General features: G+C 38.8%; 1 protein-coding gene across 1 annotated transcript; it reads right to left on the bottom strand.

Annotated features, from left to right (window-relative positions):
* Window positions 1–8,376: 8,376 nt before the first annotated feature.
* Window positions 8,377–77,973, bottom strand: tnmd (tenomodulin). Its single transcript, XM_061250268.1, has 7 exons — window positions 77,850–77,973; window positions 68,545–68,679; window positions 33,114–33,254; window positions 28,623–28,730; window positions 17,848–18,001; window positions 16,396–16,496; window positions 8,377–9,364 (listed from the first exon to the last, which is right to left on the bottom strand). Exons 1-7 carry the CDS (start codon window positions 77,895–77,897, stop codon window positions 9,155–9,157), a joined length of 897 nt encoding a protein of 298 aa, XP_061106252.1. The 5' UTR covers window positions 77,898–77,973; the 3' UTR covers window positions 8,377–9,154.
* Between the last annotated feature and the right edge of the window lie 47,642 nt (window positions 77,974–125,615).

Raw genomic sequence — 125,615 nt, 5'->3', positions numbered from 1 at the left:
ACACCGCAGAAGAACATTGTGAGAAATGGCATACTCAAATTTCATTGCTAAAATAAACATGGTTATCTAAGAGTATGTTCAAGCAAATGCCTCCAAACTCATTGGACAATGCTGCATCCTACTGCAAGGCCCACACATACTGCTGAAGCAACAAAGAGGTTTTTCAGAGCTATGAGCTGGAAATTATTGAATGGCCAAGTCTGTCACCTTATCTGAATGCAATTGAACATGCATTTCATATGAGGGAAATGAAGGGAACTAGCCCCTGAAATAAGCCGGAGCTCAAGAGTACCGCAGTACAGGCCTGGCAGAGCATCACCAGAGAAGATTCTCAGCACCTGGTGATGTCTACGGTTCACAGACCTTTGTATTTTTTTGCAACACAAGATGTTGCTTGAGGTTGTTCAGCATTTCCTTTGGAGCAGGAACAGCAGTCATTCAGTACTCAGAAAATGCACCTTAATGTGCCCTTTAACATTACTTCTGTTCTTACCAGATAATGTTTTTCTGGCTACGAACATAACTGTGAGCAATACAGCTATTTTGGATGCAATTCCCAGGTGGCACACTGCCATTGTAAACTTGAGCAAGGCACTTTTCCAGTGTCTTAATACATATTCAATAAACATTCAGTTGTACAAAGGGAAAATAAACCCCATGTTAGGCACCCTGGTTAAGGGACCCTACCAATGAAATGTATAAATACTAACAGCTAATGTGTGAAAATGTAAGCTATGTATTGCATTCATTATTTTTGTACTGTTGCAGCTGCCCGTTTCTGGATATAGAGACACCGTGGAAGAAGGCATCTACTGAGCAAATAAATTATACATAACCAAAAACATGAGTAGCTGTGTAGTTTAATTGCTCCACCTTATCTAGGAATAATAAAAATAGAGCTAATCTTTCCTCAAATTTGCCAGCTATGTATCACATTTCCAAAATGAACCGATGACTAAGAAATGTACATTCTGTATCCTGAGACTGAATGCCTGCTGTTTTAATGTGCATGATGTCATGTCAGATTAGCTTGGCTAACATGATAAAAAAGCAAGCCTTCTCCAGCAGGCCTGGTGTCTGTGCAAGAGAGCTTGGCTGCACGTGGCTCAATCACTGGATAAGTGCTATTACGGGTTTACTTGTTTGGGATGTCAACTGTATTTGCCTCAGTGCTCTGAGGCAATCCTGGGGACCCACTGTTTTTACTGACTTTCCTTCAACCTCTGAATAGTCACGAGCTGTTAATTATTCTTAATTAGACTATTAATGTCCACTGGAGGATAATTTATCCTTTTAAGGTCACATTGTTGCAAATAGCCATCTCTGCCACAAATAATCAGTCTGGGCAATTCCAGCAAAACATTCACATGGCCACAATTCTAACTACAGATAAATCTGCCAGATGTATTTCATTATATATTTTATATGCATATTTTTATGGGGGAGGACAGTCAACAAGCAGAGGGGTGCTGAGAGTTTTGTCTTTGGACAAAATCTGGCTCTACAAAGCTTGTAACATGACTTTTTTGGTTGTCTACCCATAAACTTGTGTTTATGGGTAGACAAAAAGCATTTTTGTTGTGGCATCTATAGTTCAGCAAGATTGCCAAAGGTGAGTAACAGACAAAATGTATTGCCACAAATAACCAACCAAGAGGTTTCTTATATTATATGTTGACCATGGCAATGGTAAATGGTTGCTAAGGTATACAAATATGCATGTTTCTTCAATTCACTGAATGGCAAAACCGGTGAATACAACACCACACACATCACAGCAAATGGTAACATGAGTGATGCTGGAATTGGCAATATTCCACATTGAAATCAGGCCAGGATTTTTACTCCAATGAACCTATGCTTCAATGTTTAGTAACGTACTGTATAGATTCATGACAGGTTCATTATGTTGGAAGAATTCAGGTTGTTGAAACTTATGTTTTCAACAGACTGAACCAGCCATGACTGACAGCATACTGTACACAGTGGGTCCCCAGGGCAGAGTTTGAAAACCACTGCTCAAAGCTTTAGTTCAATTTGGTAAAAAAGTGGGGAAATGAACTAACTTGTGGCAGTTATACTTCCTGCTGATTTCCAAAATTCCAAAAGGCTTATACTATGTACATAATGCACTTGCTGGATTGTAATACATGACTGAATCAAAAAGAGCCACACTACAGTGGAATGGGATTGAAAATGATGACTTTTGGTCCTTTCTAAAACTAGTGCCAGACTACTGTTGTCTGATCAGTCTCCACCCGTGCTGCCCTAGAGCGTACAATGCTGCAACCCTGGTACAAAACAAGGCTATAGCTTCTCAGTTGCCTCAGGGACTTCCAGGCTACAGGCTTACAGGCTAGTTATTCATCAAACATACACTATTAATGTGCTTTGGTAAAAGAAACAGGATTATCATTTCATATCCCTGCGTTCCGTGACTCAATTTGTGAGCACTGGTACAATGCTGCAAATTTTAGTTGGAACAAATGGAGACAGAAATGTGCCCCAGATCTGAGACATTTTTGATTAGACAGAATTCTCTGATGTGGGGATGGAATTGACTGCCTATTAATTCACAAGCTGTGGATTTTTTTTTTTTCTTTTCTTCTCCGCACTCAGATCCTTTAAGGTCAGTTCAACGTCAAAAATAGCGCAGTCTGCTGCTGCTGAAGAATGTGGACTGCTTATGAATCGAGTCGTGGGTGGATGCTGAATGTAGCTTCTTCTCTGGCGGCTGCTGATGTAAAGCTGACATCCTGTGGTCTGTGATCTAAATGACTTTGCGGTTCCACATCAAAACACCAGGGGGCAGTTGCATTCTACCTCAAGCATGATGGTGCGCTTGATACAAGTTCGTACTTGCAGGGAATCGCACAAATAAATCTAATGCTCAAGAGTCATGTTCTAAGTGTGTGAGCACTGAAAGGCTCTATTAGGACATGATGTAGGAAGACAGTGGGGAACTGCAAGAGCTCATTAATATGCCGCCTTTTTGGGTTTTAAAGGCAAGCTGAAACGGATGCTTTCGTGACAAATATTTGAAGGGCGGGGTGTCGATTTGACATTAAATGAGGAGGGGAACATCAATTGAGGATGCGCGTGGCTGCGTAAAAGGATATATTATTGGAGGAGAATGGACAGGCATACACGCCCACTGGTACACTATAATGTAAGAACTAAATGAAAATAGTTTTCCAGAAAGTGGATGGAAAAAAAGCTTTGATGTGAAAATACACACGTATTACTGTGTGATTGCATTCATTATTATTGTCTTTTAAGAAGTAGTCATGTTTTGTTCTTTTCGGTTTATTTTGTTTATCACTAGTGATTTTCTTTTCTGTTCCCTTAGGGCAATAGAAAAAAATTCAAAATTTTGTGTATATTGGTTTTCTTGAGAGTGTGTGTGCAGGACTGGTATGCCACAATCCGTCTAATATTGTGAATTTGCTAGTAGTACCCACCAGGGCCACAAGATGGCAGTGCGGTTTCACCCCCATTCCCCAAGCAAGCAGACAGGAAATGTTTGGATTTCATTGTTCAATCACCTCAGGGTTGTCTGCGTGCATGTTCCTTACACTCGTCTACCCTCAGGAATAAAGCAACCTGCTAAAATAAAATTCTAATTTGAATGCATAAATAAATCCGTGAAAACAATAATAAACAGCTCAAATGTAGTTTTTTTTTCAAAAAATTTAGTTGCAAAAGGAGTGAATTCATGTCTGCATTGCTGAACAATCCGTAGGCGATTCTGGCAATCTCTTTTTAACCAATGTGTTCTCATGGGCTTTGGATGAGTCTTGTGTGGCATGCTGTCTTATCAGAGTTGACGCTAAATAAATGGAAAAGGACTGCATTGACAAGAAAATGCCAATGCATACAAACATGCTTTGCATTAAATGTATTACAGCTTTCCATTAGTGGTGTTTCCTCAATAGAGCAAAGTAATAGAGTGATTTTACTCTCATGACTGAGGTGCACATCACATTAATGCTAGAGAGGTATATTGTGATGATGAACAGAACCGTTCTGTAGAGCAGAGCTGATTGACCTGAATGACATTGGCTATTGTATCGTTTAATTTCAGTATTTTTGCAAAGCATCCCCGTCTGGGTAAAGACAGTAAACCCATGTAGTCTAGTTTCCCTTTGAATCATATCTTTGCAAAGCTTTAAAACATCATGCAACGGCGATTGCTTCCCATCAACAGGGGGAAACTGTTTTTCTCTTTCAGTTAATGTGTCATTTGGTGAACATGTATTCATATGCCCTCATAATGACAAATTCATAAGAGCGTTTGCTGAAGAATATTTCTCACGACGGCAAGCATGGCAGACAGTGTTGCGAGCCTTCTTCATCTTTCACCATTTCAAAGGCTGGTAAGCAGTGCTGACATGAGATTATGTACAGTTCCCTCCGCACAATTCATCAACACACTACAGTTCATCCAAGGATTTTGCATTGAGCACTTCAGCAACACTTTATTAAAGGTACAATAGGTAAGATATTTGTGTTAAAATATTGTAACAAGACCATTGTAAATCCCTTCCTATCATTGAAAAAGGCTCACTGACATGTTGACTTACTGTCTGCCTGTGTTTATTGTCCTTAAATTCGGGTTTCAAAATATGCAGTTGGCAGACGGACAATCTGTACTAAAACATTGTATAGCAGTATAATACTTAAAGCTCATTGGATGAAAATTGGTTATAATTGCCTCAGCCAATGGTATGGGGGGTGGGGGGGATTTCAATGTCAGCGCGTTCACAGAGAAGGGGGAGGGATAAACAGTATTGCGGTTTGAGTGTGTTTGTTGCTGCAAATCTTTTCTCGACCGTTACAAGTCCGAAATTACCTATTGTACCTTTTAAGACTGCAGGGTAACCCTTTAGATTATATTATTAGATTATATATTTCGAGATAATATGATATTATTGTGTCATAATGGATTAATAACTGCATCAAGATACAAGTTCCATCCAACATTTATAAATGATAATCGTAGATAATCGTGTTGCGATATTGAGAAATCTGACGGATGGTGACAATATTCCCTTTATCTATATTGCATTATATTGTCTAAACTGTGCACACTGTAACCTTCTGTTTTCTCATCTGGTCTTCCTGGCATCCAAGTTAATGATACATTTACAAACATTTATTAATATCGACTAGATGACAGTAATGTATTTTTAATTATGCATAACGCACTCATAATCTATTAATTGCATGTAACTGAAGTTTAATCAAAAGTTTTACAGAGTTGCCTCATTTTGAACGATTAGAGAAAAAAGCAATGCATTAGAAAGGAAGGCAGCCCTTTGAATCATCATTTGAATCGGATCATTTAGGTTTTTTTTGAAAGAACAGTGTGCCCTTGTGTATTTTCCCACTTTATTAAAGGTACAATAGGTCATTTCAGACTTCTAAGGAATTGCAGCAACAAACACCCTCAGACCACAACACAGTTTATCCCTCCCCCTTCCCTGTGAACAAGCTGAAATTGAACCCCCCCACCCCCCCACGCCCAATTAGAACCAATTTTTAATCTATGAGATGAGCTTGAATTATTGTACAGCTATACAACGTTTTGGAACATAATGTTCTTCAACTGTATATTTTGAAACCCGAATTTAAGGACTATAAACACAGGCAGAGGATGAGTCAACATGTCCATGAGCCTTTTTCAATGATAGGAAGGGATTGTAACAATGTTTTAAGACAAAAATCTTACCTTTAAGATGGGGGAAAGCAGGAGGATAAAGAAAGAGACGTGGAGAGACAGTGAACTGAACTGAACCCCTGGACAGAGAGTCGACCGCCCCATGAGCTGCAGCGCAGTCTCAAAATGGCTCCTTTATAAAATAATACAAATCCAAAAGCACGGTTTCAGGATCCTTGTGATGGTGTGTTTTTCAGTGATTAGAGGAATTTAACTGAAAGCGGCATGTAGCGTAGGGGTTAAGGTAAATGTCTGGGACATGCAAGGTCGGTGCTTCTAATCCCGGTGTAGCCACAATAAGATCCGCACAGCTGTTGGGCCCTTGAGCAAGGCCCCTGAGTGTATAATGTAGGGAGTCGATCGGTCGCACAGTGAGGATTTTGCGAGCGAGTGTATGAGCAAGACAAATGGAGGAGCTCTTGTTTCTCAAATGTTGCAGTCAAAATACATCCCTGAAAAAGGCAAAAGAAATTAAATGTTTTGCCAGTGTGCAGGATATGCCCTTTAGGAATGATAACACTATTAACTGTACCATTAGCATTTCCTTCAATCTGTAGGCACTTAAAAAAAATGGTGACCAATTTAAATATGTAAACCTCAAATAATTTTGAAGCAGAAATAGTTCCTGCTAATGTGTCAAGTTTTACATCTTGAAGTAGGTCAAGCTGGTTTGGTGAGCTGAATCCTTAGACCCTGTTAGTTTATACTGATCCGGCCAATTAAGGAACTGGCCTTGTAACCTAAAGGTTGTCGGTTTGATTCCCAGAAGGACGCTGCCTTTTTAGCCAAGGTACTTCACCTGCATTGCTGTTTAATAGCGTTTGCTAAATGCCTGTAATCTATCCCAGCAGTATACATGCATCTGTATCAATTATTCAGTCTGTCATGTCAATAAAATACTAATATTACTGATGTTAATAGTATATGACGAATAACTTGTTTCCTTCTGTGGATGCATGCTGATGTTGTATGAAGATGTGGGTAACAATAGATTAACAGAGGTAATGCTCCGTAACATTCGCATAAGCACTTTGACTGTGATCAACTTTCCACGCTCTTCAGTTATGCTACATCCTTGCGAATGTACGGATGGGTCCGCTCCATTTATTGAAACGCTTTGTTTCTTCAAAAGTACTGTAAAATACTGTTAGTGGACAAAAAAATAAATAAATGTGATAGCAATAGGATGTCTGATGTCTGATTTTCTTGGGAAAAGCCGGCATGAGAATGCATTTGCTGCAATGTAAGGAATGGCTGTGGGCTGGTTTTCTCCAATAGGCCATGGTAAATACGGCCCTGCTCTGCAGGTCTAACGGTTATACTTCCTCCCTGTGCTTCTCTGCTCTTTATTAGGGCAGTTTTTTTTCCAGCAAACTGATCAATCACATGCCTAAAGGGCACTTGAGGTAGTACCTCACAAAAGTTTTTTTTTTTTCTTTGACCTTCTCAACATTTATGAGTCTTCCTTGTTAGACATTTGATTTATCTACACTCGGTACATCGACTGAAACTCCTGACGTGTTTGTTTTCCAATGCCCGACTTCTTCCCAGACCCACCAAATCTTATTTCAAGCCCTAATTAGATAGACACACTCAAGGCACACAGTGTATAATGACTAGTTATTTTTCAGAGAATCTTCTAGAGGCTGTGGATATGTTGAATGGCACCATAGATGAGTCTCATTCATCGCAAACCATTTTTGGCATCCTGCATGCTGTGTTCTCACGATGGCCTCTGGTTTGTTGCTTCTTGCTCTTTCCCCAGTAACAGTAACAGTAACAATTAACTGCCATGAATCTGCCCAGTGACTTATCCCGCCCTCTCAGTAAACCAGGCTTGAGCCTGCCTTTATGTTTGTTGCTAGGCTTCAATAGAACACCAATAGTTACTGTTGCAGGCTCCAGAAAACACATGTGCTGTCTGAATGCTCAATTGGTAATGAAATCAGGCAGCTAATATACAGCTTCTATTTATCAAAGACACCTCTCTAGACTGACAACCTATGAAAGACGGGCAATAAGAGTCCTTTGCCGACACAATGGTCCCACACTGTTAATAGACAGACGCTTTCATATCAGGAGCTGCGGCTTATTTCAGTCCCTCCGACCCATTGAACCTTCCTTCAAAACATGTCATGAGAAAATAAGTGTCCTGATATGTGTAAACACACACACACACACACGCAATATTAAATACAACTTGCATCAACTTGCAACATGTACCCATGATCCCTATTGCCACTTATAGATTGCAATAGGTTATTGCAGTGTGGAATTGCAGTTGCTTTGTGATTGACACAGATTCAAGCTCCATTGTATCATTCCCTGGTACAGTATGTGCTTATGGTTTTTTTGTGCTTGGATGAGAAGATATTTCCAAATGTCAGATCATAAATATTTGGCCACCCAAGCAAGCAATTCTTCACCCATTCTGTAATTACATTTTAGGTAGGCTGGCGCTTTCCCCGTGTGGTGGACAGACTTATAACCTGGAGGTTACAGGGTTATTTCCCATGAATTCCCATATGGAGCATTGCATTCATATCAAGGGTACTGAACCTGCTTTGTTTCAGTAAATATCCATTGGAAATGTACAACAGTTAAAAATAGACTTGTTTAAAGTGGTATGATTGACATGAAAAACAATGACAAACTAGAGAGTTGATGGTATTTTTAATAGTATTATTTGTTTAAAAATATAAACTGCTATACTTGCCCTAGGAACAAAGATATTAAATACCAAATGACATCATGCTGTTAAATGTGTTGCTAAAAAACTCTAGTTGCTCTCACACTTACTATTGTGTAGGATTAATATATACTTTTTTTACAGTAATTTGATGAAGATAAATTCCAATAGACATCTTTGCTGTATGCATTCTGTGTATTACAAATCATGGGCTGCACAAATGACAGCATAACTGAAAAAAGACAAAGAAATAAAATGGTGTGTTACTTGTTAGTCGTTCGAACACATTAAATCATGCACAAATGCAAAGGGGCACAAGCCGTGAATGGCAATATAACGCGCCAATAAAAAAATACGGGTTTCGCATTGGAGAGTAAATGAAATGTGAAGGATCATACATGAAATGATAGATAGCTGATGATCGCCTCTTTCCTGTTTGGTGAAAGGGAGCGCGATAAGAAACACTTTAGCGAGCTGACAGCGATGAATTGGCTATGAAGATGTTTTCACTGCCTGTGGTTATTGGGGTTTGTCGGAGCACCGTGGGCACCACTTCACTCTGAAGAGCCTAATGTGATAGATATTGGAAGCGCGCCCCCTCTCTCCAGGAACACCGCCCGCTGTAGTACCAATTCGCACCGGAAACCCAAAACAAAAACTGACTACGGTACACTTCCAGCTGGATACCATCAACGTCCACACAAACTGTCCTTTGCCGAGAGCACCCCGGACCCTGCGATTCCCCTTCAGACCCTTCCGAGCATGCGGGCGATCCACCAGTTGCAGGGCATGACGATTTGGCAGATGACGCGGCCACCCTGGTAGTAGTAAGGGTAGGGCCAGTAGCCGCCCAAGGGCTCGTGGTAGCGGCGGCAGTAGCGGTGGCTACGTCGACAGTACTGGCAGCAGTATCCCCGCTCATCCAGCCTGTTGTCCAGCTCCACTCCGGATTCTCTCTGCAAAGGGACACCACACAATGGGCTTAACTGTAAGGATGCGGTTGGGGTATCGGCAGAGCTTGGACTGCATTTGTAATATACAGTATATTCAGAGGTTATGTACAATATTTTTAACAAATTGTGCTCAATGTGGTTTTATTGGCATTTGCAGCACTTTGCTTGTGCAAAAGTCCATTAATAAAACATGTATCGATCAATATACAGTTAGTGATAAAAAATGGAAACACAATTTGCATAACTGTAATTGCACACTGTATAATTGCAATTACAGTTATAATTAACTGATCATTTTTTGCTCTCCTGCTTTGCCATGCATTTCAAGTGAATTTATTTTTTGTTATTATTTTTTTTAGCAGGCTCACTTCTACCCGCTGCTGCCAATAGCTGATGATGTCATTCCCTTGGCATGTCATGCTGACCTCACCGTAGACAGAGCACCTGATCCATAAGTTTAGCTGTCTCGGTTACAGTGACTGGAGCTCTGCTTTTTTTTTCTTTCACGATTAAAGTGTGAACTGCTCGGATAAGTTGTAAGCCTCCCCATTTATGTCACTCATGCTAAACTGCAGGCTTTCAAAGAAAAATGAAGCTTGACATTAAAGAAGCGCCGTGTCTGATGATAGCTTCTGTAGCAACGTGGGGAAGCTAAATGCTGCCATTTCAGGGTGACAGCGAGGATTCCAGGACAAGGGTGGCACATGTAGAAATGGTACAGAACAAAATGTGCTCTGACAGCCTTGGCCTGAAGGGTAGGCAGGAATGAGGAGTATTTCACCTTGACCCAAGCCACCAGAGCATAAAACATTATATCAGGCCCTTGACCTATTCATTTCTGCCTACAGACATCACTCTTTCCTGCCCTTTGCTCCTTCCATCATTCATGAGCCTGGGGTTCTTTGACTTTGGGTTCTTTAAGATTAAGTGAGCTTGACATTACTGAACTACTACCAAGATAATTACACTCTACCCCCCGCACCGCCCCCCCCCCCCCCCCCCCCCCCACACACACACACCCAGACACACTCACACAGCATACTCCCTAACCCACCATCATCTCTTAATTTCTTAATACAAATTAAACCACTTCCCTACCTTAACTGCCTATTCACACAACCTTGTGTTTAAATGAATGAGACAGTCCTGAGGCGATTAGTAGGATAATTTTCAGTTAATGAAAACCCTTAAATTTTCCCACCACGGCTGGATTTTTAATGTATTCCAGGGGCAAATGAAGACCAAACAAAGCAACTTTAACAGAATTAACTTTTGCCGTTGTGCCCTTGAGCAAGGTACTTAACCTGAATTGTTTCAGTAAATATGTCGCAGTATCAAAGGGAGGTACCCGGGTGAATAGGGGAAAGGAAATCCTTTCCTCCAATCAAAATGAAATTTGCATGAGTTAAAACACTTTTTTGTCTCAGTGGATTAAGTCAGAGTTCATTTTTGTATTTCATTGTGATGAATGACTCAGTAGTTGGGGAATTACAGAGGGGCTTTTAAAATTTTATTGCTGATTTATTCAAAAATAGCCTTTGCATATGCTGGGAAGTCACATTTTTTCTTTTTTTCCCATACAACACCCCATAAAATAGGACTGACAAAATATATCCAAAAACCCCTCTGTGATTCTCCAGCTATTTTGCTTAAGCACAAAGTACAATTTGGTTGCTATATCTATAAGTTAATTTAGAATAAACAATACATTTTTAATACAGGAAATAATGTAATTTAGAAAATTCCCTTTAATACTTTCCTGGTACTTGGTTTACTTGACACAGTTGGTATAAAAATTAAATGATCTAAATGATTCACTTAACTAAAGTTGTTTCTGGACATTAATTCATATATTTTATGAAACTACAGAAGCTAAATGTCATAATATCTCAAAATTGAACTATGTAGTCAAAATCAACTTTTCACCAGTGGTGCCTTCCCTTAATGGACTGTATATACCAAAATTAAGCTGTGTAGGTCACACTGGATGTGAGTGTCTGATAAATGCCTATAATGTACAGTACAATGTTTTGCTAGATTCCCAATATCCTCACACTGTTCCACAAAGTTTATCATGTGGGCCAAAATTTCCCCTAATTTCATGTAATCATGTCTAGGCCTACAAGCCTGGAAATCTGTTAGTTTACTGGTCACATATATTAAAAAATTGTCATTTGCATGTTTTACCATGTTGAAATGACAGCACTTTCTAGTCCCCCCTATTTTACTGTGCCATAACATTTGAAGCATATTGTCGGTGAAGTGAGGTTTAACTAAAATGTGTTTTAAAACCATTTCTGAATCCAACAGTTTTAACTGTTAACACCATTTAATGTTCGGCACTCTGAATTCCTGAACACAAGCGTATTAACAGTTAAATCTTATCCAGCATGTAAAACATATTTATTAGATATAATTTGGTAATTATTATGTGGCTGGTGAGAATGGTGAGAACTTTTAAAAACCGCACCACAGTGGCTGGTGGGCTAAAATGTTAATAATGTCAAGCCCTGCTTGCGTGCAATGGCTGCTTGAAATCTGTGACCTATAGACATTACTGCTGAGCGTCTCTCTGGGGAAGCTCTCCCAGGCCTGTGCTGCAGCCGTTTTCAGCTCCTGCTTTTTTCGGGGGTGAGTTGCCTTAAATTCTCTTTTCAGTATATGAAATTCCAGTTCAATTGGATTCAGATCAGGTGAATGATTTGGCCAATCTAATATTCCCCAGTTTTTGGCTTTGAAAAACTTTGTTGCTTTAGTAGTATGTTCTGGGTCAATGGGATGAAGTGCCACCCAATGAGTTTGGAGGCACTTGCTTGAACTTGAGCAGATAAGAGGCTTCTGTATACATCAGAAATCATTCAGTACTTCAGTACTTCTTAGCAAACTGTAACCTTGCCATCCTGTTTTGCGCCAAACTACTGGTTTGCATCTTGCTGTGTAGCCTCTGTAGTTCTGTTTGTGAAGTCTTCTGTGAACAGTAGTCACTGACACATCCACGCCTGCCTGCTGAAGGGTGCTTCTGATCTGTCGGACAGATGTTTGGGCTTTTTCTTCATTATGGTGAGAATTTGTCTGTCGTCAACTGAAGAACTGTAGCCTACCAGGCCCTTTTCAATTACTGAGTTTTTCTCTTTCTTCTTAATGATGTTCCAAACACTTGATTTTGGTTAGCCAAAGGTTTGGTCTATGTATCTAACAGTTTTTTTCTTTCTTCTCAGCCTAATAATGGCTTCCTTTACTTTCATCAGCACAACGCTGGTCCTCATGTTGACAAACACCAATAATAGACTCCAAAGGCATTCAAAAGCTGAGAATCAAAACTAGGTACTGAAAGCTCTCTTATACCTGCACTAATGAAGCAACTGAGCCAAGCTGACTAAAGAGAAACTCCTGTGAAGGCACTTGTCCAAAATGTTATGGTGCCCTGAAATGGGGGGGGCATGTATAAAAAGTTCTTACTACTAGTATCACTTCTTTCTATATAGTGAAACTAATATAAATAATCTTAAATAAAAGCTGAGAATGTGCACTTTAACCACGTGTGTGATTGTGGAGTGCAGAGCCAAATCAAGGAGATACTGTACACTCAGTGACCACTTTATTACCTAGACCTGTATACCAGCTTGTTAATGCAAATATTTAATCAGCCTATCATGTGGCAGCAACTAAATGCATAAAAGCATGCAGATGTGGTCAACAGGTTCAGCTGTTTTTCAGACCAAATGTCAGACTAGAGAAGAAATGTGATCTATTGAAAAACAAAAAACCTCCAGTGAGCAGCAGTTCTCCAGGCAGAACCGCCTTGTCAATGAGAGAAGTCAGATGAGAATGGCCAGACTGGTCGAAGCTGACAGGAAGGTGACAGCAATGCAAATAACCACGCATTACGACAGTGGTATGCAGAAGAGCATCTCTGAACACACAATGCATCATAACTCTAAGTGGATTGGCTGCAGCAGAAGACTTAATAAGTCAAAAAAATTAGTCTAATAAAGTGCTCGCTGAAGATAGCATACGGTATGGTGACACTGTAGATTAAGGCAAATTTTCACAGTTTATGCTCAATCAGTTTACATAGAAAAAAGCAGAGCTTACTTACATGGAATCAAAGATGATGTCAAAAATATGGAGAAGAAAGTGATTAAATGAATCATTCTATGACCTTACCTACCTGAGAGCACACACAGATAGCATTGTTGCTACATGTTTGTTGTTGTATGCAGTGAAATAATTATGGAATTAGAATTTTGTTATTCTTTAGAATAAGTGTTACAATAATATGCCTCATTGCTAAAATCTGAAATGTGTTTTAAAGTGTTATTTGTACACAAGCAGCATTCTGTTAACATTGATTCATTTTAGAAAGCTAAAGTAAATGGCACACGACAACAAAAAGGCATTTTTTTCCCCTAATAACACACATTTAGCTTGTGTGTCCACTAGTTCTAGAATATCAGATAAAGGCTCTTTTCATGGGCGAGTGTGTAATATTATTCTGTATTGTTCTGCTTGCAGAGAAGAGAAGGCACTGTAAATGAGCATGCTGAAACACAAAAGGGTGCATTTATAGTGTTTTAGTGTTTATCAAATGAAAACAGTTGTGAAATTTATGTTTATCAAGTTAATGGTCATCATATCAAAGCCAACAAAAGAAACCCCTTAGCAACTGTTAAATCACTCCTGACATTTGACCAGAAATAAACATCAAGTCATACCACCCAAAGCATTCATTTGGGAACTGTGAACACAATCAGTTGGTAGATATGGAAAATATGGTAGTGCTTTTCTACTGTGAGACAAACGAAAACTATCCTTCTATAACAGCATCAAGTGGCAGTATTAATCACACAGTACTTTCATTTCCATTTGTGAAGGAATGTGGTAGCGATCAGAACTGAGCACCATGGGAAATCTCTCCAATCACTTATAAACAAGCAGCATTAATTAATGATGGAAGCCATTAATCCACTGCTCATTGTGTTTTCAGCTGCACACTGAAAATGAGCCAATCCCTGAAGCGTAATATTAAGCATTTAATATGAATGAGTCTGTCAAGTGGAAAAGTTTCTTACAATCAATCGATAATGACTTGTCAACCTGTCTGCAGTTGACTCCTACTGCATTCAGATTTTGATCTGTGCATCAACTTTTACAGTTTTTGAATTGGCCTGCATCCACCTCACTTTCGCACTTATTCACATTTAACACAAATAGACTGAAAAGGGTGCTATTGGAACATTGCCAGATGCTTTCTGACTTCCTTAATTGGGAATATGCCCTCTGTCTCCCCATTCCCTGGTCCTACTTCCGGCTGGGAAATGCCAACATTTGCTCAGCCGTGCTAGTCCGCGTGGCAACCTGGCCCTAGGCGCATGGGTCACGTTGAGAGCCACCCGCCTTCTGCCGATGCTCTGGTCAGGGGGATATTTACAAGTCCAAGCGCCTACTGGAAGAAGGCCCAATCATCCCCTAGGCTTATCAAACAGTATGTAGGTCAAGGACCGCAGTGCAATTTCTCTCCTGCACCAGGGTGACAGTTATTCAGTTTGAAAGATGTCCAGGGTTGCTCCAGCACTCGTTGCCCGACCATGGCAGCCGTGGCAAAAGGTCAACCTCATATTTCCTGTAACCTCTATCACGGACATGTTAATGATTATTTATGAAAAGTACACAGCGGGGGGAAGATATCCCTAAATATAAATACATCCCTCGGTGTGTGGGCAATGGCTGAAGACGAAAGGGGAGGTGCCTTCAAAGAAAGGTCGAGAATACCTGTCCACTCGCTGGTGTCAACACGGCTTCACACTCCAATTATAGGCGGTAGAACCCCCCCACCAGACCATCACAAAATGCCTACGCAATCATCCCCACATGCAACCAGAGCCTTGTCCTTGTGGCAGATGGCCTCAAAATGCCAAAAGACCACTGTGCATTACCTGTCTGGTAAAGTTGAGAAATTTTAAATGCCATTTAATCCCAGGGGGAAATAACTATACATAAGTTTAATTATTTTATGTACATTTACAATTATTTACAGAAGTAAAAATAAAAATGTCACAGAGACTGAGATGTGGTGGGATTTTGTGTCATTAAGAGTGCATTATAATACCTCATATGACATACTTTGAACCCTGGAGTGGCTGTCATTCTCCTCATTTACATGCACAAGTAATTATAATATCTTTGACTTGCCCAGTGACATGAAGCCTTGCAGTTTCAGGAAAGATGGACATTTTCAAGAGGAAATAATTCCTGTCATGGCTTCAAAGGCCAAGATAATTACCTAGGGTGGTCAAGCCCGTGTGGGCATTCGATGAAACCATCCAGATCCCACAGATTTCTTATCTGGACACCTGCTTTATTACAGAGTTTTCATCATGAATGAGATCACATCATACCCCTTTGAAGCTTTGTCTACATTCAGAGCCCTTTGTCTAGAGAGGCTAAGAGATTGGTAGGATGTGCGTGTGAACATTTGTTTATGAATCACCATTCGGCACAATTTACAGCAAATGAGAGTGCTTATGTGCTTCTCTTCTGGTTTCCTGAAGCCAGGTTTAAAGGCGGCAGTAGGAAATGGCTGCCCTCAGTCAATGATGAATTACATTGCGACCAGTTCACATACTGAAAGAGAAGGTGTTTGTTCTCCTGAGAGTTTCACCTTGATAATTAAGGCAAGATTAATAAATTCACTCATTCATTAATGAGTAACCTCCGGGAGGATTTCTCATTAAATGCTGGCTTTTCGTGCCCTAGAAATCTCAGACAAGACCGAGGAGGCCTGAGCTAGGCTACAGGGAACAGATGATCCTTTGAAGGCTAAATATTCCCCTCTATTAAAAAGAGAGATATGAAGGGAATGTAAGTGAACTGGTCTTACTTAAACTGATATATAGAGCACTTTCAGTGCCCTGTGGTCTACAAAGCCTATTTCACTCCATGAAAGTGGGCATTAATTAATAATTCCTACAGAGGGAACCTTTTTATACAGAGCCCAGCCTCGTTCTAGTTTGTGTCTTCAGTTATGTACTCACATAGTCATTGACTTGCTGGTGGCCTAGAACGTCCCTGACCTGGCGTTGACCTCTGACCATTGGTGTCTCCTCAGTGTTCTCTGTGTCTGGGAAGTCCACATCTGCAAAAGGATAGGGAAGTGTGAGATTTGATAAGTGTTCCATCATTTTTCCCTCTCTTTTATATTCAAAACATCTGTCGTTCTTGAATTAAATGAGTTTAACACCAGCTGCTCAGGGCAATTGTCGGCACTTTCCTTTATCCTTCCTCACAGGTTTTAAACTGTTATTGCTGCGATGGTTTCATTCATTTGGGAGATTGAATTTATAGACAGAGTTGAGGAGAGGCGTGTGGACAATCTGTAAGTCTGAACAAAGTTATCTGCCTGACCTTTATTAGCTGTGAGGTCAGAGATGAACTAGGGTTGGGCAATAAACCATAACAATAATTACTGAATATTTTCTGAGTGCAATGACAGTTGTCTGCAGTGTATTGGCTTTCTTTTCATACTATTTGATGAGGTTGTGAACCACCACACTTCAGAGGCCATGTGAAATGCTTTCAGGAAAAGCATCACTCCTGTGTATTGGGCGTTGATATGACAGCCAATCAGAAGCAGTCAAGCAGCTTCCATGTGATTGTCAAAAATGCATCACATAGATGCTGCATAGCCTCAATACCCAACAGTGGTGATGATTTTTTTTCCCCTGGAAGCATTTCACGTAGCCTTTGATGTTTGCTGAACAAAGGCTTCTGAGCTACTTCAGTAGTCATAGCAAACACGGAAGACTGAAGAGCTGATTCTGCACACATCATACGTTCAATGGTTATAGCTCTCTTACATGGTTTCTTACAACAAACCTTGGACAATCTGATGTAAACATGATCAACTTACAGTGAGTTTAAGCTGAATGCTATCTCTGTTTGCATACCTGAAATGAATACTCTATTTTTTTCAGCCTATTTTTCAGTCACAATTTATATTGTACAGTAAATTAATTTGGGTTATTTTAGCATAAGAATTGCACTGTAGGCAAAATTGTAAAATTACTTGAAGTTTATTGTTTTTATTATTCAAATATGTTTCTGTTGCCATTCATTCTGTATCTGACAGACACTTAGTGGCCACTTTATTAGGTACATCACTTGCTCTGTACCTGCAACAGTGAATGTTGTCACAAATCAGGCAAGTAATTAAAAATTGTTAAAAAGGTTTAATTTGGTCTATAAATCTTTTTTTTGCCAATGATGGGGTGGCGAGTTCTTCAATATCCCCTTGATAAAAAACTTGCTCTTGTTAAGACATACTGCACATTTTCCTGTTGCTCGACTGCTAACAATCGAGATGTAGTTTATATTTCTGCGATAGAGGTCACACTCATCATCCCAGTAGACATTCATCCTTCAAAGCTGTCAAGCATTAAAATATGTAAATATGGAATCACACTGAGCCTTGGCAGACCTCAGCTCACCTTTCAGAGGGGAAGGGTGGATCCAGTGTACGGGGAGGTTCTGGCAGATTTCTGAGATCTTGGAGTCAAGCAGGAAGGCGCGGTTCGCAATGGGCTCAGCAGACGGGACCCACACCTGCAATTCCTCCTCTGGAACAACTGAGACATCATCCACCTGCGGGTCAGAGAGGACGCACAGCTTGCGCTCGCTAGTTTTCCTCGTTTTCCGAAATCCCCGCCGTCTCGGATTCTGTTTATCCTGAGCCAATAGTGTTCTAAGAGGAGCAGGATGCCAAGATGCAGGCTCAAGACACAGTGTGGCATTCACCTCAACAGAAAGCCTGTTCTATTTATTTAACTTTTATTTAACCAGGTCCTATGAGATACTATCTTTTGCAAGAAAGACCTGGACAAGATAGCAGTGCAAAAGAAAATGTCAGACAACCCAACAGCGCAGTAACAAAGAGAGGGGCTCAGTCAGAGGCCTCACAGAACATTCGAGGGCTCCTGGATGTCTCGGTTGGTGAAGGTGCTCATACAAAAACCCCTATAGCTGAACAGTATAATTAAAGGCTCAAACTTCAATTTTTGGAACTATGTCACGGTACTCGGACAGACAAGGCAAACAACTGGCCAGGCAGGGGATATGTTCAAGACAGCTGGTCCACTTCAACTTACAACTAGTTTCAACAAATTAGCTTCTCCCAACATCCACAGGCTAAAGCTTAATGAGCTGTTGATGAGAAATATCCAATAATAGCTCTGCAGCAGAGGATCAGCTGAGGTGGTGCTAAGAACTAAGTCTCTGGGCGATGCAGAGGTAGCACTGACGATAAGGAGACTGAATGATTCACAATTGAGGATGAAGTTATAAAGGAACATATTTGTTAAGAAATAATTTGAAGGAACCAGGGAAATAGGAATGTATTCAAGCAACGCTCAATAGGCAATTAAGGAAATGGGGGAAACTATGATTGCATTTGAACTATTTCCAAATAAAGACTTCATCAGAAAACTACAATTTTGCTTGTGTGTGCGGGTATGTGTGTGCATGCATATGTGTGTGGCATGTCCAATGATTTTCTCATTGGCTTGTTATTGTAGCTACTAATATAGTTAGTTCAGACATTTGACTTTATCCTGAGTGACTCACACAGCTTACCTATATTCTTTGTACACAAAATACATTCATACAGCTGATTTCAGGTCTCGTATCCGGCTTAAGGGTGCAAAGGCAGTGCCTTTCCTGGGAATTGAACCTACAACCTCTCCATTGTAAGCCCAGTTCCCTATTGATTATGCTACATTTTTCCATTTATAATATACTACTTCCTATACAAAAATGAATGCAAAGTTTCCGTAGCTCTGACAGCTATGTCTGAATAAAATAATAATAAACCTGCCTGTGTATCTCTTCATGCTCACTTCACACTCACTTCATCTGTAAAATGATTTTTAAAACAAATCTGTAATGACCCACTGTAGTGTACAATCTGTCAGAAAGAGTAAAACTGTAATACCCTTTCACTTCATCTTTTCATCATGCAGTCTAAGCACACTGGTATTAATACCCTTAATTAGCTCATTCTCTGGCTCATGAGCTGAAAAGTAAACAATTATTGCTTAATGATAGCCACTGCGTGCCACTTCTGTCTAATAGAGATATATGCACATGCTTTCCTGATGTCCTCCCAAAGTATGGGGATTTGTTTTTTTGTGTGTTTATGTGCAAATGCCATTAATGTCCCTTGCTAATTAGCGGAAAACACATAACCCAATTCCCTTGACCACTTTTTTTCTCTTTTTTTTACAAATACTACTTTGACCTTGTCCACAGCTTCACAGCACTTTAATTAATTCTCAGGATGAAACCGGGTCATCTGTGCTTATGTCATTTGAATACTTCTCAATATTTGTTGTTTGTTGTGAAGTGAGAAACCACTTGAGGTTGCAGTATGAACGGTGGGAGTTAATACTCAACCGAGCCTTTGACACACTTTTCCTATCAAATGCCCGATCTTCATCACAACTGACTAAAAGGCTGTTTGCAGTTATTGCCAGTCTGCTCCTCTGCCACTCCAAGTCCAAGAGCAGAGCAAACTCCAACTTGCCTTTAATTGGCACTTTTAACTGGGAAAAAACCAAACCCGCCTCCACTGCAAGCAAGCAGGAAGGTTACGACACCAATCTCCCAGTAACAGGACTTTAACTTCAAAGCTGGAAAATGACCCCATATCTTGCTTGAGATGATGCCCTGGGGAGCTCAGAAGGTCACTCTTCAGGTGTGAGGCAAAAAAAGAGAAATGCCATTAGAAAAGCAGCCATAATATCATCCTTCATCATAGCTTTTACAGCACTCATCTTATTTGCTCTGCCTTGATGTTGATGAAAAGCTACAGCATATGCAATAATTTAGCTTTCATATCTAGTATTATGCGCTGAGTAAGCATAAGACTGTGAGATTGTTGCACATGCTTTGCAATTCTGCTGTGTTTTATGTATTTTTGCTAAAATACTGCAATGCCTCTTTCTCATTGTGCAGTGATATGCTGATATCTGGTTTTATTTTGAGGGGTGCTGTAGACTATTTTGTCGCTTTCACTGTGCTCTCAAACTGACTACTGCAGGTTGCCATCACTATTATTAAAACATGATTATGGATTATGGAAGTTCAATCATGGAAACCATCAGCCAATCATCAGCGTTTACATTGTATTTAAATGCCCCTTCTCTGCTTCTATCTACGTTTCAGAAACCCACGTTTCAGAAGCCCACGTCTCATAGCATTTCAGACACACCTGTCCTTTCCAACTCTGAAATCCCGCCTCTTTTCACCTTTCTGCTCTATTTAATGAGTCGGCTCTATCCCTCACTCAATCTAATCTATAAAAACAATTATCTGCAATCAGGCGAGATTTTGTTTTAAGTGTTTAAAACCTAAATGCCTTGACCAGGATAAATGCACCCATGTGTTTAAAAAGTGCAGCGAATAATCATGTTCTTATTTTACAATAGTTATAGAAAAGTTTACCATATGTTAAAAATTTAAATATTTGGTTCTACAGTGCAATGTTAAGTATTCCTCCAATTTCAGAACATGCCCAGTGTGAAGAGCATGATTTCGCTCAAACCGTGATTTCGTCGCACAGTCGACCTTGACATTCTGCAAATTAAACACGCCAGTCATGGAACCTATTGTAGAACACATTTCTTTATGAAATCACTCAAACTTTAATTCTGGAGTCTTTGTGATTGAAATGGAAATTCAACAAAACTTCAATCACGGAGACATGTATGAAGACCAACCTGATGGCTCTGAGCTTGTACACTTAAGACGAGGGACCCATTCCAATAGCTTGTTTTTTCCTTTTCTTTTTCATGCTCATTTATCTACTCCTACGGAGAGGTGAGGCAAGAAAAAAAAATTAAGATGGGGAAATTGTGAATTAGGCAAATGGAATGTCCTTGCTCCTTCAAACATCAGTTCGAAGCCATGTCAGTTACAGACGTGGCAGATGGGGAGCCGTGGATCCACAGGTCGATCATTTATACTGTACAAATGTCTGCACAAATACTTCCGCAAAGCATGCGCTGATGTTTTCTTGCTCGAAGGAAAGATTGAGAGTTCTTAATGTCTATTTCTAGCTCCAAGAAGGAACATTTCATGGGTTGGAATATGCGATTGGAATAAGCCCCAAGTTTTGGTTGGTCATCAAAATATCAATATGCCAACAAGTACCATGACCTCATTTTAAGACCAACTCGCCCACATGGGCACAAAGTTATTTGCTATTTTACCAGTTTAGGTGCTGGAAATGAAAATGACATACCCAAAATAAAATGGTTACTATTCTCGAACCATTTTGACTACAGGCATAATCCTGGTATAAGCATAATCCTCTTCTGAAAGGTAACTCTTTGGCTTTGTTTTCAGAATTACTAATATTACTGAAACAAAATTACAGAAGTTCAAACACAGTGAAAGTGGAAGCTTTTTTTCGAACTGAAAAGATTTTCTGTATTTGTCTGGATACAGATTATTGTAGCTGTGGCTGGTGCGCTTAGAAAAACAATGGAGCCAAGTCACAAAACTGGACAAATCCCCTTTCATGTGTGAGGACAATATCACCAAAAATGTGCATTCTGCATAGTTTTTTCTAATCTATGTTTAGGCAGTTTTCCAAAAAGGACATTTGAAGACTCCCAAAGGAAACATGGAAACTAAATTATATTATGGGTCTTATAAAATGTAAAATACTCAATTACTATTTACCATTTAAAATACAATTTTGCTTACTAAACTATACAACACTTTTTGTTTGCACTTCCTCTTGCTTGTCACCCCCCAATACTCTCTCTCCTTGCAGCTATTCTCAGACAGCAGCAGGTCGGGAAAATCATAAAAAAATAAGTACAACAATCACAATAATATCATCTTGTATACTAATATATTCATTGAAATCCACTGATTGAAGTTTTTGTCAAATACCCAACCCCCATAAACAAGTCAAACACATTCCATAATTTCACATGCTATTTATTTTTCAAAAGCAGGCTGGCTCCTTATTCATAAGGATACTGAATAATAATAGAATATTTTGAGAATGTATTTAGATGCTCACCGATATAAAATGAGGTCACATCACTGGAAATGCCCTCTATTGTGTTTTCACGGTCTTCCTCAGAAATATTCACTCAGACGAGAGATTCATTGGAACTCCTCCAAAGAAAGTCCTCTATTAATACGTCGGCATCACAAAGTACATTTTTTGTTGCAAAACTTCAACATTTTTTGCCACAAAATCTCAAGAACAGTTTTTGCCGAAGAGCAACAGACTCCATCTGTGTATTGAAAATGCTCCAGTTTCGTTAGGCAGGCGAAAAAATCCAGTGTTGTTTTATGCAAACCGAACAAATTATACACTGGTGGAAACATAATGTAATTCTGTAAAAATGTTTTTTAGTCGTCAGTTCAATAACATGCCCGTTCATGGTTCTTTGATCAGCTGAAGTTATGCAGAATTTTCTTTCACACAGATGGGGGTCATTTTCTATGCAACTACATCACAAATACAGATCAGAGATGGTTGTACTTGGGCTCATCGTGTTCAAAAGAGCCTATACAAAATGCAGATAGAATACTTCTGTAGAAGTATACAACGGTAAAACGTATAACAATGGACACTTTATTTGGACTTTATTAGGTATTTATTAAACTTATGAAGTGTTCTGCTGCTGTAGTCTATCCACTTAGGTTTCATGTGTTGTGTGTTCAGATATGCTCTACTGCATACCACTGTTGTAATGTGCGGTTTTTTCCATTACTGTCACCTTTCTGTCACATTTCTGCCCACAGAACTTCTGCTCACTTGATGTTTTTTGCAAACTCTTAGATCACATTTCTTCCCCATCACTTTTTGTTTTTTTGGTCTAAAAAACAGTTGAACCTCTTGACCACATCTGCATGCTTTTACGCAACAACTTGCTAATCTCTAATCAACACACCTCAATACTTATTCTAAGTACTTGTGTCAAGTATGCAAGGTGATGATTCTCCTGATATGATGACAGCACTGGTCAGACATATTCTCAAGTGAATTATCTAGCCAGCACACATACAGTCAGGTCCAGAATTATTGGCACCATTCATAAATATGCACAGAAAATACTATAAACTAAAAAAGAATGTAGTTATTTTGTAAAAAAATAAGTACATACATTATAACTCCACTGATCTTAAATTATGCCCCTGGACCATTGGCAGCAAAACATTCCCAAAACATCAATGACCCACTAATGTTGAACTGTTTATGTATGTTTTTGTATCCATTACCAGACTTGTGACTGCCAATTATCTGTGTTTTGAATGAGCAGTTCAAACACAGTAATCAGTTAGGGGTATCAATAATTTAGACACCTATGGTTAAATAATGTAGTTACTGAATATTCCATTACTGAAATAACTGAATAAAAGACATTGAAACATAATAGGAAATGTATTATTTATTATATACAGCCTTTTTTCAAGGACACCAATACTTCTGGAGCTGACTGTATCACACAGCATGTAGTTGTATAATATACTGTGCTTGAGCTCATTTTGTTTTAGTTGGGGTGCAACTGAAATTGGTACTAATGGGCTGCTGCTGTGGTCTCCTTGGAGACGGAAACTCCTGAGGGCCCATGTTTGAGGGTTGAGAGGTGGAAAGAAGTCCTGAATTGCCACTCAAATCATAATATTGTGTGCTGCAGTGGGCCAAGGCCAGTGAAGGTAAAAGACACAAAATCACTTAAAATACAGAGTATAATTACAGTATTTGTTTAAATCCTTTAAAATGTTTGGTTGGACAAGTGTCTTTCCTGCTTGTTGAAAACAAAACAGCACAGGACCAAATGTGTCATCTCTATCTTGAAAGTTGAGCAAACCTACTTTTTATTAAATAAAAAACACAAGACAGCTCTAGTGGTGTACAATTACAATCTCTGAATTCTAGTTGCATGTGCAGTGGAATCCTGATTAAAAGCTTGTGTTGACTGTGCTGGCACTTTTTAAACCCTGAAGCTTTCCTCTGGAGTTCCTTACTCAAAAGCAATCAAAAGAAACTTTTTTTTCCCCAATATTGAAGTTATTTCCAAAAAGTTTTACCAAATGTTTGCTCAATTGTTTGAGTTCCCAATTCTTTTACACATAAATACATTTGTAAATGCATTAACCCCTTAAGTAACCCTTGTGTTGACCCCTTTTCTTAACACAAGCTTGAAAATGACATATATAAAATAAAATGCCTTCTATTCTTGAACCCTTTTGACTACAGGCATAATCCTGGTCTCTTCTGAAAGGTAACCCTTTGGGGTTTGTTTTCCTAGAGTCAGATTTACTCTGAATATTACTACATCAAAGTTACAGAAGCTCACTTTTCTCATTTTTCAGTGGATACGGATGATTGTGGCGGTGCCTGGCACACTTTTACATCACATTACAGTACATTAATGGCATTTGGCAGATGCTCTTATCCAGAGTGACGTACAGTTGATTAGACTAAGCAGGAGACAATCCTTCCCTGGAGCAGTGCAGGGTTAAGGGCCTTGCTCAAGGACCCAACGGCTGGGAAAATCTTAATGTGGCTACACTGGGGATCAAACCAGCGACCTTTCGGGTCCCAGTCATGTACCTTAACCACTATGCTACAGGCCGCCCCTAGACTTAGAAACACTTAGAAACACAACTGAGCCACAGCCAAAGTACTGGACAAATCTCCTTTCAAATTTTATGACACTATCACCATTGTTTTTTCTAAGCTATGACTAAGCAGTTTTCGAAAAAGCAATTTCAATTTTGGAGACTCCAAAAGGACACATGGAAGCTAAATGATATTATGGGCCTTATGACATGTAAAATACTGTATTTTGCTTACTAAACTATACAACACTTTTTATCCTGAAAAAAGTGTTTGCACTTCCCCCCACCTGTCACCCTGCCCCTACCTCTCCTCCCTCTCCTTGTGCTCCCCTCAGAAAGCAACAGTTCAAGAAGATTGTAAAAAAAGAATCACAATAATAACGTCTTGTATACTAATATATTCATTGACGTCCATTGATTCATGTTTTTGTCAAATACTCAACCCCCATCAACAAGTCAAACACATTCCATAATTTCACATGCTATTCATTATTCAAAAGCAGGCTTGCTCCTTATTTATAAGAATACTGAATAATAATGCAATATTTATAGAATGTATTTAGATTATCACTGATATAAAATGGGGTCATGATTATGAAAATGCCCTCAGGTGTTTTCACTGTCTTCCTCAGAAATATTCACTTGAGAATACTCGAGAGGCAAGAGAGATGAGAGATTCCTTGGAAGTCCCCCACAGGAAGTCCTTAATTTAGACGTAGGCATCGGGAATTTGTTGTAGAACATCAACTGTTTTGGCCATAAAACCTCAAGAATAGTTTTTGGTGAAGTATAACTGTCTCAGCGTGTGTATTAAAATGCTACGGTTTTCTTATGCTGGCAAAAAAATGCTGCATTGTTTTATACAAGCCTAACAAACTATACACCACTAGAAACATAATGTTGCTACCTAAAATGTTTCTCAGTCATTACCTCAATACCATACCACTAGCTGTTTCAAGGCTCAGCTGAATTGCTGGAACCTTGCTGTGGACAGGACACTGGCATTACCTTATTTTGTGTAGTATATGGTTTTCCAAAATGCAGAGAAGACGAGGTCCCCCCACATGCCACTCATCTTACAAAATAAGGAACTGTCGTCGCTATCACATTGGCATCTTAAAATAGGTTAAACAGATAGAACCGTTAGTTTTAATGCTTTTAACAGCATATCCTGTTACCATAGTGATTGAAAATTGCACTGTTAAAAACGGAATGAATGCAAAAAAAAAACCACGCCGGGCCAATGAGAATTAAGAGGTTAATTTACTGAAAAGTAGCACACCAGGACTGATGAAAAATCTGCTTTATGTCATATAAAAGTGGATATATTGTAATTAATATGAGTTTAATTAGCAATTTAATAATGATTCATGCATGAGAATGACTGGCTAACTTAATTCTTTCAGTCTCTCTCTCTCTCTCTCTCTCTCTCTCTCTCTCTCTCACACACACACACACACACACACACACACACACATACACACACCGTATTCATGTCAATAATGTATAATGCAGTGTTCTCATTTTCTCACTGTCGAGTCCTCCACTGAATCATTTCACAGCTGTGAATTTAATGTAAATGGCAAAAACTAATTAGGTTACACACAATGCACAACAAAATAAGATAAGAATGGCAGGGGACATATGGTGTCAATTAGTGTCTGCAAACATGGATTAGACATTCAAAGGAAGGGACATGATCAATTTAGTTTTTCTGTCAATCTATTTGCAGTGTGCTTGATCATTCATTTCAAGTCACATTGAAAGAAATTTGATTATTTCAAAAATATATTCTTTATTATTTTGTAAATGTTTTGTGGTTCACTGGACACAGAGATGAAGGGCTATGGGGAGAACATGCTGGTAGAGATGGAATAAGAGCTTTTCTCAAGTAAAAGCACTGCAGTAAGAACATATAAAAGCCCTATCATCAGTCAAAATTCCAAGGGGATTCTGTAGACTTTACTTTAGGACAGACAGTGGTCTGGCCTTTGCAAATATCAGATCTTGAAGAACTAGAGATGGAGTGGTACTTCACTTTATTAAAAATGCAGCTATTACAAAGATAAAACCTTTCTGAAATGACTTTATTGCAGTGTACCTACATGTAACATGGATGGGGAAACTATAGTAAAAACAAGAAAAACTGCACTTTTCAACAACCAAACTCCTGGGTAAGGATTCTGGTTGCCTTTTGAAGTATATTCCTACCTTTGGAGTACTTTCCTGCAGCCACATAATGGCACGGTTTGAGGTCACAAACTTCCAATAGAAATCCAAAGGGCAAACATCTTGTTCCTTTTGTTCCACATTTTCAGTGCTCATTTTTAGTTTTAAACATAACAGTTTACCCTTCGATCTAAAACACATTTTCTTGGGGGGTGGGAGGCAATTTGTGCTCTTTTATGTTGAAATTGTAACGGATTTAGAAGCAGAGTTGTGTGGAAATTGCCTCAGAAATATCAATTCACAAATACAGTGGCATAAATGTAATTCCTGATGTGATTTATGCATAACATACATACAGTATATCTTTTTAAACCTATTTTTTCCTCCAACTCCATTAAATTGGACCATTTGGTAGATGGAATATTAGCACATAAACTAGGTTTGTGTGAGATGCCCCACCAGACCTTCACATAGGGTTATAAGATTACAGAAGACAGAAAAAAGCCAGATCATGTTATGAACCACTCAAGAAATATTTACTCAGATAATCCTATTCTAATGGATAACCTTTGCAGGGGGGCCTCCTCATCTCTTCCTTTAGTGTCTCAGTCTTTTGGAGGAGATGATTCAAAATGAACATTGGCTCAAGAAGCACGTGAACACTCTGCAGACATAGTCAGATAGACACTCTGTGTGTGGCTGGCTTCCTCCTGGTGTATTGCACACACCTCAGACTTTTGGTGGGAAATCAAAGTGCTTCAACAATGCGGAAGAACATTGGTCTCCCAGTAGCATTTCCATACTCTCCTAAAAACTACAAAATATATAGTTTGAACAAGAGTGCAAGCTTTTTAGAATCCCCATTCACTTCATATTCAGTCTTCATCAGTCCCTATATTCTTTGTGAGAATTGCATGACAGAGCATACTTTGGGTACAGTGTCTTTTTGCAGCCATCACAAAGAATTTTGCAGCAGGAATGAAATGCAGCCTTGCCGAACTGTGGCAAAACCGGGGAAAGAGCGACCCATATTACATTTAATTAAATTGTAAACGACCCTTTGGACTAATGGAGGTTTCCTAGCAAGGCACCATAAAAGTGAAACATCATTGAAACACTGGGCTTGGTTTATTTATATTGCAGAGGCTAGTGAATGGTAGATCAATTAGCATTGCATAAATAATGTTATAAAATGTGTAAAATTCCCAGTTGCTGCAGTTAAACTTTAAACGTGTGGCATTTGCTGCACCTGGTAGCTGAGCATATGCAGTAAAACAGCCTGTACTGTCAGATTTTAATCGTTTTTTGTGGAATCGATGGGGACTTGAAGCATGACGTCCATTAAAGGGGAGTTGAATCGCTCGTCATTTTATACTCTTAGGAACTGTGCTGTGAGATGTGTCTTAAAGCACAGCCTGTTGCCGTGGGAACAAATGTAAGACCTTACCGGCATCTCGTTGTCTTCAGGTTCCATTGCTGTTGGTTCTGGAAGCTCCTTGGTTTGGCTCTTGATGTAGCATCTCTGTTGTTTAGCAAACCGAATCCCTGTCAGTCCCTTCAAGATACAGTCAAAGAAATACGCAATTATACTTATGCTACAGCTAGGCATGACTGTAGATGATGAAAAAACACATTTATGCATAACCTCAATGCTGTTATATGCATTTTTGTTCTGTAAAAGCGACAAAAATAATTCCTCTGCTTTTTCCTGCAAGAGCTGCACTTTCTAAATATTTTAGTGCAGTGAAGAGCAATTATCTTGAAAAGACATTCCATACTGCCATGTGGAATGTCTCTCTAGTGGAAAAAAAGTAGTGGTAAAAGTTCATCATGGCAGCTAAAATATTTCTTTATTTCCCATTTACGTTCTGCTTCTGGCTGGGGAGCTGGATGAAGTATGTAGCTCTGTGGTTGTGCAGTTTAACCGTCCCCCATATTCAACTGATGTTAAAAGAGAAAGTTGGATTTTTTTTTCTTTTCTTGCTACAGTCACTTTAACATTGTGTCAGGACAAGCAGTGCCATGGATTTCACCTGTTCAATGAGGACTTAATTACATCTACATCGTGATGGGAAGTTAATGTCTTCTTTAATCAGAGTTAATTCGGATAAAGAGGCTCCTCTTGCATTCTGACAGAACCTCTGAGGCCTCTCTGGAGTCGTATCTAACGACTGCCATCATAAACACACACGCGCATCATTTCCTCCACTCATATCCACAATTCCCAAAGAAAAAAAATGCACATATCGTTATCTGTGCTGGCGGAAATACAAGCCGCTACACTCCGAGTTAAATGCATTACAGCAGGATCCAGCCTAATCTACTTCAACGGAAAACGGGAAGGACGGTCTAAGCGATGAGATGCAATGATTGCCGAGGTCGCTCAAGCAGAAAATGAAGAAGAGACACTTCATTACAAGGAAAGGCAATTGGAAAAATGGCTGTGAAAAAAAAACACAATGTGCGGCTTTCTCTTCACTCCAGTTAATGCATGTGCATAGGCAAGCTGCTTTCCTGTTGAACAGTTATCTGATTGGAGGAATGTAACAAAAACAAATGTCATTTGTGAAGGTGGGAATGCTAAGGTAGCACCACCCAGATTTCACAATGCTAGTCATTATGGAGGTTGACAGAAAGAGATATTTGGAGGAGCTCTTTTTTATTTTATTTGTTGGGTCAAAAATGTGAAACAGATGTGCTGCATATAAGGTATAGCTAAAGCTGCCCCCAGTTTTTGTGTTTAATTATTGAATATAATTGTACAAAAGGCAAAAATGACAATTATTCACCAGCATAAGTTTTACTAAATAGGACATGACAAAAACAAGCTAAGGCCTTGTAATACATTGCATTAAACTCCACATCCTGCAGACTGCTGCATTACGGTACATTATACAGAGTGAATTACAAGTGTGAACGATAAATATTGATTAGGTGCCAAATTATATCAGTTGCAATATGTCCACACATTTGATTGTATGGTTCACTTTATCACTAGGTGTGTCAAAAATATATGTAATGTTGTTGGTAGTGCCATCCATAACTGAGTATTTTTGACAGAAAAGGACAATTGACCAAAAATTGTTTCACACAATACCATTCTCATAGTTACCTTCATAGTAATGGCATTGTACGAATTTAACAAACAGTCTCATCCAGGGCAACTTCCATTATTTTTTCCCACTTAGGGCCATATTTACTAAGCATGCCACAAATTACCATAAGGGCTGCAGAATTCTGTCGCCGCATGTATTCAATTTAGAGGGGGTTTTATGTGCTGGTTATGTAAATGAGTAGTCATAGCAAGTTAATTTAAATGCAGTGGCGGTATTTAAGATGCATGTTGTTCCTGTGAAAAGAAAAAAAAGCTGTATGGGAGGAAAATCGCAGCTAAAGTAAAGTTAAATATCTATAATTGATTGAAAAAAAACCATTGGCAAGACAGGTGATGCACCAAATAAATAATTATCATTATGGATGGTTCACCCAAACTGCATAATTCTGTCATAGTTGTCTGTGGGTAGTAGTAACTGGCCCTTCTGCTTACAGCAAATAGTGCAGTTGGACCCTGTAGCCAGTCCAATTCCACTCTCCTCTCTCTGTACTTTCCGTTTCACACCGCAATATTGTGGAGCAGTGGTCCTCACTCCTGGTCCTGAAGAGCCACAGAGAAAACCAGCACACCCTGCAGCTCTCCAGGACCAGGAGTGAGGACCACTGTTGTGGACCATGCAGCAGACCACAAACACATGCACCATTTTCTCTGGGCTGTACAAGAGGGCTCCACCAGTATGGCCCAGACAACAAAATCGGCTCTTAAGGATGCCAAATTTGTGTTCCACCATATTTCTGGCATGATTGTCTCCCTCCTTGTACCACTCCATCTATGGTGAAGTCAGGTTTTGGACAATTGTCAGCAAAGATGGATAGGTACTGTCATCTTTAAATGTGCAGGGAGAATGTTAACACGTCTCATTAGTAAAAAGTAGTTCAGACACAGTTTTAATATTTCACGTTGTGTTCCAGTAGTTACACACAACTTGGACATTGATAGAATGTGTGTGCTTTCAGTTTCTGTACACATGCTCATTTGCTGATAGGGTCAATTGCACCTAGCACCTTTGGGAAATTACCGATGGTATAAATTTCCAGAAGGGCCTTCAACACAGCATGGCTTTCAGCACCAGCTACCATTTATACAGCTGGATATTTTTACTGAAGCAATTTAGACTAAATACCTCACTGAAGGGTATAGCAGCAGCATCTCCCTGGTATTTTGACCTACAATCTTAAAATTGCCAGTTCAGCTTGCCATTATTCTACACACAACAAATTTGTTTCAGGTTACTGGGGCCATTTTGTACTCCATTTTGCCCAACAATGGTGAACATATGCATGTTTCACTCTTGATATAACTCAACTATTTAGTTTACATGAAAGTTGGTGACACGTTTTTATCCTCCATATTGAACCAAACATCTCTCCAGCATGGGAAGTCAGGACTAATCTCAAGGTTAAAACTCATAGATGTTTTGAAAACTCTCTTGGCCAGCATACCCTGAAGAAAGAAACATAACAATTGCTGTTAATAATACAAAAACACTGAACATAGACATTGACAAGCAATAGCACATTGGTAGATTTATTCAAGCCATTTTATTTTTATGGGTACAGCTGAATGCAACATGATGTCTGATGTGACTTGTTTCCTTAGTATTGAATACGAGTGGCAGTCTCCAGTATTCTACCTCCGCCAGCATTACTCTCCAGAGAACTCACGTTAGTAGTCAGACATAATAAGAAAGATAGCCTGTCTGTCCTATGGATGGAATTATTTCCTCAAACACAGCTCTTGAAGACTGCACTTTGCAGGGGCTTTGGAGTACACAATCATCTGACTCATCGGTTCTTCCGGACAACCAATTCTGGAACCCTTCCCCAGTGAACGCTTAGTACAACCAATAATAAAGTTTGTGTTTTTCTAGCCTTTCTTTTTAATCACCGTCTGTTTGACTTACAGTATTCTTGACTTATTCTTCACCTTACTTTCTCCCTTGGCAGTGCATGGCTCAACTATTTGTGGATCTGGCTGATGCAATTTATAGGTTAGATAGTCAAGGACTTGCACTAGGCTGGCAAGAATGTGAGTGTTTATACTCGCATGACAGCAAGTTGCACAGATAGGGCCAGATTTACTAAGCCTTTTGCAACGATTTTCAGATGCACGTGACGCATTCTGCCCAGGAAACTTGCGTTGTATGTATCAAACTGGCGCACGGGGCTAGAACCGCAGTGTGCGTGTGAGCTAGGCAAGCTGCGCTTCTCTACTTAATGCATATGCATTTAAGGGTGGATCGTGCAAATAAAGGGTGGTCCACCTCAAAATAGCAGGCATAAATCAAGGCAGAGACACAGGCTCCGAATCTTGAAATAACTTAAAATAATCTTTGCCACAAAAATCACACTATTTCAATTCCAAGATTATTAATATTACATATTAATTAATGATTGCAGCCAAGCAATAATTAAGGCTGGATCTTTGTCACAGAAAATGTTTAGAAAAGAATTTATGAAATTAGCCAATATCTCAAGCTGTGTGAAATGAGTGAAATAACGTGCTCAACCATAGTGACAGTAAGTATTCGAAGTTTCAAAATATTGTTGCCGCTAGTAAAAAATATCAGTAGGCTGAATGCAGTGATATGCTTGTAATCACTTTTGTCCATCGCGGAAGGACATGCTTATTACTTTTAACAGAACATTGTTAGAAACAGAGCATGCTCAACCAGCATTGCTAAGATAATAAGAACAGGGTTATGTGTTTGTTTATATTAGTTATCCTCCAAAACAATCATGGAAAATAAACTGGGAAAGACTTCCGAACTGTAGGCTCACAGGCATTACTTGGAAGTTTTGTTGGTGAGGGTGGGAAACTCACATTTTTGAAGTCATGAATCTCCAGAACTTCTTCACTCCCATTTCCCATCCTGAAGATCTCAAGACGGTGGGCGGGGTCAATCTCCATGACACTCTCTGTTTCGGCACCATCCATCACCACTTTATACCTAAGATCATATACCTGGAAAAGCAAAGGCAGGCATCAGCTGAACCATGCAACATTAACTGTAACATTGTGTACAATGTTTTTGTCGGATGCCTATGGTACAACAGAAGAGAGAAGTCCACCACCTCCTTGAACTGGTGTTAGAAACAGGAAGGCAATCATTAGGGTATGGCATCCAACAGGATATAAACTGATTTTGATGCTTTCAAACAATTGCATACAGGCATCTGCCAGATATTGAGTTAAAAGAGAAATTGTTAATATCAGCTACTTTACCTCATTAACTCTCGCACCGAGTGAATGTATTTAATTTGAATCTGCGACAATAGGTCAGTGAGGCTGACAGTTTTCCCTTTAAAAACAGTCTGATCAAAGCATTCCCATTTGTCTATTACGCAGTACTTGTGTATACATGAACAGTTTTGAGAATTAGCATTTTCAAAATGTTATTTGTTTCTACCTGCCACAACACACTGCAAAGCCAGTAAGAGACTGTCTCTTACTGTAGAAGGTCATTTGAAACAGTTTATTTGCCAAATCATTAAATATCCTTGGATACTTATATAAATAAAACAGCAGTAAGAGGCAACCTGGTCTTCAGAAATATTGATTTCCATTTGCACAGAATATTATACTATCACCAGGCTTCAGAACGTCTTTTACCTAAGGTATTTAAATGAAAACAGAAAGACATTTGGAAAACAGTGTCCAGATTGAGCATGCCGTACATTTTAAAAGGCACAAAAATACTTGCAAACCCTCAAATTAAAAGACTCATGACTGCCCCTCCCAAGCAGTTTCTTTGCTGCAGTTTCCAGCATTAGCAACCAGGCAAAACACTGTGAATTTGTACAGAAGTAATAAGGATGAAAGTTAATTAGCCTTCCTAGCAAAGTGTCAGCCTTGAGGCAGTCACACTTCAGAATGCAGACATCTGTGGCACAATGTGCAAAGAGAGACAACTAGCAGATTCATTATTTTCAATGCTGTCTGACAGTGTTTTGGACAGGTACAGAACAGTACTGAAGAACAGAAGGGATATACTTGAGCTATGTTTCAAAGTGTCCTTGTGTGTTCTTAAGAATTAAGAACAATTAGCAAAATATGAAGCAAAGTACTTCATATTTTGTGGATTGAATTCAGTTGCATTTAATCTGTAATATTTCCCCTTGGATAGCACATATAAAATAACTGTTTCCCTCAGCTTTTTGAAAGCTAATATGATAAAGAAATATTTCCATTTACACTTATTTATCACAATATGCTTTGTGAAAAAACTATTCCTATTGTTCTATCAACGCAGGCATGTCAAGAGAATTACATTTGTTTGGGTGTGGTTTCATAAACAATGGGCAATTTAACCATTTTATTCATCTACATGCACTTCTATGAAGCTAAAGCAATTTAGCAAAATAAACAACACTATCATTATGAATTATTACAACAATGTGCCTTTACACTTGATCGGGATTTGGCCCAAAACTGTTTTGCATCTTCAATGCCAACATTAGGCCTCAAGAAAAGAATCCACCATCTGTTCTCGAAAAGGATATTTACTCACTGTAGTTTAATATAACTCTAAAACTAGTTAAGACCTTTTTGACAACTTTTGCCTAAATTGAAATCTTTATTTAGACTGAGATTGTTCCTCTTTTCTTTCAAAGCCTTAGTATATGACAAAACAAATACAGCTCACATTGTGTGCATTACCATTGTAGTTAATCACTTCACATTATTATAGGGCCTGGGCTTAGCAACAAATGTTACAATATGAAGCAATCTTGGGGCTAAATTCCCTTTGGCAGCATATGGCTGAAATGCTTGAAATAGCAGAGACATAGATAATTGCAGCATTTTAAGGGCACTGCATAATGTCTGGAACAAAGATATAGGACTTTTTCTTCCTGGTTTGGCATTGTACTCCACAATTTTATATTTGTAATCAAAGAATTCACACGTGGTTTGTTAGGGAAAAATCATTGCCAATTAAGAATCTTACCCTTACAGGTTAAAGTACAGATTCAGAACTGTTAGTAAATCTCCCTCCATTTCACGGAACCAAAATAATTGGGACAAATGGCTAGTTTCTGATTAGTTAGGTGAGTTCAATTGCTTCCATAGTCCAGGTATAAGCTTTCCTGGTTTTTGATTACCTTTGGAGTCTATTATTATAATTTGTAAAAATTCTCACCATAATGAAGAAAAAACAATCTGTCAGATTGGCAGGTGTGGATTTTTCATTGGCTACTGCAAGATGCAGAACTACAGAGGCTATACTGCAAGATGCAAACCACTAATTAGCCACAAAGACGGGATGGCCAGGTTACAGTACCGAGACCAAGATTCGCTTGTATCAGAGTGATGGCAAGATGGCAAAAGTGTGGACGCCAAAAATAACTGCCCAAGATCCAAAGCATACCATCACATCTGTGAAACATCCCTTCATATAATTTGATATCAGTCTTTCACATTGCTGTGGAGGAAATTTAGCCCACTCTTTTTTGCTGAACTGATTTAATTCAGACACATTGGTAGGCTTTAAACCACAAAATGGGGGAGTTGACAGTCTTTGCTTTAACCTGGACTACAGAGCCAAAACAACAAAAATTGTGTCACTACCAAAATAGTTAGGGACCACACTGGGTATAGCTTGTGTCGAAGATAACAATGAACCCCATTACACAAATTGCAGATTTGTGTATGTAACGCAGTAAAGCCTGGGTGCTACATTCACTGCAAGCAACACCTTGGTTGTGCATCAGCAGCCACAAAAACAGCACGAAATCGATAGAACAACAACCTGCTAGACAAGTTTGACAGAGGCAGGGGCACCCGCATAATTTATTTCCACGGTATGCAGAAAACAAAAACAAGGGTAGTCTAATTGTGGACACCGCCTCGCCCATTAAATTAAAAGTAAAAAAAAAGATTTAAAGTATCTATAATGGTATACAGTTACCATGGCTGTTACCAATTTTACCATGTCATTAATCCACCACAAGAACACTACAAAGAGACCAAACAGAAACTTTGGCCTAGCCTATATGTTTCATTTTAAGATGTGCGACCGCGAAAACAACAAATATTAGCTTTGCATATGCCCCACTACCAGGGGCACCAGCAGAAAATTCTGATTGCGGTGGTCAAAGAGGGCCAAGGGATTTTGACAGGGTAGCACATAGTAAAATACCAAATGTAATTCTTTTTTCTTTTGCACCTGACCCTACTTCCCAACATAGTTTGGAAGCTAATACCATAAGACTTACAGCTAATGCTAATCTCTTCATTTTTTCAAACAAGCAGCCATACAAAAATAGTTTACCATAGCGCTGATTGTTAGCGCAGGCACTAAAACACACAACAGAGACATCATGCCGACAACCATTTCAGAAAGGCACAAGAAATTTCAAGGTAAGATTTTTTTGTTAAAACATTGTTACAACATGATTGTATATCCCTTCCTATCATTGACAAAACCGACATATTGACTCAACCTCTGCCTGTGTTTCTAGTCCTTAATTTTGGGTTTCAAAATGTACAGATGACGGCTTAACACTCTATACCAAAACATTGTATGACTGTACAATAATTCAAGTTCATTGGTTGAAAATTGGTTCTAATTGCCACAGCCAATGGCGTTTCAACATCAGCGCGTTTCCAGAGAAGGTGTCTGTTGCTGCTATTCCTCTCTTGACTGTTAGAAATCTGAAATCACCTATTTAAATCAATTTTAAATAATAAACCTTTAAATAATAATGTAGTTCCGACAAGTGTGCTCAGCCCCTGTAAAGTGCACTCATATTAAGTGATCTGGAGTAATGTCATGAAAGAAAGCAAGGTAGCCTTCCGTATGACTGTGTGATTTGATCATAATCTTGCTAATGGCTGCGCCTTAATATTTAATTCAAACTAGGCAGCTATCCATTTAGCCATTTCAACTGGGCAGACCTAGCTAGCTAAATAGCTAGGTATAAAATAGCTTGCTCAGAATTATGGACTCAATCAGAAACAAGAAACCTTTTCCAGCTGATTTTGAACAATTATAGGAATACAAATAGGCCTACATACATAGCATGTACGTAGCATTACAGAAAGAGTATGATATGTGGAACAACATCCATAACTATTTTGATCTGTAGTGCTACTTCTTAAGGAACTGAAAAGTTCCACTACGGTGAACTTTTTTCCTCTTGACATGTCAATCTAGTCATTTTAGTAAGCGCCAAATCAATCATCACCAACAAGCATGGGAAAGGCTAAACTAGCTGATCAATTATCCACCAATCACTTCACATCCATAACCGATGAAATTAAGGCATTTGAGTTTGTATTACTTGACATTCTGAGACACTGATACAGATTTTTTATGGTCATAGGCAGTTTTTTCTGAAGGCCTTTCTACATTGACTGCAGTTCAGTTGCGCAAGTAAATCGCATGTTTAAAAATTAAGTTTAACTTCAAAATGTTAACGCAGCTGAGGTATGCAGCTTTCATACTCTGTGTACAGATGTGGGCGACACTGGAAAGATGCTGGAATTTTCCCAACATTTGTCAAGCGTCATCAAGCATTGAGTGTTCTCTGCACATGCCGAGGTGGCCAACTTCATATCTCTAGCCTGCCTGTCATCGTTTTCCCATTTGGAGAGTTACTCCAGACTCGCAATATTAAAAATATTCACAAATTGTTCACAAATCCAAAGAAGAGAGTGAGGACTTCTGTTGTACAGTAAATGGCATTAACTGCTGTTCACAAGTTTCTGGCCTAACTTTTAATCAGACCAGATGTCAACTTCCTCTTAGGAGATGATAGCTGGCATGCAGGCCATCTGTTCTGTCATGAATGACTAAGACAGAGGCCAAGACTGAATCAACATTTGGCCTAATTTTTTGTTGCAAATAAAGGCCAGTGCAACCGTTTCCTTTGGAAAACCTATTTTGTTTAGTTTATTTAAAATGTACAATTGATCGTGATCAGAGATTGAATCATTTGTCTAGAGAAGACAGAGGAGGATGAGGTTGATTTGATATGTAATATTTTAACCAGAGTTTGACTAGTTATCTACTATCAACTACAAAAGAAGTGTTCCGCTACAAAAGAAACCAGGACAAAAGATTATAAATGTTAAAACTTGGGAACTTGGGAAATGGTTTTAAATTCTACACTAAGCACCTCTTAGAGCACATATAGAACAAAATCGTCACATCATCATTCTCTTGAGGACTCTTCTCACATTAAAGGACAATCTGAAGATGAGCATAAACAATATTAATTCAGACAGATTTACAGCGAGCATAGACATTACACACCTATAAAATTATACACGTGGACTTCCTGCTGAATATAGTTTATTCACATTGGGAATGAAGATTGAGCCCAAATTATCTATTGTAGATTAGTTGGGAACAGCACAATATATAAGTGGGGATGTCTTTGAAAGTCAGAGCAAACTGTTCCCAATGATACTAGTACCTTTTTTTATTTCATTTCTGCTTGCATACAAGTATTTTAGTATTCTGACTGGATGGCAACCTGACCCTTATTGCACGTTCACAGCATGAAAAGGTGATGATTAGTCTCTAGGTTTCTCTCCTCAGTTATAGATCTCTGCCACATCTTTATCTTGGGGTCCAGCTTCATTTAAGCACCTATACATTGATGTCTAGCTGGTATTTCAAAATTATCCTTTATCTTTATCTTGTTTTTGAAGGGCAATGATAATGAAAAATCATGAAAACAGTGTTTTTTGTCATAAATCAATACGAAGAAAAGACAATGTTGTTCAGCCTTAAATGCTGGTGCAACACACAGAATTAAACTATGCTGAATTAAACAAAAGCAACTGAAATGTGTACTAGATATTAAATCACAAAGCTTTCTCTCTCTTTGGCCTGGTACCAACCTTGAGAGATTACCTGCTTTACCTGCTGCACAACACATGATTACTAAATTAGCCAGATAACTACACAGAGTAATACCCAAACCCCAACCAAATGTGGAACATGGAGCTGTTTTGGGCATTACTTCGTGCAGTTAGTCAGCTAACTCACAAATTCTGTTTTGTAGAACATGCTCCAGGTAAATCAGATAATCTCTCAAGGTTGGGACCATGCCAAAGAGAGATCGCTCTTTCCATGCTTTACAACAGAAAATAATCTTAGAAGCTAACATTACCTACTGCAGTCTGAGGGAAGTTTCAAGTATCAAGCTACATTCCAATCATTTCTATTCCACTATTCTATTCTATAATTTCTATATAAAAAGGATCTGGTATGTATGTTTTCACTTTATTGAGATGTTGAAAACAGAAATGGTTGCGGATAATAATAATAAATGTGGACACTTTTATCCAAAGCGACTAGCATCTAGTTGATTAGACTAAGCACAATCCCCCTAGAACAATGCGGGGTTAAGAGTCCTTGCTAAAGGGCCCAACAGCTGTGTGGATCTCATTTTGGTTACACTGGGGCTGGAACCACCAACCTTCCAGGTCCCAGTCAGGTACCTTAACCACTAGGGCTACAGGCTGCCCAATGGAGAAATCACAGTACAGAAAGAGCCATGGTGAGGAATCAAATCCCATGACTCACGGATTCATATATAAATTAGTAATTGCCTAACCAACTGTGCATATTATAGTGTACAGTGGTGTGCAACGTTTTGGGCACCCCTGGTTTAAATGTCTGTTACAATTAATTTGTATCTGATTTGTATCTGTGTCTGAAGCAAACCTGAACTCTAAATGGTTAAATATGAGACCATAAGGTTGTGGTGGTGGGGCATATGAAAACATGATTTGAATACATTTGATTTTTTTTTACTGTTTATAGATTATAGCAAAAGGAAATGGGCCTTGTGCAAAAGTTTGGGATCCCTTTTGATTATTCTTAGTTTAAACTTTTTAAAAAGATGATTACTAAGGCCCAGACCCAGGTGATTTACTCTTGAGACTAGTATGTGTGGAAATCCCAGGAGATCAGCAAACCACCCTCACCACTAACAATCATTCCACAGTCAAAGTCACTTAGAGCACATTTTCCCCCCATTCTAATGGTTGATGCGAACATTAACTGAAGCTCCTGACCCGTATCTACATGATTGTATGAATTGCACTGCTGCCACACGATTGGCTGATTGGATAATCGCATGTAATAAATCGCATGTTGGTGTAATAAAGTTCCTAATAAAGTGCTTGGTGAGTGCATTTTGTTTGATAGGCATTTTATTAGAAAAATCATGCATTTGGGATTGCTGCTATGGCTAAGAATTAGGGTTAGGGATGGAGATAATAATTCTTTTTTTTTTTCTGTTTTCCATGCACTGTAAAAAATTACTGTAAAAATACAGCCAAATTCTAACAGTAATGTACAGTTTTTCTTAAGTACAGTACAATACTGTAAAATGCAGCGCTTTTTTTGGCGCCAAAAGCATGACTTGCCGTAAACAGCATGCTACTGTGAAATTTTACAATTATACAGTACAATAGTTTTTTTTGTTTTTTTTGAACCAGAAGACGGTTGATTTTGAGCCCGCCCAAATGCGCCCATAACTGTGGACTCACACCTGTATTTTTCCCATAGGGTGTTTTTCACCGACTTCGGTGAAGTTAAGTGATTTGTTTTGCTATTTATACAAAATGTGAAGAGTAGAATCTGCAGCCACGACGGAGAAAAGGCTTTCATCATTGGAAACCCCTCTTTAGTTCGGTGAGTAACTAAAATATTATTTCTGGAGACTGCACTTCACTGAGTAACGTTAGGCCGAACGAAAAACCCAACAGGTAACGCAGCTGGCTAGCTCACACTGTTTATTGTACGCAGTAAGCAGTAACGTTAACTGTATATTTCCGTTCATCTTCTGGAGGAAAATCACATGCATATGCTGCTTGCTTTTAGCTTTGGAATACGATTCAGGTTCAGTTAGAATGTTTGGCGAATATTGTATATTGCAGATCTAGGCTACAATAAAACAGCCGGATAGCCAAGTACCGTTACTTCAGCTAAATAACGTTACCCGCAATTTCTGACTTTTCCGGTCATTTGTTGAAGCACAGTGCTATTGTTAGCTAGCATAATAGAGCAAAATCAAAATATTTGACTGGTAATCTGTTCCCTCTTTTCATGTTATTATCCTGTGAGAGTACATCACAAATATATGATCACTCCAGAACTGTAAAAATCTTTAACGCCTTTGTTTTTCTCATGCAGCACCGTGACCTTCTTTGGAGCTTTGATCAACCTGCGGAAACATTCTGTTGTTACCTCTGGGTGCATCCATTTTCCCCACCAAGGCTAAAGAATGCAAATGCCAATCCAAAGGTGGCCCCTTTTTTATATGTGGTAACGGGGCACAAACAACAAACACCTGGGTAGGTTGTTCACTGAAATGACAGCCAGGTGTTTCAGCAGTACATATACAGCAGTAATAGTGGAAAAATCTCTTCAGTGACAACTACATCTATATTTACCCTATATACATGCATATTTCAATGCAAGTATGATCACTTTTGTATAGATGGTAACAAGGCTGCAAACAAAAAAAATGGAATAAACTGAATAAACTTTCTGCTCAAATCAGAATGATCTGTCATGTATTTCAAGCATATAGTTTCATTTATCTGCCAAAATGCAGCATATTTCCTTCCACAATGATCAGAATTTTATTGGGTTTTGAACTGAAAGTTAACTGTTTTGAACAGAGTATCTAAATGTCTGCAAAATCCGCTGTATTTTTACAAACTTTTACTGGTAGTGAACACTGACTGAGAGAGGTATTCATGAATTTTGGAAGAAGTGGTGATTGAATGCCCTTAGTATGAAAGCAATGCAAAAATATCCACAGTTTAGTTCACATAGTCTAATGATATGGTGAATGTGTTAAGTGTTTTGAAAAAGTGTATCCTACTGTAAAGCTTAAACAATATTACTGTTAGTTTACAGTAGGTACACTGTAATGCAAATCGTATATACAGCACATTACTGTATATTTACAGCAATAACCTGTTAGTTTACAGTAGGTACACTGTATTGCAAAGCTTATATACAGAACATTACTGTATATTTTTACAGTACTAAATTGTTAAATTACAGTAAGTACACTAGAACAACTGTAGAGTACTGTAATACATTTTACAGTAATTAACTGTTGAAATAAATTACGGTAGAGGCACTGTAAAAAAAACAGAAGAATTTAGCTGCCAGTATTTTACTGTAATTTTACAGGATTTTTTTTACAGTGTGGGACTGGTAAGGTGAAGCGGTCTCAAGTTCTTATCACGATGGGGAAGACATATGCAAGCTTTAACACGTAGTTCATGTGTGTGGCCATTTCGACAATGGGGGTCACAAAACAGCACTGAAAAGTGGATTGCTAATTGACTGAACTCTGCCATGCCCTGGGTGATGCAATAGCCAATCGCACATTGTTCTATAGAGCTACGGGATGCAGCCGACACTGGTGTGGTCTGGATTTGATCCGAAACCGTGGGGCTCAATCGTGCACCACAGCGTGAGCCACCCAGCGGCTGTTTCAATACATTTTTGATGAACAACCTGCTGGCAAGAAACATACTGTAAGAGTATAGTCCAAAATGTGAAGAAATCCTAAATGTGTGTTTTTCTATTCAGATGGATGAGAAGTCATGTAAGGAAATAAACATGGAGAAATAAATAAATGAAAATCTGTTCAAAGACATTCATTATAAAAAATCCATTCCATTGGTAAAATAGAGACTTTTGCGTGAAAATCCCTGGAGTTGGGCAGTTACAGAAATACTCAGACCTACTTGTCTGCACCAACAATCATGCCACGGTCGAAATCACTGAGATCACATTTTTTTCCCATTCTGATGGTTGATGTGAACATTAACTGAAGCTCCTGACCTGTATCTGCATGAATTTATGCACTGCACTGCTGCCACACGATAGGCTGATTAGAATGCATGAATAAGTAGGTGTACAGGTGTTCCTAATAAAGTGCTGAGTGAGTGTTTATACACTATGCAAATGAGCACATTTTTTGTAGTAACACAACAGAACTGAATAGTACGGAGTCTGTCATTGACTGAGTGAATGCCTGAGCATGTGTCCAGCAGAAGAGATGCTTTTTTGCTAGAGCCTGGGAATGTTGCTGAAGCCAATATAAACAGTGCTTACTCAGTACCTTACATTACCACTCTTCTGGGATGAGTTTTAGAGCGATCAGTCATCTTTACATCCCCTCAACACCAGAACAATTACCCAGATGGCTCCCATAACGGTCAGAGTACCAAGTTCAGATAAACCACGAGGACCTGCCTCCTAAAAATCAAACTATCAGAAAATACTTGCCAATATTACTGCAGAGAAAAAAAGTATTGTCACAAAATATGACACAAAAATAAAAAGAATCTAGTTTTCAACTGCAGAAATTCCTCAAGCAGATACGTGAGAAGTGGAAAATGGATTCAGTGGATTCAGTGTCCAGTGCAGTGCAGCACTAGTACAGTATGCCGTTTTATATAGTTTTCTACTTAATCTCGGTAACAAGAAACTAGTTACAAGTTCTTTCAGCAAATAGGATGTTGTGTAACAAAACACAATGCTCCTCAATATTAATCCAGTGTATTTGGTCTGTCCTGCGCAAGTGTACAGTATGTGTAATACTTGTGTGGATGCAGTCATTCTGGGTTTGGACAGTGAGGCAGCCAGTTAGGCTTTGGCTGTTATGTGTTTGGCAAATTTGAACATTGGCAGCAGGTTGTGTTATAAAAACATCAGTTCCTGCCAGTTCTCAAAAACCTGTGCTTCTTTTGAAACTGTATTCTTCTTTGCATATGAAAAAAGACCACAATGGCCACAAATAATCCACCTGGTCTTTCCTAAAATGGTGCCATTCCTACAATATTGGGATGTGTGTAAACATTGAATTAATGTGCTGGTTCCAGTCTTACAGCGGTTGTAATAGTCCAATTATACACTATTATAAGATCTTGTATTTTGAGATGAAATCTGAGTGATTGGACTAGATTTTGAGCTGCTTATTGGACAAAAGTATCCCCAAAATCTCCCATCCATTTCAACAGCTGAAAATAACCTTAAGAAATAAGTAAAACAGACTCGACTCGACTTAATCACACATAATATAAAATGTTACTGCAGTGACTATACCTGTGCAAAATTAAACTCAAAATACTTTCAGATCAAAAAGCCATCAATGGTACTTAAATTCAATTGGACTTAATGCAAAGTCCACTAGCATTTCAACTGAACATGGTGGCATATGGAAATTCAGATTTAAACTGACAAAATGTCAGTTTTGGATTGCACCCAATAGTCTCCTCCACTTTACCAGCCCATCAAAATGAATACATATTGGTCACAACTCACACCTGGTACCATCTGGTAAATATTATAAAATGTATCTATAGTACTTTGGGGGTAGTTATTATTTTGGCTTCATTTACAGTACTCAATTATTACAGAAGCTGAGATATTTATTTAAATTTGATCAACACATAGAAATGTCCCTCGTCCCTGCTTGGAGGTGGCTTAAAGCTGTGCATCCACAGAGACTTATACTATCCCTTCAGTGATTTCACTGCCTTTATATTTCGAGCAGTTGGAGAAAAAGAGGCATTTAAGAGGCAAATGCTACATAATATAGCATATAAGTAAAAATGAAATACTATAATAAAATTGTGCAAGAGCACCATTTCAGGTGTCATGATTTTATACGAAAAGCTAGGTCTATCTGACATTGATTTAAGTGCCTCATTCTGTCCCTAGGTGTACTGTGGTAGGTTTTGCACCCTTCCAGTTTGCTTCACATATCATTTTTCCTTCTCCTCAAGATGTTTTTAATGACCCATTTTTCCCTCTCTGTTCCCCCCGGGCGGGACTCTCTTGCTCACCGCGTTTGACCACCTTGCTGTAGCCACCTACCATCTGCAGGTGCACTTAATTTTCATGGGCTCCGAAGTCCCCTTTTCAGCTCCAAAGCATGTATGACTAATCACAGCCACTTTAAAGAACTCTGGCTCTCCAAGGCTATAAATCATGCCAATATGAGCTACAGCAAAGTGCCTGCGATAGAGCCATGGTCGAGAGAGACAGAGAATGAGGAAGGTCCGGTAGGCAATCCGATTCCCTGGTGTTCGGTGATCTGCCTTCGGCCAGATCTAGGATTTTGGCTGCCTTGTTGTCTGAAGTTATTCCCCTTATTGGTCGGTGGCTGTAGAACTGTGATGCAAAACCGAAGCACCTCTGCGCAGTTCAGTAACACAAGCTGTTATATTGACCTCCCAGAAAACTGTGGTTTCTATCTCATTTCCCCTCTCCTACATCTGTGATCTCTTACCACTCATCTCCCTTGGGGGGCAGTCCAGTGAAAAATAAAAGAAGTGTGATAGAGGGGACAAAAACATGTTCCTGAAAATGGTTCCTGAAGCCCTTCTCCACTAGCCCCTCCAGTAATTGATTTCAGGGCACTGTAACAAGCCACACATGAAAGGTTAAAAATAAAAGGTGAGACACAATAGTATTTTTCTGCCCTGAAAAGGACTATATCCTTGTGTCATGTGGCAGGTTGGATAAAGACTTTTGAGAAAGTGCAATTTAAAAAATATATATTAAAAAAATAGAGCAGATATTAAAAAAATAGAGCAGATAACACTGAAAGGCCAGACTGAATTAGCAGAATGAGTCACTGAGGCAACTGTTGTTGTTGTGACAATCTTGTTTTGTTTTTTTTAGATCATAAAAGCAGATTATGAAGAAGGCAAAATGGATGTGACAGCACAGAGTTGTTTTTTCTTAATAGAATTACTTCTTGGTTGCTCTCCATATCTGTTCTCACAACTTTTCCTTCTTAACTGTAAGTATGGAACAATGATCATAACAGTTTAGTCACTATAGCTTAGATTATGGCTTTATTGCTTTATTAACACATACGATGGACCAGGCACAGAGACGGGTAAGACGTTTACAGCTGCTTAACCCTTTTGCACAACCCTCAAGATCTGGCAGCCCTCACTCATTTTTATTGTTATAGTTTGAGGCCATTTTTCCTGAATATGGGTCAAAAAACTCCTCAGGGCAAAGTAGTTTGAATCTCCAGCATGTGTAGCAGGTGCTCAAACTCAACCCTTGAATGCAGAGACTACATGACACTCCCGCAAAAATACGGTAGCGTTAGCATACAAATATCACGTAACCTAACTCAGCTAGCCTGAGCGATATAGCGGACAGCTCTGACTTCGCCAAGTTAGAGGACAAGCTTTTCGATTTTCACGAAGAAATACAACCTTACAGTTTTGAACCGGAATTTACAGAGGAGGAACTGCAGGAACGAGAGAGTCAGTGAAATTGGTGTAGGAGTTGTGAACCCATGCATACGAGACCAAGAAGCTTGCTGCTGTGAATGGGATCGAGTGCAACAGCTGTTGGCAGAAACACAGAGTTTTTGTCACTGCCAATAATAACTTCAAACTGTTACTTCAACCAGTCTCTGTGTTTCCACAGGCTGGAGATTCAAGCCAAACACGTCCAACAATCAGCAGCTCTAAAAGCTAGCTAAACATTCAAGCTAACCTATAGTAGCCAAGGTCAGGGAACAAAAGTCATTTTTAATAGCAAGATGAATCCCCCAAATGAAATACTGTAAGTTAGATGTATGCTCAGTTTAGTTAGCAAAGGCTATCGGCTGTAGATACAAAACTAGCTACATAATTCAGGTAGTGCAAACATTAATGTCAGCTTGTAATTACAGTCAAAGGCTTCTCTTCTCACTTCTCTCTTCTGATTTACTCTCAATATTCATATTAGCTAGGGAGGATATGCCTTAGCCATGCCGAGATGTTATCAAAAATCTATATTTTGTTGCTTTTTCCTTCCAGCCGAGAATGTGTAAAGCACACACAATAAAAGACAGCTCATGCTTAAGCCAGTTTCTAAAAAGCTGGAGGCTCAAATAGGGCACATGATATATTGTTGGAAAATAGTTACTGTACTCTACTGGATGAGTGGCGTGTCAGTCAAATCCTAATTAATTGGATTGCCCCAGAAACTAACTAACTAACAAACTAAACAGCAAGTGTGGTTTTATGCACGGCTAGTTCAAAGGATGGACAGGCTTTGCAATTGAGCTTGTTTTTCCGAATCGGATTGTCTAACACCATAAATCATCACCAAATCTTGAAATGGGCATCATTACGTGTAAAACCAATGGTGAGATTTTATATGAATTCCATATTTAGTTGCGGATATTGGAAGTAGAATGATGTGGTACAATTACACAATAATTAATCTAGTTTATTTTACTATTCAGTGAGCAGCATTTACCACTGTATCGGAAAATGATTCAGATTTTTGTGGTTTATCTTGTTGCTATGACAGAATAAATATTTCTGGTGGTTAAATATTTGCTTGTAAATATGTTTCCACATATTCCAGTGGGTCACTGTTGTTGCATATGAGACTGGGCTAGGGGGTGCTGTTTAAAATAGGGGACAGCAGTGGTGCTTATGAAACCCGTGTGTTTAACCCTTTCCCAGTGTGGCTTAGTAATGAATTTGAAACAAAGACTTTGATGCTTCCTTTCATCATGTTGTTGCAGGAACACTGAATGTTTGAGACAAGCAGTCGTGTGACGTGGGCGTCGTGGAACTGGCCGGCTTGTACGAAGGGGTTAATTGCCTTGAGTGCTGTTTGTGGTACATCAGCCTGTCGACACAGGAACAGGAATTATGAAGCTGTTGCACAGAGCGGGCATGTGAAGCTCTCCTGAAGGGATGGCAGTGATATTTCACTAATCTGTTTTCATGGCCCATGGGAAGCATCACCTCATGGAACGGTGGTTAATAAGCAAACACATGCAGCCAGCTCTCACTAAGAGAGTTGCCTGAGAGCAGCCCAAGGACAATGGCACACTGGGGGTGTCATTGGCATTAGCATGCGGGACCTAACTGAGCCACAGGCGACCGACATGGAGAGCGCACACTGTTTAGGTTCACAGCCATGACCTCTACGCTGGTCCCCGCAGGCTGCAGGAGCAAAGCAGGAAACAGAATCACATTGACCTCTTGGAACAACGGCATTGCCAAACAGAGACGATCCTTACATCCCATTCAGTGCTGTGTTTCCCTATTGTTTTTATTTTTCTTGTAGACAGAGATAATAGAGTAGTTATTCTCTCCTGTGCAGTTCATTTGAACTGTCCACTACTGCCTAAGGGGTGCAGTAAGAACGCAACTGACCCCATTACATTTAATTGTATTGACTGAGCATGACTAATGTCATTTACATAGATTCAGATATTTCCATGACAGTTCTTACACTTAAAATAAAGCATTGTTTTATACAGCATAGTTTTTAAATAGATTTTTGTCAAATGTCAGATATTATATTTTGCAGCTTATTTTGGGATATTTTAGAGACAGACGCTGCATTAGTGCTGCATTAAACACAAAGGTAAAGAGCTGTTCAAAAGCTTTAAAATCTTGGTTAAAATAGCCAGTAGCGTCCATACCTGTTCCACTACATTTGAATGAGGTGGGAATGGACACTGTCCTGAATTGTATTATTTGTATTTGTGTGTGCATGTATTTTATTTTCTTTGTGGGGTTTTAACAATTGATTTCAACATAATTATGAAGGCATTGTGCATTTTGCTAATCCAGAAATGTTACTATTGTACTTTTATTAATTTAAGTTAAACTATGATTTCTATTGAACTTAACCCCAACGGCTTTTGTAAGACTATAACACATACTGGATATACATTGCAGTTGACTAGAATGACTAAGGTTGTTATCAAGTATTATTAAAACCTAACAAAGGCTTTTAGTCTCTAAGTTAGCCTGTCAATCAGCTCTGTGTCATTTTCAAATGGTTTGTGACAGGAAGCTGATTGACTAACAAGCCTTAAATGCTTGCTACATGTACAGGGCAATTTTGGCACCCCTGGTCAAAAAGCCTTCTATCATTAATATCTTAAGTGAACAGAAGCGGACCTAACCTCAAAGTTAGAAATGACACATTTCTTCTTTACAGCTTGTAAATGTTCCCTGTAGCCAGCTAAGAGTCTTTCAATTTTCGCTTTTGAAGGTTTTTCCCATTCTTCTTGGCAAAACACCTCTAGCTCAGAAATATTTGTTGGCCTCCTTGCAGGTACACCTTCTCTCCACAGATTTTCAATAATATTCAAGTCTGGGGACTGGTGGCCATTCCAAAACCTTCATCTGTCTTTCCTGGAGGTCCTTCATGGTTGATTTTGAAGTAATACTCAACTCAACTTCAATATCTGGACTGATCTTTGAAAATTAGCCTCTAGAATTTCTTGATATTTGGTGGAATCAATTCTTCCTTCTACTCACACAATATTTCTGGTGCCCCCAGCTGCCACACAACCCCAAAGCATAATGGATCCACCTCCATGCTTCACAGTTGGGAAGGTGTTCTTCTCTACAAAGGCTTCATCCTGTTTTCTCCACACTGGTGGTCGCCAAAAAGTACAATTTTGGTTTGTTAGTCCAAAGCACATTGCTCCAGAAGGCTTCAGGCTTCTTAATGTTTTATTTTGTATACTTCAGACGCTACATTTTGTATTGAGGTTGTTTGTCTTTCTGATTACCAGAATATAAAAGCTGAAATTCGGATCTGTCATCTCATGTAAATCTTTTGACCGCAAACTCAATTGTCTTCAGTATAAAGCAAAAACAATGCAATTGACCTTGTTGTTCCAATACTTATGGAGGGGACTGTACTTTTTGTGAGGCTTACAATGATCACGATATGCCAAAATAAAGGTAAAACCAAATAACTGTTTTTGTACAGTTGTATAAATGCAGCCATTTAATGTCATCAGGTCAAAAAGAAGATGATAATGTGACTGAGATCACTTACTCGTTTTGGACAATCTCCATAGAAACTTGATGAGAAAATCAAGTTAAGTTAAGTTGGGAGGAAGTGCAACATCTCGATGATTACATTTGATCTTTGGTTAAATGAGGAAGAACAAGATGGCAGCACTTCAAAACAGTATTAGTCCTCAAAAGTCCTCAAACTTTTGAGTGTTTATTCTGGTATTTTGACCACTGGGGAGTTTACTGGTGACAGTGCTCACAGTGACAGCTTTAACAGTCTAACTTTAGTTCGTTAACTGGATAGCCTAGTATTAAGCCTAAGTTAAAAAAATATTTAATGTTCCTACTTCAGGTGGGTGAATCATGAAGCATGGGACCCTTCCAAAACTAGTACATGCACTGAAGTAATAACAGCTGTTCCAGTTATTACTGGATATTGAACCTAACACAGTAATTCTGTTTCATGATATCCCCCCTGAGCACATCTTGAGTATGGATGTGGGCATGAATAAATAAATGCTCACATTGAGGACATAAATACTGCCGTTGTAAAGAGTTATTTGATGCAGTGTTTTGTAAAAAAATAACTGTATTTAGTCTTCATAAATAGACATTCTAATCTTCTGTTCTAATCACACTGGTGTGACCGTACTCTTCAGGGACCATTCTAGCGCTCTAACACCTGTGTGACTATACGCATCAAAGGGTTAATGTATATGCTTTACAGGACTTCATAACATTTGTTGCCATCGTAGCTAAATTGTCCTATTTAAATTAACGTTACATAACTAGCTAGCTAACGCAATCAACTAGCAACATTAACAGTACTTTACCACCAAGCCAATATAAGGTAACTAGCTAAGCATGGAGCTAGCTTGCTATTGATAACTAAATTACCCAACAAGACGCGCCGATACTTTTGATGGCTAGAATAGCTACAGACTAACCAGAGATGCTGTGTTTTTGTGGTGTAAAGTATGTTACCCATTGGTTACAGGGTCAGACATAACGTTAAATCAGATCCTAGACCAGCAGGGAAGCTTAAGCCTGAAGTATAGATAGCTTGTTAGTAACCTAGCTGTTGTAAATTTGACTAGCTATTTAGAACAATAACTAATAGCAAAGAAAAAAAAAATAGCTAGCTAGCTGCTTTGCCTTGTCCACAAAATCCGGAATTCAAGTGTGTAACGTTGGATTTTCTACGAAGTCAGTCTCCTGTACTTTGGTGCCTTCTATTGCTGTAGAGTTGTTTGTCAGGGTTCTGGTTTCCAACACATAAGACCCTCCCCTCATGAAAGCTGACAATTTTAAGTTATATGATCATATGTTGAATCCATTTTTGCCATTTAGCAGATGCTACTATCTGGAACAACTTACAGCTTACATTTTAACATAAAATCCATTATTATACAGCTGCATATTTGCCCGAGGGTACAACAGCAGTGCTCCACTTGCCAATTGCACCTTACCGGCCCATTCCCTAGCCATTATAGCACACTGCCACTGACTGACATGCACAGAAGCATAAGTCTGTTCAAATGAAGAAAAAGTTAAACTATTTTTGTTTTCTTGCAAGTGTAAAACTTTTTATTTCAAGTGTCAAAGAGAATAAATATCTACATTCAAGATCAAGTGAATGTGTGATTTTACTAAAATGCCATTTTTGTGGGTCTTTGCTGAGAAGAAGCAGTATCATGATCAATGGCTACTGCTGGTGACAGAGGACTCTTCCTGTTCTACTGATGTAACCCAAGCCCAGCATCACATAAAGAAAAATATTGGTATTCATAGGTCAACAGGGTGATTTTGCTTGAGTGCATTTCAAAACATTTTGGCATTTTGACTCTTTTATTGAATAGGAGCTGGCGTAGCACTTTTAATTCTGAAATACATTGGTCTTCCATACAATTTATCAGAGACTGTTTTAACAGTGGGGACGCCAATACATGCATTGGAAAGAAATGGAAAGGAAATTAACTTGAACTTTCATTCTAAAAACAATACAAAATAGGACATTCACTTGGATGACAAGCACAAAAATAAAATTTATATGGCAACAAATTACTCCTGAGGTTGAACTGATATTTCTGAGAAAAAAATAAACTATTGCAATTTACATGTTCAAAACTTGCATGTGTCATTGTTTCTTGTTCCTGTCTTTTGCTTGGATGATGCATTAATGCCAACTTTTCGCTGCTATCAAATTTAAATAGTATGGCACAATACAAATGATAAGATAAAGGTGTAAGCTAGCCAAATGGTGTATAATCTTCTGCTATTGGTGTATGTTGGTTCTGCTATTGAATATGTTTTTTGTATTATTATTAGTAACCATGTCAGCACACATGTGGTATACACTTTGAATTTCATTAGCTTAATTAAGCTTAAATGGTTTTGCCTCCTGAAGGGGTTTTGAGTAATTCATTTTTATTTCCAATGTGTTATTTTCTGACAGGGACATATTTGATGTTTTATTGATTTCCAAAACATCTGGAGGTTCAGCTGCACCAGAGTTGTTTGTGAGAGGAAAGAGGGGATGGAGGAGGGAGTTCAAGAGGTAAATCATTTTGAACAGAATATCTGAAAAAAATGATACATATTTGGCAACCTGTATTCATTATAGGATAAAGACAAAACCCATCCATTCTTGGAGGAAAAAGGTGCAAAGGTATGGTTGCATCGCTCATGAAGAAAATAAACCAAGAACATCTGGCAAGACGAAAAAGGCAGTACTTCTAACTTTTGGTAAACTACTTCATACGGACAATCAAAATGTTCTCCAACAGTTATGTATCTACACTACCGTGCATGATATGATACATCTCAAAAGTTTAGCCACCATCTTAGGTGTACAACAGAACATTTTTCCTCCATAAGAACACCCTGTGAACAAGAGAAAGTGAATCTACAAAATGCATGGCTAGTCGAGTCATTAGTCATTGAATAGGACCTTGAACACTACATATATGGTCTAGCAGCATCAATGGAAGTCAAGAAGGACAAATTAGTCCATTAAAATGACTTTAAGAGGGTGACACCATTGTAAAAAGTTTTCTTGGATTCAATGTAAAAAAAAAAAATGTTTAATTGTTAATAGTTACAAGGGCTAAATTGGACCCCAATTGTGGACTCACCGATAGTGTTAGCTGCAGGGAGCTCTTTCAAAAAAGTTAGACACTGCAAACGCAAACTAAACACAGGCACTGTCAGAATTTCAGGCTTTGGAATCTTATATTATAGAATGATAAATCTTTATCAGTTTATCATCTTTACCCGTTAAAACATAACTTAACTGTAGTTTATCAAACCTGAGTTCAATTTCTCTAGCCACACCCAGGCCTGATTACTGCCACACCTGTTCTCAATCAAGAAATCACTTAAATAGGACCTGCCTGACAAAGTGAAGCAGACCAAATGATCCTCAAAAGCTAGACATCATGCTGAGATCTAAAGAAATTCAGTAACAAATGAGAAAGAGCTCAATTACTTTCTATCAGTCTGGAAAAGGTTATAAAGCCATTTCTAAAGCTTTGGGACTCCAGCGAACCACAGTGAGAGCCATTATCCACAAATGGCGAAAACATGGAACAGTGGTGAACCTTCCCAGGAGTGGCCGGCCGACCAAAATTCCCCCAAGAGCGCAGCGACGACTCATCCAAGAGGTCACAAAAGACCCCACAACAACATCCAAAGAACTGCAGGCCTCACTTGCCTCAGTTAAGGTCAGTGTTCATGACTCCACCATAAGAAAGAGACTGGGCAAAAATGGCCTGCGTGGCAGAGTTCCAAGACGAAAACCACTGCTGAGCAAAAAGAACATTAAGGCTCGTCTCAATTTTGCCAGAAAACATCTTGATGTTCCCCAAGACTTTTGGGAAAATACTCTGTGGTCTGACGAGACAAAAGTTGAACTTTTTGGAAGGTGTGTGTCCCATTACATCTGGCGTAAAAGTAACACCGCATTTCAGAAAAAGAACATCATACCAACAGTAAAATATGGTGGTGGTAGTGTGATGGTCTGGGGCTGTTTTGCTGCTTCAGGACCTGGAAGACTTGCTGTGATAAATGGAACCATGAATTCTGCTGTCTACCAAAAAATCCTGAAGGAGAATGTCCAGCCATCTGTTCGTGACGAACTTGGGTTCTGCAGCAGGACAATGATCCAAAACACACCAGCAAGTCCACCTCTGAATGGCTGAAGAAAAACAAAATGAAGACTTTGGAGTGTCCTAGTCAAAGTCCTGACCTGAATCCTATTGAGATGCTGTGGCATGAAAGGCGGTTCATGCTCGAAAAGCCTCCAATGTGGCTGAATTACAACAATTCTGCAAAGATGAGTGGGCCAAAATTCCTCCACAGCGCTGTAAGAGACTCATTGCAAGTTATTGCAAACGCTTGATTGCAGTTGTTGCTGCTAAGGGTGGCCCAACCAGTTATTAGGTTTAGGGGGCAATCACATTTTCACACAGGGCCATGTAGGTTTGGATTTATTTTCTCCCTTAATAATAAAAACCTTCATTTAAAAACTGCATTTTGTGTTTACTTGTGTTGTCTTTTACTAATATTTAAATTTGTTTGATCTGAAACATTTAAGTGTGACAAACATGCAAAAAAATAAGAAATCGGGAAGGGGGGCAAACACTTTTTCACACCACTGTAGTTCAATGTTTTCATGCACTGTTTTGCAAAGCTGACAGTAACAAACCTGACAGAGCCTGTCGTATTTTCAGAATGTTCTAGTACGAAAATGTTCGAACAGGTGACTTTATGAAATGTTGATTTTAGTGTGCTACACAAAACAACACTAACATTTATATTTTTGGTCTTTTTGCTTCCACTTTAGCTAACCAACTATATTATGAGCAAGCAACTTATTTGGCTATGTAACTAGCTGGCTATATAACTAAGATATGATAGTCTACCACAAACGATGCAACTGTAACTTACAGTTTGAGACAAATTAAGGTTTAGCTAAACACGCACAATGGAAGACCTAAAGCGACAAAAGGAATGCGCAGCTGCCAAAACTGCACTCCAGACAAGCGAACACTGTATACTATTGCTTAAGCGAAGAATACATATCTAGTTATAAAACAATGCCAGTTCGTTATCAGTAGCAACAATCAAATTAGCTATTAGTTAGCTTGCCGAATTTATAAATATCCATTGCTACCGATAGCAAACTGGCATTGTTTTATAGCTAGATATGTAGTCTTCATGTGGATAATAAGCAATAGTATACAGGGTTTCAGTGATCGCTTGTCTGGAGTGCAATTTGGGCAGCTACACGGGAACAATCAGAATAAGCCCACACGCCTTTGGCTGCAGCAATTAGAACCAGTTTTCAATCAATGAGCTATAATTATTGTACTGCTGTACAATGTTTTGATACAGAGTAACAGCCCATTAACTGTTTATTTTGAAACCCGAATTTAAGGACTATAAACACAGGCAGAGGGTGAGTCAACATGTCCGTGAGCCTTTTTCAACTATAGCAAAGGATTTACAGTGGTCTTGTTACAATGTTTTAAAACAAAAATCTTACCTATTGTACCTTTAAGTACTCTATTATACATTCATATTCTGTATTTATTAGACTTATTTTTTAGAATCATTAAGTCTTCTGTTGCTGTAGCCTATCCACTTAGAGGTGTGATGCGTTTGATGTGTGTTCAGCGATGCTCTTTTGCATACCACTGTTGTAATATGTGGTTATTTGCTTTAGTGTCACCTTCCTGTTAGCTTTGACCAGCCTGGCCATTCTCCTCTGTCCTATCTCATTGACAAGGCGTTTCTGCCTGCAGAAGTGCTGCTCACTGGGTTTTTAGTTTTTTGCCTTATTCTCTGCGAACTCTCGAGTCTGTTGTGCATGAAAATCGCATGAGATCAGCAGTTTCTAAGATACTCAAACCACCCTGTCTGGCACCAACAATAATTTTGCAGTCAAAGTCACTTATATCACATTTTTTCTCCATTCTGATGGTTGAACATTAAAGGTACAATAGGTAATTTCAGACTTCTAATGGTCAAAAGAGGAATTGCAGCAACAAACATGCTCAAACCACAACACTGTTTATCCCACCCCTTCTCTGTGAACTCGCTGACGTTGAAACACCATTGGCTGTGGCAATTAGAACCAATGTTCAACCAATGAGCTTGCATTATTATACAGCTATATGTTGTTTTGATACAGATTGCCGGCCCGTCAACAGCATATTTTGTATTTAAGGACTATAAACACAGGCAGAGGGTGAGTCAACATGTCAGTGAGCCTTTTTTAATGATAGGAAGGGATTTACAATGGTCTTGGAACAGTGTGTTAACACAAAAATCGTACCTATTGTACCTTTAAATGGAGCTCCTGACCCATATCTGCATGATTGTATGCATTGCATTACTGCCACCCAATTGGCTGATTTGGTAATCACATGTTCCTCATATAGTGCTCAGTGAGTGTATATTGTAAATATATTACACAAGGGATTATTAAAGCATTAAAGATTATTAAAGCTCTATGGAGAAGCATTAAAGATTATTAAAGCATTATTAAAGCATTATTTTTCAGTACATTTGTCATTTAGACAAACAATTTTCTGTTTTCAGAACAGAAAATTATATTTTCAGTATTCAAACAAGGCATCTATGTATTTTAAGTCCATCCATTGTAACAAACAGCAAATATACCAACTACCCTGTTTTTCCTGCTTAAAAATGCCAAATGGGTCATATTTTTCCTACGTGTCAATGCATCTACAATGCATTCACAAGTAAACCCATGGGGATTATTTATGGTAAGAAATCAAATTATTCTAACTGCAGTGTTGCATCTTTTATTTTTGAGATGGAAAGATCTCGGTTCACAAGCTGTGTGTTCTGAATGTTCTTTCTGAAAATATTGAGGCTCTGGTGTGATAGTTGTGACTGAAAACTTGACACTGGGGATGACAAAACATCTCCAGGTTTTTGAAAGGAATGAACACTGGCTATTTGAACCAAATAAAAACATAACACAAATACAAAGTGTGACATTTTCTTGGACAATAAGCACAGAATTAAAGATAATTGACTATGGCCTTAAATGGATATGCATGGCTAGCAACAATGCTTAGAAATGCTGTGGTATTGAAATGATCCTAGTATTGAGTGTGTGCCCACTTTATAAGGTACACCTGCACAAATAGTGGTAATGAGCAGGTGGTTCCAACATAATATGTGTATAAAGCAAGCAGACATGGTGATGAGATTTAGTTGCTGTTTAATCAAACATACAGTACTGTGCAAAGATGCTTTCAAAAATAATTGAATGAAAAGTTTCGAAATATCAAGAAATTAGCTATAAAGAGCAGTAAACTGTTAAAAACTAAATCAAATCATTATTTGCTGTGACAACCCTTTGCCTTTAAAACTGCATCAATTTTCTCAGGTACACTGTCCTGTTTTTATAAGAAAATCTATATTATATTAGAGAACCTTTTTTACAAATGAAAGTTTGGAAAACTCAAATTTGCTCATTTATACTGAAACACTAATGCAGAAAACATAAACATCTAAATATATTTTTTTAAATCAAGCCTAAGCTTTTGCACAGTACTTGTATAATCCATTTAGACAGCTGTATATTTACTGAAGTAGTACCTTGCTCAAAGGCACTTAACCTGAATTTCAGCCCACATTTTAGTTACATGCCTCGTTCCCTAATATTATACTACATACTGCCCATTGCCATCCCAGACTGGACAAATGGTTAGCTGGTTAGTTGCAAAAGCAAGCTTAGACTTGGCAGTTGTTCTCCATAGTAACAAACAAGTTTATTTAAATGTTGATGGAGCTAACATCACATATCAAAACATATCCTGACCTTGTGGAATTCCTGAGCAGTGCATTTTGACAATTCTGTTATTTAAGAATTAGGGGAAAACCTGACAACTAAAACAAATCTAGAGGAAGGGAAAATGTATGATGGATGAAAAGTATGAATGCAGTACCAACCATTACTTCAGCTCACTCAAAGGTAGAAGATTTAGACAGATTGTTGCTTATTTGTATGTATTTGTATGTTTTGTGTGCCCAGGGAAATGTCGAAATTGAATAACGTATGTAGCAAAGCACCAAACTCACCGCTCTGCTGTGCCTTGTGCACTGTCCGGAAGCACAAAGAAACAGAGCGAGCTTGGCAACAGCTTTCCGTTGATTTTTCATCCAGAAATGTGTAGACCAAAAGCATTGGGTTGGGAAGTCGAATTTAGATGATGACATGTTAATTTCCTTTCCACTTTTTGCATTGTAAAAATTCATTGCTCATGGCAGGATGAGTTTGCCCATAATACATTGCTGTGTTTCCATGCCCGATTTGAAGGGCAAAACCCTGGCTGCAGGATTCCTGCTGCCTTGTAATACAACCCTGCACAAGATTTAAAAGACAAACAGAATCCAGCCGAGATGTACTGTATGTTGCTTTTTTTCCACTAGTTGTCCTCTTTAAATTAACTAACAGGTTTAACATGTAAAATCAGGGGTGATTATGTACTGACTATGAGAATGAGCAAACTTGCTGTTTGATCATATGTTGGGGCTTCATTGAAATAATCTATATTATTATCAAGAAAGCAGACGAAATTGCTATTTATTTTCCCTTCGAGCTATACTAATCTTTAAACAGTTTATCTATAGAATAAGTCATTATTGCATCCTCATATTGCTGCAGATTAGTGCTGTTAACATCTCCACCACAGGCAGACAGAATTTCGGGACATTAGGAGAATCGGGCTATCGAAATCAGAGTCAATTTACCATAGAACCCTATAGCCAGTGGTGTTAATATAAAATGTCATATAAAATTAGATGGGTATTAAGCAAGACCATGCCAGCTGGGTTCATCAGTATTCATACCAAGCCTGAATATAATATGAAATATATAAACATTCTATTCAAGCCACAGTGGCAGTTTCTGTCACTGTAATGCATTTTCATGCATACCAATAATCAACTAGAGAGCACACCTGAGAGCACTCAATAATGAACCATACTGTATAAGGGTGATTCCACTGATTAAGAAGTGCCAGAGATCACAATCATTAAATGAACTGTCTCAGGACCGCTATCATTGGTACTCCACTATAGACCAGTAGAACTAAACAAGTATTCAAAATGGCATAAATTACAGTGCAGTGTGTAAGTATTTGGACAATTGTACAATTTCTGTTCTTTTGGCTCTGTACTCATGCACATTAGATTTAAAATGCAACAATCAATAATGAGATTAAAATGCAGAGGGGCACCTTTAATTTGTGGTCCATATTGGGTGATTTGTGTTGGAATTGCATCCCTTTTTATAAATAGTCCCTACAAATTTGGGGACCAAAAGAAATTGGACAATTGGATTCTTAGCTGTTTCTAATTAGTCAGGTGTAATCGATTGCATTCTTTGTGCAGGTACAGTATAAGAGAGCTTTTAGTATCTAGTCTTGATTCTAGGCTTTTGATTGCCTTTGGAGTCTGTTATTGGCATTTATTAACATGGGGACCAGAGTTGCGTCAATGCCAGTCAAGGGCGCAATTATGAATAAGAAAAAAAAACAGGGAGTGACATTGGCCAAACAATAGGAAGATAAGTGGAAGTCCAGCTGAATGGCATTTCCGGTATACTGCTAAGTGCTATGCTTGTGGATTTCATCATAGATGGCAACAACAACAATTTCATATAAACAAATTAAGAATTAAATCATTCTACAAATATAAAATTTCAAGGCTCGAGATCATCCACAGATTATCACTTTGCAGCTTTTTGTTGCTCTTTAAACATTTTCGTCATTACAAGTGTACGGTCAGATTTGTGTACCAAATGCAACAACAAATTATTATTTTTTTTTTTCAATTGTGCTTGACATTGGTTACAGGTTGGCATTGATTGGCCACTGATTATACAAATGAAATGAAGTTTATAAATTAGAATCATGCCAGTTAAGTCACATTCTTTCAATCTGACGTGTTGGGACGATAATTTAATAGAAACATACTGTCGGTGGCATTAGGATGGTCCAATTGTCCAATTTCGTCACTATGAAAGGGAAACCATTATTACCAGTTTTAGCCTATCTCTGTGAGCTAAAAATGCAGAATATGAATTTTTACAAACTGAAATCCCATCATATTCAGTATATCATATAAAGCATTGCGTAGTCTGCTTATATTTAGTTTTTGCTGCTCTATTTAATAGGGAGAACTATACTGGAAGTATTGTTCTCGATACATCTTTTTTACCTCCCTATAGGCATACCAAAATAAAGTCGAACATCATCAGCGCATGAAATGGGAAGAAAATGTCTGCATTTGGCATCACTCAACTGCAGAGTTGCTGATCTCATTGAGCAGTAACTAAAAACCTGTCACAATCTAAAATCACATTTCAGCATACCTGTGCTCTGCTCTCAGAATACAATCCTCTTTGTGTTTAACAGTCTTAACTAACAATAGACTGACATTTAGAAATAATGTTGGGGAGATGATGCATATTGGCAATGAGTAACTGCTTCTGATCAACATGCTGCCAGAAAAAGTGACTTGAAAATACATTGGCACAAAGGAGCACAAGGAATCTGATAAGGACACAATAATGTCAGAGTTCATTTTTGCTCACAAAAACCAAAACGTTGCAAAAAAAAAAAACTGCATAATTTGTATCCATTCTCCTAATGGGGAAAACTGCCAAGGAAATACCTATGCACTTTGAAAACCATCATTTAAGTATGGTCCGCAGACAATGCATTAAAAGAACACAGCAGAGGTCAGTTATCATCATAGTTTATAGAAAATAGATGTGGACATTACATTAATTTAGCAGACACTCTTATCTAAAGCAATACAGTATAGAAGAATATGCATAAGTGCATTCCCCTGATTAATATGAACAATAGTGCCAAACCCAGATAACATTAGCATTCTGCAGAAATATGCAGCAACACTACAGCACTTGAACAAATTTACTATGCTAATCAAGACCCAAAATCCAAAATCTAAACACATACAGACTATATCCATTAAAAGCCAAAAGCCAAAAGCCAAAACCCACATAGATATACCATAATCTGAAATAATGCAAAAAGATGAGAATGCTAGGGGAACCGAGATTCAGTTGGTAGTCAACAGCCTGGGTTGGAAAATAGCCAATCATTCTGCTGGCCTAACCATTCTGGGAAATTAATTTGAATAAACTGTTGCTTTAATAACTGTTGATTATGTTTAATACTAACTAATGTCCTTGATTGTAAAAGGTAATTTGGAAAAAACAGCTACATAATGGGACTGAATGCATTCATGGATCATGAGCTATTACAAATGAGTAGCTACATAAAAACTGGACTTCAGCTAACTGCTTTATTCTGAATAAGCAAGTCAGGTGCTTTGAACTGGTTTCTGGAAAAGACTAACTGAGAACTAGTAAGACTCAAAGAGATGGAGAAAAAAAGTGAAAATAACATTCTGCAACAAATCTCAGCAGATTTGAATGACTGATTTATCTGCTACTAAGCCTCAAGAGACATACACACACTGTGGAGAAAAAAATATTTTGGGCAAAACTTATCTTTTAGACAGACATATACATAAACACAGCTTCTCAAACAGGTAGCAATTCTGCCATACACTGTAGATTGTAAACAATCAGAACAATAAGAGAAACAAACAACAGAATTCCCCCATGTTCAAACGGTATGAAGCAAGCAAAAAAAAAAAATCTACTTTGAGCTAGGAGGGGGTAGGAACCAACTCTTTGCTTGCAATGTGATGCATGCAGGGATAAATGATGCAAACTCTAAATCTTCCCCAAGCTTCTGTAACACCATATGTTTGCAAGTAATTAAAAAAAGGTCCTGGGTGGGGTCATATTGAAATACAATTCACTGAACAAATTACCTTTCCATTGAGGTTTATGCAAAGTGGGGTTCTGGGGACCACTCTTCCAGAAGTTGTCACCGAAGTGGAAGGGGGGGACAGATTTCCACAGACAATCTTGAAGCATTGACTTAATTTGCGAGGAAGGTAAATCAATCAAAACTGGGCACCGAGCAAAGAGCTCAGTATTGAAATTAAGAGTTTACAAAGAAGGTGTTAGGAGAAATCTCTCCAGAGAGGATGGATAAACTCAGCAGTCAATTATGTAAAATGTTCTGTGAAAACAACAGCAAGTTATTGTACACACAAGTCATAACATTCGGGCTCTACTTTTTTGCTAAAACAGCCTGTTCCTTTTTTCAATATTTTTCCCATTAAACTGTTCTTTTTCTTTGAGTGACCACCAGACTGTGGAACATTTGATTCTATTTTGATTGCAGTAAGTAACCAGAGAACATCCCTTAAACTCCCCGTTAAAAGTAGACTGAAAGCCTCGGTAAGCCTTAAAGTGCATTTGGTAGCCCATCGTTTTTACAGTCCACTGACACAGTTGTCACAGAAAATTAGGTGCCACACGACTCTGATCACAGTTTAAAAAAGATGTCTGCTCCTTGTGATATAGTGTTTAGCAAGGACAAAGTACAAGACATAAAGCCATCAATCCCTATGTAATGCCAGGGTGGAAAGCATCCTTCGGGGAAGCAGTTGAACTACTCATTGTGAGTAGTGGAGAGTGGCAGTGTAGCTTAATGGTTAGTGAATTGGGCTTGCAACTCCATCAATCAATCAATTAATCAACCTTTATTTAATAGTCAGAGGACACATTGAGAGAATGAATCCTCATTTACATTGGTGTCGAGACAAAACGCATTTAAAAGAGCAACAATAAAAAGCGAAATATTTAAAATGATTAAAATATTAAATCAAAACAATCATAAAATAATTTAAAATAATACAAAAATAAAATACTGAATAGAAATTAAATAAATGCCATGAGTAATTATATATCACAAAGGCAATTATTAAAAAAGAGAAAAAACAATTACACTCCATAGGAACTAAGGCTAAGATCAGAGACTTACAATGTCCAAGAGGTAGAACGGTGTAAAGTTTCAGTTCAGGGTTTCAGGCACATGAATTCTAAAAGCACTTTTACCCAGCTCAGAACAAGTTTGAAGACCTTGAAAAACTAGACAATCTTGGGAAAGTGTGCAACATGGCAGATCTTTAAAAATGAAAAGCAAAGTGAGGTAAAAGGGCAATTTGTGAAGGAGGGCTTTATAAATAAAGATACAAATGGTGATCTCTTCTTACAGAGAGAGAGCGAGAGAGAGAGTGATGAGTGCTCTCTCTAGTCCCTAGTAATACATCTAAGCGCTGAATGATAAACAGCATCTCATGGACACAGAGTAGTCAATCTGCATGTCTGTAAATAACATCCGCATAATCAAGGACTGAAAGAAAAATAGATTCAATTAACTTATTTGTGATAAACGTAGGGAAGCAAGATCTGTTCCTATGTAAGAAGCCATTCTTCACTCACCGCTTTTTACAAGATTGTTTGTATGGAATTGAAATGTGAATTTCTCATCAATCCAAAAGCCTTGGATAAATTTATAATGGGGAACGCTTTCAATAAGAGTACATATACCATCTAGAGTGGTTATTGTCTGCCTGGTGATCGTCATAATCACATGTTGTTCTAGTGAATAACATGCACTGTTTGATCACTACATTACATTAAATTACATGAATGGCATTTGGCAGACGCTCTTATCCAGAGTGACGTACAGTTGATTAGACTAAGCAGGAGACAATCCCCCTGGAGCAATGAAGGGCCTTGCTCAAGGGCCCAATGGCTGTGTGGCTCTTATTGTGGCTATACCAGGGATCAAACTGCTGACCTTGCGGGTCCCAGTCATGTACCTTAACCACTGTGCTCCAGGCCGCCACTAGTTAAAACAAGTTTAAGATTTTTGAGTGTCATTTGCAAAACAACAAAAGCATGCAACGGTAGATAACTGTATCTTCTGTGTAAAGATGAAAATTACAGTAATCTGAAAATGTCATTTATGGTAAACAATGGTAAACAGCACTGGACCCAATATAGACCCTTGAGGAACTTGAAAACATTTAAAAACTCCAGGCATGACACAGCATCTAGTCTGATAAGTGACAGTCTGCGTAACAACATGGAATGGTCTACTGCAGTGATTCTCAAACTCTGGATTACCCCTGTGCATGCTGGTTTTCATTCCAACCATATTGAAGGCCTTAGAAAAGTCAACAAAAACAGCAGCACGGTGAAGCAGGCACAATATAATTTATGACTAAGGTTGTGGCAGTAATGGTGCTATGCATAGCCCTGAACCCAGATTGTCAAGCCATGATTGTCAGTTTCATTCCCAGGTACGCTTGAACAAGGTACTCATAATCAAATATATAACTTTATCAATGGATGGTATGTAAAAAAAAGAAAGAAAAAAAACAGTAAAAATTGTCCAAGCAACTGCCTTTGGGAACCTGCAATTGCAACTGACAACTGTAATATCTCCCAACTGATTTCTTTCTTTATTGCTACTCCAACAATCAGCCAATCTCGAAACATGACCACCATTTTATCTCCTCAAAGGCTTTCCTTAAGTACGAGAACTAAACCATTGAAACTGCCTACGGTTTAAGCTGTGTTTGCAGTATATGACTTATATTTTAGTATGCACTCTAATTGTATAAATGGCTTCTAATTTAAATCAGAAAAGGACAATGTTTACAAACGTTATAAAAGCATACATGTATCACTGCATTTTTCACTTTACACGTAATAATATATCTGTGCGCGTTTCCTTTCACTTGTGCATGAATGCTGCGTATGTTCTTTATTTTTTCTTCTGAAAATAGGTAGGCTATAATAAAATAATTTATTTCATGTCACTATAACGCAATCAAAGAACAATAAACTGAGTGCTTTAATGAAATGCGCATACACTTCTGCTCATGGGATGTAATTGATTGATCGCATGCATTACGGTCGTAATCTGAGATCTGACCACCTGCAAGAACTGAATGCTGTCATGCTTTCCCGTAGGTGGTGGTTTGTTACTCTATAAGCTGTGTAAGTGGCTCCAGATCAGATCATCTGCTGAATGCCTAATGTAAATGCAAATGTAGTGAAGGCTTTATATCCATACATTTTATACTACTATTTTATTGTACATGAAAAAACCTCTCAATCCTCATCACGATATATGGTCATATTTAAAATGAGCCACTTCGTCTACTTCAGTAATGCATTTCCAATTTATGTGAAATACATACATAAATGCATTGTAAATATATTTATCAGATATCTCAAATACATTGAAATGTATTATTGCATTAATTATCCAATTATTCTAAATCTTTACTCAGTCTTTTGGCAGAATAAGCTGCGCTGTGCATAATATCACTGTTCTTATGGCACATTCATAAACAAAACCATTATGAAAGGATTTTAAATGATGGCAGGGTCCACTGTTCGAAGAAACAATTTAAATAATTCATGAATTCTCCATTTTCTTGCAGGCACTATGAAAAATATTTTCTGCTCAGTATCTCGTTATAACAAGAAACTTTTCTCATCATAACAAGAAATGTATCATTAAAACCAGATCATTTTCCTGTAACAACATACCAATGTATCTCATTATAATAATAAGAAACTTGTTTTGAAGGGATGACACGTTGATTACTCATTGGTACAGTTTATTGACATCACCGGGTTATTAGTACCCTGCTAGCACTCTCCTGGGATTATAGAGACCTGTTCTGACAGAGAAATGTTCATTTTCTAGCTACTGCTATCAATACACATAGCCAGTTGAAAATGATATACAGAACAGTTCAGTGAAGGCCAATAATTAGGAGGGTCTTCTAACGCATAGTGTAAGCATACGGTACTTATCACAGCAGCATGTAAAGTGCTCCAGGATCACTATATATCTCAACCCAGGACTAAAGTAAAACTTGTATATGAGCCATTTTCCAAACTACTGGCTATCAGTGAATTATCTTTGAATCATTTTCAACCGGCTATGTATTTCTCATTATAGTTTCACATTATAATGTAATCCTTTTCCCATCAGGGATATATGGTTATGTCCGTATAACAAGAAAGGTATCTTTTTACAAGAAAAGTGTATAATTATAATGAGAGAAGTTTCTTTAATAATAACATACTGAGGAAAAAATATATTTTACTGTGACAGCAACGTGTTTCTGTAATTTTGTGCCATTAATGAACATAAATAATTACTAGTATTTATTTTTCTCTGGGAAACATGTCACTTAGCTGCCATTCCTGGCAGAATATTTGCAAGTCAAATGAATTTATTGCAAAATGTGTTGATTTTGTCTCCGTATGTGTGTGCACAAGCACAATTATCTGTGCATCATACGCTGGAATAAAGAACAGCATTCTGCTTTTCACATTACATACCGCAGCTCCAAAAACACAATTCATGCACAAGCCCAAAAACATATTGAACAACATAATATATCACTTCATGCTGCCAGGGCAAGAGCAAATATGAATTTATCTCCCAAAAAGACCCAATCAATTCATTTTCTCATTTCCGCCAGAGCTTTTATCGCTGGCCAAGAGACGGCAGTGCTCATCCAGATAGCTTACATGAGAAGGGAGGAAGTGGAGGGAACACACAGACTTAATAATGCTGTTTGTATTTGGAATTATTGATTTGAGTTCAGCTCTGGTCTTGAGCCGGTTTGTTTAATGCCCAAATGTGGTTTGAAGAAATGAAGTGCAGAAAAACTGTACTTGAGCAGCACTGTGCAAGTGCAAGATGAATGGCCAAGTTGGGACTACGCTCCAATTATTAGGGGAGAACGATTTAAATTCGGGCGAAGCTGATAAATTGGAATGAAATCCAAGTGTCAAAATGGCCAATAGCAATTACGGGTCGACAGGCAGTGGAAACCGGCTGGAACAGTGTCAACAATTTTACCGAGCTACTGCCTAGATGCATCGAATAAGAGCAGAACTGACAGATCTAATAATGAATAAGACAGGAGACTCTTGTGAATGCTTTGCCACAAACCAAATTGCTTGGCAACCGTTAATTAAGTTTATCTAACCAAGTAGTCACATTGTATGTGCATGCTGTCAAGGGTAAATATTTTGTTTAAAGATAGAGAGTTATTCAAGTGACACCAATTTCGATCTCACCGCTGGCAGGTTTATTGACAACTGTCTGCACTATGTGGGATATGGTACACTGTTTGAACAGCAATGCAATAATGTTTGCATGAATATATTTCTATTGCCAAAATGTTAAGAGTTAAGAGTTACAGAATAAGGTTAAACTCTTCTTCGAAATATATTGGGGAATGGTCATGCTGAATTTGTAGTAATCACAGAAAGCCAATTTGAGAAATCCAGCACCTTGTTTATACCACTGTGTTTATACCCTAATTCTGTGTCATAAAACCAGGGATTTGGCCCGAATTCTTTGTTTTCTAAACCATGTGGTTTACAACTTGAACAAACCAAAGAGATGGGATAGCTCACGTTGTGACCAATCAACACGATTGACTTTGTGCATTCACATATTTGTAAATGTTGCTGCCATAAAGATCTAAATGTCCAGCACAGCATCGAATTGGGGCTAGGTCTATCAGCTAACAGTAGACCGTAGCATTGTCAAAAAATGTACATGTATAAAAATATTTTGGTAACGTTAGCTATAACAAACCACAGGTTAATAGCGAACTTTAGACTAGTGAACTTAGCAAAACCATCACATCATTAGCTACTGGACTTGGTGCCTAAATATTTTATTGTGTTATTGGTAAACTCTGCAACAGTAAAAAATATTCTGTTGTTCTATTCGGACTCTTGGAGCTGAGTCTATATCGTGTAACTATGCCAATCAGAAATCCTGTCAGCCTCGTCCTGCTTTCTGGGGAGTTGTAACTAGAAATGTTGATGCATGGTCACAACGAGGTGTGTGGAGAAGCAAGGAGTGGGGGATATGTCTCTTTCTCTGTGGGCAGGGCCAACGGGAGCATTTCTATAAATGCTTTCACAACAGTGCAGCCATTGAGAAAGCTGCCTACTGCTACTCCAATATAGCAGGACCTCCGATGCAGTATTTAATCACTATTTAATGTAAAGAACATGTCAATGTCAGACTGAATATACATACCTGAAACTAATAGACAATCGTTAGCAACTGTTTGCACTCCTTTCTTTTTTGTGTCAACTGCCTTGTGCCTTTTGATTAAAACACTACATTTACTAATTAGACATTTTTACACAATTATCCATTTGAATCTGCCCTCACATGCAATAATGAATTAAAAATACAATCCGGATAAATGCCACATCTGGCATTTGTGAGCGATAGCAAGCTTTATGCATTTTTGTTCTGCGGTAACATGGATATCAATATCCCTAGGATCAAAGTAGAATTTTGGAGCTATTTGGTCTGTATCTTTGTGTGGGTGGTTGTGATTTCTTCAGATCTGAGATTAATCTCATTTTGTTACACAGGAAATTAGAGAGGAGTGAAATATGTTTTACCCGTCCGGGGCTGGCAGACCAGAACTGCTTCATGCTGAACACACAGAGGGTCAGAGACAGGAGTAGCAGGCTCAGTACAATCGCCCCCAGATGGTAGCCACGGTACCTGCTCTTCTTCTCCGTCCCAACTTCAACCTTCCAGGACAAGGAAGGAAAATATAATGCGCATTTAGCTATCTTCATAAGCAGATGCTTTTTGAAAAATGAAGTATTACTTTCCTTGAGGTTACTACAGTACTCACGCCCCCAACCAATTATGAGATTAGCTCTCTGTAGGCCCTGTAGGAACTTAATCTAGTGGGGAATAAGTGATTAATATTTCCAATTTAATACATGTTATACATTGTTTTCACTGTTGCAATTCATGGGTGCATTAAGTAGGTAAATTGATTTGACATGCACCACACGAGATTGGATCTCTCCCTCTACATTGTGTAATAACTAGAATGAAGTACAGTAGTAACCATCCACCGACACTGCAGGAAGAATCGGTTAATACCACCTTTGTTATGATTTTCTCAATCTAATTCCTAAATTTATCTTGCTTATTGGTTTCTCACCTAATGATCCATAGAGGGAAAACAAATTAAATTGAATCGGATACAAGAACTGCAACAAATATGCATTAATTTCAGTAATGAGCCACCTTATAATACCTGCACAGTATCACACAAACAATATGCCTTGCTGAGCATTTTGTAAATATATAACCCTGTGAACACCAATAAAAAAACTATATTCACAAACAGAACACAGTGACAGTGTGAAGTCATTAACAAGATGGTTGCAATAGAGTATTACTAATTAAAATATAATTTATTCTCCAGTTCACATGTGAAGGTTTTGTTTTGTTCAATGAGAAGTACATTTACCTAGCATGTTGTCTACATTAGACATGCCTCTCTAGCTATTAGGACATTTCTGAATACACCAATTATTTTTTATTTATAATTTGACAGAAAGAGCTAATTTGTATTGACACACATAGTATGCTTACGTACATATTTAAACAACTTCTGGCGTCAGTTTCTCACTATAGTGATTCATAATGGTTGAATTTTTCCTGCATCACATGATCTAGTGACACTTTTTCTTAATGTCTATCGAACCATTAACAGAGCACAGTTTTAAGGCTGGTTTGACGCATTGGGGAGTGTGTTTTCTCATATTGCCAACTGTAAAAAAACAGTATTTTATTACTTTTTATTCATTTTATTCAGTGACATGATGAATGCACTCTGAGGTTATCAGTATAATATAATTTATAGCGTGACAATTTTTTAAAACCTTCATCTCGTTTATATACCCATGGCTATAGCATTTTTTTTATTTTATTCAAAGGCAGAAAACCACCAAGATGGATTAATCTGCCATTGAGGTATGACGGTTTGTAGATGGAAGGATTAAATGAAACATGAAATAGAGTGATAACAGAAAAATTTAACTGGGCTAATATGAGTAGCATTTCAATTTTCTCATTGCATATACATCTCATGCTTCACAAGAAATTATAGATACTTTTGCTTAACATTCCCCCAAATTCTAGCTGCACTCCTTATCATGCTGGTGTTCGATTAACAAAAGAACAGTGACAAAAATAAAGTAATATTTTGTGCACATACTCGGTTTTTTTCAGCTTATTTCATTTTATTCACTTGCATCCATTACATTATACCGTACAGAGACATGCAATACAATTGATAGCTGGCAAGATGACAATGACAACCGCTTGATAGTCTGACACAATATTACAATATTGACAGCAGAAGCACCAGCCACACAAAGTGCAGCATTTACAGCGCTTTAATTGGCATACTTATTCCATGAAAAATTACATAGGGGTGCCTGTACATCCATCCCCAAAACAAAATAAAAGTTTCCTCAGCTTGGTTTTGAAAGTTTAAACTTACACATTTATAAGTGACAGCTTTTCTGGTGGGGTGTGTGTGTGTGTGTGTGTGTGTGTGTGGGGGGGGGGGGTCTCAGAGGATGGCACTGAGAAGACGCATAAGAGCATGAAATACAGCGAGCTTCCTTCAAGATCTTCCTAAAGCAGGCACTCTACCCCCGTAGCTGGAATAAATTGTGAGTGAGACTATCCCGTTCATTCTGAGAAAATAAGGGTTCGGAAAGAACGTGTGAAAAAAGGCACTAATGAATCTTGGTAATGATGTGCTGTTCCAGGACTTCGGTTTAGAAACAAAATGTCTTTGTCAGTCAATCACTTTTCATTCCCAAAGGGGAATAGGGCCTATTGTTCTCCAGGAGACTTTACTGTACATTTACTAGACTGATAGATATTGCACAAAGCAGAACTGCTCTAAAAAGCCATCCATACTAGCATGTATTGAGGACTACCAGTGAGGTCAATCTTATTAGGCATCCCACACATTAAGCACGGCAATTTATCCAGGAAGGAACAGTTAAACCAATGAAACGGAAATAAACAGAAATGTGGATACTGGCCAGGATGACTATAGCCTTGAGATTTTCAGCCTCTTTTTCACCTTGACTGTGAACCCACACAAATGTTGTCCAGGCAGCACCTGCTTCTTAGCCTTTGTCCTCATCTGCACAACTAGGAATGGATATGAGTAATGGATTGATGGGTTACTTGTCAGACACGTGCCTACCCAATCTTTTTCATGTTCTCATAAAGGCAATACATGTACAACTATATGATGTTTACTAACCAAATATGACAAATATAGCAAATATATATTTTCAAAACATGTTTTGATTACAATTGCGTGTTTTGTTGCTAAGCAGTTGTGTAAGCGGGATGTCCGAGGGGATGTGAATTATTTTATTTTATTCATTTTATTTTAATCTATTGCACAAATGTACAATTCAGGACAGTTATACAGAACAAATATTTAATCAATCAGCAGGAGAGGTTTGGAAACCCCAGGGGGCTTTTGCTAGAACCTCATCTATATAACATGTTGAAAGTACTAAAATCTGACTAGATAACAGGGACTTTTGAAACTGTTAGGGAAGGGGAAGATACAACGAAATAATTACGTGTGTTCCACAGCCAGGGAATTTCATTACAAACTGACTATGACTCATGGGGAAGATGAAAATGTTTTGCCTACCTTGTCATATGTGAATGGATGTCAGAGTTAACCTTGAAGAAATTATTAAAACATATTGGTCGACTTTGTGGGAGAGACATGACTTCACACATAAAAATGCAGGTTTGTAATTTATTTATGTTATATTAAAATGTGTTTTCTGAAGCCACATTGATGTTTATATAGGATGTTGTTGTCATTAAGGTGCTTTAATATTCTATTACCATTATTTCTATTATACCAGCTTTTCAAAAACCTTTGATAAACAGGGGAGAATGAGGATTGGTCAGTATTTTGTAAGGAACTGGAATGACCCAATTTGGACAGGGGAATAACCTTGGCAGTTTTTATGTCTTTTGGAACCACACCAGTTACCATGGAGACCTTAATCAGATGGGTGAGAGGCTCAATGATCTGATGAACTACTTTTCAATAGAAGTGCTTATTACCTTTTTTAGCAGAAGGCACCCAGAAATTGAATTGACTGTGTGTAGCATGGTATTGATTGTAAGTACTGTTATTGAGCATTTATGGAACAGACTTATTATAGAATATTTTATGAACATGTGAAAGTTGCAGCAGTTTCACTCTGTTTTTAACATTAGTATAGCCAACCTTATCAAGTTCATTTTTCCCAACATGATCTTGTGGTCCAAAATGAATGACTGTCTTATTCTGGACGATTTGCATCTTTACTTAAGCAAGAGAACCATGAAGTACAAGCATAATCTTGGTGGCTTTGTGTAAGAGCATTACAGAAGTTTTAGCTTGATCAAGGAGACTCGCATTTTGATATAAGAAATTCAATCAACCATTTATTTCAGTAATAGTTCCGTGAACCATGAATTTGCCACTGAGGTCGTTATCAAGTAAGCATCCAAGATATTTAGCATTTGTCTCGTTTACTATTTCTTTACCATGGAATATCACTGCCTTTATCTCTGATTCATTTACGAGTTCCAAAGAGGATAGATTCGGTTTTATCAGGATGAATGGTGATTTATAGAACTGGAGATTATGGGTAAGTATTTCGGCAATAATCTTTGACTCTTGATCAGAGCTGTATCATCAGAAGATCAGAAGATCATGTAAGAACTTTACAATTTACGCTAGGAGGTAAATCATTTATATAGCACAGAAATAAGATGCTTCCTTGGGGAACACTGCAATCAATGCCGAGGGGCAACATTTGGACACCATTTACCTCAACAACTTGCTTCCTCTTACTGAGATAGGATTTAAACCACAGAAGTGAATTAGGATTAGCACCTATTTCTCTAAATGTATCGCAAAGGATAGCATGGTTAACAATATCAAAGGCTTTTTGCGCATCGACAAGAACCATTCCAGTGAGATTACCTTTACTTGTTTCAGTTTTAATGTCACCTTGCAAGTTTATAAGGCTGGTGTCTGTTGAGCCCCTAAAACCAGACTGAAGATTGTAGAGGATGACATTGACTAAGAGAAAATCATGTCGTAGAACATTTACAACAGATTCAAGGATCTTAGATACATATGGTAAAATACAGGGTGATAGTTCCCCATCTCATTCTTTTTGTACAGGGGCTTAACTTAAGCATGTTTAAAGTCATCTGGGAAAGCCCCAGACTTAATTGAGATGTTAATAATGCTGGTAATAGGGATCTTTAAAACTGATGAGCCATCTTTGAAAGATTTTGCAGGAATGAAGTCAAGTCAAATAAACCCTTATTAGGGTTTATCTTGTCTAATCTTTTGAAAATATGTACTTCCACAGTACTGATTCTTTTTTAAAAAGGTGTTCGGTTGCACTTTCTATTCCTTATAAAAAGTTTTTAAATTATGTGAAGAAGTTCTAAAGAGACCTTTGCCAACAGGGAGCTTATTTACAAGTGAAATGGCAACACTTGTAAAAAAGGAATTCATTAATTTGGCTACTTGAAAAGGTTTGTGATATGAATTCTCATTTGTTTCAAGAACAATTTTAGCATAAGCAGTTTTAGGTTTTTTGAAACCAAAACTATTTAAGTGCTTCCACATTTTTGCATTCATTAACTTTATTTTGGAAATAATTTGACTTTGCATGCTTGATGTCTCTCTGGATCTTTTTAAGTTAAATGAAATATTTATTGAAGACATCTTTGTTTCTTTTGTCCTTGCTGAAAGAGTAAAGATATTCATCATGTTATCATCAATTATTTTTCATGTAACCTATACAACATATATAAATACCATAATATAAATTGTATAGCCTACCCATAAAAACTGGACCTGAATAGCATGATTTGGAATGGGAGTGTATTAAAGTAAATCAAACATGGTAATGTCACATTGATAACTTGACTATTTTTAGTCCAATTAAATAGCATTAATGAGAAAATTGTCATTAATAATGTTATGTCCTAATGCTCTGTATTCTTTTTATTGTGTGTGTTGCGTGTGTGTGTGTGTTGACAACACTGTGTTGCCGTGCTTGTTTCTGTCTCCCCTGTATGTGGATGTCACTGTTCCAGAGATCTACGTTGGAGGACGCACTCACGATGCACTCAGCTGTATCTCGGGCCTTCCCTGGAGGGCGCCATGCATGATCGCCGGGACAACCCTTTGAATGATGCCTGTTTTGACGATGCAGGCAGCATCACAGAGCACCATTTAAAAATACTAAAGGGCATCTTTTTACGTTAGTCTACCACCGACTGCTGATCTGCTAACCTAACTGCCGCTGCTTAGGTCTAACTTCTACTGCTTTGTTTTCTATAGCTTGCTTGCAAACTGTAGCCTATGCGTTACTTAGTTATAGGAAACGATTTAGGATTAGAGTAGAGGTTTTAAGGACATTTAAAGATGACCCCAATTCCAATACGAGGGTTTGGGGGACAGACTTTTAAACCGACGGCCATTTCCATCTCTGCTGTGGGTTTCCATCTCCCACTAATTACCCGGTGAGACCCTGCAACCCACACTAAGCTTTTATATAGCTTTTATATTTTATATATTAGGTTTTTTGCTTACTCCTTGCTTTGCTGTTGATAAACGCCTGCTTGCTTTTTAACAGATCACATTTCACCCGACAGGGTCTTATTTCAAGATGTGGTTATAGTTGAAGTGGTTTCATGTTACGGCGACTAGTGTTCACCTGACTATTGTAATGAAGGTGGATTTTGGGTCGTAAACCACCACCAGACCACTTCGCAGATGATTATTGGGCGGGTGTTCGGGATTCTTTCCGTAATTATTTAGTTTGTGGAATCTTTTGTTTTAATATTAGTAGTTATTATATTTAGTTAAAAAAAAACATTTGGAATGAAAATGGTTATCGTTTAATGATAATGCAATAAGTCCTCACATTTTGAGCACTTCATTTTTCAGTGTTGATTGGCATGTGACGTGAAACTCCACAACGATTGATCAGCTACTCAGGTCTTTAGCAGGAACGTGCATAGCAAAGACATTTATTGCTAAGTTCCTCTTAAGATTCTGTCTATCGAGTGTGTTGGGAAACCCACATTATAAACATTGTTAACACACTCTATAAACCAAATATCCAACATTATTGGGATATTTCTTTTTGGTTTGAATTTAGTTTCCGAGTCCTGCACTTTGGTCTCCCATTAAATATTTAATCGCTGGTCTTTTTTGAATGTCTTCAGGTTTCATGAGCATTTTGGGAGGAAACAAGCTGGGGTGAGGTATTTTCCTTCATCCATTACCTTTGTGACTGTTATTTGTCTGTGTTTGTAACCTGAGTTTCTAATTCTTCAAAATCTATTGAATTGGAATTTAGCATATTATGCGATCACTCAATCTGTGGAAGAATTTAAAATCACAATCCATATGCATAACTGCAGGTACTTGCACCAGAATGGCTGCACTAAGCACAAGACTCTCGAGGCTGTACGCCACAATAATAATGATGCATTGCATAGTACAATTCTAATGGAAAATTCTGTGCTCTAGCCATGCAGGATTTTTTTCTCTTGCTCAGCTGAGGCATGTGTGTGTGCAAGAGCGATGGTGGCTGCCTTGGCACACTTCTAGGCCCTGGAAAGATATATTAAGCAAAGAAAGAATACAGGGGGAAAAACAGTTTGAGATTTTTATCCGGGTCTGGAAAAAATGTGACTCTGGGCACATTCATTCCAAGACTGGATCGGGATGGAAACTTGAATGAGGAACAAACTTCTGTCGGTATGGAATTTGAATTCCACAAAAGAGTGTAGGCGACTGACAGTGAAGTAATACAAAGCCAGTTTATGGCTTAAATATTGCATGCTGTTTCCCCAGCAATGAATTATGGAGGGAGTTGAGAGGGATATCCAGGAACTACTATTCACACTGTAGGGAACAGTTATTCCTGACTTCTGTGCCTCGTGCATAAATGCAAAATAGATCAACACAGTGGTAGTGCCGCAACAATGAAGCATAACTCTACAGTGCTGCAAATAGTGGTGCAAGAAATTATTTAAAAAAACATCATTGCTGATGGGTTGTTGCCACAAATGTCTGATTGAGTTATTCAGTGTATGCAACCTTGTGTCTTATAAGTTTAATAAAGTTGAATTTAAGATTTAATTTTGTTGCAGTTGCAGGCCAAAATTAATGTTCCAATATACACATTTTTTACATAAATAAATGGTATTTTAGAAGAAGTTATTCGATAAACAACCTTAAAACTGTCTGGTGCCTCAGTAGATCTTATTCCTTGCTATTCTCATTGTTGGTTCCAGATGTTGTTGACGGTAACTTGATGTTGCAGATGCTTTTTCCATCACAGCATTTCATACTGTTAAAATCTGCAGTAGTGCTTTCCAGTAAAAATTGAGAGGATGAAATATCAGGATGTGCTTTCTAATGTGGGAAAAGCTCTCTCTTGGCTCTCATGACATGAGTGTGTGTGTCTGTGCGTGCGCGCACGTGCATGAGTGAATGTGTGTGTGTGTTGTGCCATAATGCAATATTTCTTTTATTTAACAAATACTGTAGGGAACTTCTTCAGTATATGAAATCTAAAATAACACCTGTAAAGTTTGTTCACTCACTGAGTACTTTATTAGGTATTTATTAGACTCTGTTTTTTTTACTTATTGGTCTTCGTGTTGTGTGTTCAGAGATTCTCTTCTGTGTACCACTGTTGTAATGCATGGTTGTTTGTGTTACTGGCACCTTCCTGTCAGCTTTGACCAGTCTGGCCATTCTCCTCTGACATCTCTCATTAACAACTGCTGCTCACTTTTATGTTTTTCATACCATTCTCTGCAAACTCTAGAGACTGTTATGCTTGTTGTGTGTTTCTGAGATACTCAAACCACTCCAATAAGCATTCCACGGTCAAATTCACTTCGATCACATTTCTTCCCCATTCTGACATTTAGTCTGAAAAACAGTTGGACCTCAGGACCATGTCTGCTTTTATACATTTTGCTGCTGCCACATTATTGGCTGATCAAATATTTGGTATAAATATTTATCTGGTGTACATTTATATGATTCATTCTTAAATGAATGAATTCCATGAAGTCTTGAGGTTTTGTTTTGCTATCCTGAGCAGCATCACAGCCAGGTGTAAAGACGAATATTTGAAATGTATTAATTTATTAACAGCTTTATTTGTTAATACATTAACAGCTTGATCACTAAATCAAGAGTCAAGCATTCTTTAAATAGGAGCTTTCAGTTCCCTGAGCTGCTTGGCTCACTTTTTAGCCTGCTGCTTGGATGTATTTCAAAAATACCAGTCCTTTTTGTTAAAGTCATTAGCCACACCCACGCACCCACACACACGCACAGACACACACATACACGTACACACACGCACATGCACCCACACATACACACACACACACACACACACACACACAAGAAAGTGCCTCAAAAGAATTAATATTTCTCCCACAGTGATCGCATTATAGTGTATTTAAGAGACACAATGTGCAATTAAGCATCATTAGTCGTAATAAACTTGCTATTTTATCTTCCAGATTTCCGATTTACCACACAAGACAGATTTTACAAAAATAACACACACAAAGGCAGCATTTATATATCATATATATTTGGCATTTTGTATTCATGTCTTTAGATTTCTTTTCTCATTCAATACATTTCAATAGTAAACATTAGAATAACACTGCAGATAATCAGATACATATGGTAGCTATAATAGCCACGCCAACTGAAACGAACAAATAAACCCATATAAATTATTTTCTGTTATTATGCACTTCTGGAAATTGTATGAATTGTACTCACATCTTTCCAAAGAACCTCCTGACTGTTTGATTGGCAGTTTAGTGCCATGCTCCTGTCCTCGTGGATGTGGCTTTCTGAAGACACAGCACTGCTCACTGAGACAGAGTATTATGTACCTTGATCAGTGCAGGACTGTGCTCAATGGGAGGGTGCTTTCAAATGGGATAGTGATTCCAAAGCTCTAGTGATCTCCACCATACGCTAAGCAGATGTGGTCCCTTGCCCAGGAATTTGGTGCAAAAGCTTTTTTGTTCTTTCCCTGGCAAAATAATATTGAGGTAGTACTCAGGATTTCAAACACTAAGCAAAATATTGAAATGAGAGAAGTGTAAATTGTGGCACAGAGAAATAAATGAAATAGAATTGCATTTGAAAATTACCTTGATTGAGCTGTGCTTGGTACATTCAGATAAACTCTTTCACCAAGTCATTTTCAATTTCTCAATCAAACAAGCCCTTTTAAAAGCCTGCCTGAAATTATTATTGTTAAATGCAAAATACTGTTGAAACAGGTTTATAAAGAATAAATGGATACTGTATAAGCAGTTTATTTGAACAGATCTTGCACAAATCAACCACAACCAGCACACACACACACACACACACACACACACACACACACACACACATATATATATACACAGTACAGTGCAAAAGTTTTAGGCAGGTGTGAAAAAATGCTGTAAAGTAAGAACGCAAATGAAATGTTAATAGTTTATTTTTATCAATTAACAAAATACAAAGTGAGTGAACAGAAGAAAAAATGCTGTAAAATAAGAATGCTTTCAAATATAGATAGTTGATTTTTATCAAATCAACAAAATGCATGAACAGAAGAAAAATCTAAATGAAATCAATATTTGGTGTGACCACCCTTTGCCTTCAAACCAGCATCAATTCTACACTTGCACAAAGCCAGGGATTTTGTAGGCATAAAGTCAGGTGTGTGATTAACCAATTATACCAAACAGGAGCTAATGATCATCAATTTAATATGTAGGTTGAAACACAATCAGTACCTGAAACAGAAACAGCCGTGTAGGACGGTTAAACCTGGGTGAGGAACAGCCAAACTGTGCTTCCAAGGTGAGGTTGCTGAAGACAGTTTAATGGCAGAAGTCATACACCATGGCAAGACTGAGCACAGCAACAAGACACAAGGTAGTTATACTGCATCAGCAAGGTCTCTCCCAGGCAGAAATTTCAAGGCAGACAGGGTTTCCAGATGTGCTGTCCAAGCTCTGATGAAGAAGCACAAAGAAACGGGCAACGTTAAAAACTGCAGACGCAGTGGTCAGCCAAGGAAATTTAGTGCAGCAGAAGAAAGACACATTATGCTTACTTCCCTTCGCAATCGGAAGATGTCTAACAGTGCCATCAGCTCAGAATTGGCAGAAACCAGTGGGACCCAGGTACACCCATCTACTGTGTGGAGAAGTCTGGTCAGAAGTGGTCTTCATTGAAGAATTACGGCCAAAAAGCCATACCTCGGATGTGGAAACACAAGCCAAGCGACTCAACTATGCACAAAACACAGGAAGTGGGGTGCAGAAAAATTGCAGTAGGTTCTCTGGACTGATGAGCCAAAATTTTAAATATTTGGCTGTAGCAGAAGGCAATTTGGGCTAGAGAGCGGTACAGGAATGAGTGTATGTGGGCAACAGTGAAGCATGGTGGAGGTTCCTTGCAAGTTTGGGGCTGTATTTCTGCAAATGGAGTTGGGGATTTGGTCAGAATTAATGGTCTCCTCAATGCTGAGAAGTACAGGCAGATATTTATCCATCACGCAATACCATCAGGGAGGCATCTGATTGGCCCCAAATTTATTCTGCAGCAGGAAAATGACCCAAAACATACAGCCAATGTCATTACGAACTATCTTCAGCGTAAAGAAGAACAAGGAGTCCTGGAAGTGATGATATGGCCCCCACAGAGCCCTAATCTCAACATCATTGAGTCTGTCTGGGATTGCATGAAGAGACAGAAGCATTTGAAGCTGCCTAAATCCACAGAAGAACTGTGGCTAGTTCTCCAAGATGTTTTTAACAACCTCCCTCCCGAGTTGCTTCAAAAACTGTGTGCAAGTGAACCTAGAAGAATTGATGCTGTTTTGAAGGCAAAGAGTGGTCACACCAAATATTGATTTAATTTAGATTTTTCTTCTGTTCATGCATTTTGTTGATTTGATAAAAATCAACTATCTATATTTGAAAGCATTCTTATTTTACAGCATTTTTTCACACCTGCCTAAAACATTTGCACAGGACTGTATATATATATATATATTAATGTCAGCAACAATATTAAAACTACCTGCCTAATATTGTGTAGGTTCCCATTGCACTGCCAAAACAGCACTGATCTGTTGAGGCATGGACTCACATGCAAACACAAGAGTTTGAATGCAACTGACTTATGATTATCTGCTTATATAAGTACACATATAATATGATCAAATATTAAGTGTTTATAGATAGGTTTATATAGTTTAAAGCATTTTTAATCATGAAAACAATGGTTTAAGCAGGTGGTTTTAATGTTGTGGCTGATCGGTGTATGTCTGCATTGTCAGCAAACTCCAGGGTAATACCCAACTTAACCCATAGTATTCTCCTGCAAAAGATAAGACCCTTTTTTTAAGCCAGGTCCTGGTGTGACACTTACTCGTTTTTGGATGGAGCAAAGTACATTTTCAACATAATCTGGGTACATAAGGGTTAAAAAGTCACAGATTTGGACACTTCTGGGGATCATAGACTGTCATCCATAAAACGTTAGTACATTCATGGATATTTCCTTGTTTCATCTATTTTTAATTCTGCTTTCATAATTTATATTATATTGTCGTCTTTGGTGATTATGCAACAGTTTCCAATGCCTTGTCCAAACAGGTAGACTAATAGGTTTCTGCAAAAAAAGCACAGGTGGACATAGCGGGTTTTCCAGCAAAAGTCAAACAAATGTGCTAAAAAATATATTTTTTTAAATATGACAATTTATACAGTGGTGAATAACCTTTTCGTTGCAATGAAATTAAATTAGTGGACCTATGCAACACAACTATGCAAAACTGTCTGGATCCATTTAGGTCAATTAAGCTCAAGTGTTAGTTTTTCTCTTCGCAAAAACAGTTCAGCAATTACTAGAATGATCTCTCCAAACTGTGTTTGTAAAGAAACACAGTTTGCTTGCATTTAATCGTTATTCAAAATTAAGGACATTAAATCCAGGCTAGTGATTTTTATGTTTTGACATTTACAGATTCTACCTTAATAAAGCAGCTGGGTAGCAATTATTTTAATGACTCATTATTAATTGAGTTCCACAAAGAGTGCCATTTAGAAGACTTTAATAAAAGCTGAGAGTTTTTTGTTATTTCCCTTCTGCAATAAGAACAAACACACATAAACCCATTATGCAAATAGTCCTGAACTGAAACACTTGCAATATTTTGCCATGCTGCCGAGAGCTGTAGTGAACAAATATATAAATTAGACTCCTGTACTATCTAACAGCATTATCTTGTTATCAGGACAGATGATTTAAGCTAATGTTAAACTAAAGCTAAACATGTTGCTGGGTGGCACATTGGTGCACTTGATAGCACTGTCACCTCACAGCAAAATTGTCCAGAGTTGTAATCTAAGCCTTTCTGTGTGGAGTTTGCATGTATCTGTACGTATTTTCTTGCAAAGACATGGAGGGCAGGCTAATTGCTATGTCTGTGAATGGTGTGTGTGGCCTGTGATGGATTGGTGACTGGTCTATTCCTGCCTTTTACGCAATGCATGCTGGATAGGCTCTAGTTCCCCTGTGACCCTGACCAGGAATAAGTGGGTTAGATATTGGATGGATGGTTGCTTACAAAAACAGGTAGTAAAAATGACAGCACTTGTGCTTTATTTCTCCAGTGCTTCACAAACATGGAGTTCAAAGGCCTTCACAAATAGCAGACGAAAGAAACATGAAGCAAAGCAAACACATAAAATAATTCACATAAGAATTGCGCATGAATAAAAATAGAATATATAATAAAGTATAAAGCGTACGGAAAGTGTAAGTTTAAAGTAAATTACAAATAGATACAGGGAAGCCATGAACTATATTTTAATAATAACTAAAGAGCAGCCTTTGTTTGTTCGACAGGCTACTTTGTCCTTACTTTCCCCATAAAAAAGCAAGCCTACATTATTTTTTACTCACTCCATAGGAACAGAGAGAGAAGGATACAAAAACTAAACTAAGTGCTAATAAAATTGTACTCAATTAAAGAATTTTGCATGTTAATTACCATTCTAAAATTGAACAGAAGCAGCAGAAAATTGTGACTATGGCAAGATAAGTGCCAGCCCAGTACTTTGATGAGATGCTAGCATAGAACACACAATGGAACAGCAAATCCAATTAATCTCTATCAAAACCAATCAGAAGGAATGGGAGTACCCTGAGAAAATCAATTAACCACACTACATGTTTCTCTGGTGTGCACATCTGAAGTGGAAGCAGAGGTTCTTGGTAAATATGCATCCGCCCAATGCTGTACATCATCCGTCTCTCACTCTCTTTTGTGGCATGTGACCATGCAGCACCCCATGCAACATAAGAGTCAGGGGCTGGGATTATGGAAGCAGCACTGGTCAAGCAACAGGACATTAATATAACGGCGAACGTTTTAACGCGCATTAAGCCTGTCAGATCTGATAGCCATTCGGGAAGGGGGCTTACTCAGCAGTTCCCCATTTATATAAATTGTTACAATTACCAGAGCAGTTTGCCTGGGTGCATCAAGCAGGCCTTCAAGAATAGTGCGGCATCAGCATTGGAATGGAGGACAAGCAGCTGAAATCCCACAGCAGCTGCCAGCTCAAGCGAAACAGTTCCATCACCACTGAAGACAGTAAACATCGATTCAGAGTAAAATTATCACTAGATTCCAGCAGATTAGAGCGTGGGGTAGGCCGAGTAATTCTGAAGGAATTTTGGATTAAGATTTTTATATTTTGACTCAACGTTCTGTTTCCGTTTCACTCCTACAAAGAAGATTTGGTTAATCCTTCTTGCTAATATTTTGAGATGCAGCCATGGGTGGAAATTTGCAGGAAATTATTGCAAAAGCACACTGCTTCAAAAACTATGCATATACTATGCTGTTCTATACTAGTACAGTTTTCAGCAATAATCATCACTATTCCAGAAATGTGCATGTCTTAACCCCACTACAGGGTGCATGACTTGGTATGTGTGAAATCATTGCTGTGTAATACCTTCCTCTTAGTGCGTATTTGTCACGCTTAATGGTTTTATATATTTAGACAGAATGTAATATCAGACAAAGGAAACCTGTGTAGACACAAAACACATTATTTAAATTATGAATTCATTTATTTAATGGAAAATCCAAGCCAAATCATCTGTGAAATAGGAATTAAACTTTAATAACTGGTTGCACCATGTTTAACAGCAATAATTATAACCAAACACTTCCTAGAATGTAATATCAGTCTTTCATGTCACTGTGGAGGAATTTTAGCCCACTCTTCTTTGCAGCAATTCAGAAAAATAAAAAATAAAAAGTTTTTGAGCATAAATTGTTCGTCAACATGACTTGTTTCTCTTTCCTCATGTACCACTCAAATCGCCCCCCACCCCCCAGACCCCACTCTTAGGTCCTAGACTGCAGCAGCCCTGCCCCTCCCTGGTCCAGCCCATGCTTCGACACATCCTGGAGCTACAAATTCATCCCCCTACCCTCTGAAGTCCAGACCATACACCCCTCCATATGGACTTTGTAGTTGACCTACTAGTTTCACACATCACACTTATAGGCCAGCGGAGGATTGGCATGCCCCGGCATGCCGGGTTCCTCCCGAGATTTCTTCACATCGGGGAGTTTTTTCTCGCCACTGTTTGAGGGTTTTCCTCCCCTAAGGGAGTCGTTTACCTCGTGTGCTATTGGGGGCTTAGGGCTGATATGTTTAATTATCTTCTGTGTTACTGTGAAAAGCGCTATACAAAAATAAATTGAATTGAATTGAATTGCCACCTCTATTTGGGGGCTTTGACTGGGCCAAGACCTGAAACCATTCAGTGTGACAAATATGCAATAATAGAGGACATCATGAAGGGCCAAATACAAATATATTTCATGCTACAGTATATTCAATAGCGTAATTACAGCAGTTTCATGTTTCTTTTGGCGCTTCTTGCTCCGGAGATCTGCCGGGTGGCGGCAGATTTGTTTGTTTTTACTAGCAGTTACTTGTTGTTCACACAACCACCACCAAGTGACATAGGTGAGCACTCTAATACACAGTTGTCTTTCAGGTTCCGACAGTAGGGGGGCAGCAGTGCCATTTTTCATCATGAGCTGAAATGTCTGTTTCTGGATGTTTTAAACAAAAATTGGATTTCTTCGTAAGAGGTGAAATCTCTGGATTTATGGAGACTAGAATTCTTCTGTGATCAACTGTGGAGGTCATCCTTGGCCTGCCAGTCCCTTTGCGATTAGTATGCTCAGCAGTGCTCCCTTTCTTCTTAATTATTTTCCAAACAGTTGATTTTAGAAAGTCTAAGGTTTGGCTCTAGCTCTAGCTGTCATCATGGTTTCTTTGACTTTCATTGGCACAACTTTGGTCCTCAGAAACGGCAATAGTTTCCAAAGGTGATCAAAAGACTAGAGGAAAGACTAGGTGCTGGGAGCTCTCTTATACCTTCATTAAGGAGGCAATTAAATACACCTGAGCAATTGCAAACACCCTTGAATCCATGTGTCCCAAACGTTATACTGCCCTGAATTGTATAAAAACCTTGGAAATTTTGAAATGGTGAAACCAAAATGTATAAAAATACCCTTTACGAAATTTTAAGGCTTACGTCTGCTAGTCTTTTTTTTTTAATTGTTCATTTTATTTTTTTCAGGAGGTAAAAGGTTACAAAAATTTAAACCCGGAAAAGCTCTTTTTTTTTTATTTGAGCCTGCTTTGTGATACAAGAACACAGTCTGCAGACAACTATAGACAGTAAAGGCAGTCAATGACTTTAAGTACTCTGAAGTATACAATAGTATATTATAAGTATACTTCACTTTGCGTATCTATGAAATAAGCCAATTCACTTTCTTTTGACAGAATGCTGATTCAGTCCCTGACAAAATAGTTAATTATTCCCTGATTCCATTACCCACCTGCTGACTCAGAAGTACCACTTTAGATCGTCATGGTTGAGACAGAAGGGTAAGGAGGGTTGAACATGAGGCACTCTCTCAAGCCTTAAAGTATGATAAAGAAATCACATAGAGATGGTTGATAAAGGAGGGATATGAAAGATAAAGGACCTCTGTGAAAGACAAAGCACATATTGCCACGGTGATAAAAATGTCATTGCCTAACCACACTGAGCCACACTGATATTAGCTGAGGCCTTACATGACTGGAGCCAGGTGAGCCATGCAAGTTATGGGACTGGAGGGAAAAAATGTTGCTGCCCACTTTTTGTGCTGCAAGGTTTATATTTGATTTATTTGAACAAACAAAGGGGGGAAATAAAGTTGGAGAACACTGACCTCCAAAAAAAGTTTCAGGGCTGGGGGCGCAAATACATGCACATTTGGATGATGCACTTAACAAATCTCAGTTTCTGCAGTCATCTCCTACATTTCACCTTGAGGGGTAGACCGCTTACTTGAGACATTTTTTAATTACCTTCTTGGTGGGACAGGTGTATTTACTTTTGATAATTGTGTTTCTCGATTCATAATGTCATTAACTGCCTGAAATTCAGATTCCAAAAAGAAGCACTGCTGAAATCCATGTGGCAATGGAAATACACCAAAATGATTCTAAACAGTGTATGAAATAAACCCTGGAAACTATGAACAGATAAATAATAAAACAAATAAAACATTAATGTATTCTCTCCCAACAATGATAAAAGAAATAAAGTGTACAGGTTTCAACCGAAAATATAACATCTTGTAAATTATAAACAAGCAGTTATTTATCGTCTGAAATATTTGGAAGAATCTTTCTGAGGACACCTAATACTATTTAATACAATAAATCAAAGAAAAGGAGGGCACTGATTATAAGTAGATCCTGCTACACTGCTTTGGACCATACCAAACTGTATTGTGGTCATTGATGCATAATGGCCTCAGTTAATACAGCAAATGTCCAGATTTGATACCTGACCACAGAACCCACCTGAGGACTAGTTCAATAGCTTCTCAGAAGCAGGAGTATAGCCAACCCAGATCTCCACCCAGGATCGCCTTCAAAAACCAGATCAGCAAACAAATCAAAGGGCGCTAGGTGAGTGTCGGTGTCATATAAAACGAGGCAATGGTCATACACAAATCCCAAACAGCGAACAAATGAAAACAGGTAGGCAAGAGTCGTAAGTCCAACAAAAATACAGTCATAGACAAAGTCAAAGTAATCACCAATCCACAATTCTCACACACAAATGGTTTGCAGAGAGCTAGTCTACCTTGAGCAATACAACTGGCGGTCTTAAAAAAAAAACAGGCAGCGGAAATTGCCAATCTCTGGCAAACTGGAAGTGTACAAAGATAGTTGTGCATTCAAACTGTAAACTAAAGCTTACGACAGAGGTCATAATTAAAAGGTGCACCATCTGCGAATGTACCAATATTGAACACCTGAAAATTTCAGCAAGTGATATTTTGTTCAACTTTCATGGTCGTGTAATTATGTGCCATAAATGTTGTTTAACCAGTAACCTCATGAATCTGTTTAAATACTGTATTGCCATGATTGATCAAATAATTAGCCAATTGAATTGGTCATTACTGTGATTATCTAATTCTGATTGATATGACAACAAAGCATTATGGTATGTTGTATTTTTATACAACGGCTGTCACCGGCCCGGAGGCATTATGTTGTCGGGTTGTCCATCCATCCCTTGTCCGTCCATCCATCCCATTCTTGTGAACGTGATATCTCAGGAATGCCTTGAGGGAATGTCTCAAAATTTGGCAGAAATGTCCACTCGGATGAACTGATTAGAATTTAGTGGTCAAAAGTCATAGTCGCTGTGACCTCACAAAATAATTATTTGGCCATAACTCTAGTAATACAATAATAATTAATACACTAATTATAACAAAATGATCACAGAAATGTCTAATAGGATAAAATTATGAAGTGATGACATTTTATATCCAAATAGTCAACTTCACTGTGACAAAATGTTTTTCTTACCACTGTAGCTGAGAAAATGATCTTGGGTTATTTTGTTTGTTGATTGGTGATATAATCATTAGTTGATATTTTAGAGTTCATGCCAAACACTTTTTGTTTGAATATTTTTAGGCAAATTACTATCTTAATCCCTTAAGTATCATCCCTTTTCTTAATACAAGCTTGAAAATAACATACCCAAAATAAAATGGCTACTATTCTTGAACCCTTTTGACTACAGGCATGGCGGTGTCTTCTGAAACAGAACGCTTTAGGCTTTAGGATTTGTGTTCCAAGAGTCGGAATTACACTAAATATTATTAAATCAAAGTTACAGAAACTCAAACATAATGGAAGTGGAATATTTTTTTCTCACTGAAAAGATTTTGTTTTTGAACGGATACAGATTATTGCGGTGGTGCCTGGTGCAAAATGGAGCCACAGCCACACTGGACAATTCCACCTTCAAATCTGATGACGATATCACCAAAAATGAGCATTCTGCATTGCCTCTCTAAGCTATGTCTCGGCAGTTTCCCAAATTAACACATGGAAACTAAATAAGATTATGGGTCTCATGACCTGTAAAATACTGTATTTTGCTTACTAAAGTATACAACACTTTTTTTATTCAGAAGAAAAGGGGGGGAAGTGTTTTATTCAGCACTTCCCCCCCGCCTGTCACCCTCCCCCTAGCTCTCTCTTCTTGTGCTCTCCTCAGATAGCAACAGGTCGAGAAGATTGTAAAAAATAAGTACAATAATCACAATAATAAGATATTGCATACTAATATATTCATTGAGCTCTGTTTTTCCTCGGAAATATTCACTCAAGAATACTTGAGAGATGATAGAGACGAGAGATGATAGAGAAGAGAGATTCCTTGGGAGTCCCAAAAAGGAAGTCCTCTATTTAGATGTAGGCATGGCAAATTTGTTGTAAGACGTCAACCTTTATGGGCATAAAATCTCAAGAACAGTGTTTGCTGAAGCGTAGCAGTCACAGTGTGCGTATTGAAAATGCTGCCGTTTTCGTTACGCAGGCAAAAAAAATGCTGTGTTGTTTTATAAAAGCCTAACAAACTATACACCGTTGAATACCATAATATATGTATCAGTGGTATGGTTTCAATACCATAACACTAGCCGGTTAATACCATGCCACTAGCAGGTTCTAGGTTCAGCTGAAGTTATACTGTATTTTTTGCTCATGGATGGGATCACGCCTTTACTGTGCAACAGGATTGCCAATACTGGTCAGAGAAGTTCTTATGTGGGCTGTACACATACTTCTGTAGAGGCAGACAACAATGATTGTAAACAATGGATATTCCCTCAACGTTTCTATGTTATCCAGATGGTACCATGAGTTTTAACACCTTCAAATGGTATATTTTGTTACCATAGTGAATGAAATTTGCACTGCTAAAAACAGACCTGGGCCTAAGTCGTTAATAAACCTTAAAATAACAATGACTTACAGTAATACCAGATTTGTTATGGTCTTTAAAGCATTTAAGCTGTATTAAAATAGCAGTATGCCAACAACAAGTCCAACCCATCCCCACTGGTGCTAGTCCCTATGCTCTTTAAACAGTGTGGGCACTGGATGGAAAAATGCCAACTGTATCGGTCTGAAACTAACAAAGCAATACCGCCGCTTAGTGCTAGGTGTAAGATAGAGCCCCAAATGTTTTACAATTTAGAGTCAATATCGTAAAAAAATAACTTACCTTATACTATATGAAACTACAAAAGTTGTGGAAATATGAATCCACACATTTAGTCTAATGTGTGGAAGTTGCTGAGGTAGTCAAAAAGCTCCTCAGTGGCAAGTCGCCGGGTGTAGATGAGATTCGCCCTGAGATACTGAAGGCTCTGGACATTGTTGGGCTGTCTTGGCTGACACGCCTCTTCAGTGTCACGTGGAGGTCGGGGACAGTACCTGCTGACCGGGGTGGTGGTCCCCATTTTCAAGAAGGGGGACCGGAGGGTGTGCTCCGATTATCTGGGTATCACACTCCTCAGCCTCCCTGGGAAAGCTTACTCTAGGGTGCTGGAAAGGAGGCTCCGACCGATGGTCGAACCTCGGATTCAGGAGGAGCAATGTGGCTTCCGTCCTGGTTGTGGAACAGTGGACCAGCTCTTTACCTTGGAACAGTGGAACAGTGGACCAGCGAGGTTGCTGGCGGGGCATGGGAGTTTGCCCATCCAGTCCACATGTGCTTTGTGGACTTGGAGAAGGCTTTCGACCGTGTCCCCCGGGGAACCCTGTGGGGTGTACTGCGGGAGTAAGGGGTACCGGGGCCGTTGTTACAAGCCATCCGGTCCCTGTATAACCACAGTGAGAGCTGTGTCCGCATTCTCGGCACAAAGTCAAGCACGTTTCCTGTGGGAGTTGGACTCCGCCAAGGTTGCCCCTTGTCACCGGTCCTGTTTGTGGTATTCATGGACAGGATCTCAAGGAGAGTGTCCGGTTTGGTGACCTCAGAATCGCATGTCTGCTTTTTGCGGATGATGTGGTTCTGCTGGCTTCATCGGACCGTGACCTTCAGCACGCACTGGAGCGGTTTGCAGCCAAGTGTGAAGTGGCCGGGATGAGAGTCAGCACCTCCAAGTCTGAGGCCATGGTTCTCTACCGGGAAACGGTGGATTGCTCCCTCTGGGTTGGGAACGAGTCTTTGCCCCAAGTGAAGGAGTTCAAGTATCTCGGGGTCTTGTTCACGAGTGAGGGTAGAAGGGAGCGTGAGATTGACAGGCGGATCGGTGCAGCGTCAGCAGTAATGAGGGCGTTGCACTGGACCGTTGTGGTGAAGAGGGAGCTGAGCCGGAAGGCGAAGCTCTCGATTTACTGGTCGATCTACGTCCCAACCCTCACCTATGGTCACAAGCTTTGGGTAGTGACCGAAAGAACGAGATCGCGTATACAAGCGGCCAAAATGAGCTTCCTCCGTAGGGTGGCCGGGCTCAGCCTTAGAGATAGGGTGAGGAGCTCGGACATCCGGAGGGAGCTCGGAGTAGAGCCGCTGCTCCTTCGCGTCGAAAGGAGCCAACTGAGGTGGTTCGGGCATCTGATCAGGATGCCTCCCGGGCGCCTCCCTTTGGAGATTTTCCGGGCTCGTCCAACTGGGCGGAGACCCCGAGGGAGACCCAGAGCCCGCTGGAGAGATTATATATCTCTCCTGGCCTGGGAATGCCTCGGGATCCCCCAGGAGGAGCTAGAATGCATTTCTGGGGAGAGGGACGCCTGGAATACCCGGCTTTGCCTACTGCCACCGTGACCCGACTCCGGATAAGCGGGTGATGATGGATGGATGGATGGATGGACATTTAGTCTATCATCACGGGGTGGCAGTGTAGAATTACGGTTATGGAACCAGGTGTGTAACTAGTTACGTTGTGATTCACAGTTAGTGTGATGCTGTACCCTTGATCAGGGTATTGCCATAGAATTTCTTCAGTAAATATCCAACTGCATAAATGGACCTTATATAAAGGAATGTAAGCTGTGAAAGTTTCTCTGGATAAGTCTGTCTGTCTTCAAAGTGCCTCAAATGCAAATAAGCACCATTTTAATATAATTGTGCTAACCCATTGCTTCACTTTATTTATGTTTTCATTTATTAACTTCATCATCAGTTTTGTTTGGATTTTCCCCTAAAGCATACAGTAACATTTAATATTGTGATGAAATGAAGTGAGGCTGGTGCTGAAATAAAACCAATACATATCAAATGCAAACAGGTGCCAGTCAGTCAATGTCATGGTTAATAAATAAAAAGTTTCCAGAAGAATATTTTTCTTGTTATTAGTTTAATAATGAACCACGGTGCTTGCAGTAAAAATCATATGAAGATGTCTCATTAATGCTCTAATTATTTTTGGTGGAAGATGGCTCTATGCCCATCAGATAGTAAATTTATATGTTGTACATCCTTTAATTTCTGCATAAATCAGCATCTGGAAAAAAGTGTGAATGAGAAATAATTTAGAGGACTCCACTAATAAAATGCTACAAGAATTCAGATTTGAGGGAATGCATATACAGTCATAAATGATTGCAGCCATGAAAATGTTGTATTTTACTAGTAGTTAAACCTCTTCAATTCAAGAAGTGGTATACTGACTTGAAAGAACCAGTACGTTTCTGGGTGACTACTAATTAAAGAATTAGATAATTAATCTTCTCAGTGTAGCACCCTCCCACAGTGGGGCCATCTGCTTTTGCAATAATTATTGAAAGCATGTAAAGATTAATGTTTGTGGAATGGAACTAATACGTTTCTTTGAGAAAGGTATAAAACAGTAGGAGTTTAATTACATATAGACCAAATGAATCCCTTCATGCATCAAAACTGAGGGACCAAAAACGGAAAACTAAATGCATACCAACTGAGGAAGTGATTGCACCTTGCAAGTGGTTTCCAAGCAACTGTTGCTGAGGTGCGGTGGAAGACTACAGAAATCCGACTGAGTCTCAATGAACAAGGAAGATAACTGTACAGACTTACAGTATGTGCCAAATAGAAAGTAACATCCAAATAAACTCATTAATTAGCATAAAAAAACATAATATACACTCAGTGAACACATTATTAGGTATTTATTAGACTTATTTTTAGACCTATGAAGTCTTCTACTTAGAGGTTTGACGCATTGTGCGTCTAGTGATGCTCTTCTACATACCACTGTTGTAATGTGTGGTTATTTGTGTTACTGTCACCTTCCTGTCAGCTTTGACCAGTCTGGCCATTCTCCCTGGACATCTCTCATTAGCACGCATTTCTGCCGCAGAACTGCTGTATGTGGTCAGCAGTTTCTGAGATACCCAATCCACCTTGTCTGGCACCAACAATCATTCCACAGTCAAAGTCACTTTTATGCATTTAGTTGCTGTCACATGATTGGCTGATTAAATACTTGCATTAACAAGCTGGTGTGCACGTCTACCTAATAAAGTGGTCACTGAGTGTATATGAACAGCCTGCATACCATCTGTTCTTAACATACTTTTACATCTCCCATGAAACTCTGAGGTAGTTTAAATGTCAGACATGAAAATGGTAAAAATGTAATGAAAAATATAATTACCAGACTCCACAGAGAACAAGACAACGGTCTGGATTCAAGCACAATTTGTCCTTTTTTACCTTTTTTATACAGTATGTACAGTGGGTTCCAAAATTATTGGCACCCCTGATAAATCCTGGGTAAAGGAGTACGCTTTATGAATGATTCAATGGAATCAACCAAAGACTTCAAATTTTCAAATAAAAAAACACCTAAAAAACTGGTTCCACAATTATTGGCACCCCTGGTTTAATACAAACACCCCTGGCAAGAATGGGTGTCATTGGGGTGGGTTTTGTCATTGGGGTGGGTTTTATCATTGGGTGGGTTTTATCCTATAAGGGTGATAAGGTTAGAGAGCACATTTGGAGGGATTTTTGACCATTCCTCCATACAGAACCTTTCAGAATCACTGATATTCATGGGATATTTCCCGCCTCAATTGGCCATTGGAGAAAATGGTTGTTGTTTTTACTTGAGTATTTCTATGTGGATTTTTATGTATGCCTGGAGTCATTGTCCTGCTGGACAATTTACCTACAACCAAGACTCATTTTGCTTCCTGGCAACTGGTACTTTGTTGAATTAATTGTGCCATTGATCTTAAATGGAACCCCTGGACCACTGGCCGCAAAACATCAATGACCCACCGCCATATTTGGTGGTATGAGGTGCTTCTCCTTAGTAGAGGAGAACGTATACATTTTGGATTCCATGTCAATGGTGTGTATGGCCAAAATGGTCTCATCTGACCATAGCACTCTCTTCCAGTCATAATTCCAATGAGTTTTGGCAAACTCGAGATGTTTGGTTCTGTTTATTATGCTCGTAAGGGCTGTCTTCGTGCCGCCCTTCCAAAGAGTTTGCTGGTATGGTGGTGTCATTTTACTTTGTGACCCCAAGACACAACCAATCTCTGCAATTCTTAAACTGTGATCCTTGGGTTACTTATCACCTCCCTCACCATCTTCCTTTCTGTCTGTGGGGATAATATGTACTTGCATCCTCGTCCTGGCAAGTTTGCAAGCATTCCATTAGTTTTTATGCCTTTTTATTATTGCACTTACAGTATGAAGTGACATGTTTAACTGTTTATGTATGTTTCTGTACCCATTACCCAACTTGGGATTGTCAATTACCATCTGTATCTTCTGAATCGACAGTTCTTTGGCTTTTCCCATGCTGATGGTTGACAAAGGGATTTTGCATTGTCACTTCATTTTTTAGATTAACTAAATTAAAGTAAAATTGTGTTGCAAATTGTATTGCCAATTTATTGAATAATTTCTTTTTGTAAGATAGCTTTAGCACATCCACCATTGTTCAAGTCGGGAATACAGACTTTTTGTTTTCTAATATAATGCATTGAGAGTAAAAACTCACACATCATAAGTGAACAGAAGCGAACCTGACCTCCAAATGGTAGAACATTAATCATGACACATTTTTTCACATTTTAAAGCAACATTGCTTTTTGTTAGAAGTTATACCTCCTACTGTTCAGTACTGTATAGAAACAAAATATTGCTGGTGAGGGACTAAATACGGTGTTTAGCCACCAGTAAGTAACACATTTTTTCTTATAGTGACAGAAAAGTGTACATATACTGTGATATAGTACCAAATTAGTTGGTGAAGTTTTATTTTGGTTTGATTGAATCACATTTACCTTTGAAGTGACTGAGCAAGTTTTAGTCTTAAGCAGGTCCTATACGTAATGACTTATGTTTTACTAATAATTTTTCAAATACATTTGTTCAAAAGCAAATGCATTCCATTTCCTTCCTTCGACAGAACTGAGAGTTTGGGAGTTTCCATTTAACTGCAGATGATTACACTGGTTGAATTATTCATCCTTAGTGTGGCTGCCTCACCATATGTAGCTCAGCAGACAATTGCAGGTGTCATAATTGCTTGGGATATGTGCCCGGACTGCATATTGAAGAGCCACAAGGCAGGGACAAGCCCATATCTCTACAGCTTATGACAAGTCATTCTCCATTCAACATCACAGTGGAAAATATGACACTGGGCATCATGGTGATATATCACATGGTCTTCTGAGGAGTTAAACAGGTATATTTGTATTGTACAGAGGTTTGCAAGAAAATGTCAGTTATTTATTTCATTCTGTAATTAAGTTCATTAAGTCATCAGCTGAGGTTCTAGTCATTAATCATAGCTGTATACCAGGACAAATTCACACTCAAGATGTGCTTTGGTTAGTTATTTGTATTGCTTATTTGCACAGTATGGAAAATTGATAATGGAATAGAAAGGCATCAACAGTAATGGAAAAGAGACACATTGTAAATGTCCAAACAGTACATAAGTAAAAACAAGAATTTGGACTTAATGTATTTAATGACATATACAATACAAATTAAAAACATTAACCCCAAATAAATGCTGACCATGTTTTTGTATGCCCCTAGAGTAGGAATGTAAACCTTTGACTTGACGGTTATACCGATACTCTGAGTAACAATACAATGCAATACAATTTCTCTTCATTCATAATGATACGATTGATTGCAATACGAAGCGATACGATACAATTAGCTTGCGATGCTAATGTGACCATTAGATTTGACACTTCCCTCTCATCCCATAAATACTCAGAGGACATTGAAATAACCAAAAATTGGCTTTAAAGTTAGCAACCGTGTTTATTAAGTGCCTCAAATATTCCTATATGTGGTGCTCGGATGCAAGCCTTAATTTTTGGAAAGAACCAACATAACGAATTAACATGAAGCTGTATGTGAAACTCTGTCTATGTGAAACTCTGTCTGCACAGGGGTGAGTACATGCTGTTTGAAGTACAGTGGACATACATTGGCTCTCGGCAAATTCAAACAATTAAGTTAAAACATAGTCTTTTGTGATTCAAATAATTACTGGGTTCTATAAATATTTGGTGATACAGTTAAGCCGCAATGAAATGTGAAATGTTGCAAATTATTACATTTTTCATTGCCATTGTGTAACATTCACCCCCATGAAATAAAAATAGATTTGTGTAAACATTTGGGTGAACTGCCAATGTAATGTTGGGAATATCAACATCTGCATTTGTACTATCCAGGAACAGGGAACATTATGTCCTTACAGTCTGATGGCATACAACATAATCTACAGAATAAATTAAGTTCATGAAGTAGGATTTATAAATATTCATTATCAATTGACTTTGGTGTGAAGCAAAATAATTAGCAATCTCACAGTTACATGTGAAAAGAGTAGAAGGTGAGATAAAAATTAATCTTATTTTCCCAGTGCAATAATTGGTATCTTTTTATAAATGGACTGATACTGCTATCAGTAATGGCAAGTAAAGTTCCCATCGAGTAACAAATAATGAATTAATTAATTCATTAAAACTGTTCTATTAACAGTCAGCCTGGCCTTGTTAAGGAGTTTTTAGACTCCCAGAATTACTTGTGAACAAAAAGTCGTATGGTCAATACTTAAATGAAAAGTAGTATGGTGAAGGCTATACTGGGCATACTTAGGGCGGCAGCCTTGTGTGCAGCCGACAAATTTGCAGCAACTGTCAGAAATGGACCAGAATATCTAGCACCTTTCAAATCCAAAGGTCATTCCCAGTACTATTAAGTGTACCTAATAAAGTTGTCACTGAGTGTATAAATACAGAATATATAAACCCACAAAATAAATAAATACTATTTGATACATGGCAGAAGTCTGATGCATGAGTGAATTGGTCCTTTCTTTGATGCCTCATCATTATCACAACCAGGGAAACACAATGGATGTTATCTATGTCATGGTTTCCACAGCCTACATATGGAAATTCCGGGTTTTACCTCTCTAGACCACGAGAGGGCGTGCCGGCCAAGTTCAGCATGAGAAATTACCTTCCGCATGCGGAATGCGGGTGTAAACATGGCCGATTGTGGTCAGCTGCACGGAGAGCTATTTAACTCTCTTCCTGGCACTGCTCTGGGCTTTGGTGTTTCATTTTGACACGTACATTGAGCTGGTATAGAGGTATAGAGGTATAGAGGTAGTTGGAGGACTGAATTGCTTTTAGTCTGGAAAGGCATTCAGTTACCTCTTTAGCATTAATTAGAAGCATGGGGACCAGTAGTTTGGTTTTTTGTGGGTCGGGTGGTTCCCCTGGACCTTCCCTATGTTGGTTGCTTAAGCCCTCTTCAGTTTAGCGGAGCTCGCCTCTTGGATTTAGCCTGAAACTCTGCCATTGAGAAATCTTGTTTTTCCCTGACCTTTATAGTTCAGGTCAAATTTCTGTTGGCGAATTGCCGGGGAGTTTGGTTCCCTTTTTCAGTTATTTTTTGGGTTTTTTCCTCTGGGTAATCCAGTTTCCTCCCACAGTCCAAAGACATGCAGGTTAGGCTAATTGGAGAGTCTAAATTGCCCATAGGTATGAGTGTGTTAGTGAATGGTGTGTGTGCCCTGCGATGGACTGGCGATCTGTCCAGGGTGCATTCCTGCCTTTCGCCCAATGTATGCTGGGATAGGCTCCAGCCCCCCTGCGACCCTGTTCAGGATAAGCAGGTTAGGATAATGAATTAATGAAGTTTTTTTTTTTTCAGTGGTTATTAACTTATCGTGGGTAACTTTGAGCCCGTCCCGGTCGCTCTTGGTCTCCTGCCCCCACGCCCTCACAATATATTGTGAAATTTAAGCAAAACTTAATAAATTTAAAAAATGATAATGACCAAATGTTTTTTGCGATTGTCTTTATTTTTAGAATTTACACCAGCAAGCACATTCCTGTTGCTATTCAAAATGGGAATCTAGGTAGAATCTTGGGCAAGCATAGCCTTTCCTTGCCTCGATCTCATTAGAGCCACCTTACACCAACTTCTCTCTGTATGGAGGTTGCTGCTTAGGGCAAGCTGGTAGTCACATTTAACTTGATAAATCTCATTCTTAGAAAATGGTGTAAAAATGGGGAAATGGCTATCCCTGGTCATCACGTCAGGGTAAAATAAATTATTGATGGTAGTTTTTACAAAGTGGTATCTTGCAGCATTTCAAGGTTGAATAATATTACTTTGTCACCATGGAAGCAGAGTGGTCTGAACCAGGCTTTGTAACACATCATCAAAAAATAATTATAGGTCTCACTGAAAGTAATTATCTCTGACATCAAACATTTCATTTTCCACATGTGTTCCTGTCAACAGTCTCGGTAATTAGTAAAAAACCCAGAAAACTTGTATACATTTGACCAGCACATGATGAATGTGTCCCCTTGTAATCAAAGGCAGATTCATTTTCTGTTCTCGTTCTTTTTTCTTAAAAAATAAAACCGCTCCACAATCATTTGCATTGCTGCTGGGAGGCACACCTTGTTAAGGCACTATTTTAATGCATAATGCGTAGGGATGGATCTACAGATGGGCAGAATGGGGGAAAACTGCTAAACAGTTAAGTTACATATTGAAAAACCATACTCTGGCTCCCCATCAAGGCATGAATCAACCTAAAAATGATGTTGCTTGCATATAAAGCTCTACATGACCTGGCCCCTCCCTAAGTCACTCATCTGCTAACTGTGTTCTTGGGGTGATCTGTGTACTCGTTTTAGACTAATACCCATAACGATTTATTTTTTTTCCCGAACTCCAGTGTAGTACGAATAATTGGATCATTATTCGTGACCAGAGAATTGGCCTGTTTTATTTATTTTTTACATTGGCTGCAGTACCTGCAGTATCAGTGACAAATGCGTAACAAAGTTAACACTGTTTTGTGATAGGCCAGTTCCTCCCTGGTTCCTCCACCTTAGATTAGTAAAAAATACTGTCTGCTGTAAGCAAAAAGCAAATTAGCAATGGGTTAGCTTGCCGAATTTACAACAATGCTTGCAACGCTCACTACTATGTTTGTATTGTCTCGGGTGGATATTTGTCAATTTGGCAAGCTAACTAATAGCTAATTTGCTTATTGCTACCGATAACAAACTGGTATCGATTTATAACTAGATATGTATTCTTCGCTTGTATAATAAGCAATAGTATACAGAGTTTCAGTGATAGCTTGTCTGGAGTGCAATTTGGGCAGCTACACAAACAATCTGAATAAGCCCCCACACCATTGGCTGCGGCAATTAGAACCATTTTCAACCAATGAGACAGCTGTGCAATGTTTTGGTACAGAGTGACGGCCCATCAACTATATATTTTGAAAACAGAATTTAAGGACTGCAAGCACAGGCAGAGGTTGAGTCAATATGTCAGTGAGCCTTTTTCAATGATAGGAAGGGATTTACAATGGTCTTGTAACAATGTTAAAACAAATCTTACCTATTGCGGTAGTTGTGATTGCGCGGTGTGGTAACCCACTGGGTGAGAGAGAGAGGGAGAGAGAGCAACACGGGTCAAGTAATTCAGCGCCGACAAGTTAGACTTGGGGTGAACAGAAATTCTTTATTTTCTGTAGTGGTTTTCTGTTGTCATTTTCTGTAGGTGCTTTCAGAGTGGAATTCAAGCGACAGCGTTCGCCCGTCTTTGTCTGGGGCGGGGCCGTTCAATCTCCGCGGTCTCCCTCCTTGGGTGATTCCGTCTAGGATTAGAGATATAAAGGTTAGCTGGCTTATAGCGGGAGAGATATGCTCACGTGAGTCCGGGATTTAAGTTTCGTTCGTCTGGCCGTTCCACTCCAGTGGGGTACCGATCCCGGATCGGGCCACCACATCGGTGAGTGGTAGAGTTAATCACCTTGTCACTTTCTCCAGTTGCTCTAAAGTACAATATCAAATGGAAGCATGGTTTAATTAAGTAAATTATATTATAGTCTAGTCTATTCTGTTGATCGTAACCACACACATTCATTGCATTCATCATTCATTCACCAAGAACTCAGCTGTAAGTGTATTTATATATTCAGGTGAGAGGGCACCAGCCAGTCATTTTAAACCTCATGCGCCAGCTAGATCACTTGATCATAACCACACACATTCATTGCATTGCTCATTCATTCACCACTAGGCTGTAAGTGTATTTTGCTGGCTAGCTTGCTGCCCATGACGTCGGAGTAAGTAATGTGAATGACAGCTGGCTTGAGCACACCAGCAGTTAAACTGCAGGCGCAAAGTAGATAACTTGATCGTTCACACCTTCATTGCATTGCTAACACATAAACAGAATTTACCATTAATAGCTCAATTAATTAATAGTCTCTCAAAGTTGTCCCCTTTGGGGAAAGACAATCGCGGCAACTTGCTTGGTGAGAGTGGCATGATAGTTATACCATTAGTTCAGTAAACCGAATCAAGACTAGATACTGAGAGCAATTGAATACACTTGACTAATCAAAAACAGCTGAGAAACCAACTGTCCAATTACTTTAAGTCCCCTAACATTGGGAGAATATGCATAAAAATGTAAATGTAAACTCTCAAATTAAAGATGAAAGTCTGTAATTAAACTCATATTCATTGTTTAATTTCATTACATTAATGGCATTTGACATTATCCAGAGCGACGTACAGTTGATTAGACTAAGCAGGAGACAATCCTCCCCTGGAGCAATGCAGGGTTAAAGGCCTTGCTCAAGGGCCCAATAGCTGTGTGGATCTTATTGTGGCTACACCGGGGATCAAACCACTGACCTTGCATGTCCGAGTCATGTACCTTAACCACTACGCTACAGGCCACCAATTTCAAATTCAATATCCTGGTGAAGAGAAATTGTACCACTGTCCAACTACTTGCAGAATGCACTTTTGGTCCTTCACATTTTAGATTAATCTGAATATTTGATTTAGAAAAAAGTAAGATGCATATAAAAAGCAAACAAACAAAGCTCCCTCCTCTATTATTCAGATTTGACCACACAAAGCTAAAAGGTTGAAGTGCCCTCTTAAGGTACTCAAGGTTCTTTGAAGTTGAATCCAATGCAAGTTCAGAGCCCCCTTGACGCCCCTACCGCAAACCAGAAAAGTTCAAATTATAATGAAAGACGGGCCGGATTTGTGGACTATGAGTGTGCTTTTGGCACAATAGTGGCCATGGCAACTGCACATTCTAAGCACAGGAAAGATCAGTGATAAGGTTCTATGAGATTAATTCAGAGCCATGAGAGTATTGAGTAATGACCATTTGAGACATTGCCAAAAGGGAATATTGTCATCAACCTGCAGACCTGCAGGATGCTGACGCACATACTGTAGCCTATGTATCAGTCTAATTGAGAATAGACCTGATGGTAATGCAGATGATTTTTAGATAGTTACTGACAGGTGAATATACTACCCATGTACAGATATAGTCAATGTAGACAAATAAGTTTGAATTATATTAGAGACATTTTCAGTAAAGAATTGCTTCAGAAGTGAGCTGTTAAGTTTTTTTGAATGCATTTCTGTATGAGCAGGAAATATTTTGAAATATGCACTATATATATTTTTGGCTTTGAGTTATCTTGGATTTGTGGAAAAAGTACAAACCTCATTTCACTGAAACATTAATCTGATGGAATGAAATCTATGCCCTACACAAAAAGTCATACTGGGTCAACAAACAGACAAGGACAGTGAACAAGACCACACTTCATCATTTGGATTTGGAATACAAATTCACCATGATAATTTAATTTTGATTAAATACCTGCTTTTTCAATATGTACTGCATGTGTATGTAATTTCAAATATGGGTCCGTGAAATCACGATTATGATTATGATTTGTGTCTGTGAGTTACATTGATGGCATATAGACTGAAGCTTAAAAATTTTAAAACACTCATGTGAAAACTCCTGTTTGATTATAGATATAAAGTATAAAATAATCACATTGAAATTGGGTGCACTTAAATATTTAAATTTATTTTTGCACAACCACCACTAGATGGCAAATTTGAGCACTCCACTCTGCAGCTGTTGAGAGGTGTGATAGACTTAACTTTCCAAGTGCATGACAAAAAAAGCAAGTGTATAACCACTTGACTTGTCAGCAGAAATATACCAGTAACATTAACATTGTTAACTGTGCTACCGTCTAGTATATTCGTATAAAATAGTAACTAATCTGAAAAAGGCAGTAACTGTGGTAGGCAATATTTCTGAATTTTTTTTTTTGGTATTTTTACGTTTTCCCAAAAAACCCGTTGGTTGAACGGATGCAGATACAGATAAAACCATACTCACCCACCGCGAGTATACCCGTTTCATCTGCCAGCTCTATTTATCCTCCCAAAGTTTGTTTCTTTTTTCTGCGGAGAAGGCTACAACCTTATTGTCCAAGAACTCAGTATTATTGTCAGTATTTCTCCTGCTATCTGGTCAGCCGTCTCCCCTGTTAGTTCCACAAAATCCAATAATTTGGTCTCAGCAGCCATGCTTCCATCATATACCTTGGAGTAGGACAACCTGAAAATAAGATACAGGTGTGCCTCGATTTACAAACGTTCTATTTACAAATTTTCACATTAACGAACACAATATTTTAGGGACATTTTGTCATTTAACAAATGGAATGTTTACTTTAACAAAATTTTAAATGGAGAAAAACGTTTTTGCTAGGAAAAGTCAGCTGATATTGCAACATGCCCGAATCAATGCTGCCTTGTAGCAATTGAAACTTTTTCACTGGAATGAAACGTTTTCAATTTACCATCTACGGTAGCCTAATTTTCATTAGCACATTACTAGTTTAAGCTGAAATGGAGGGCTTAGATTTACTGAATTTTACAGTTACACCAGGCAAAAAGAGAAAGCCTGAGACGGGTGCGTGGGGGTTGGACCCAAAATGCACGACTCAGAAACAATAGTAATATAAAGACCCATCAGGGCTTTATTCGGGACGAATCCCAGGAGAGTAGTCAACACAAGCAAAGTCCATACACGTAGATCCAGCCAAACAAAAAGTAAACAAACAAAAAGCACGGTGCCGATGGAAGAGGCAAACTCGTAGTCGGTAGACGTGCAGGGAGGTCCGGTAGCAGGAGAGCTGTCAGCGGGGCAGATGAACAGACGGACGGCAGGCAGAGGCGTAGTCATGGGCGAAGCAGGAGTCGAAACCATCAATCAATCAGCGAAGCAAAAGTACAAAAACGTTAGGCGAGGACGTAGTCAAAAAACAAACGATGGTCACAAAACAGAAATCAATAAACAATGGTCGGTAACAGGCTTGGATCGTAACGTGTAATCAATAGTGGTAAATGCTCAAGAGTTGCATGGTAAACAGAGGCAGACAATTTCGCAGTGAACAGTAGCGCGACTGGGCTATAAATGCGGGTGTAGACAGGTGCAGACAATTAGTTAGAGCGTAGCAAGGAAATGGAAAACAGGTGCGATGGATGACAAGTTTAACAAGGAGATTAGTAATCGTTAGTAATAAACCTATCCTGCCCTAGCATTAGTAAATTAGTAAAGGACATGCACGAGAAACGTAAGGTAACATGAACACATGATTAGTTTGTTAGTTTCTACCAAATCCTGATCTAGCGTTAGTAGTTTTAGTAAATAGACAAATGGAAACAATTAGGGAGTGAAATGACAGAGAGAGAGAGAGAGAGAAAAGGCGGAACGCAAGGTTTGCGGAAAAACATGTAAAAGTGTATGCATAACAACGACCAGTAAACGTAACAATAAACATGCATCAAAACATAACACAAAGCGAAACTAAGACGATAATCACTCAACATAACAAGGTAATATAATAGTACGAAAACATAACTAGACATGACAAGAAAATAAATCGTAACGAGACATAACTAAACATGACAAGAAAATAAATCGTAACGAAACATAACTAAACAACATGACGAACCTAGACTAACATAATACATGATAAGACAATACAAGACTAATACAAAATGAATAAACATAAAACATGGCGAGACAGACCTGAAACGTGACAAAGCCACCTCAATATGAAAATGGAGATTACATTTAAGCATGGAAGAGAGTCATTTACAAACCGAACATTAAATCTGCCTGTGTATTGATCAACTAGTTCGCGAGGCAAATGCTACCCAGTTCATTTTCAGTTGTTGCAGTTGCGCTGATCATTTCATTTCTATACAGTGACTGATGGCTGCGAGGAACGTCACAATAGCCTGCATCCATGCACATTGCTAACTATAGGCATAACGTTGGCAGCCATGTTTTGGTTAAAATTTTTAAATGGAGTTTCCATTGCAGTTTCAGTCATTAATTTAATTGAATATCCATACAGATGTACTGATGGCCTACCAATGAATGAAAATAGGCCTAAAGATGTTTTTACTTTTTTATTTTTTATTGTTATCAACTGCCTGGAACGTATCTCTATTAAGTCAATGATGAATGCTGTTTGGTTTATGAAATTTCCGTTTACAAACAGTTTCTCGGGAACATAACTCCTTCGTAAATCAAGGCATACCTGTATCCAGAATCCTGATGTTGATAGGTCACTGACTTCAGGAAGTCATGGCATGCAAAGGATATGAAACCAAGTATAACAAATGACAATTTTATCTATGATTATGTTAAGTTGTCCAATTATTTTTGGGCCTCTAAAATTGATGGTACTATGTATACAAAGGGCTGTAATTCCTACACCGTTCACCCGATTTAGATATAATTATTTACTTCCAACTCCAATATTGTGTGGTAGACAGCTAAAATAACAAACTTTGTCAATATTTCGGTACCTGACTGTAGCTTAGTGACTAACACAGCTCATATTATTTTTTACATACATACATACATACATACATACATACATACATACATGTACATATGGATATTAAATACCTTGCTCAAGGGTACAATGGCCCAACTGAGAATACTGGCATGCTCTGGTTCAATCCTTGGGTGGATATACAGTTGCCATACTTCGGTAGAAAGAAACTGCACACAACAAGGTCTGTGGATGTTTGTAAGTGATCATGGATGTCATAGTGTAGCCATGCTGCCATTGATCTCACCTGTAAACCCGTTAATCTCTGACTACAGTGTGCAAATCTAATGTAAATAATGGATTGTGGAGTTATTTGCTTTGTTTGGTTAGATGCGAGGCGGAATCAGCAAAGCTTGTGGCCGAGCCGGTTAGGATTGTGAGCTGCATTGTTCCCATATTAAAATTGGTAAACACAGTCTCCTGGGTTGAGAATGCGATAGTTTTAAAGATACCAGCGATTGCAAATGGGCAAACTATCGCCAAGCAGAAGAGACTAGTCTCAAAGTATAGGCAGTTTATTTTTGTTACAGTAAATGGCATGTACACTTACTCGTAAAACTTTGTCCACTGTACTTTGAAACAGAGGGGACTGTACCAAGTCTGTAGATATAGGGGGGAGTCTTGTGCTTGGGAAATGGGAAAACCCATCTATTTTGCTGTTCCAGGAGGGGTGCAATAGTTTGCCCGCAAAAAGTGTCTGTGTGATACAGTGATCTATAACAGATCATATAATGTTTTGCGTACGTTAAAATGACTATTATGATTATTATTTTTGTTTATATATTTTTGGTATGAATTATTTTGTTTTGTGAAGTTAATTGAATTGTTATTTCTTGGTATTGCCAAGGGGGAGGAGCTTTGTTTTTTTAAGGTCCTGCTGCAGGTTCCTTTAGGAGTGAGAGTTAGGAGAGGAGACTCAGGAGAGGAGTTTCACACTGCTACAAGAGTCAATAGACATAGCATGCCTTGTGACATATGTTATACAGTACTTTGTTGGTACATTTTTGTTTCTTTGTTTGTGTATTTGTTAGTCTTTTGTAATTATGAATTGCTGCACTTTTAGAAAAAAAAAGGAAATAAACGCTGCACTGGACGTGGCTCTTGAGATTTTGGGCTCTGTCTCCCTCACTCCTACACCCATCTTACCACATTTGGTGTCAGAAGTGGGATGCCCAAGCCCGGGCAGCGAGGGAAGCAGCCGGCAACCACTCAGGGGCCGACAATGCAGCAGGAGGAAGATGAAGTAACTGGAGATAAAACCGAGCACTTTCCACCACCAGTAGGCCTGCACACGTCTGCAGAACCGGCATTGGCAGAGCTCTCCTGGATGTTAAATGGTTGGCATTTATATAGCGCCTTTATCCAAAGCGCTGTACAATTGATGCTTCTCATTCACCCATTCATACACACACTCACACACCGACGGCAATTGCCTGCCATGCAAGGTGTCGACCAGCTCGTCAGGAGCATTTGGGGGTTAGGTGTCTTGCTCAGGGACACTTCGACACAGCCTGGGCGGGGGATCGAACCGGCAACCCTCCGACTGCCAGACGGCTCTTACTGCCTGAGCCAGTCCTTGGAGCTATAGAGAGATCGGGATGAAAGCCAACAGAAGGTGATGGCCAAGGCAGTAAAAGAATCCCCAGCTCCAATGAGAGAACGCTGTCTGGTACCCCCACATTCATCCAGGCCTACAGGCTATCCGGAGCCTAAGTTGGTGAAGCTGGAGGACAACAACAATATTGAGCACTACCTTACCACCTTTGAGCGATTAGCAGAGGTGTACCGGTGGACTAAAGGTGAGTGGGACATCAGGCTGATTCCCCTTTTGACAGCCGTGCTCGTAGTGCCTTTGTAGCCATGAACCCTGCACACAACCTGGATTATGACCGGCTGAGGACAGTCATACTTAAAAAATATGACATCGACCCTGAAACCTACCAGCAGCAGTTCCATGCTAGCCCGGAGGAGTCCCCCCAAGAGCTATATGTTTGGTTGAAGGACTTGTTTTGCCGTTGGGTGCAGTACGACCAGAGCAGCAAAAATGAAGTGATGGAGATGGTGATGTTGGAGCGGTACCTGCGTGTTCTCTACCTGGAGGTCAGAACATGGGTGGAGGAGCATAACCCAAAGACAGCAGTCGAAGCAGCAGACCTGGTTGACATCTTTGTGGCGGCCCACAAGGGACCAAGATGCTGGACTGATGTAGAGGACTGGCAGGGGTAAGTCTGATGGTCCTGGTAGGGGTGCTGCAATGGACATTACACATAGTTTTAAAAAATAGTTCTCGTCCATAGTTGAGAAGCCTAAAGTTGTAGAGCATTTCAGGGGTCATCTTACCTGTTTTAGTTGTGGTATGCAAGGTCATAAAAGCCCCACTTGTCCAAACAGGAAGCCCTGAGATACCAGTCTGTGTTATACGCCCCTCACTACTTCTTTGAATCATGAACAGGCTAGGGAACCACTCCTTACTATAGAGTTGAATGGTAAAGTGGTGACTGGCCTAGATACTGGCTGTTCTCAGACCCTTGTCCAGAAAGACTGTGCCTATAGAATTTTGGAATGAAGGGAAGCTGACTGTCAGATGTGTACATGGGGATGAAAGTGAATATTTTACCGCAGAGTCAGGGATGAGACATTCCTCCTCACTGTAGGACTAGTTCCCAAACTCCCATACTCTGTATAAATGGGCCAAGATCTACCTTTGTTGATCTAGTGTATGGTGGTGACCCGGGTAGCCGCAAGAAAGGCAGAACATCCCCACATTTTCTATCTCAGATTTGGCAGAAGAAGAGCACTGTGAGGCCTTTCCTTACAGTGATATAGAATTGGAGGTAGAGCATGTACATACTTCAGACGTGGTGCAACAGGCAACCTTGTCCCCCCCAGAGAGAGAACTTATTCAGTTTGACTGTGACCTAGCCGACTTGCAGAGAACTGACCCAACTCTCAGCGACTACTTTAAGAAAGCGGAGAATGAGCAATGGGGAAGGCTGTGCTTTTGATTAAGAATAATTTGCTGTACCGCAGGAGTGAAGAGGGTGTACAGTTGGTGGTGCCAGAGAAATTTAGAGGAGAGAGAGTTAAGTCGTGGACTCAGGAGAGAAGTGTCACACTGCTAGAGGGGTCAATAGACATAGCCTGCCTTGTCACATGTTATACAGTATTTTGTTTGTAAATTTGTTACTTTGTTTGTTTGTGTATTTGTTAGTCTTTTGTAAATAAGGTCACTGTGAATATATGCACTTAAAAAAAAAAAAAAAAAAGGAAAATAAATGCTGCGCTGGATGTGGCTCTTGAGATTTTGGGCTCTGTCTCCCTCACTCCTACACCACCCTCGGGCATCTTGCCACAATGGCATTATCTGGAAAGAGACTTTGCTATTGAGTTTTTCAATTGTAAATTTTCTCCTGTTGAGTCACATTGTATGAGCTACAGCAGATCTTGTTTCAAATTTGTTGAATCTCAGTAAAACTACATAGATAGACACATAGCACTCTGGGTATGTGGAGATATAGCCCCTAACTGCTATTGCTCAGCTCTTGCTGTATTGTCCAAGAATATCCAGGCACTGAAGACCTTCTTTGATTGGGGATAAGAGGAAAATCTGCTTGGAAAGTATTTGACCTCAGTGGCAAAGACAGTGAGGCCAGGAGCATCTGAATGATTCAGCTATTCTGCCAGTTCATTGATGTACAGTTTACCAATATTGGACTTATATTGTCAGAACACTGTGATATCAGCCTTTACAATTTTTACCTGTCACACTGTGCTAGGTATCCAAGCAATATCCTGTCTTTCATTGTTGTCACGCTATGCGATAAGATCCAATAATTCTATAATACGAGCAGAGATCGTCTATCCTAAGGTTACAGTGGTTACGTCATCCGACATTCACATTCAGAATTCGAAGTTGGAGGAGGGAAAAGCTGGAGACGAATCATGGTGTTTTTTGCCCCTCAAAAATCATTTTAAACACATTTTCTTTTCTCGCTTTCCGTTACTGACATGTGTCTCAACCTTTTCTATTTATTCGGGATGTGAAACTGGTTCAGAGCGGTAGCAAAAGCAATACCATTTTAACTGTGCACTTGATTAGCCTTGTACTTTATCCAGATGCAAGTAATTTCTAATGTGACACTCAAAATAGTGTCTGAATGAATGAATGTTAAAATAATGTGCTTATTGTAGTAGTGTGCTGCATGTATTGTCATATACTGTATTGCTATGCTGATATTGGTTGTTTATTAGACATCCATTGCCTGTGGTCACATTGCAAGATTTTGGTCCGAAATACCTGACACTGCCAGTCTTCTGTCGGAGGCTAAGACTCACTAAATCATCTGTGGGTATGTCACACTGAGAGATCCAAGACAGCCGACTGCAAAGTTGTGCCAAAAGTCACAGTGTATACCAAGTTTAAGACCACACCCTTGCTTCACACTGCAAACCAAAAAAATAACATAGTCTTCAATGAGTTAAAATTGTGTGACTTTTGCAGTTGTAACTTCTGATACGAGGCAGTCATTCTAAATTGTGGTTCCAGCATTAGCAGCATAAGTACAGGTATTACACCTTACACATGATTTAAGCCAGGCTGTTTGAAGTGCTGAGGACAAGTGAGGTGACCCAACAGTCTGACTTGCCGTTATGAAAGAGCGAGCTGCGTCATTGATACTCTGAGCACATCCAGCCTTCACTGACAAGGCACAGACAGCAATGTCATTTCTCTTTGGAGGAGGGTTCGCCCTGCAAGAGCAAATGCACTTTAACACTGTCAGCATAGACAGACAAGCGTTGACTTGCTTTTTTGTCCATTAGCTGCCCCATAATACAGCTTACACTGGTGTGAGCATGAACTTGTGTCATTTGGAAAATCATATATTATGCCAGGTGGATTTGAACCTGGGCGGCACGGATGGTGCAGTGGGTAGCACTGCCGCCTCACAGCAAGGAGGTCCTGGGTTCGAATCCCCGTCGGCCGGGGCCTCTCTGTGCGGAGTTTGCATGTTCTCCCCGTGTCTGCGTGGGTTTCCTCCGGGTACTCCGGTTTCCTCCCACAGTCCAAAGACATGCACGTTAGGCTGATTGGAGAGTCTAAATTGCCCGTAGGTATGACTGTGTGAGTGAATGGTGTGTGTGCCCTGCGATAGACTGGCGACCTGTCCAGGGTGTATTCCTGCCTTTCGCCCAATGTATGCTGGGATAGGCTCCAGCCCCCTGCGACCCTGTTCAGGATAAGCGGGTTAAGATAATGGATGGATGGATGGATTTGAACCTTTTCCACTTTGCCCCCCTAGTGGGCAATGTATACCTCTTTTGTACTAGTCCTTGTAAAGTGTCAATATCAAACTATTTACTGCACACACATGAGCTTTAATTAAAGAAGAGGCTTGTAAAATTCAGAACAAATTCATGGCAAGGTATGTACATACAGTGTACACAAAAGATACACAAAAATACAAACAAATTGTGTACAAAATTTGATAAAGATATCGACAGGCATTCAGTTTCCACATGAGTTTTCCGAAAACGTCACCCAGATTTCCTCAAGTGTCCCCATATCTCTCCAAACACAAAACATCTGCATATCTATTTGTCCAGACACATGAATGATCAGAGCTTATGTTTCTATTAATATTATTGATACAAAATGTCAATTAACCTTCAAGTGTGTTTTATTCACATATATAAGGATATGTTTTTATAAAGCATGTCTAAAGTGTCAAAAATGATTTCTGACCCTAATGCTTTCTAAACAAGCCTGCATCACATTTAAAATGGATACAGCGATATCCCTAAACTGTCCGTGACCTGAATATGACACATTATACCTTGTTGGAAAGGGTAGGAAACACTGTACATGAAGTGTACCATGTTTTACATTAGTTCTGCACTGAAATGACCTAGCAATGCATTTACACAGCACCAAAAAGCAGTTCAAGACTATATTCGCTTGGATATAGAAAATAGAAAATGGCTGAACAGATTAGGAAATAAACTTCATTGTTAGTTAGAAAACAGTTGTAACTTCATAACTAGGCGGCATATTTGGTTCCATAAATATGTCTATGGAATAATAATTTGCAAAACAAATATTTCTTCCAAACCAGAAATACATTTGCCAGACATGCAATAAGTGTGTTTATTCATGCAACTTCTGAATTGTATATTTTTGTTATCATACTGGAACATGATTTTTTTGACGTAGAGAAGTAGTACCAAGGATTGTTAGAATATGCCTTTTATCCCTAGATCAGTGATCACCACAGGTTCCATTTTAACCATGGACTGAGTGCAGCTCATTCCCTTCAGCTGTCAAATTTGTGATCTACTGTGTCCATTGCTTTTCTAGACAGCAGCTGAAAATAGTGACAGTGCTGCGGGGATAAAAAAAAAAAAGCTTCAGACTGTCCTGGGAGGGTTGTGAGAGTGGAAGCAGAGCCAGAGACGCTGAATGTCTGATTCCCTCCATTAAATGTTCCAAGACACAGCAAGACCATTAGTTGTTGTGTTTGCTGTCGTATAAAATAGTTTTTTAAAAGATCGGGCAAGAGGGCTCTGTTTTTATCCGTCCTCTGCGCGTGTGTCTGATGGAATGTGGAATGCAGATGCAGCCTTTGTTATCTGCAGAGCGGTGGCAGATTCTCTCACCCTACCCCGGAGAGCAGACAGATGGGAAGCCGACATGTTAACCTCAGGCCCCCTTCCATAGTGATGGAGCACATTCTACAGATGTGATTACGCTACCTGTTGAGAACAGCAAATTAATTCACTATTTCTCATTTCGTTTTCCATTGTTTTTTTTCCAATGTTGACTTCATTTTTACATGAATAACCACCCCCCTTTCTCTCCAGTGCAGACACTGTAATGTCCAGGCAGTGTTTTGGCACATGTATGACTGATGTGTGTAAATTGGGCCTCTAAGGGGGCCGATTGCACAAACTGTCTTCCAAGCCCAATAAATCCTATTCGCTGGTAATGTTTACATCAGGCTAACGCCCTGACATATGTTGTTCTGAAATTAACATCTGCTGAGGCCAGTTTCTAATCCTGCAGGCCGCCCCACGTAACACCATAGTTTTCAAATATTACATTTTTCACTTATATGCTATGATAATGCAGAACCATTTTTCCTGGGATATTCACCACAGAATACCTCAAAGCTCTGTCTTCCTAATGCTATTTATGTTATGCAAGTCTTCCTTTTTTGAGAAAGTCACTGGAAATAAGAGTGAGTTTTATGCATTTCATAGTCCTACCTATCTGGTACACCCTACAGATTTGGGGATCTAGGATAGCCTTGGTGCCTATACCCCTGATGAAAGTAAACATTGTATTGAGGCAGAGATGACCACTGATTGATTACAGCATCTTGGCTCAGGTTGAAAACGTAATAGCTGGACAATTTTGCCAGGAATTCACCCCATCCAATGTTAAGGTCACCTGGCTTTAACTGGATTTAGTTAAATAGCTTAAAATGATATGTGGAAAATTGCACAACATTGCAGTCACATAGGCAGTGGCCTCTCTACTTTAGGGGCCGGGCCACTAGTTGGTATTGCGTCATTATCGCTCATTGACTTTCTTATCTCACAGCACTGCAGTTCAATGAAGAAATCTTGTTTTGAATCACTCAATGGGTAGAAATGAACCGTAATTCCTCTTTTAAAATGCACTCAAAGTAATAAAAATTGTTTGTGCAATCTGTATTGTAGCGTATAGTGCTTGATGCTGGCAATTATCTGTCAGTGGGGCTGTGTTTGTTGCTGAAATTCCTCTCTTGACCGTTAGAGTCTGAAATTACCAATTGTGCCTTTAAGTTTGCACGTCATTTATTTAAAATGCTAGGCCCATCTGCACTCCCCGGGGAGGTTACTTTCTTGTAGCCCTATTTTGCAAGTGAGCAGCTAGTATTAGTTTGTTATAAGGGTTTCATCCTTGTCTCAAACTAGCAGTTCTGCTTCTCGACAGATCAGGCATGGTTGAGACTGTTCTGCATGCTGTTTAAATTCCTAAGTAGAAATTGTGCTCTGGGCACAGGACCTGTCCCTTTCACTCCTGCCAGCTTTTCCCCACAGGTCACCAAGCAGGTTCCACCTCCTCTCTCTTCCACTGACTTTCTCTGCTGCAGTCATGAGTTATAAATCATGCTTAACAGCTTGGCTGTCAGGTAAAAAAAGAAGTAAAAGCCTTTTAAAAAATGGAAACCCTTGATATACAACATCTAAAGCCTTTATTCTTCAAGATAACTTGCAAAAAATAATATTGCAGAAAAAACAAAAGTCAAACACAAAGAGCAAAATGAAGAGGTAAATGCCTTTTGGGGATGATAATGAGGCCTACCAGAGAAGCAGTGGCAGTAAAAATATACAGTAATGCAAGCAACAAAACGTTGTGGGCCCCATCCCGGTACTTTATTTCATATTTAAATGCATTCCAATGGAACTAGAGAAGCAGAGGCTTGGTGTCCATGTTTTGTAGCTCGAACAAAAGTATGTGCTCTGCTGAATCAACAGAGGATGCTGCAGAGATGGAATAGGCCTACAAGTATATCTGCACTTTCTAAATCCATGCATTAAAGAAAATGGAGATAAAGGGCTCTATTTCTGGCCTGCTGCAAAGCAAATATATTGGTAATTTGGTCCCAAACACTGATAAAATTTCATTCTTCCACAAAAGTTACCAGTTTTAAAATGCATGGACTTGCACTGACAGTTATCCAGGGCAATTTAATGTAAGTATATTCGACGAAGGTGGAGGGGATGGGGGAACTTCTGAAAATAGCTGCTAGCAGCAAACACAGTAGTAGTAGGGTGTCTGTTTTTGAATGTATTAAAGACAGCAAGCTGGTGATAAGTGCTCATGACAAGTGATCACTATTGGTGAGGTGCACATATGGTTGGGAGTTATGTAAAATAGGAGGAGGCTGGTTGGGAGGTGAAAATATATTATCGATGGGAGTAGACAAACTGTAACTCTGGTCAGTCTTACATTGAAATAACTGGGATGACTAATGGCTACTCCTCAAATTGATTGGATTCCTGTATTTTTGTATTTATTTCATCATGTTTATTCTGATTCACTTAGGAGCGCTCAACCCACTGTGACAGTATCATAGGCTGTATTTACTAGTGTTAGTCTAGTGGAAAATAAAAATAATTGGCCAAAAGAGACAGTGCACAAGTTTATAGTCCTTGTGGTGGCAGCAATAATGAAATAAAGAAGAATAAAAAAAGGACTATAAACTTGCGTGCAGTCCCTAAGCAAATTATGTATATTCTGATCATTCTCAGTTGTGTTACCAAGAGATATTGCGGAGGAAAACAAATAATCTGTGAGCAGCAATGCTGAATATACAGCTACACAAAACACAAATTAGCACGCAAAGCACAGCAGTCGGATACTTCAGATGGGACCCTTTTCCTCCTGGTGGGTGGATGGTGGGGAATTACAGTTGTAACAAAGTTGGCTACAGGGAAAAGGCAGAAAGGCTGATTTTTCTAAGCCATTTTGCAGTCAAGCCAACAACCAATAAAAGTTTTAAAATGAACAATTTTTACAACTGTGCCAATTTGCCCCCACCATACTTTTGACATCCAATTTTGACAACATGTGGGTGTGCTGCTCCATCATAAATTTTATTGTCTACTATCAAAGCAGAGTCTTTGCAAATTAAGAAAAAAAAACTGGGAAAGGCATAAGAAAGAGCTGGGTAGTACAATGAAAAGTCCTCGCAAAGTCTAATTTCAGTGTGCCTGCAATCATTATGCATACAGCATGAAGCGAGGCATGAATGCTTATACAGGGATATCTCAAGCTCCAAAAATATGACACCCTTTGGTTAGTTTTAAAATACGTCTGGGTTCCTTCCGACAGAACATTTGATTAATTTCAAGCTCCAATGGAATATAAATGTTTAAAAACTACACTGTAGTGATTTTTTTAAAAGAAAATTGAATGATGCCTACCTAGAAAATACAAAAAGTGTTTTCAATGTAATGTTTTTTCTTCTTTCTTTTTTAATTTAAATGGTTATATTATGTCTCAGGATATGTTAAGAAAACATTACCAGAGCACAAAGCATTAGACATGACAAACATTTTCATCAATCTAATTTACTAAACAAAGCACATACAGGCTACATTATGGGGTCAATTTCATTCCTCTTAAGTAAACAAGGCCAATGACAACAGAATGATTTCTCTCTCAGCCATAATTCCGTACTTCTCACAAGAGAACAAAGATGGTTGAACATGATTGTTTACTGTAATTATTTGCATTAAGCTTCCATGGGTGACTTCATAAAGGAAATCCTATACATTTTAAAGGTGCAATAGGTAACTTCAGACTGACGAGAGGAATAGCAGCAACAAACACTTGTATGTCGGGCCATCAACTGTATATTTTGAAACCAGAATCTAAAGGTACAATTGGTAATTTTGGGCTTCTAACAGTCAAGAGAGGAATTGCAGCAACAAACACACTCAAACCACAACACTGTTTATCCCACCCCCTTCTCTGTGAATGCGCTGATGTTGAAACACCATTGGCTGTGGCAATTAGAACCAATTTTAAACCAATCAGCTTTAATTATTGTACAGCTATACAATGCTTTGGTACGGAGTGCCGGCCCGTCAACTGCATATTTTGAAACCAAAATTTAAGGAGGGTGAGTCAACATGTCAGTGAGTTTTCAGACTTTTTCAATGATAGGAAGGGATTTACAGTGCTCTCAATGTTTTAACACAAAAATCACGTCCACCATGTTGAATGTCCAATAAACAAAACTGTCCATGATAGCTGTGAAGCTTGTGGTGCTCATAACTATAATGACAATATCTTGCCAACTGCATTTTAATTGTTAAATGTCTCAATGTAGCCTGCATTTTTCAACTACAAGAATAATAATCTGTACTAAATAACCTACTCATTGGATAATGAGTAAAAAAGTGTTAAGTCAAATAATGCAACCGATAGCTATTCTGCTTCATGAAATCATACAGGGTATGTATTCGGTTACAGCATTCATATACTACCGTTGAACTTTCTACATTTCCCATGTACTGTGGCTAGATTCACTTCTGTATCTACCATTTCTAGTGTATATTTTCAAATTCAACCAGTCCCTCCAACATTTTCTGGCAGGAAAAAATATGAAAGCACTTATTTTTGCAGCTTAAATAACCATTGGCAGAATATAGGAAAACAGTCATATAGTTTAATCATAAAAAATAAATCGATGCAAGTGAGCATTTTTAAGTTAATTTGCATGCTTAAACACTTCATTTTGTGCTGCAGCACGCATCTGATGATACTGAGTATTTTGTGAATGAATTGTATTGATACTCAAAGAAAGTCAAGGGTATCCGCCACTGCATACTGAAAAAAAAGAAGTTTTTTTTTCATTTAAAGGTAATCCTCCAATTAAATCACGTTGCATCTCACCTCCCACAATAGGCAGAATGTCTCCATGTTCTTCAATGTAGCCTTTATCTATCAAACCATCAAACATTTTGCTGAATTATTAAGACCGATATGTAACCTCCAGTCAGTGAGCACTTTATTAGGTAGACCTGTACACCAGCTTGTTAATGCAAATATTTAATCAGCCAATCATGTCGCAGCAACTAAATGCATTTAAGCGTGCAGACATGGTCAAGAGGTTCAGCTGCATTACAGACCAAATGTCATAATGGGGAAGAAACGTGATCTTTGTGACTTTGACCGTAGAATGATTGTTGTTGCATGAGTATCTCAAAAACATCCAGTGAGCAGCAATTCTGTTGATAGAAACATGTCAAACCTCTACGTGGATAGACTACAGCAGTAGAAGACTTAATAAGTCTAAAAGATAAGTCTAATATATACCTAATGAAGTGCTCACTGAGTATACATATTATATATTTACTTGTTTGCATAAATATATAAAATATAAACAAATCATTGACATTCAGTGCAGCCGATCTCTAGTGAGGCTGAATCAATTGAATCCCACTGCACTAGTCATTAATGAGGTTCTGCATGGTGGAATGGTAAAAAGAAATCTCTCCAAATGTGTTCTAACCTTATCACACATTATAGGAAAAGACCCATGACTCATCTTTGCCAGTGGTGTTTGCACAATGTATTAAACCAGGGGTGCCAATAATTTTGAAACCTGTTATTTGGAGGAATATATCTTTTTGATTGAAAGTGCTATGACAAATTTTTCTTTTGTTAACAGTGTACGGCTGGACAGACTAAGATATTCCGATATAGTTTTCAAACTCAGCCTTTTCAGTTTTTAAAAACAATGTGATGAATGACAGCTACCTGGAGTTGTATCAGAATATTTTAATGCCTGTTTTTGGCTGTTCATCCCAAAGGAAAAGAGATTTAGAGCGAGACAAAAATATCTCCGGCAGAAAGACTCTCGTAAGTGCAATATATTTTCACCTCAACCTGGCACCTTAAGAAGAATGGATTATGGTATACAGTATGACTGACACTTCCGTTCTGAAATAATCGTTTTCTGAGAGATCTTTGAAACACATTTCTTGAATGGTGATGTTTTGCAGAAGGACAAAATACAGGAATAATGATGATTCTTTAAGGTATTCATGCAAAAACACTGGAAGTTTTTAAAAGCAAATTCACAAAGAGGAACCTATTGATTGTGCATTTACTTTTTTTCAAAGCACATTATTCTGAGGATATTATTGTGTGGAACTGGGCCTGGATTATGAGTGCACCTCATGATCCTCAAGACATTTGTATTCCTTTGTATCTACTTCTAGCTTCAGCTGCAGGTATAGTAAAATAATAAAGGCAATACCCTGGGTAACAGCTCACAAAATATATACATCTTTCTATTGATTTCTGAGCTGCTGTAGACCACAGAATATTGGAATGTGAAAGAAAAATATGAGAAAATGTCATAATGAATTTTATCCCTAAGAGACAGGAAAGACAAATGCAAGATGGTCACAAGAAATTCTTTGACTTAACTTATTATTATTATACTGTATAATTCATTCAATGGGATTAGGCTGACTTCATTTGTTTCTGAGGCCTTTATGTCAGGGCTGAAGAAACAAGCATGCGCTTAGAGCCATATTTTTCATTAATTTCTAATAGATTGTTATTATTCATGGCTTAGGCTTCTTCCCCACAAAAAATAACATTAATTTTATATTGGCCACTGACAAAATGCTGCAGTGTGAAACCCGCGCTTTGCCTTTTTAATCCTTTTCATGCTCACATCTGTTTCAGAAACGAGTTTAGAATTTGAATTAGAGTTTATGGGGATTAATTTCAGTGGCACAGTTGAGGACACATTGAGAAGGAAGTTTTAGTGGACAGCTTCTGACAGTGAAGACTTTCTACTGAGAATGCTGTGGTATATTCCTGCAGTAAAAAAAAAAAAAAAAACATTTTTCTTAAGATGAATAAATCCTAAATATTTTTCCAAAAATCTTGTTGTCTTCCCTAAACAAAAATCCTGGTATATGCACATAAGAACATTGCAATGTGAATATACAGTAGAAAACACTGAAACAAATAAGATTCTTTCTTTTGTATTTTCTTGTACTGGAAACCCTTGGAACTCTCAGATACAGTATATTTGCTTCAGTGCCTCAGCGGGCATTGTGTCTGGACTGGGCGAGATGGGTGTGTGTGAAAAGCTGAATTCAGCAGAGGACATACAGAGCTGAGGCTGCTGTTGCTCATCTGTGAGTGTGATGAATATCAGTGTGGTCAAAGCAACATCATCTGCGGTAGTGTCGGCCTTGCAAGCATTTAATCATGGCAGGAATGCTCTATGGCAAATTCGAGTCCTCTGATTGGCTGTTGCTTGAGAGCTGAGGCCATATGGTGGGAAGTGATATACTCTCCTGTTATCAGTACGTGAGTGATGTTGCCCAAAGTAATTATTTCCTCATTTGTCTGGTTTTTGAGGCAAGCTACCTCAGTGGTTGGAGAGGATGGTACTTTATCAAGTCACAGGGATAGCTTGAGTCACATGTTTTCAAAATACCCACAATGATGTTCAGAAATGGTTGCTATGGTAAAGTCAATATGAGACCTGGGAAAACTGTGAACACACTCATGTGTATGCATAAGACACTTTAATTAAATTGTGAATTTAGATTCTAATTAAGGGGATTTTATTAACTTGGACAGTAGTCCAATACAATAAAAGTACTTATTGATACTTAACATTACCAATGTTTTGAAATACTACTTTGCCAAGTAATACAAAAGTGTTTCTAAAAAGACATGCATTAATAAAATGTAAAACCAAATGTATTTATATATGCATGAACATGCTCATTACTATGGTGGCCCTGAGACAACGTCTCCAGAAAATCTTCAGTCCAAGGAAGACATCTATCAGTCTATGGGAAAACCTCATTCAGTCTAAGAAAACGTCTGTCAGTCTATGGTAACTGTCCTTCAGTCTAAGAAAAACACCAGTCAGTTTATGAAAAACATCTGTCAGTCTGTGGAAAACCTGATAGACTGATGGAAATTCTACTCAGGTTTTATAGACTATCAGACATTAAAGGAGGTTTTGTATACAGTGGTTTCATGTTTCATTTGGTGCTTTTGCCTTGGGAGATCTGCCGGGCAGTGGGAGATTTTTTTTTAGTATTTTTTTTCCACAGTAATTACTTGTGGCATATGTTACTGCACTAATCCACAGCGGTCTGACGTACTTGCAGATTCCAACAGTCAGGGGGCAGCAGTGCCCTTTTTCATCATGAGAAGCATTCATTATCATGAAAGATCTGAAAAGTCTGTTCCCGGAAGTAACCAACGGTACCAAATACTTGACAGAGAGAAAAGGAAACAAAACATAACCATAATTCAAATGTCTATCAATAAACAATTAAAATCTCTTTTTCTCAGAATGCGGACAGCCTCGTGGAAAATAGTCATGAGTGTTCTCATGTGAGTAGCTGGACGATTTGAATACTTCATCAAGAGTTATTAACAAATCTGTGTTTTAGCACCATGAAAGTAATATTTTTTTCACCAAAGTATTTATAGAATAACTGATGATATGTGACCACCACAATCTCCAAATATGTGTCATTTAAATGACTGTCTTGTGGGTTATAAGACTGTATAGATTCGACACGTCACGAGCAAGCAGAAACTGTGAGCCTTGCTGGAGTACAACTAGCACAGCCAGGGCACGTTGAAACGCTGTGTTCCAACATACCCTCGCCTGTTATAAATGCATCAGCCACAATAGGTTTTAAGGTAACGTTGTATATTCCATGTAGGCAATGCATTTATTCAGTCTGATTTAGCACTCTTATATAACGCCACCACACTAAAACATTGAATGGGAATTCATGAGGCTATGACCGCCAGCCACAGAGGCTATGTTTGATTTGTGAGTAAAAGACAACACAGGTAACATTAAGTTGAAGAAAGAACAGGTCTTATTTAAGCGCACTAGCAAAGGGGCCATGGTGAAAACCTGGTAATTGTGATCCTTTCGGTGTTCCACAGCTTGCCACATTTGTGGACTGATAGCTATCTGCGTGTGAATTGCACAGGAACTGCAGAAGGAAAATCTCAAAATAAAAAACTGTCACATGACCAAATGAACGCATGTCATCTTTACATTACATTATCAGCATACGCTCTTATCCAGAGAGTTGATTAGACTAAGCAGGAGACAATCCTCCCCTGGAGCAGTGCAGGACTAAGGGCCTTGCTCAAGGGCCCAACAGCTGTGCGGACCTTATTGTGGCTACACCAGGATTAGAACCACCGACCTTGGGTGTCCCAGTCATTTACCTTAACCACTAAGCTACAGGCCACCCCACTGATCTATAATAATATTTTTGCTCTTCATATACAAATATGTATGCAATGATATTTGTGTGTGGATATATAAAACACATAACATTACTTGTGCGCATTTGTGATTAATATTGAGAGTAATCTCTCTCCATACAGTCCCCTCCAAAAGTATAGAAACAGCAAGGGTTTCTACACTGAAGTGAAAAGATGTACATTATTTCCTGGTATATTTATCTAGATTTGTTAAACAATTTAAACTGTGAAGACTGCTTTTGTGTTAGAACCAAAATGAAGACCAGAGAGCTGTCTTTGGAGAAAAAAGCAAGCCTAGAAGCTTAGAAAAGAGGGGAATCAATCAGAGCCATTGCAGAAACATAGGGAATAGTTTGTACAACAACTTGTCATGAAAAAGAAAGAAACCGCTGGAATACTGAGCAACAGACATCGAACAGGTTGACCAAGGACAGCAGTTGATGACAGAAACATTGTGAAAGATATAAAGAAGATATAAAGAAAAGAAATTTGCCATGCTGTTCCAATACCTTTGGAGGGGACTCTACATCCAAAAGACCGTTATGTGTTCAGAGATGCTTTTCTGCATAATACTGTTGTAATGTGTGGTTATTTGCATTACTGTCACCTTCCTGTTAGCTTTGACCAGTCTGACCATTCTCATCTGATGTCTCTCATTAACAAGGCATTTCTAGCTGCAGAATTCCAGCTCACTGTTTCGTTTTTTTTGCACCATACTTTGCAGACTCTAGAGACTTGTGTGTGGGAAATCCCAGGAGATCACCCTGTCTGCCACCAACATTCATTCCACGGTCAGTCACTTAGATCACATTTTTCCCCATTCTGATGGTTGATGTGAAAATTAACTGAAGCTCCTGACCCATATCTACATGATTGTATGCATTGCACTGCTGCCACACAATTGTCTGATTAGATAATCGTATGAATAATTAGGTTTAAAAAAGTAAACATGTAATTAACTAATAAAGTGCTTGCTGAGTGTATGCTATATGTAATGATCGTACTGTGTATGAATGGGTGGATGAGAAACATCAATTTTACAGCACTTTGGATAAAGGCGCTATATAAATGCCAACCATTTATCTAAATATTTTACAAGGGTTCAAGTGGAACCATACGTCCCTCTAGGGTTTTCAGCGCACTTGTCCCTAGCTATGATTCGCACTTCATTGTATGTCCCTCTGGATAAGAGCGACTGCTAAATGACTATAATGTAATGTAATGTAAATAAAGTTGACCTCTCAAGAGGGGGGTGGGGGATAATGGCGGGAAATGAGGCACAGTGGGATTTGCCTCCCTGCGTGTCCGCCCCGCCCCACCCCACCCCACAGCACACGGCACCACCACTTTACTGCACTGTCCCTGTTTTCTATGGGTGTCAATCACATTTAAGCTTTTTAAATAGTGGACTTTTCCAAGAAGAAAAATCGAATCAATATATTTTGTATTTGATCTCTCTCTCAGTAGAGGGGAAGCAGCCACTTCTGCCTCTGTGGACCAGCCTCGTCAGGTTGCGCTGTGTAGTGGGAGGTGATGTCTGTTGTTGTGTTTGTTATTTATTAATTTTTTTTAACTGGTACGTTTCTTGTGTTTTAATGTGTTTATGTCTTATTCGCTCCAATATAACCAATACAGTTGAGAGGCTGCTTGCCATGGTTCAGACTTTGTCCTTTGGGGATGTAGCTATATTATTAGATATTACATTTACATACTGGCAAGTATGCATGGCAAGACCTCACTGGATATGTGACATTTATACAAATGTCAGCCACAAGAAAAAACAACCTCACTTTTCCCAATTTAGTTTCCAAGGTCATCCAGTCATTATCCAAGACAGGCATTTAATTAGCTACTGTAACTTATAATACCACCATGGTTATTGCATTTTAATGTTCCATTGCACCTACTACTTATGATGCTAATACAGGTGATCATTTTAGCATTATATACAGATCTGTATTCTTTGCACAAATAATTTTTTTTCATGAATACACATTCTTAGTATGTATTAAGTGGTTTTATTTTTCACGAAAATACAGTACTTTTTATACATTTCAGGGCACTATAGGGTTTCATAAAAATGGTGTAAGAGAGCTGTCTACGTATTCTTGATTCTAGGCTTTTGATTACCCTTGGAGTCTGTTATTGGCATTTGTCAATATTACATTACATTACTGGCATTTGGCAGATGCTAGAGCAGTCTACACTTGATTAGGTTAAGCAGGGTTAGGTTAAGCAGCTACAGTTGATTAGGTTAATCCTCCCCTGGAGCACTGCAGGGTTAAGGGCCTTGCTCAAGGGCCCAATGGCTGTGCGGATCTTATTGCGGCTACACCGGCTGATCGAACCATTGACTTTGCGGGTCCTAGTCATGTACCTTAACCACTACGCTACAGGCCAAAAAAAACGTACCAAAATCAACTATTTGTAATATCATTAAGAAGAAAGGGAGCAGTTGTGAGCTCAGTCATTGTAAACGAAGAATTCTCACCATATTGAAAAAAAGACCCAAACACCTGTCTGACAGATCAGAAACACTCTTCAGGAAGCAGGCATGGATGTAAGTGTGACTACTGTCCGCAGAAGACTTCACAAACAGAACTACAACGGCTACACTGCAAGATGCAAAGCACAATTAGCTGCAGAAACAGGATGGGCAGGTTACCATTGGCTAAGTATCTAAGAAAGCCTGCAGAGTTCCCGAAAAAGGTCTTGTGGACAGAGGAGACCAAGATTGAACTTCGCAAGAGCAAAGAGTGGAGGCTAAAAGGAACTGCCAAATAACCACCAAGCCACCCCTCATCTGTAAAATATGGTGGTGGAGGTGTTATGGCTACCATAGATACTGGATCACTTCATTGATGATGTAGTTGATTGCTTTACCAAAATTAATGCACCAAAATGAATTCTGAAGTGTATAGAAGCCTCATATCTGTTGAAGTTCAAGCAAATGCCTCCAAAGTCATTGGACAGCACTTCAACTGACAGCAAGTCAATGATCCTAAACATACTGCAAAAGTAACAAAGCCAAAACTGAGTAAATATTGACTGGCCTTGTCACTCCTATGAACTAAAACCAATTTAACACGTGTTTCATATGCTGAAGAGAACTTAAGACAACTAACCCATTTTATATACTGTAACATTAATATGTCCCAAGCATTATGGCTCTCTGAAATGGGGGGGGGACTATGAATAAAAAGCACTGTAATTCCTGTATAGTAATACATAAATAACATCAGCAGATCTGCTGTGAATCTGCAGACAAAAATGGTCTGTCTACACACATTGATAAGACTGGCATATCAATCACTAACTAATTGAATGTTGTATGTGCTAATCTTATCCCATGCTTGTTAGCGCTGTGCTCACTGGAAAAGTGATAGTAATTTATTGCAGGACGTTGTCATTGGTCCTCCGCAGTGTGCGGTAGCTTAGACAATGTCACAATTAAAAAGAAAAGTTCCATTTCAAACAAGATCAGTGATGCATAATGCAATGTTTCATGGACAATAATAAGAATAAGATAGGCATCTGTACAAATATGTTAGAAAACCAAGTATTTACTTTTATTGAGCCATATACACTTATTAGGTAGACCTGTACACCAGCTTGTTAATGCAAATATTTAATCGGCAATCATGTGGCCGCAATGAAATACATGAGAGCATGCAGGCATGGTCAAGACATGGTAAATGAGAAACATGAATTGAGCAGCACTTTGCATAAAGGCGCAATATAAATGCCAACCATTTACCGAGTGACTATTACCGTGGAATGATTGTTGGTGTCAGACAGGGTGGTTTGAGTATCTCAGAAACTGTGATCTTCTGTGATTGTGTCTATAGAGTTTGCAGAGAATGGTATGAAAAACATCCAGTGAACAGGAGTTCTCCAGGCAAAAACGTGTTGGTAATGAGAGAGGTTAGAGGAGAAGGGCCAGACTGGTCGAAGGTGAGAGTAATGCAAAATAACCACGCATTACACCAGTGGTATGCAGAAGAGCATCTCTGAACACACAACTCATCAAACCTCGAAGTGGATAGGCTACAGCAGCAGAAGACCAATAAGTCTAATAAATACCTAATAAAGTGCGCAGTGAAGTGAAGAAGTATTTGCTCCCTTCCTGATTCCCTCTATTATTGCATATTTGTCACATGGTTTAAAATCTTTATAGAAAATTGAATATTAGATTAAGGGAACCTATTTAATGAAAAAAGTTATCAAACACCCATGTCACCCCTGTGAAAAAAGTAATTGTTCCCTCAAACTTATTGCACCACCTTTAGCAGCAATAATTTCAAGCCCTTTCTATTATTTGATATCAGTCTTTCACATCGCTGTTGAGGAGTTTTGGGAATTAATGGTTGTAATTTTTCATGAATTACAGCATGTTAATATCTCAACCGTGAATTTGGAAGCTGCTGTGCTGCAGTAAAGTATGTTCATAATAATAATAATGAGTTATTTAGCTGACGCTTTTATCCAAAGTATCCGAAGTGCATATCTTATCATGGCTACACCGGGGATTGGCTGTCCCACACAAGTGGCACACAAGTTGTTATGTTCAAGCTACAAAGGTTGCATTCCACCACGTTCCATCGCCATCACACAAGTTACTACCCCACCTGGCAACTACACAGTTGGATTAAACCTTGCAGAAAATAAACTCTGGGTGTATCTGCTTAACTGTTGGAATATATTTGGAAAGCTATTTTACTGTTGAATTTTTACAATGAAACTGCACAGCAAAACCACACGGCAAAAAAGTCTGGGTGGACAGAAATCACTCCGGGTGGATACACACCTTTGGGTGAACTGCTCCTCGAATGTAATAGTCGTAGCAGGTAAAAGGCCAGCTTTCATAAGATATCCTGCCACCTATTCTAGTGGGCTGGTTATAGCCCTGCACAAATACACATCGCCACACAATATGTACCAGGTTATCTCTGGGCTTTTCATGTTCAAACAGCAACTTTCCTGCATGTAGGAACTAAAATGTAAGAATTTAGTTTGCGGTTTTTAAAAATGGAGCCAGTGAAACTCGTTTTTCCTTCCTGCAACAAAATAGTAATTGCTCATGTCAAAAATTCTTCTCATATGTGGCATGCTACGCGGAATCATCAACGTAGTACATGGACACATAGCAACAACGGCTCTTGATTCGGGTGATTGCAGACGAGCACAAGCTCTCCTCTAAAGCAAGTTATGCCAAGAGCCATTTCTAAGTCACAGCAACCAACTTCTGCATCTTAGTAGGTATAATGTAATCACATTGCACCTGCTTTAATCATTTTCCAGCAGCATTAATGAATAAACCATTAAAATATCTCACTTCATGATGATTATCATCGGCTTCCCATCAAAATTAATTCAGGTGAATTTGTTATTCCCCTTGTTTCTGCATCACATAGAAGTTAACAATCAGTACTTTCAGAGCCCGTTTTTCCATTCATGGGGTTCAATCAAATATTTAATACTGTATGGATTAGGCATTAGATGTAGTACTGCATATTTCCTTACAACATCTACAGTGGTTTTGTGTTTCATCTGGTGTTTCTGCCTTAGAACAGTAATTTGAGAAATAATGATGTGCAAGATCAGCTTAGCATTACCTTGTAGGCTATAATGGCTGAAGTTTGAATAGGATTGGGGAAATCAGAAGCTGGATCTGCATGTCAGGCTCTCGGACAGAAGAACCAATAGGAGACTAGAGGATGAAGTGAAAACGGCAGGCTTTAATTCAGGTTGACAGAAAAGGGTAAAGTAAGGCAAAAGAGGGCAGTGCAGGAATTTCCAGACTTTCACAGTAATGTCCAGGAAATTGGTCATACCCTGTACACCTGTTCGTTTGGTTATCAGGCAGCCGGACATCGAGGGACGGGCGGAGGTCGAAGCTGGGGGATTTACAGCACTGGGTCAGAGTGAAAGAGGATGGGATCCGGGGTAGGGCATAGGAGCTGGCTAGTGGCTGGGCAGAAAACAAAAAACAAACAGG

The sequence above is a fragment of the Conger conger genome, chromosome 7 (assembly GCF_963514075.1).
Source record: "Conger conger chromosome 7, fConCon1.1, whole genome shotgun sequence".
Lineage (NCBI taxonomy): Eukaryota > Metazoa > Chordata > Actinopteri > Anguilliformes > Congridae > Conger > Conger conger.
This window is presented reverse-complemented; position numbering and strand designations above follow the sequence as displayed.

Bases quoted from the DNA above. Each gene is read 5' to 3' on its own strand.
- tnmd (XM_061250268.1), bottom strand. From the start codon at position 77,897: ATGGCACTAAACTGCCAATCAAACAGTCAGGAGGTTCTTTGGAAAGAT. The intron at 68,680-77,849 runs GTGAGTACAATT...TTGTCCTGGAAG, and splicing joins AGGAGGTTCTTTGGAAAGAT to GTTGAAGTTGGGACGGAGAA. The intron at 28,731-33,113 runs GTGAGTTTCCCA...TGTATCTTGAAG, and splicing joins AGATTCATGACTTCAAAAAT to GGACTGACAGGGATTCGGTT.